The sequence below is a fragment of the Panthera pardus genome, unplaced genomic scaffold, assembly GCF_024362965.1.
Source record: "Panthera pardus isolate Hobbes unplaced genomic scaffold, ASM2436296v1 HiC_scaffold_11, whole genome shotgun sequence".
Taxonomy (NCBI): Eukaryota; Metazoa; Chordata; class Mammalia; order Carnivora; family Felidae; genus Panthera; species Panthera pardus.
The window spans coordinates 50,247,883-50,374,661 of NW_026526666.1; the positions used below are offsets into that span (position 1 = coordinate 50,247,883).

The 126,779-nt window shown below is 36.8% G+C and overlaps 2 protein-coding genes and 1 long non-coding RNA gene across 7 annotated transcripts; 2 read left to right on the plus strand and 1 right to left on the minus strand.

Moving 5' to 3' along the window:
- The first annotated feature begins 38,820 nt into the window (after positions 1-38,820).
- Positions 38,821-59,451, plus strand: DEPDC1 (DEP domain containing 1). Of its 2 annotated transcripts, XM_019448919.2 has the most exons (12): positions 38,821-38,983; positions 41,060-41,325; positions 44,774-44,930; positions 45,382-45,500; positions 45,925-46,055; positions 47,428-47,475; positions 51,500-51,637; positions 52,925-53,776; positions 54,232-54,404; positions 56,120-56,296; positions 57,710-57,895; positions 58,604-59,451. In XM_019448919.2, the coding sequence occupies exons 1-12, from the start codon at positions 38,936-38,938 to the stop codon at positions 58,751-58,753; spliced, it is 2,445 nt and encodes an 814-aa protein (XP_019304464.2). In that variant the 5' UTR covers positions 38,821-38,935; the 3' UTR covers positions 58,754-59,451. The 2 variants fall into 2 exon arrangements, with proteins under 2 accessions (XP_019304464.2, XP_019304465.2); XM_019448920.2 differs by lacking the exon at positions 52,925-53,776.
- On the minus strand, positions 52,116-80,693 carry LOC109266699 (uncharacterized). Of its 2 annotated transcripts, XR_002079828.2 has the most exons (5): positions 80,357-80,693; positions 58,592-58,682; positions 56,608-56,788; positions 53,303-53,344; positions 52,116-53,061 (listed from the first exon to the last, which is right to left on the minus strand). It is a non-coding gene; the product is annotated as an uncharacterized LOC109266699 (long non-coding RNA). The 2 variants fall into 2 exon arrangements; XR_002079829.2 differs by lacking the exon at positions 58,592-58,682.
- A 5,561-nt stretch (positions 80,694-86,254) lies between these two features.
- RPE65 (retinoid isomerohydrolase RPE65) lies at positions 86,255-107,615 on the plus strand. 3 transcript variants are annotated; one of them, XM_019448922.2, is made up of 14 exons: positions 86,256-86,380; positions 87,461-87,543; positions 89,155-89,305; positions 90,813-90,920; positions 91,023-91,164; positions 93,929-94,076; positions 95,297-95,378; positions 95,616-95,748; positions 95,856-95,995; positions 96,755-96,884; positions 104,757-104,871; positions 104,953-105,047; positions 105,155-105,266; positions 106,363-107,615. In XM_019448922.2, the coding sequence occupies exons 1-14, from the start codon at positions 86,370-86,372 to the stop codon at positions 106,512-106,514; spliced, it is 1,602 nt and encodes a 533-aa protein (XP_019304467.1). In that variant the 5' UTR covers positions 86,256-86,369; the 3' UTR covers positions 106,515-107,615. The 3 variants fall into 3 exon arrangements, with proteins under 3 accessions (XP_053750104.1, XP_019304467.1, XP_019304468.1); XM_019448923.2 differs by lacking the exon at positions 89,155-89,305 and having other exon boundaries at positions 86,366-86,380; XM_053894129.1 differs by lacking the exons at positions 95,297-95,378; positions 95,856-95,995; positions 96,755-96,884; ... (2 more) ...; positions 105,155-105,266; positions 106,363-107,615 and having other exon boundaries at positions 86,255-86,380; positions 95,616-95,733.
- The last annotated feature ends 19,164 nt before the right edge of the window (positions 107,616-126,779 follow it).

The window sequence follows — 126,779 nt, forward strand, 5'->3', positions numbered from 1 at the left end:
CAATATATTATCATTAAAGACAATGTTATTTCTCTCCCTCTCTTTTTTTTTTAAAGTAGACTTCACACCCAATGCAGAGCCCAATGTGGAGCCCACCACAGGGCTTGAACTCACAACCCTGAGATCAAGACCTGAGCTGAGATCAAGAGTCAGATGCTTAAACAACTGAGCCACCCAGGCACCCCACAGATAATGTTTTTTCTAAACAGTTTGAATTTATTTGCATTTACTGACTCTAATAAGCACTTGTAAAATTATTTTAACATCTTAGCAATTTTATAAGATGTTTTTAGAAAGCAGTTTTTTTTAATGTTTATAAATTTGTGGTAAGGTGTATAGTACTCCTCACTCTATCCTATGAAAGATCACAATGTGGTATATCACAAAGAAGATGGGTTTTATGTGCCATACAAACCTGAGAGGGAACCTTGACAAATAGTTTAAGTTACTTAGTAATGTTACCTCTTCACATCTGTTTTCTAATCTATATAGTGGGTATTGTAAAACCTACCAGTGTGGTTTGGAAGATTAAGTGAACAACATATATTTATTTAGTATCTGAAATGACATAGATGCTTATAAATATCTTCTATATTACTAATTCTGAAGTAATTTATCAATTTGTTCTCCCTTCCCTTGATCTACATGTTTCGCCCTCTTTCTACGCCATAATCTGATCATATAATTTGATCACAAAAGGATGATTGATAATTCATGAGTTTGAAGAGAGAAAATTCAATCACTTTCAAGTTCCTTTTTGGATTATAATCATGGGTAAGAAAACTACAGCTCACAGGCCAAACTCAGCCTGCAGCCTGTTTTTACATGACCGACCCATGAGCTAAGAGTAAGTTACAAAGAAGGAAGAGGAAGAGGGGAAGGAGCAAAAGAAAGAGTAAGGAGAGGAAGAAAATGGGGAAGAGGAGGAAGAAGAGACTATGTGACAGACTATATGTGGCCCAGAACACCAAAAATATTTATATTCAGACCCTTAAATGAAAACATTTCTGGATTATACCCTGAAGGCATTGTGATCTGAAACCTCATCTTACTGCATGGAATTGAGAATTCACCATAATTAGCTATAAGGAAATAATAAATAAAAACCTAGACTTGGAAATAACTGTGTTTATTAACAATAAAGAAACCAAATAAAGATTAAAGGTATAACAAATCTGTGATTATTTTTAGATATTAGTAAAAATAATTCTTAGTTACCTAGAGTCTGAGTTAAAATTAAATTCATTTGAAATGTTGCTTAAATTACTAGAAAGCTTCCAGTTTTGCAACCAAGCAGGCTCACTGCACCATACACTACTTGAATATTACAGTAGTGGAAGTTAAAGATGTTTAATTAAAATGCTTGAACTACAATATTAGTAGTTATTTATTGAGCTGTTATTTCAGAGTTTCGGAGGAAATACAATTTATGTGTTAAGCAAGCAATAAAAACCCCAGCATAAATGTCAGACTTCCAACTACCTCTTACTCCAGCAGAAATTTAACTTTCTTGCCAAACCTGATTTATTTTCATATGCCCAAGCATATGGAAATGAGCACAGGACTTAGTCAAGGTACAAAAGAATCAAATTGCAGGCAAGAAATTTAATAAAAATTAGAAATGTAACCCATAATGTTAGTGGTCTTTGGTCTTAGGAATCCTGTTGTCCACTATATAGATAAGATACATGAACCCCTTTTCTCGGAACTGACTCACTACACACAAGCTGAGCCCCCCACAGCATTATTTGTCCCATATGATCATGTTAGCCTAGCTATAATCCTTCCAAATGGACGCAATCAAATCTTTCTCCTAAAATGGGGTTTCAGATTCATAGTCAATCTCTGTTAACTGCTTGAGCGTTTGTGGAACAAAAGGGGGGGGGGGTCTTAAGCCATATTTATAGAGAAGCAGGAAAAAAATCTTTAAACAAGGAAATGTTCAGATTCACAGAGCAAGGCCAGAATAGACTATGCTATTCTGTATCTAGAAAAAAATCTGTGTCATTACCTTGTCTCCTGATGGGCTTCCTATTTCTGTTTCCCATCCTGTGAGGCCCAGCTGACCTTCCTATTCCCCACTTGTGTGAAATACTATTAATCCATATATAATACATATTTATTTTCTCTACAGCACTGCTCCCTAGAGCTTCTGATCAGTAGGCCTGAGAATCTGTATTTCCAAAATGTTTACAGGTGATTCTGAAATGTGGAAAGGAGACCACACTTTGAGAATTACTACTTTAAGGTCACTATGTATACAAAAAATTCTTTGGTTCGAGTGATGGGATGGGGTGGTTGAGCGATGATATGGTATCATTACACAGGTCAGCAAATTGGAAAAAAGAAACTGTGGTCTTCAATCTAGATGACCCTGCTGCGATATGAACCATCCAATCATCCAAGCACTCCTTAATACACTAGTGTTTCTACCCACTGTGTGATAAATCAGGACTTCAGAAACTGTTAACAAGTGTCTCAAGCCATGACTTCTAGTGTCATGACCTAGACCTCTAAGCCTTGTTGAAGAACCATCACCTTCATGAACCGTGAGTTTTGGGGGAACAAGATGCTGATCCTTATTACTCCCAACAGCCTTCCATCATCTATGATACCCAAACTCAAGGACTCGAACATCTCTAACATCTTTCCCAGAATGAACCACTTCTATTGGAATCCTTCCCAATCTATAATAATCCATTTGCATCACTTTGATGAGCCTAAGTTTTCAAAACTGAAGGTTCTGTTTGACATATTGTGAGGGCAAGAGGCTAAGTTACTGGGAAAGAAGGGAAAATCTCTGAATATAGAATGCAAATCATTAGCTTTGGGTAGATACTAGAGTTGAAATATAATAAATCTATACATTACACGATTCATACAGTACAGGGCTATCTCCCAGTCTGGAAGACAGAATCCACCCACAATTTCTTAAGGTCAGAACTTCAGTATATCAAATCACCTTTGTGTCAAAACCAATTCCTGTAGATTTTTATTCATTCAACAAATATTTTTTGGGCACACATACTTCAGTGGAAGACCCAGGCTTCATAGGCTTTAATCTAGCACAATCTAGCACAAAATTTTATATAATTTTAAGAAAAATTATATAAAATTATACACATAAAATCCTCAATAAAAATAATGAAAAAGTAAACCACAATAAATTACAAATTGTATTAAGTTGCAATACCAAAAATATAAAATCAGAAAGTGGCATATGTCCATTAATTAACTTCCTTTACTAAATTAACTTTCAGCTTCACAATTTGTCATTAGTAATGACATGAAAAATTTTAGAATTATTGTCATATTTGGGAAAAACTATCAAGAAGAGGACTGTTTTGACTAGGTGTTGATAAGTGAAAAATGTATTTATCTACTTATATTTTACTCATCTGATATTTGGAAGACTTTTCCACAAATTAGCTTCTGGCTCTGAACTATTCTGTTTGTTCTCCTCTTCCCACATACTTTAGGTACTGAAGCCGTAGTGAGTTCATATTATAATAACTGCCTATGCTGCACTTTTATGCTTCAATCTTGATTGAGTCAACACAGCAGGCTATAGTAATATTCCTAGAAAACATCTCTGCATCAGCATGGCTAGCAATGATTTAATTCTATGGGGGAATGAATACAAATAACATAAATAAATCTCATTAAACGAAGTATATTGGCAAATCAATTTCCTCTAAGCCAGATTCCGAAACTATCCATAGCTACTTGAGTGCCAAGCCAAAGATGCAGTAGAAGGATTTATTACAGACTGAAAAAAAATCTTATTTTAAAAAAATCTTACAAAATCTTATAAAAATATATGAACACTGATAGGGCCTCTCCCAAGACTTTGGAATGAACCCATGCAAGTAAGAGGCCCTAAAACTATGTTGCCTTTAATTCATGCTAAACCTACCTCTATATCCTCCCACTAGACAGACCAGAAGTTGGCTTTATTTTAGAAAAATGGGTGACATTTAAAAGGTAAATGCTCTGGACTCAAGAAGACTGGGTACAACTTTGAGGCTCCTACTTAATGCCCTGTTTGTCATGGGCCATGCACTTGACTTTAGTTTCCTCACATCAAAGATGAGGCTGGTGGGTAATAATGTCTCCACAAAACACATATTTAAGTGAATGCAGGGTTGTTGTTCTTCTGTTCGTTTGTTTGTTTGTTTGCTTTTAGAGAGTGAGAGTATGAGTGGGGGAGAGGGACAGAGGGAGAGAGAGAGACTGCTAAGCAGGCTTCATGCCAGCACAGAGCCTGATTCCATGGCCCTGGGATCACAACCTGAACAGAAATCAAGAGTCAGATGCTCAACCAACTGAGCCACCCAGGCACCCCTAAGTGAGTGCAATTTTTAAACTATAGAGTAATTTATAAATGCTTATAATTATTTTTATTAATAATATCAGTACTACTATTCACACTACTAGTTTGAATAATCAACTTAAGGTTATAAAAATTGCTTTTACCCTTCTGCATTCTTAGCATCTAGTCTCTACAATGTTTGTTCCTCTGTGACTAACCTAGATGAAATAAAAGCATAGCAAGATTACAGACTTGCTATGCATGGACTCCTAGTGCACAATTATCCTTTTCTGGAAAAGGTTTCCCTGGTAACTTGCCTTACTAAGCCTTATACCCATAAGTACCTGAAATAGCCAAGCAACCACTGAGTGTGTGAGTTATTTTTTTTTAACAATCTCTGTAAAGTCCAAGAAATTTTTGAACAAGACTTCTTAAAATGGTTATATCTTTTTTCCTATTCTAAGCATTATTGCAGTGTATTGCAACAGAACCTTATGATTATTTTTGTTTGTGTTTTTAACAAAGATAGATAGGAGTTCGCTCATATCAAGGGATCAAGCTAATGTACCTTAAGATGGCTCATGGCTAATCTCTCAGGTAAATCTACTTGGGAACCCAGCAAAATTCCCAAACTTTTAAAGGAAATTTTATAAAAAGACAGCATTCAGAACTTTTCACAAAACTTTATTCATATTTATCTGACAGACTAAATTTAGATTTAGATTTTCTCTTGAATACTTTGCTTGGAAATCAAGTTTCCAGAAAAGAAATTTTAAAGATTAGAAAAAGAATCTGGAATTCTAAAGTGGGCATAAAACTCTTAACAAAATTACTTAAGTACAAAGGGGATCATTTTAATGTGATGTGGCAAAGAACGAAGAAAAATCAAAACAGTTCTTGGACCATGCCTGTTAATAATCCTGAGCAGATTTGAAATAATTTTATGGTATTTATATTATAGCAGAACACTGTAGAAACACAGTAAAATTTTAAATATATCCCCACAATTCTTATAAAGTAATTATTTAACTAGTAAGTAGAAAGTGAAACCAAAGCATAAAAGAACAGAAATGCACAAAATACAGGGTTCCTGGGTGGCTCATTCAGTTAAGCATCCAACTTCAGCTCAGGTCATGATCTCATGGCTCATGGGTTCGAGCCTTGAGTCAGCCTGTCTGTGCTGACAGTTCAGAGCCTGGAGCCTGCTTTGGGTTCTGTGTCTCCCTCTGTCTCTACTCCTCCCCCACTTATTCTCTATCTTTGTCTCTGTCTCTCTCTCAAAAATAAACAATAAAAAAAAAAGAAATGCACATAATAAACACAAGGTATCAAAGGGACTAATTTAAGAAATTTAGGTGTTTTAAAGTATTAAAATGTTGATAGCAATTTCTCTGGGTGTTTATTTCCAGAATAGGGTCTTCTCTCCCTATTGTGTACCATAGAGTTTAGGATCAGCTTTTCTATGTATCATGTTTGGCTTTTCATCCATTCAACAAATATTTACTGAATACCTACAATTTTGCAGATACTATGTGAGACACTGGAGGTATAAAAGGAGAACAACAAAAAATGAAAACACTAATTTGAAAAAATAAATGCACCCCTACGTTTATTGCACCACTATTCACACTAGCTAAGATATGGAAGCAACCTAAGTGTCCATCAATAGATGAGTAGATAAAGAAGATGTAGTACATATACATAATGGCATAGTACTCAGCCATAAAAAAGAATGAAATCTTGCCATTTGTGACAACATGGATGAACTAGAGAGTATTATGTTAAGTGAAATAAGTCAGAGAAAAACAAATACCATATGATTTCACTTATATTTGGAACCTAAAAACAAAACAAATGAACAAACAACATTAACAAAAGAGAAACAGACTCATAGAGAACTAGTAGTTGCCAGAGGGGAGGGAGTCAGGGGATGGGCAAAATAGGTGAAGGGGATTAAGAGGTGCAAACTTCAAGTTATGAAATAACTAAGACACAGGGACAAAAAGTATATCATAGGGAATGTAGACAATAGTACTGTAATAACTTTGTCTGGTTAACACATGGTAACTACACTTCTCATGGTGAGCATTTCATAATGTATATAATTGTTGATGGGGCACCTGGGTGGCTCAGTCAGTTGAGCATCTGACTTCCACTCAGGTCATGATCTCGTGGTCTGTGAGTTCAAGCCCCGCGTCAGGCTCTGTGCTGACAGCTCAGAGCCTGGAGCGTGCTTCTGATTCTGTTTCCCTCTCTCTCTGCCCCTCCCCCACTCATGCTCTGTCTCTCTCTTTCTCTGTCAAAAATGAATAAACATTAAAAAAAATTATATAATTGTTGAATTACTATGTTGTACACCTGAAACTAATATATTATATGTCAACTAAGCTGCAATTAAAAATACACACACACACACACACACACACACACACACACACACACACACACATAAACTGAGAACAGAAGAATAATGGTCCCAAATCTCTGGTATTGAAATTTTAGTGGAATGTAACAGGAGGACCATATGAGATTTGGTCCTGCATTCTAGGAATTACTGCAAAGGCTCAATATCATATGCAAAACATGTAAAGTTCCTACATTCTAAGCTCAGAAATTCATCAACAGTTGGGCTCACATTTATCTTCAAGGCCAAATGAGAGGCAAGAATCCAAAATCTTTTCTACTACACTCAATGCTCATCATTTCTGACAGTCACAACACATAGAAGACTGGGGAAAAGAGAGTGAATTGCCTTTTCAGAAGTGCAGTATCCAAGGAAAAAGACAAATTTCTTCTTTTCTCAATACAGCTAAATGAATGCTTCTCCTTCCAAAATCCACTGGAAATGGGGAGCTTCATGAAAATCACTTATACAATAGTAGGATTTCTACAGGAAAAGGAGAAAAACGTTTTGTTCCCAATTGAATACTTGTGGAACCAACAGACTCATTAATCTACCCCTGGGAAACCATCAGCTGGAAAGAGAGAAAGAAGATAGGGCTAAAACAGAGGGAACAGTAAAACTGCACTTATACTGTTAAGGCTGAGGCAAATGGACAGTAAGATGCTATGGGGCAAGCAAAGAGCTAAGAGTACAGGTAGCTCTAAGACAGAGCTAGATTTCCCATATGAGGAAGTCATCAGGGAATCTGAACAGATTCTGACTCACGACAGAAATGACCAATGGCAGCCAGAGACTTCTCATCAATTAACAAATAATTGCTTCCATTCTCAGTTGAATAAGCAGAGGTTTGGTGTTTTTTTGTTTTTTTTTTTTTTTCTATCTCCTTCCTCTCCACCAGAACCTGAGAGAGAGGAGCTAGGACCTAGAAGAGGAAGTCAGATGGGGAAATTGTGTTCAAAGCTACTGAAGACCAGACAGTACTAGTTATGCTCTGAAGACAGAGTTTTGAGTCGAGTTTGAGACAGAAGTCTTAAAATATACAAGACTGGGATGTTAAAGGCTGAATAGGACTGTTCTAATAACTGAAAGTGCCTGGAATATTAAAGAGTCTATTTACAATTCCATTAGGCAAAGTGAATAGCATTGGTCTCCCAAGAGTCTGGCTCAAATCATGAGGAAAGCTAACAGCGATACAAATGGAACCAAGCAGATGTGTCACTGAAAGCTAGATGTGGGATTTAGGCAGGCCCAAATCCCAGAAAAGATATCTAAACTAAGATACAGATTTGAAAGCTCTCAGCACCTAAAATATCACCAATAAATAATAATATTAACAAAAATATAATAAAATAATATTAACAATAACAAGTAACATTTATTGACCTAATTGCCAGGCACCATACTATGAGTCTTATAGGGATTAGATAATTTAATCCTCAGGACATCCTAATATACCAAAGGTTCCATTTTGTACCCATTTTTCAGAGAAGGAAAATGATATTTATAGAATTTAAGGGACTTGCTCCTGTCTCCTAGTTGGTAAATAACAGAACAGGTATCTAAACAAAAGTAGATCTGACTCCTCCAATGGCCACTTGCTTTATTGAATTCAATAAACTGCCTTCTGAAGATTTTCAACAGTATGAAAGTAGATATTATCATTTAGAGATAAAGTAAGAAGGAAGAAAAGATAGATAAAAAAATAGGAAAGGTTAATTTAGATATTTTGTAAGATGAGGACAGTGAGGTCATTACAGAAATATAAAAGGTTGATTTGTTTGTTTCCCAAAACAGTGTTGGGAGCCAACTTAGAATGAAGAACATAACTTTATAATAGCACCTACTTTGCTGTTGGTGGATATGCCTTTACAAGCAAAATGCTTGTTTTCTCTGAGACACCACATTTCACCTATCAGTTCCATTCTCTATTCCTTGATAACAGCAGCACAGAATAAAGTACATAATTAATAAGTTTCTTATATGTATATACTTTTTTTTTTTTTATTAAAGTTTTATTTTTTAATTTACGTCCAAGTTAGTTAGCATATAGTGCAACAATGATTTCAGGAATAGATTCCTTAATGCCCCTTACCCATTTATTTTGTTTTTTTTTTTTTTTTTTTTTAGCTTTTAAGTGAAGAAGTATTCTTTTTTTTTTTCTTTTTCTTTTTTTTTTTTATTTTTTTTCTTTTTTTTTTTTTTTTAATATATGAAATTTACTGTCAAATTGGTTTCCATACAACACCCAGTGCTCATCCCAAAAGGTGCCCTCCTCATTACCCATTACCCACCCTGCCCTCCCTCCCACCCTTCCCTCCCTCCCCCCCCCATCAACCCTCAGTTTGTTCTCAGTTTTTTTGTTTTTTTGTTTTTTTGTTTTTTTTTTTTAATATATGAAATTTACTGTCAAATTGGTTTCCATACAACACCCAGTGCTCATCCCAAAAGGTGCCCTCCTCAATACCCATCACCCACCCTGCCCTCCCTCCCACCCTGCCCTCCCTCCCACCCCCCATCAACCCTCAGTTTGTTCTCAGTTTTTAACAGTCTCTTATGCTTTGGCTCTCTCCCACTCTAACCTCTTTTTTTTTTTTTTTTTTTTCCCTTCCCCTCCCCCATGGGTTTCTGTTATGTTTCTCAGGATCCACATAAGAGTGAAACCATATGGTATCTGTCTTTCTCTGTATGGCTTATTTCACTTAGCATCACACTCTCCAGTTCCATCCATGTTGCTACAAAAGACCATATTTCATTTTTTCTCATTGCCACGTAGTATTCCATTGTGTATATAAACCACAATTTCTTTATCCATTCATCAGTTGATGGACATTTAGGCTCTTTCCATAATTTGGCTATTGTTGAGAGTGCTGCTATAAACATTGGGGTACAGGTGCCCCTATGCATCAGTACTCCTGTATCCCTTGGATAAATTCCTAGCAGTGCTATTGCTGGGTCATAGGGTAGGTCTATTTTTAATTTTCTGAGGAACCTCCACACTGCTTTCCAGAGCGGCTGCACCAATTTGCATTCCCACCAACAGTGCAAGAGGGTTCCTGTTTCTCCACATCCTCTCCAGCATCTATAGTCTCCTGATTTCTTCATTTTGGCCACTCTGACTGGCGTGAGGTGGTATCTGAGTGTGGTTTTGATTTGTATTTCCCTGATAAGGAGCGACGTTGAACATCTTTTCATGTGCCTGTTGGCCATCCGGATGTCTTCTTTAGAGAAGTGTCTATTCATGTTTTCTGCCCATTTCTTCACTGGGTTATTTGTTTTTCGGGTGTGGAGTTTGATGAGCTCTTTATAGATTTTGGATACTAGCCCTTTGTCCGATGTGTCATTTGCAAATATCTTTTCCCATTCCGTTGGTTGCCTTTTAGTTTTGTTGGTTGTTTCCTTTGCTGTGCAGAAGCTTTTTATCTTCATAAGGTCCCAGTAATTCACTTTTGCTTTTAATTCCCTTGCCTTTGGGGATGTGCCGAGTAAGAGATTGCTACGGCTGAGGTCAGAGAGGTCTTTTCCTGCTTTCTCCTCTAAGGTTTTGATGGTTTCCTGTCTCACATTCAGGTCCTTTATCCATTTTGAGTTTATTTTTGTGAATGGTGTGAGAAAGTGGTCTAGTTTCAACCTTCTGCATGTTGCTGTCCAGTTCTCCCAGCACCATTTGTTAAAGAGACTGTCTTTTTTCCATTGGATGTTCTTTCCTGCTTTGTCAAAGATGAGTTGGCCATACGTTTGTGGGTCTAGTTCTGGGGTTTCTATTCTATTCCATTGGTCTATGTGTCTGTTTTTATGCCAATACCATGCTGTCTTGATGATGACAGCTTTGTAGTAGAGGCTAAAGTCTGGGATTGTGATGCCTCCTGCTTTGGTCTTCTTCAAAATTACTTTGGCTATTTGGGGCCTTTTGTGGTTCCATATGAATTTTAGGATTGCTTGTTCTAGTTTCGAGAAGAATGCTGGTGCAATTTTGATTGGGATTGCATTGAATGTGTAGATAGCTTTGGGTAGTATTGACATTTTGACAATATTTATTCTTCCAATCCATGAGCAGGGAATGTCTTTCCATTTCTTTATATCTTCTTCAATTACCTGCATAAGCTTTCTATAGTTTTCAGCATACAGATCTTTTACATCTTTGGTTAGATTTATTCCTAGGTATTTTATGCTTCTTGGTGCAATTGTGAATGGGATCAGTTTCTTCATTTGTCTTTCTGTTGCTTCATTGTTAGTGTATAAGAATGCAACTGATTTCTGCACATTGATTTTGTATCCTGCAACTTTGCTGAATTCATGTATCAGTTCTAGCAGACTTTTGGTGGAGTCTATCGGATTTTCCATGTATAATATCATGTCATCTGCAAAAAGCGAAAGCTTGACTTCATCTTTGCCAATTTTGATGCCTTTGATTTCCTTTTGTTGTCTGATTGCTGATGTTAGAACTTCCAGCACTACATTAAACAGCAGCGGTGACAGTGGGCATCCCTGTCGTGTTCCTGATCTCAGGGAAAAAGCTCTCAGTTTTTCCCCGTTGAGGATGATGTTAGCTGTGGGCTTTTCATAAATGGCCTTTATGATCTTTAAGTATGTTCCTTCTATCCCGACTTTCTCAAGGGTTTTTATTAAGAAAGGGTGCTGGATTTTGTCAAAGGCCTTTTCTGCATCGATTGACAGGATCATATGGTTCTTCTCTTTTTTTTTTGTTAATGTGATGTATCACGTTGATCGATTTGCGAATGTTGAACCAGCCCTGCATCCCAGGAATGAATCCCACTTGATCATGGTGAATAATTCTTTTTATATGCTGTTGAATTCGATTTGCTAGTATCTTATTAAGAATTTTTGCATCCATATTCATCAGGGATATTGGCCTGTAGTTCTCTTTTTTTACTGGGTCTCTGTCTGGTTTAGGAATCAAAGTAATACTGGCTTCATAGAATGAGTCTGGAAGTTTTCCTTCCCTTTCTATTTCTTGGAATAGCTTGAGAAGGATAGGTATTATCTCTGCTTTAAATGTCTGGTAGAACTCCCCTGTGAAGCCATCTGGTCCTGGACTCTTATTTGTTGGGAGATTTTTGATAACCGATTCAATTTCTTCGCTGGTTATGGGTCTGTTCAAGCTTTCTATTTCCTCCTGATTGAGTTTTGGAAGAGTGTGGGTGTTTAGAAATTTGTCCATTTCTTCCAGGTTGTCCAATTTGCTGGCATATAATTTTTCATAGTATTCCCTGATAATTGTTTGTATCTCTGAGGGATTGGTTGTAATCATTCCATTTTCATTCATGATTTTATCTATTTGGGTCATCTCCCTTTTCTTTTTGAGAAGCCTGGCTAGAGGTTTGTCAATTTTGTTTATTTTTTCAAAAAACCAACTCTTGGTTTCGTTGATCTGCTCTACAGTTTTTTTAGATTCTATATTGTTTATTTCTGCTCTGATCTTTATGATTTCTCTTCTTCTGCTGGGTTTAGGCTGCCTTTGCTGTTCTGCTTCTATTTCCTTTAGGTGTGCTGTTAGATTTTGTATTTGGGATTTTTCTTGTTTCTTGAGATAGGCCTGGATTGCAATGTATTTTCCTCTCAGGACTGCCTTCGCTGCATCCCAAAGCGTTTGGATTGTTGTATTTTCATTTCGTTTGTTTCCATATATGTTTTAATTTCTTCTCTAATTGCCTGGTTGACCCACTCATTCGTTAGTAGGGTGTTCTTTAACCTCCATGCTTTTGGAGGTTTTCCAGACTTTTTCCTGTGGTTGATTTCAAGCTTCATAGCATTGGGGTCTGAAAGTATGCATGGTATAATTTCAATTCTTGTAAACTTATGAAGGGCTGTTTTGTGACCCAGTATATGATCTATCTTGGAGAATGTTCCATGTGCACTCGAGAAGAAAGTATATTCTGTTGCTTTGGGATGCAGAGTTCTAAATATATCTGTCAAGTCCATCTGATCCAATGTATCATTCAGGGCCCTTGTTTCTTTATTGACTGTGTGTCTAGATGATCTATCCATTTCTGTAAGTGGGGTGTTAAAGTCCCCTGCAATGACCACATTCTTATCAATAAGGTTGCTTATGTTTATGAGTAATTGTTTTATATATCTGGGGGCTCGGGTATTTGGCGCATAGACATTTATAATAGTTAGCTCTTCCTGGTGGATAGACCCTGTGATTATTATATAATGCCCTTCTTCATCTCTTGTTACAGCCTTTAATTGAAAGTCTAGTTTGTCTGATATAAGTATGGCTACTCCAGCTTTCTTTTGGCTTCCAGGAGCATGATAAATAGTTCTCCATCCCCTCACTCTCAATCTAAAGGTGTCCTCAGATCTAAAATGAGTCTCTTGTAGACAGCAAATAGATGGGTCTTGTTTTTTTATCCATTCTGATACCCTATGTCTTTTAGTTGGCGCATTTAATCCATTTACATTCAGTGTTATTATAGAAAGATATGGGTTTAGAGTCATTGTGATGTCTGTATGTTTTATGCTTGTAGTGATGTCTCTGGTACTTTGTCTCACAGGATCCCCCTTAGGATCTCTTGTAGGGCTGGTTTCGTGGTGACAAATTCCTTCAGTTTTTGTTTGTTTGGGAAGACCTTTATCTCTCCTTCTATTCTAAATGACAGACTTGCTGGATAAAGGATTCTTGGCTGCATATTTTTTCTGTTTAGCACACTGTAGATATCGTGCCAAGCCTTTCTGGCCTGCCAAGTTTCAAAGGAGAGATCAGTCACGAGTCTTATAGGTCTCCCTTTATATGTGAGGGCACGTTTATCCCTTGCTGCTTTCAGAATTTTCTCTTTATCCTTGTATTTTGCCAGTTTCACTATGATATGTCGTGCAGAAGATCGATTCAAGTTACGTCTGAAGGGAGTTCTCTGTGCCTCTTGGATTTCAATGCCTTTTTCCTTCCCCAGTTCAGGGAAGTTCTCAGCTATAATTTCTTCAAGTACCCCTTCAGCACCCTTCCCTCTCTCTTCCTCCTCTGGGATACCAATTATGCGTATATTATTTTTTTTTTAGTGTATCACTTAGTTCTCTAATTTTTCCCTCATACTCCTGGATTTTTTTATCTCTCTTTCTTTCAGCTTCCTCTTTCTCCATAACTTTATCTTCTAGTTCACCTATTCTCTCCTCTGCCTCTTCAAGCCGAGCCATCGTGGATTCCATTTTGTTTTGCAATTCGTTTAAAGCGTTTTTCAACTCCTTGTGACTGTTCCTTAGTCCCTCGATCTTTGTGGCAAGAGATTCTCTGCTGTCCTGTATACTGTTTTCAAGCCCAGCGATTAATTTTGTGACTATTATTCTAAATTCACTTTCTGTTATATTATTTAAATCCTTTTTGATCAGTTCATTAGCTGTTGTTATTTCCTGGAGATTCTTCTGAGGGGAATTCTTCCGTTTGGTCATTTTGGAGAGTCCCTGGAGTGGTGAGGACCTGCAGTGCACTTCCCCTGTGCTGTGGTGTATAACTGGAGTTAGTGGGCGGGGCCACAGTCCGACCCGATGTCTGCCCCCAGCCCACTGCTGGGGCCACAGTCAGACTGGTGTGTGCCTTCTCTTCCCCTCTCCTAGGGGCGGGATTCACTGTGGGGTGGCGTGTCCCGTCTGGGCTACTTGCACACTGCCAGGCTTGTGTTGCTGGGTATCTGGCGTATTAGCTGGGGTGGGTAGGCAAGGTGCACGGGGGCTGGAGGGGCAGGCTTAGCTCGCTTCTCCTTAGGCGATCCACTTCAGGAGGAGCCCTGTGGCAGCGGGAGGGAGTCAGATCCGCTGCCTGAGGTTTGGCTCCGCAGAAGCACAGAGTTGGGTGTTTGCGCGGAGCGAGCAAGTTCTCTGGCAGGAACTGGTTCCCTTTGGGATTTTGGCTGGGGGATGGGCGGGGGAGATGGCGCTGGCGCCTTTGTTCCCTGCCAAGCTGAGGTCTGCCATCCGGGGGCTCAGCAGCTCTCCCTCCCTTTGTCCTCCAGCCTTCCCGCTTTCCGAGCAGAGCTGTTAACTTATGACCTCCCAGACGCTAAGTCGCGCTTGCTGTCGGAACACAGTCTGTCCGGCCCCTCCGCTTTTGCCAGCCAGACTCGGGGGCTCTGCTTGGCCGGCGAGCCGCCCCTCCGCCCCGGCTCCCTCCCGCCAGTCCGTGGAGCGCGCACCGCCTCGCCGCCCTTCCTACCCTCTTCCGTGGGCCTCTAGTCTGCGCTTGACTCCGGAGACTCCCTTCTGCTAATCCTCTGGCGGTTTTCTGGGTTCTTTAGGCAGGTGTAGGTGGAATCTAAGTGATCGGCACGACGCGCTGTGAGCCCCGCGTCCTCCTACACCGCCATCTTCCGGAACCCCCCGATATATGTATATACTTATACAAAAAAGGTACAGATAGTGAATGAGTATATATATATATACCTTTTTTTTTTAACATTTATTTATTTTTGAGACAGAGAGAGAGCATGAACGGGGGAGGGTCAGAGAGAGAGGGAGACACAGAATCCGAAACAGGCTCCAGGCTCCGAGCTGGCAGCACAGAGCCCGACGCGGGGCTCGAACTCAGGGACTGTGAGATCATGACCTGAGCCGAAGTCGGACGCTCAACCGACTGAGCCACCCAGGCGCCCCTATATATACCTTTTTAACAACAGTGGTATATTTTGTGGATTACATTCTTTTAATGTGATTCATTTCGTAAGTTATAGAACATTCTATATTTCTGGTAAGATGCAGAAAACTGCACTAAAATTGCTGAGGTCCATTTGTAGCAAAACATCCAAAGCTATTGCATTCACTATCCTTCTTACTTTACATAGCCACACCTCATTTAACTGACACAGCACAGGAAGGAGAGGTGCAACATAAATTCTCCAGGGTAGCTGAACCTTACCTACTGTAGTATCAAATTGATTCTACTTTAATTAATTTGATGGAAACATTTAAAAATATGTTACATACTTCCAGTCCTTTATTCAGAAGGTACATTATATAAAATGTATCCTTTTCTTGATGGTCTAGACTCATACATATCATTAGAGTATTTGTGGTGCACTCTAAACTAGCAATACTTCCAGGAGGTATTCAGGTCATTTTCCTCTAGACTAAGACCACTTCAGAATAGACATAATTACTTGAATAAAACAAAGGACAACAAAGAATACCATGTGCCTTGGATTCGGCTACACATGGATTAAAATCTTGGCTCTCCCATTCAGGAGCTAGGTCACTCTTTAGGTAAGCTACTACCCACTTCATAGTCTTTGTTTTCCCATTAGCAAAATGGAGGTAAAATAAGAGTTAATAATGAGTAGGTACTAAGTGCTGGCTACTATGCTATGGTCTTGACTCCAGAATGAGCAGTATAGTGCTAGTGTTAAAAACAAAACAAAACAAAACAAAAAAACAAAAAACTGTGGAGTTGGATCATTTCCTAGCACTGTTACCTTAGGCAAATTACTTAACCTCTCCATGCCATACTTTCATCATTAGTAAAAATGAGATCATAAAGATACCTTCTTCACAGAGTTATTGTGAAAGTTAATACTCAAAACACTTGGAGGAGTGCCTGGATCCTAGTAAGCATTGAGTGATAGTGATAAAGCTGAGGAAGAGGATCTCATGTAATCCCTCTAGCAATCTTGAGTTACTTAATTTTACAATTCCTTATTTTGGAGATGAGGAAATTAAAGCTCAGAGACCTTAAATAACTTGCCAAGGTCACACCACTAGTAAGGAAGTGTTGACATCATATGCAAGGATGTAACCACTAAACACTGCCACTATGTGCGCACTCCCACGTGTGCTGCTCACACTGTTGGTGAAGACCCTAGAGTCATGCAGGGCACAACCTCATAAAGTAAAGCAGCCCTGCCACCTAAGGTTGCCTTCTTATTTCATGCAATATCTTTTGAAGGTTAAGTGAAAGTATGGGGCATTCGACACAGTTTCTTGCACACAGCCTTTCAATAAATGATAACTGTCTATTACCCTGTCATGCTTCAGTTTCTTTTAGCTCTTTTGGCTATATCCAATCTAGTACATGCCAAACCTAAAGAGAAATGGCCTGAGGGATATGCTCTTACCTCCTACTAGGAAAACTTCGTGGATTTTTTGACAAATGTTTTATTCTGGGTGTGGTGGGAATTTTCTAAAATGGCCCTCAATGATCATCACCTCCTGGTATTTATGCCCTTGGATAATCTCTTTCCCTGAGTGTGGGCTGAACCTAGAGATTTGCTTCTAACCAACAGATTAGGGCAAAAGTGATAGATGTCACTTCCAAGATTGGGTTATAAAAGACTATAACTCTTATCTTGCTTACACTCTCTTGCCCTCTCACTTGCCCGCTCTGATGAAGCCAGCTGCCATACTGTGGGCTGCCCTATGGAGAGGTCCACCTAGTAAGAAACAAAAGGTAGCCTCCAGGCAATAGCAGCCAAGTACTGAGCCCCTCAATCCAACAACTGATAAGAAACTAAACCCTGACAACAAACAAGAGTATACTGGAAGCAGACCCACCTGAGACAAACCTTGTGATTACTACAGCCCAACCATGATGGCAGCCTTGTGAGACCCAGAGTCAGAGGACCTGCTAAGCTAGACCCAGGCATCTGACTCACAGAAGCTTCCAGATAATGTTGTTTTAAGCCAGTAAGTTCTGAGGTAATTTGTTACATAGCAATATACACTAGGGCTTGTACTATTTAGTCTCAAAACCCTGCTTATGTTTCATATGGTTAACCAAGACCACACTACTAAAAATAGATAACAGTCTCTGACAAAACTTTTGCCACATGGTATTGCTGTTTTGTGATTTCTTTTTTGCCTATCATAGTAGACTGTGTGAGCTCTTTGAGAGTTAAAACTGCTGCCTTCATTTTCTAAAAGCAGGAACCCTTGTTATCTACCAATGTTGGAGGATTTTCTTACAATACCTGGGATTCCTTGTCTCGTCACTTGCAGAATTAAGAGGTGGACACAAAATGAGCAGCAGGCGAAAGTTTATTAGCGTATAAGGTTAGAAAGGAAGAATAGTAGGAAAGCTCTCTTTACAGAGAGGGGACATTGGAAAGTGAATGCCTGCGACAATAGGCAAGGGTCTTTGTTTTATAAGGTTTTGGTTAGCCTTCCCCCTTCCCTTCCTCCTTGTTCTTTCTCAGGTTCTACCCTTATTGGCTTGATAACTCTAGGTGCTGGGTTGTCCATTCCTGATTGGCTCATTTTCATTGTATGAGGGGTGGTCTATGGCCATATTTATGTCTTTTCTCAAATTCCGGAGGGAAAACTGCAGGGGAGTAGGTGGTGTCTATTACATTCTTAAGAGGAACCTTACACCTGAGGGTGTGTGCTGTGGTCAGACACTCCTAGCATTGTTCCAAAATATGTGTTTTGCCCCACCCAGAGACCTCAGGTCCTACCCTTTCCCTCTCTGCCCATTGAATCCTATCTTCTCCTATCATAGTAATACCAGAAAGAAACAAAATATTGGAGGGTATATGAATGAGGCAAGGAGGCTACGATCAAAGAAATGATTTCTGACTTCAAAGACCTACAAACAAAACAATCAGAATGATGATAATATATGAAATGTGGGTACTCAAGCCATTTGTAATTAGCCCATGACCAGTAGCTTATCAGAGACAATAACCACATGTTGAAGAATCAGTGGCAAAGCTCCCTCCTCACTTTTGAAAAAGGAATCAGAGCTAATGCTGACAACCCAACCCTCTATAATACTCTTGGGCTCAGGAATGAGAACCCAAGACCAGAACATCACACCCAGTTCCATTCCCAGACACAGCATGGAAAAAGAATAGGGGGTAAAAATCTTGACACCTCACTTAGAGCAAGCAGTTAATTAAAAAAAAAAAAAAAAAAACTATATGCATTGAATTTTAAAAGATTAATATTACATCACACTTAAAAAAATCAACTGTTTAGTGTACTTTATCTCTTCAAGTTGACCTAATCCTTGATGGCAATTCATTTTTTCTAACTTTGGAGGAATATTTCAGAAATGTCATAACCATTTTTTGTTTAATAATTTACTTTACTTTTAAAAGCTTAACTATTTGTTTAGTTTTATTGTGCTAGCATTTTTGCGCTTTTAACTTGATAGCAAAAATATTAAAATATCTGTGTTTTTCTTTTCTATTATGTGTTTCTTATATAATGATGGACAAAGTTGAAAAGAGATTATAGCCAAAAATATAACACAGATCACAACACAGGGGCTTTGGGTTCAAGTTTCAGATATTTAGCTAACAAAATGTGTCCTTAGATAATATTTGATCTCTTGATGACTTAGTTTCCTTATTAATCCAATTAGTATGATAACTGCTATAGAATTTCTATCTGGATAAAGTGAGATGATTAATGTGAAAATCCTTTGATAAGGTTAAATGAGCTGTTCAATGCAGATTATAACATAGATGTCAATCTGCATCTATGACCTCCTTCAAGAAGGAACTTACTCACCTTCTCTAAAAAACTTTCTCTAATTCTAATTTTGCCAAGCAATTTCCTTGCCACTAGAGTTCTTCTGTCCTTCTTGTGTGGTTTATGTTATCACATGCTTATTTATAATGATAATTTTCACTCAAGTTAAAGGCACAAAAGTAGAAAAGGCTTTAAGATAAATATCAAAGTGAACTTTCACCTTCCGAATTAGCACCAACCAAACGTGTGCCCCCAAGTAATTTGTTAACCTCTCTAATAACGTGATTGAATGTTATACATCTAGAATATTGCACATCATCTCTCACCACTAGCAACAACTGAGCAACACTTTCAGAATCATATTTCCAGGATGCACAATGGCATTATTTCCAGGAAGTTTGAATTTGTTTACAGGGCACCAAAACCTCCCGGTTCCAGGAAAATCCTTGCCACAGACAAGGTCCCATGAAAAGAAGAAATGGGAAGGAATACCTCCACTCAGGTCCTAAGAAGCGTAGGTCCTTCTATCAAACATTACCTAACACCTGATTGGAGCTGAGCCATCAAACGACCTTTCAACACACAAGCCCATCATGCCTAGAATTCCAGACCAACTGCAAGTACATCATGCTGGACACTTGACTACCATCCCCACACATGCCTCACAGAAAAGTGAGGTAAACTTTGAAGGTTAGAGAGCTCAATATCAGCAGGTCTTGTTCTGCTGCTGTAGCAGAAGCAACTTTCATTTTCTCCAAAACTCTTCCACTTTATATCTACAACCTCTTCATCAAGCATAGATAAAACTGAGTATAAACATTTCAAAGTGTAAGCAACACTTAGTTGTGCTTAAGTGCTTAAGTCTCTAGTTTTTCCTAGGGTTTCTACTCCCATTATTTCATTGTTCCAAATTCACTTTCCTTTGTTTTTTTGTGACTGGTGTGGTAAGAGAAAAGGTGAAGAAGAAAAACTCATATAGCCCACCATTTCCACAAGGATCCTATCTGCGTGGAGTTGAGGATCCTACCTCAACAGGTACACAGATGCTAAATCACTAAGTGGTTAGCATTGCAATCACTCAATTGTAATCATGGTGCCCTATCCTTGAGTTATTTCTCTGACACAAAGGCATCTCTGCCAGAGTGCTTTCCAAGTCATCCAAACTTCCAGTGCAGGCACTCTTATCCCAGGGTACACCAATCATCCCTAATTATTATTCCAGCTTCTAGAGAATATACGGCCAAGACACCACAAACTGTACTCTCTTTCACAATGCAGGAAACTATTCCTAGAGAAAACAGCACATTTTAGCTGAGATTAAATATCTCTTATACGCACCTACAGCACACTTACGTGCATGCCCTTATTAAAGCATCTATCACGGCATTATTTTGAAATCATCAATTTTATCATTGAAAAAGAAAATTATAAAAACATTGTTTTGAAATTTTCCCAGTCAGACTGTAAACTCTTTGAAGACAGGTACCAGACCTTAGCATTCTTTTTTCAGAGCTATATATCTGTTCATGTCTTTTGTATTAAACTAAGTAAGAACAATGTTCTGGGAAGTTGTAAATCCTCAGGATATCCCTGCCATATTTCATATGATCAAAATACAAAAATACTCCTAAAATCTTTGAAATGGAAGTATTAAGCACTTTTTAAAAATGAATGTTCTATGATCTTAAATTTCTTTGGTATTGCTGTAATTAAATCTTCCAAAAATATGTGCACGTCTTAGCATCAACATGTATTTAGATTCTAACTCTTTGACTTAACTTTGCCTTATTCAAGTGCCATAGTAAGATTCTCTCACTAAAACAGAAAACTTAATACTTCTCATTTATAAAATATGATGATAATACAAAATAGAATTATAAAAGATTGTAGGTGCTTGGATAAGCAGTGAATAGGAGACAGAAATGCATCATATTTTCTATATTAATTATGATTTAAAGAGATAATAAAGTCTTAAAACTAAACAACTGAGTAACTAGATAGCATATTAGAAACTACTTTAAGTGAAAAGCTTTAAGTGAAAAGCTATCCATCTCATTTTTTGTTTTAGAACATAATCATAGATTATTCTTACTAACTCCTTTGTATTAATAATAGAAACTTTCTTAGTAATAAAGGCAACATAAATTTGGCTCTGTGTAGTTATTCCTGATGGCCCCTTGATTTCAGAGACAAACAGGTTGCCTTTTGGGAAGAGCTCAGTATTGCAGTTTATGCCATATTTTTTGATTCAGTCAACAGCACTTACTGAATAGCTACAATGTCAGCCGACCCCTTCATGCAATTTACAGTCCAATAAGCATAGAACACTTGAGCTCACCACATCCTTGAGAACATGGACATTCAAGCACAACCTAAGCAAATTCAGTTATTTTTCTCTATGCACTAAACTTAGTACAAGCCTATCTATGCATACATTTTGTAATACCGAAGTTCTCCATCAGAGTACCTAGGTCCCCATATGCTGTCACTCTCCTTGAGGTCTGGAGTCCACCCGCAAATAACTTAAAAATAAATTATCATGATGTCCCAAAGCTCTCTTGTCCATGAAGACAGAAATATTCATTTCCACCATCACCTTTCAGTCATGCTCTCTCTCTCTCTCCTGAAGGCTTTAGATTTATAGCCTATTCCCTCCTTTTACTCATTCTTTCATGCTATCCAGCCAAACAAGATTGTTTTTCTCTCACTATGCTTTGGGAAAATATTGAGAAACTAACTTGAAGGAATAAACTCAGAAATGAAACTTCCAGTGACAAGAGGAGAAATGAAAACAAAAGGTATCAAAAAACAAGCTAGTAGAGATATTAAATTGATATATCCTATACTTGAAAGCCATGGTGATCTATCTGTAAAATTGAGGATAAAATAGGTAATGAATTGAACAAAAATGGGATTGAAATTTCAAAGGGACATTTCAAAATTGACATGTTTTTCCCTTATTCATAACAGATAAGAAAAATAGAAGGGATCCAAAAATAAAACTTCAAGACAAGCAAATAGATACATGGACCCACTGTCAGATAAGAAAACAGTTAAGGAAGAAAGCTGCTATGGATGTCATCAAGAATAATTATAATAAGCTTTACTTATGAGTCTGTATACATATAAAATTATTTATTAGTAATTGTAAATTATGCATGAAAACATTTATGACAAATAATTATTTCATTAACATATATCTGATCAAAATCATGTAGTAATTAGGTTCTTAGTGTCATTTAGTGTAGGAAAAAGTGTGTAAACTTTTCCAGGAACTCACTCTTTAAAAGATAAAATAACATTGAAGCATCACTATTTTTACAGACCACAGTCCTCAGGGAGATCTATTTGTGAAGTTACTCATAAATCAGAAAGGGCCTCTACGATCTTTATATTTGGCTAATTTGTTTTTGGCCTTGAGTATTATCTTAGATCTTCTTTGAGTTAGATGTCCATCTTATGTACCATCATAATATCTTATACTTCTATCACAAAACCAATTAAGCCTTATTTTATTGGCTTGTATTTCCTGCAAAATTGCAAGTAATTTTGAGTGAAACTTTGTTTTACTGTCTAATATAGCCGCAGATCTAGCAAAGTCTCCAAAACATAGTACGCAGTTAATAATTATCTACTGAAGCAATGAATGAATGCTTAGATAGAAGTGATAACTTACCAAAGAGTCAAGAATATATAGTCTAAAAAATCTGTCACTTCCTGATAAGTATTCCTGGAAAATCTTAGAGAGGATCAATGTTAACATTAAGATGACAATTAAAAGCATTATGGTGCCTAAGAAATGTATGCCTATTAGAAGCTTAGGACTCTAGGAAGTAAGCATCCAACCTGCAATAGCCTGATTCTCAAAAGTCCAATTTTACAGTGTTCATGATACCATGTCCTATATTTAGAATTCCTTGTAACGACCGAAGCCCAATGAGACTATAAAGTCTCTGAGGTACAATTAAGTTAGAATAACTAAATGTTCATGAATTTTAAAGTAACAGCTACAATATAATCCCCCTACAATTGCTTGTAACTGCACAAGATCTATGTTTTATAAAGGGACAAACTCAGAAACAAATTAGAGTTTAGGTTATTTTGGTATATATGAATACTTTCTTTCCCCACCCACCAATTCCTTAATAGTTAACATGTATACTGAATAGAGGTTTTCTACTTATAAGTTCTTTCATTTAATATAAGATTAAAGAATGATCTCCATTGTTCATGTTCAATTACATAAGAATTTCAATTTGGTTTTCAAGTTATAAGAATGAACCTATCCATTTTAAGAAAAAAAGGCAGCAAGTATAGTAACAGACAAACTAGACTAAAGAGATACATAAAGAGAGATTTTTTAAAAATCAATCACATACTACACCTGCAGCAAATACTTTGAGGAGTAAACAATTATAATTACAAGAAGAACATTATTTCTTTCAGGATAACAAAGAACAATGACTTGCTTAATATCTAGAAGAGGACTTGTACATGAGAGAAACAAATCTCCTCTCATAAAAAACAATAAATTATTTCCAAAGAATATTTTATTCAAAAATTCCTAAATTGAAATGCTAGGATAATCTCTCACCATAACCAATCAACCAGTTATTTGTTTTTTTAACCAGTTATTTATTAATAATTCACTACTACACCAAATATAGCTATAAAACCCTAGAATACATGGGGCAGCTACTTGAGGGCTCTGAAAAGTAAACAGCAGTAAGAATACCAAGAAAGAAAAACCAGAAATCAAAGCACCACTGAACTGACAGTGAGTTTTAACTGTTATTTTACTCTGGAATCCTTTGGGCTGTACTCTAAATTGAGTAATTAGATTAGATAACTTAGAAATAGAATTTGGTCAGAGAAAGTGCTAAGAGAATCCCTCTACTTCTGGATCAAGGACTTCAGGGGAAGTAAAGGGGTCCCCTAACACTCACAGGGAGAACAAGAAATCCTTTTTTTTTCTTTTTCCCATTTGTTCATGACCCAGCCCCCAAGCAATCCACTGGTGGCTCAGTGACCATAACAGACGTGACAATGGAAGAACAGGAGCCTAAAACTTTATGTGAGGGGAATCTTCATCTTCACTCATATGAGTTGTGTTCCAAAGAGAATAAGGAAACTCCTCCCCTTCCCACCACTGTCCTCCTGCTCTTTTGCACCAGATATGGAGAGAATCACAGGAAGTGTATGAGTGGAGTAAAGACCCATGGTTCTGGCCAGAGGACCAGAAAGGGAAGCCCAAGGAAGCAGCAAAGTACAGACAAAATTGCAGAATGAACAGTGTGGGAAAGTAATACCATAAATTGTTTATAAACTTCTGTGCTCACCCACCAGCTGCATATGTGTATATTTGAACTTAAACAGCAGACCAACAACTCTAAGAAGTGAACCATGATGTAAACCACTGCCCAGATCTCACACTGGCCGCTGAGAGTGATACATACACAAAAAATACCCTTTATACTATAAAAGCTTTAGAAACAAAACTGATATTGAAACCACAACCTGCAGAAGGCTGGTTGCAGTTTATGGCTTGAACCCAAGTAGGCCAATTGCCAACTAAAACAAAAACATCATTTTTTTTTCATAAAATTGAAATAAGACTCAGAGTCTGATAACATAATATTCAAAATGCCCAGGATATAATTCAAAGTTACTTGACATATGATGGATGAACCAGAAAAATCTCACCTCACATTGGGAAAGAAAATCAACAGATGCCAATGCTGAGTGACATGGATTTTGTAATTTTCTGACAGAGATTTAAAGCAGCTATTATAAAAATGCTCCAACAAGTAAGAGTAAATAATGTTGAAATAAATGGAAAAGTAGAAAAATCTTGAAATAGAATATATAAAGAATCCAATGGAAATTCTAAAACTAAAAAATACAATAACAAACTTAGAAACTGAATAGATGGGCTCCATAGCAGAATAGAGATTACAAAGGAAATTAGTGAATTTGAAGATAGAGTAATAGAGATTGTACAATCTGAAAAATGGAGAGAAAATGACTGAAAAAATTAAATTACATTAAACAGAACCACAGGAATCTGTAGTACAGTAACAAAAGGTCTAATATTGGTATCATCCAAGTTTCACACAAAGTCAAGAAAAAGTATATTTATAAAAAAAATTTTTTAAGAAATAATGGCTGAAAAGTATCCAAATTTGTAGAAAAGACATAAAACTACAGGTTCAAGAAATTTAGTAAACCCAAATAGAATAAACCCAAAGAAATCCATGCCCTGAACGATCATTATCAAACTGCTAAAAACTAGACAAAGAAAGTAACATAAAAGTAGCAGAGGAAAAATAATGCATTATATACAGAGAAAAAGTATTCAAATTACTCTGTCTCATGTAGGCCAGAAAGAAATGGGACATTTCATAACATATACAAAATGTGGAAAGAAAACTATTGTCAATCCAGAATTCCATATCCAGAGAAAATATCTTTTAGGAATGAGGGTAAAATAGGGATATTCTCAGATTAAGGAAGATAAACCAACAGAATTTCTTGCCAGTCAATCTATCCCAAAAGAAATGTTAAAGGAATTTCTTCAAACAGAACAGAAATAATACCCAAAAGATGCCTACAGCATTGAGAATGAAAGAAGAGCAGCAGAAAAGGTAAATATCTAGGAAAATATAATAGACTATTCTTATCCTCTACAGTCTATAGTTCTTGAAAATACGTTTGATATTTTAAAGTATACATTTTAACATTGTCTTGGTAGGATTTTCAATGTATGTAAATATAATACACAAAGGAATTACAATACAAGGGGTTAATAAAGGGAACTCTAAGGTGGAAAGGTAACTGAGTGTTTTATAGAAAATAAATTCTAGGGAAACAAAAGTAGATGTAAGAATTCTAATTGCAGTGTGACTTTAGGAAAATGACTTTTAAGTCATTTTAAAATGACTTTAAAGTCAGAAGCAAGATCAATAAGGAATAGACTGGGGAGAGGTGGAATATGAAATCCTTACATGGCATATAAGAATCCACGTGATCTGACTCATGTTTCATCTCAATCTTTCTTTCCTGTACTACCAATACAATAAATACCAATACAATAAATACCAATACAATAAATACCAATACCAATACAATAAAAATTACTTGCAATTTCCCAAATATTCCATATTCACATGCTTCCATAACTCAGTAAAAACTATTCTTTCTTATTAGATTTCCTTCTTTCCTTTCTTCACCTGGCTAACTCTGATTTATTTATCAAAATAAGCTGAGGTATTTTCTTCTCACAAAGGCCCTCCCAAAGTTCATTTTCATGACTTTCCTATGCATCCACAGAATTTATTATGGTTGTCATGGTACTTAATAAAATATATTATCTGTTTATTTAGTTAGGTATTTAAATAGTACACTAATATTATATCCAAAATAAAAATTTCAAACAGAAAATAAATTAATAAATATATATATATATTATATATATTATATATATATAATATATATATATATAATATATATAAAAACCTCATAGATAAGAATAAAAATTTTACGTGAAGTAACATTACATACTCTTTTGCTACTCCTAGACTGGTATGTGTTCTCCTGGGTTTTTTTGTTTTTGTTTTTGTTTTTTTTTTTAATTTATATAACTGCACACATACAAATTGGATAAGACTATTTGTATTGTTCTATAACTTCTTTTTCACTTAAAAGTATGCCCTAGGGAAAAAAATATATATATACCCTTTCCAGGGCATCTATCCATGACAGTAAACATGTATCTACTTCAAGGCATGGATGTGGCACACTTTATGTAACCTATCTCCCTTCTGATAAAAATTTAGTTTATTTTTGGGGGTGTCTGGGTGGCTCAGTTGGTTGAGTGTACGACTTCAGTTCAGGTCATGATCTCATGGTTCGTGGGTTCGGGCCCTGCATCGGGCCCTAACAGTGCAAGACTGACTTGGGATCCTCTCTCTCTCCCTCTGTCTGACTCCACCCCTCAAAATAAATAAACTTTTTAAAAAATTTAGTTCGTTTTCAATTTTTTCACTACTTAAAGAATGTTCCAATGAACATTTTTGTGCATAAAAATAATTTACATTTATAAGTTACATCCTTAAAAAGTGGAATTTCTAAGTCATAACACAGGTAATTTCAGTTTTGCTTGAATTCTAATATACTATGTAACAAAAATCCATGCTATTCATTTATTCAGCAAGTATTTATTGAATGCCTACTGTGTGCCAGGCACTACTATATGTACTAAGAATTTAGCAGTGGACAAAAACATTCTAAATCCATTCTTCCGTGGAGTTCACATTCTAATTCACAAAAGCAGATGACATACATATAAGCATATACCATGTTGATGCTGACAAGGTCTAATAAGAAAAATAAAGCTGGATAAGGGGATAAAGACAGCATCCAAAACAGCATCACTTTGCCACACTCTGGCAAAGGGTACATGTGATACTATCAACCATCTCATCTACAAAAACTGTAATAAATTATTTATCATTCCCATGATTATTAGTGAATGTATATCTTTTCATATGTTAACTGGCCATGCAACTGTCATTTTACCTGATTATTTTACTCATAGACCATAAGCTCCTTGCAACCAACAGCCGTACATTTTTTACCCCTAGATCCTATCAGAGTACCTGGTATAAAGTAGGCTAAAAGACTGACAATATAAGTAGTATTCATTAAATGTATGTAACATTAATCACATTATTATATACATACCTAATGTTAATTACATGCAAAAACTATTTGTCTTAAAATTTCTAATGAATACTATTAAATGAGTAACATAAAATTATAAATCAGTAATAATTATTTTGGGAAATAAAAGTCCTCTCAAATCAATATACCACAGGAATAACTGGAAAATAAATGAACAGACTTAAACTCATTTAGAACCAGTAAAAAACTGCATTTAAAATTATGTCTAATACATTATCCCATCAAGATGTATCTTGACCATTATTATAATGATCCTAACTAATGTGGTTAAATGCTCAAAACCTTCCAAGCGGTGCTGGAAGGACTTTTATAAAATATAGCAAATCAATCAATGTGATACATCATATTAATAAAATAAAGGATAAGAACTATATGATCCTATCAATCGATGCAGAAAAAGCATCTGACAAAATTCAGCATCCTTTCTTAATAAAAACCCTCGAAAAAGTCGGGATAGAAGGAACATACCTAAACATCATAAAAGCCATCTATGAAAAGCCCACAGCTAATATCATCCTCAATGGGGAAAAACTGAGAGCTTTCCCCCTGAGATCAGGAACACGACAGGATGTCCACTCTCACTGCTGTTGTTTAACATAGTGTTGGAAGTGCTAGCATCAGCAATCAGACAACAAAGGGAAATCAAAGCCATCAAAATTGGCAAAGATGAAGTCAAGCTTTCACTTTTTGTAAATGACATGATATTATACATGGAAAACCCAACAGACTCCACCAAAAGTCTGCTAGAACTGATACATGAATTCAGCAAAGTCGCAGGATACAAAATTAATGTACAGAAATCAGGTGCATTCTTATACACTAATAGTGAAGCAACAGAAAGACAAAGAAACTGATCCCATTCACAACTGCACCAAGAAGCATAAAATACCTAGGAATAAACCTAACCAAAGATGTAAAAGATCTGTATGCTGAAAACTATAGAAAGCTTATGAAGGAAATTGAAGAAGATACAAAGAAATGGAAAAACATTCTGCGCTCATGGATTGGAAGAATAAATATTGCTAAAATGTCAATACTACCCAAAGCATTCTATACATTCAATGCAATCCCAATCAAATTGCACCAGCATTCTTCTCGAAGCTAGAACAAGCAATCCTAAAATTTGAATGGAACCACAAAAGACCCCGAATAGCCAAGGTAATATTGAAGAAGACCAAAGAGGGAAGCATCACAATCCTAGACTTTAGCCTCTACTACAAAGCTGTAATCATCAAGACAGCATAGTATTGGCACAAAAACAGACACATAGACCAATGGAATAGAATAGAGACTCCAGAATTGGACCCACAACAGTATGGCCAAATAATCTTTGACAAAGCAGGAAAGAATATCCAATGGAAAAAAGACAGTCTCTTTAACAAATGGTGCAGGGAGAACTGGACAGCAACATGCAGAATGAAACTAGACCACTTTCTTACACCATTCACAAAAATAAACTCAAAATGGATAAAGGACCTGAATGTGAGACAGGAAACCATCAAAACCCTAGAGGAGAAAGCAGGAAAAAATCTCTCTGACCTCAGCCGTAGCAATTTCTTACTTGACACATCCCCAAAGGCAAGGGAATTAAAAGCAAAAATGAATTATTGGGACCTCATGAAGATAAAAAGCTTCTGCACTACAAAGGATACAGTCAACAAAACTAAAATGCAATGGACGGAATGGGAAAAGATATTTGCAAATGACATATCGGACAAAGGGCTAGTATCCAAAATCTAGAAGAACTCACCAAATTCCATACCCGAAAAACAAATAATCCAGTGAATAAATGGGCGGAAGACATGAATAGACACTTCTCTAAAGAAGACATCCAGATGGCAAACAGGCACATGAAAAGATGCTCAACATCACTCCTCATCAGGGAAATACAAATCAAAACCGCACTCAGATATCACCTCACGCCAGTCAGAGTGGCTAAAATGAACAAATCAGGAGACTACAGATGCTGGCGAGGATGTGGAGAAACGGGAACCCTCTTGCACTGTTGGGAATGCAAACTGGTGCAGCCGCTCTGGAAAACAGTGTGGAGATTTCTAAAAAAATTAAAAATAGATCTACCCTATGACCCAGCAATAGCACTGCTAGGAATTTACCCAAGGGACACAGGAGTGCTGAGGCATAGGGGCACTTGTACCCCAATATTTATAGCAGCACTTTCAAACAATAGCCAAATTATGGAAAGAGCCTAAATGTCCATCAACTGATGAATGGATAAAGAAATTGTGGTTTATATACACAACGGAATACTACTTGGCAATGAGAAAGAATGAAATATGGCCTTTTGTAGCAATGTGGATGGAACTGGAGAGTGTTATGCTAAGTGAAATAAGTCATACAGACAGATACCATATGTTTTCACTCTTATGTGGATCCTGAGAAACTTAACAGAAGACCATGGGGGAGAGGAAGGGAAAAAAAAAAGAGAGAGGGAAGCAAACCATAAGAGACTCTTATAAACTAAGAATAAACTGAGAGTTGATGGAGGCTGGGAGGGAAGGGAAAGTGGGTGAAGAGGGCACCTGTTGGGATGAGCGCTGGGTGTTGTATGGAAACCAATTTGACAATAAATTTCATATTTAAAAAAATTATGTCTAATACATTATCCCATCAAGATGTATCTTGGTACCATTATTATAATGACCCTAACTAATGTGGTTAAATGCCCAAAACCTTCCTAGAGGTGCTGGAAGGACTTTTATAAAATATGGCAGATTCAACATAGTCAATGGTTTAAACCCAATCAACATTAATTGCATCCAAGGCAACTTAATATCCTTATTAGCTTAAGGCAATCCAGGGCTATACCTACAGCTGAACTTACACACCATGTATCAAAGGAATGGAAAGTGTAAGAACAACCTGGGATATAAGAAAGATGAATAAGGGAAAGCAGTGCTGTTTAATCAATCAGTAAATGTCCACTATACTAGGAGAGAATGTTCCTTCATCCTGCAAGGCAAGAGTCATTTACAGACTAATGCAGTCTTTTTTCACCAAAAAGTTCACCAACTGCCCCATCTTCTCTATAAATCCCCTTCTACCAATGTTATTGTCATACCCTGAGTTCACCGGATTTCTCATGTACATACTGTAGTTACAGAGCAGTCCACCAAAGGATTTTTTTCTGATTTGAGAACACATATGTATTATACTTACATACCAAGATATGTCTTAGACATGTATAACTGTACATCTACAGACCAATTAATTTTTAATGGATCACTTTTAATTGAAAAACATAGAAATCATATTAAACAAGGACAAACAGACATTTGATGGTTGTCTATTACATTAGCATTTTCTATGTATACTAAAATTCATTAATGAATTTTACTCCCTCCAGGATAGTGTAAGTCCTGACTAAGCAGAGTTTAAAGAAGAAGATAGGATTAGTGTTAAAGTTCAAAGAAATGTAGAAGTCTATAAAATGACATATCAAATGAAGACCAGAATTCCCTACAGCCTCCTCCCTTACTACTATCTCTCTACCAGGAGAGACAAAAGAGTAAGAAAAAAAAAAGAGAGAATGAAGGAAAATGTAAATGGAAACTACTTCATATGAATGACTTTAGGGAAAAAACTAAAGTTCTACATTAATGGCAGAATATAATTTATAAAATTTTATTACTGTTACTATCATGCCCTAAACACACACAAACACAAATCAGAATTATTCAAAGAGAAGAAATCCAAGGGGAGGGACCTAAACAATAATATTCAGGTATACAAAAATCTTAACCAAAATGAAATTGAAAATTACTTAATTAAAAATTTTTCCACATAATTTCTAATACACATTTTTAAGCATCAACAAGACATAAAAGAAAAGTGATTTTAGAAAAACTTTCAACAATGATATTAAACAAAAAATTATTCTAGTTAAACAAAAAATTCTGATTGGCCAGAATACCCCATATAAATCAAGTATTTTTTTTTACCTGAATTTCAATTTTATGTACACACAAGATATACTTAGTCTGTTTTCACAGAGATTAGTTTACACTCTAAAATGTAGTATTTCCAGTTGAAAAGCTACTAAATATTGCTATTAGTTTTTAAGGAAATGTTCAATTCCCTGTCTCTGAAGACTTCTAAATCTGTATGGCCTAGAAGTAATCAACCTTATATCAGTATCCTGATGTGCTACTAAACAGAGAACTCCAAAGATAATCCACTCAGGACCTAATGTGCAATTATGTGAGAGCATTCACATAAACCACAGGGAGGAAGGGAGGAAAGGATTCACTCTTTTATTGTGTTCCCTAGTACATGAATGAAGGGTCTCAGAATGATCACTGCTATTTTTATTATCATGGTTGTTTATTAACCAGCTGAACTGTAAATTCCTGCTTCTCCTTCCAGTTTCCATTAAGCCTCAGCCACAAAGGCTTCCTTGTCTTCCCTGAACAGGGATGGACCTTCTTTCTCCTATGATCCCACAGTATTTTAAACATACCTCCATTATTGCCATTAAATTCTTGTATTTTAATTCCTTATTTGCATGACCATTTCCAATGCAAGTTTTAATTTCCTAGAGAAAGACATTCTATTATTTTTCCAAAGCAACTTTTGCTTTTGTTGGAGTTCAATATATACTTGTTAAATGAAGGAATAATCAATCAACATTGTATCAGAGATTCATTCCTCCAGTTCATTATATAAAATAAGACTTGAGATGGCAAGACAGTTTCTCTGACATATTTTCCATTCCCAAACTCCCTGTATTACTAAAGAAAAGGCCTATAACTGCCTTCTTAATACAAAGAAAGAAGTATTTCCTGCTTCCATCAAAGACTAACCTCTCCAATTCTATTTCATCCCTTCTGAGTTTTTCATGGGATTTGCTCTCACAATTATCTCCTCTCTCCTGCATCATCAATTATTCTCTTCAGTTTAATTATTCCCATCAGCTTACATAGTCTGGTATCCTGTCTCTTAAAATTTTTAAATACAAATAAAGCAAAAATAAACCCTCTCTTGCCTTCATATCCTCTTCCAGTTACTATTTCTTTAAGAAGCTGTTTCTCATCTCCCCTTCACTGTAAAACTTCTTGAATGGGTTAGTGGTATTTGTCTTAACTTCCTCATTCCCATTCTCTTGTAAGTTCTCTCCATTTGGGCTTCATTTTTTTTATCACCACTACACTAAGACTGCTATCAGGAAGGTGCTACTGATCTCCATGTTGTCAACGCCCATAGACACTTCTCGGTTATCCTGCTCAACCTCTCAGGTCATTTGACAAGGTGGGTCACTCCCTTCTTCTAAAGACATTTTATTCCCTTAGCTCCCTTAACACACAGCTAGTTTCTTGTCCTCTTAATTCAATGACTGTTTCTTAAACTTCTTTGCTGACTCATCTTCTTCCCCTCAACCTTAGGAGTGACCCAATGGTGAGCTCCATTCTCTTTTCTACATCTTCTCCTACAGTATTAAATACAATCTATATACAGATGCCTTTCAAATTTCATTCTGTAACTCTGACCTCTCTTATAGTGAACTGTAAACTTGACATCTGCACTTGAATTTCTACTAGGCATCTCATAATTAACAAGTCCAAAGCTGAACTCTTGATTCTAATTTGTTCTTCCCCCAATCTTCTTTATCAAAATAAACTTTACGATTTATCAGACTGATTTCTTAAGAACAATGAGGGTCTTTATATTATGTATTGTTCTGTAACAATTCTCCCAAAGAACAGCTTAAGACAATAAACATTTATTAATCTTAGACTCTGCAGGTCAGGAAACCAGGTACAGCTTACTGGTTCTAGCCCAAGTTCTCTCGTAAGATTGCAGTCAGGATATTGTCGAAGATTGGTCATCCAAAACTTTGAGTGGGGCTGGAAGTATCCACTCTAAGGTGGCACACTTAGTCATTGCTGACTATTAACAGAAAGCTTCAATTCCTCTCCACATGGTCATCTTCAAAGGACTTTCCAATTAGCCTCATGATATGGCAGCTTACCTCCCTCAGAGCAAAAGATCCAAGAGTTAGCAAGGCAAGAACAGGAATTCCTTTTATGACCTAGTGTCAAGATTCATTCTGTCATTTCTGCAACATCCAATTGGTTACTCAGGTTGGCCCTACTTGGTTTGTGATGGGATGACACAACACCAAAAGCATGGATCACTGGCGGCCGGCTAATACAATCTTACATAGAGAAAAAGAAATCACACAATTGAATTCTTCATAGTCTTTTCAACCCCAAATGTTTCTTTACTATAAAATGTCCCACCACACAAAAACACAACACAGAAAAATATAGAATATGGCAGCCTGACTACTGGTTCCTGTCATTCTCCTCTTCCCAAGTGTCAGTATATTAGTATAGTGTGTTTGAGACTATAGGATTTACTAGAAGCTTTGGAAAAGTAAGTTAGGGACTTTTATATACTGTGTACTAAGTAGGAGACTAGAAGTCTCAGGAGGTAAGAGTCCCTACTAAAGAAAAAAGTCATAGGTCCCAAAATTAGCTTAGCTGTCAAACATGTGAGAAGCTCCTCAGGAAGGCCAGAACCTAATTGTGAGCAATCCTGATAATCTCCCCAATGCAGTTATATGACTTCTCTGTTTTCTATATACAGCTCTGTAACATACTGAAATGATATAAAACCTTACCAAGGAATTGAAAGGCATTCTCACTGAGAAATATCATTAGCACTCTAAAAAAATTCTTTTACTGGAGATCGTTGAATTCTAAGTGACAAAAATCTAAACAAACAAAAAAAAATTTGTTGTACCATATAATCAAATTCTAGGGATGTAAGCTAGCCTCAGAAACACTAAAACTACTACTCTCTAGCTTTCGTTTCTGTTTCTCTTTAGGCATTAATGTATTTTACAGACTAGACGTTTCATTCAGTTGTAACTATAGCCAGCATTGGACCCTGGTTCATATTTTCTCAGTTTAGTTACCAGAAAGAGAAGGCTCTTCCCCCTGGACCCAATTTGAAATAAAAAATCTCAAAGGACTCTCCTTGATCCAGCGTGTTAACCACCTCACTGAATCAGGGGAACTGAATGCTATAACTCAGTTGGATACAGTGTTCATTCCTGAGAGCAAGGAACATGGAAAAATCCATTCAGAACGCATGTTATAGTGGAAGAAGTAGTTCTCCAAAGGAGGAGGAATGCTATTCCCAAAAGAAATGAGAGCCAATTGCCAGACAAAACAATAAGTGTCAACTTTACTTCTAACCTTAAACTATAACAGCTGTCAACATACTTGAGAATGCAGGATCTGGGAAATTAATGGTTACAAAATAAAAAGTAGATATTTTAATATTTTCATGGACTTAGCCAGTCTTTGCTAGGACTCACCTCATTTACTGGTGGCAAATTTTAAAAATATGTATCTTAGAAGAATATGTAAATGAAAGCAAATCAATGCACACAATAAAAAAATCAGCAGTTCAGAGAAGGTCATTTTTGAGAATTGCATAGTGAGTTACTATAAAACATAAAGGTGTAAAGGAAATTGGACCAGTGAATTCAAAGCTCAGTCATCTCAAAACTTACAGAAAAAAAAACAATAAAATAAAAATCACAGAAGGAAGGACATTAGAAAAATAAGATATACCCAAGATATCAAATAACCAATAACAGTTTCAAAAGCAGGGAGAAAAATAGACTGGAGCGACTCAAAAGAAAAAGAGGAAATTTTCTCAGACCAGACCAAATACTAGTGAAGATTTATGAAATCAGACTCATAACTAGACATAGCATGGTGGAAAGACTAAACTTCAAAAAGAAAGAAATCTTACAAATATGCAGAAATATTTTATAAAAAGTTTCCTGGGGGGGGGGGGGGGGGGCGCCTGGGTGGATCAGTCAGTTAAACGTCTGACTTTAGTTCAGGTTATTATCTCGCGGTTTGTGAGTTCAGGCCCTCATCGGGTTCTGTGCTGGCAGCTCAGAGCCTGGAGCCTGCTTCAGATTCTGTGTCTCCCTCTCTGACTGCTCCTCCCCTGTTCACACTCTGTCTCTCTCTCTCTCTCTCTCTCTCTTTCAAAAATAAATAAAACAATAAAAAAAAAGAATTTTTTCTAAGTTTCCTAGGAAGAAAAGATTGGATTATATCACCCATATACAAGCTTTCTTTTTAGTGAGAAGAAAAACTCATCCTTTCACCAAATACTTATTAAATTCCTATGAACTGTTTAGCAGCTGGAGATACAACAGTGAACAAATGAGATAAAGTTTCTGCTATGGAACTTATATTCTAGTAGGACCAAATGAAACTGCAGGCAAAATGGAAAAAGCTTGCTGAGCTAAATAATCTCTATGTAGGTAGGAAACTTTGCATTTCATTGTATTTTGTTTCATCATATTTAAGAGGTGATACTACATTTATTTTGTGATATTTGTTCTATCAATTAGGATTATGTTCAGCTCTAAAATTAAATTAACAGAGGTTCATATTTCTCTTATATATAAATCCACAGGTAGGTGGCCTGTGGGCATTCTAATAGCTCAATTCCATGAAGTCTTTAAAGATCTAGGCTCCTCCATCCCTAAGAATGTATCCTGTACCTACCTGGCCACACCACACACACACACATATACACACACATACACACACCCGATCTCCCAAAATTATTTGGGGAATCCAAGGAATTAGCATTTTAAGAGGTATCCCAGGTGATCCTAATGAAGTGGTTTGTTACCCATCTAAGAAATCCTGAGGTAGGGGTATGAGGAAAAAAATAGTGAAATAAAATTACTTGTAAGAATCAAACTATGAAATCAATAAATAGTTGCTAAGAGCAGAAATATACAAAGCTAACTAAAGAAATATAAACGACTCACATTGACAAAATCCCAACTTTTAGATATTTTCTTGTCTACAGAAACAGTCAACGTGAAGCTGAATGATGCAAATCAAGTCCTCAGACATAATAAAAGCACCTAAAAAAGAGTCTCAGAGGCTTTCCCAAGATATGACACCTACATCTTGTTGCACACCCTTTTAGAACTTCTCCAACCATCCTCTTATGAAAAGTTTGGATTTACTTGTTACCTTTTAAAACATGCCAGGTGATACTTTATAAATTTTTTCAATATTTATTTATTTATTTATTTTTATTTTTTTTTTTTTTTTAAAGAAAGAACACAGGCCAGGCAGGGGCAGAGAGAGGGGGAGACACAGAATCTGAAGCAGGCTTCAGGCTCTGAGCCAGTCGAGCTCGAACTCATGAACCGTGAGATCATGACCTGAGCCAAAGTGGGACACTCAACTGACTGAGCCACCCAGACGCCCTGATACTTTATAACTTAAATTAATTTTGTGCCATTAATATTATCCTCCATCAGGTTACGTCTTAAAAACTTAGGTCATATTAAGCTGTTGCTACTCATATCAAAGGCTGTAATGAAATCATTTTCAGCTAAGGAGTTAGGCAAAAATGCAAAATGAATTTGGCTTTCACATTCTCATCTCCCTTTCATTCTGAAGAGAAATAGGAGGCAAAAGAAAAGAGAAAAGAAAGGACAATATATCATAAAGCCAGATAAACAATAGTTAGCACTATGTTATAACATCCATCACTCTACTTTTCCTTAAAACAAAAGCAAGATGGAGTTGATTGTTTGTGTTCACCAAGTGGTTTTTGAAAATTCCTATCCACTGGTCCTGTTCAGAAAACAGATGCATATCCATCTAAATTATCTTAAGTTCAATAGCTAAAGTAAACTTCAGACCATTCTACTACTCCTCCTTAGAACACTTCCCCTTACCTGGTCTTTTTGCTAAGTCCTATCCTCTAAAATTGCTGTTTAATTTCCAATTAATTATTCTACAGTTACCAATCACTCAACCTCTCAGTATGCTGTGCAAGGCATTCCTATGATCAAACAGTTTCAAATTGGTGATAGAGCGTTTATTTTCTGGCCTCCGCCAAGGAGATCCAGGACTTTGGGTAAGTCTCTTCAACGTTCAGAACTTAGTTTATATCATTTGAAAAAAATAATGTTTGGGGGCACCTGGGTGGCTCAGGCGGTTAATCCCACTCTTGATTTCGACTCAGGTCACGATGTCACTGCTTGTGGGTTCAAGTGCCAGTGCAAAGCCTGCTTGGGATTCTTTCTCCCTCTCTCCCTTCCCCTCCCCTGCTCTCTCTCTTTCAAAATAAATAAACTTTTAAACAGAAGAAAAAGAACGCTTGTTACAGATTTTCTAAAATCCCATCGAATTTTTAAGCGTATGATTGTGATTTAAACGTAACCAGCATTCCTGTAAAGACATGGTAGATTTTCTTCAGGGGAGCTACTTGGCAAGTTTTACATAACTTTTCCCAAGCCCGTCATTGTGTGTGTACTTAACGGAAATCTACTTATGCTCCATTTTACCTCCAAATTAAAGGGGGTGTGGATAACCTATATTTTTGCACTGAGAACAGAATCATGGCCCCTGCTAAGCTGTATCAGAACGACAGCACAGCCAACATACACCCAGGAAGCTTTTTAGAAGCAAAACCAAGGGATTTGTCAGGTGAAAGCTACGCCCCAGAGATGCTTTGTTTTGCATGCCAACCACTGCTGGAGATCCTGTAGGGCCAGGCTAAAAGGGCTTAGGGTTTTGTTTTCCTTTTTCTTTTCAAATTTCAAATTCCCTTAAGCCGAAGCGTGGTCTCCAAACCATCCAGTCCGTGACTAAACTGCCTCACCGGTTCTTAGTGTGGAAACAAGACTCCGCCTCGCCTGCAACCGCAAGAGGGAGAAGCAGCTCCAGGACAGCCGGGTGAAGCCCAGAGCCCGTCCCACGGGCCCGGCCCCCGCGCTGACTCGCGGGTGCCAGCCATCCACCGCCAGCGCCCCAGCCCTGAGAGGCTCCACAGTGCAAGCCAACCGCAGCCGGATCCCGGCGGCGCGCCACGTGACTCAGGGCCGCGACCAATCAGCGCAGCCCTCTGCGCTATTCAAATCCGCGGCGCGGCGGACGGTTGTTCCCAGCCAGCCGCCGTCGGGGCCCCCAAAGCCCTAGAGTCGCCTAAGGCCGCCATGCACCGCGCTGAGCGCTGACAGACCTCCGGGCCCGGCGGGCGGAATGGAGAGTCGGAGTGTGCCTCCCGGACCTTATAGGGCCACCAAGCTGGTAAGACAGCGCAGAACGACTAGACCGGCCAACCGCAGCCGTGGCCGCCACCGACTTTACGTGAGAGCGTTCGGAGTTTTGCCTGGGGCGGACAGAAGGGTCCCAGAACCTGGTTTGGGTTTGGTTTTCTGAGACGTCGGGGGAGGGGGGCGGGGAATAAACCGGTATCAAGAAACCCTTGCGGGACACGCCTCTCCCCCTTACCTGGAGGTCGGGGCTGTGTCCCTCCCTGTGAACCGTTTGTCCAAAGGGTCTCGTCCCCGGGATGGCGCATCATACTCTGGCCTTGTTTGGGCGACAACGGTGCCTGCAGTTGTCAGCTTGCCCTGGAACATCAGAGAATATTATGATTTTAGCCGTTCCCCACGTCTGATTTTCTCCCCCCATCTGGATAGAAAAAAAAATTCAGAGTTCCATTACTCTGGAGTGTCAGAATGGGGACAGTCCGAATGTGACAGCTTCGTTTTGCGGGGCCTGTAGAATTTAATGCAGGATCTACCGACTGAATAGCAGTAGGTAACAGCTGCCCATTTAAAAACTAAACCCAGAGTGTTTAAGATACTCGTCAGGAACCACTGTTGGTAGTCACTGGATTTGTGCAGAGTCTTTGTGCACTTAAATTTTCAAACCAAGAGAATACAGCGCCACGGGGTAGGAGACTTTAGGAGAGTGACTTAACAGCAGTGAGCCTCAGTTTCCACATTGGGAAAGTAGGGCTAATGATGCATATCTACCTTAAGGATATCCTGAGAGGATACTGCATGTGAACGTGTGTTGTGATGTATAGATCCTATGGATAGGCTACAGCTCAGTGTTTCCTGAGTAAATAAATGTGTGAAATGGGGAGGTGTGGTGGGAAGAAAAGAATACAGTTATTGTGTTTTCAACTCTTAGGTTTTGTGTTGTGGTGCCACACAGTTGGGGTTACAAGTCAGATTTCTTGGCCTCTAATGGAGGATTTTTCAATTAAAAAGTGATGTGTTCATTTTACACCACCACCACCACCTTAGTTCTCCGCTGTTCTAGCCGCCACAAACCTTGAAAGTGTGCGTTGAGGACAATTTAGAAAATATGAGTATCTTTTTAAAACATAGGTATATCAGTGTTATTAAATATATAGTGGACTTAAAGCTTACTTAATTTGCCTCATCTGTTCTGTGTTCACTATTGGAATCTTTACATAAGAAACACTATAGTAAATATTGGAGCGCCTGGGTGGCTCAGTGGTTAAGCGTTGGACTCTTGATTTCTGCTCAGGTCAGAATCTCCCAGTTGCTGAGTTTGAGTCCTTCCTCAGGCTCTGCACTGACAGCTGGAGGCCTGCTTGGGATTCTGTGTCTCCCTCTCTCTCTGCCCCTCCCCTGCACTCCAACGCACGTTCTCTCTCTCTCTGTGTGTGTGTCTCTCTCTCTCAAAGATAAACGTTTAAAAAATACTATAATAAATATATAAGATATTGCAACATTAAAGGTATTTTACCAGTAAAACTACTGCCTGCCATCAATTTTGTTTGGCCAGCTTGGTAGTTATTACTGCAAGTTGTAGAATAAATCAAACCTGGGTTTGAATGCCTGAGTTCATCACTTAGTTCTGTGACCTTGGTCAAATTATCAGTCTCTCTGTGCTTCATATTCCTTATATGAAAACGGGATAATAATAGTACCTATTCATAGAATTGTGAGAATGAAAGTGAAGTAATGAATGTAGAGCAGTGTCTGACACAAATGTTACCAGCATTTTACTAGTATTAGTTAAAATTAAAAAAAAAAAAAAAGGGTACTTTCTCTGTTGAAGGTTAAGAAGCAAGTTCATTACAGTTCTTCATTATTTCTAGGTTTCCTAAATAAGCCAACCAGCCAATAAGTGCTTTTACACTATTACAAAGACATATTATTACAATGCCAGAATTAATAAAGAGAAATCAGTATGATATATAAAATTTTCTATAGTAAATAAGATCAATGATTTCTTCACGAATTATGATGTAATCAGATATGAATAAAATAATGCTCTTTGTCTCATATGTTTTGAATCAGCACAATGTTTAATTTCTTTTTTAATATTTTCTTTTTGCAGTGGAATGAAATTACAACATCTTTTCGAGCAGGAATGCCTCTAAGAAAACACAGGCAACACTTTAAAAAATATGGCAATTGTTTTACAGCAGGAGAAGCAGTGGACTGGCTTTATGACCTATTAAGAAATAATAATAATTTTGGTCCTGAAGTTACAAGGCAACAGACAATCCAATTGTTAAGAAAATTTCTTAAGAATCATGTAATTGAAGATATCAAAGGCAGATGGGGATCAGAAAATCTTGATGACAACAGTCAGCTATTCAGGTACTGAACAGATAAATAACTACAAAACTGAATTACTTAACAATATAATTTAACTCCACTTCTATAATGCTTTTACTAAAATTGCAGCTTTTTCAGAAAAAAACATGTTTTCTTTATAAAACTGTTACTGCTCTTAGTACAATTAAAACCACTTAGAATTTAAAGTCAATTGCTACACAATTAAAACTTTTAAAATGTTAGATAGTATATATAATAAAATAAGTATTGGGAGGAAAGAATGAGATATCACTTCTGCATATTCCGAAATCTGTAACATTTCAAGGATAGGTCATTATTAACCTTTAGTTTCATAGATTCAAGAATTATAAGACAAATTCTCACAGGTCCTTGCCTCCAAGTAACATAATCTCATATAACCTAAGAATACATGTGATAAAAGAAATAATAGCAAACTTTATATAATAAATAACAGAAGAAATATACTATAGGTTAAAGAGAATATTTTTTAAGGATTTACCATATATCAGAAGACCTGCTGTATGATTTACATGTTTTCTTACTTAATCCCTGGACTAGCTAAGCAGGTTAGGTATTAACTTCTTTTTACAGATGAGGAAGATGAGACCATGCTTCAGTAAATCTTGTTATATCTGTCTGAAATATGTTCTTCTACCTTGAAACACTGTAGACATTGTCAGATTAGTAAATACATTTGCTCTCCTGTCAATTCTATTGCAGCCTCCTCTGTGGAGCCTTTCTGACTCCCTTAGGCCAGCACCATTGCTTTTTCTCTCATGTGCAGGGTTCTATGTTATATATCATTAAACTAGGTCTTTGGATTCTAATATCCATGTTTTTTCTCTCTGCAAAATTAGTACTTTTCAAATGAAGTGTCTTAGTAGTTGATTCTTGTGTATCAAAGATGATTTATGTTGTACAAGTAAATTGCAGTAACAAACATGTGAGTAGTTCCTTTTGTATAGCACTCTACAAATCCTGACTGTCTTAACTACTGCTCAGGCACTTTGTGAGCTCCTTTGCTATTATTCATCCTTTAGCTGTTACTGGTTCTAAAGGTCCTAGACTTGTCTTTACTTCACTGTCTCCCTGGGCAATCTCTTGCCATGTCTTCACCTACTTTCCTTATAACTTTCAAACTTCCAACCCGAATATATCCCTGAGCTTCAGACCTATTTTTGCCCATTAGGCACTCCAGATATAACATATAGAAAAATCACTATCATGTCTTAACCCAAATTTTATCTTCTTACTCCATACTTAACTGTCTTCCCTATAGTTGTTTTGATTCTTTTCCTTTTTCTCCCCTTTAAATATGATTTAATTAACAGACCATCTCTGTTATACCACTTTAGCAGTTCTCTGATCTACTCCTCCCTTCACTCTGATAGTTCATTTTGTTAAACCATTATTCTCTCTTACCCAGAATTCTGCATAACTCTTCAACTAGTCTCTCTGCCTCTAAGTGTTTTATAATGTTAGCAAATTTATAAAGTATACTTAAAAATAAACTTTACCAAAAATGTGTGAGACTTTACTGGAGAAAATTATATAATTGTTTTAAAGGTAATAAGTGAAGAAGGATATCCTGTTGATGAATCAGAAGACTTAGTATCCAGAGCGCCTGGGTGGCTCAGTTGGTTAAGCGTTGGATTCTTGATTTCACCTAAGGTCATGATCTCACAGTTTGTGAGTTCCAGTCATGTTGGGCTCTGTGCTAAGGGCACAGATGGCACAGAGCCTGCTTGGGGTTCTCTGCCTCTCTCTCTGCCCCTCCTCACTCATGTGTATGAGCTCTCTCTCTCAAAGATAAATAAACATTTTTAAAGAAAGAAGACTTAGTATCATAAATAAGTCATTTCTCCCCAAATTGATATATATATAAATTAAATGCAATTTCATTCAAAACCCCTATATAATTTTTTATAGAATTTGACAAGCAGGTTCTAAAGTTTTTTTAGTAATATAAAAGTCCAAGGCAATTTTGAAGAACAAGGAGGAGAGAATTTCCCTACCCAATATCTGGGCTTAAATTTAAATAATTAAGTACTGAAAAAACAAAACTATACATACAGTTGATCCTTGAATAACGCAGCTTAGGGGCACCAACCCCCTCCCCTGCATGGTCAAAAATCCACATACAACTTTTGACTCGCCAAAAACTTTAGTGATAGTCTACTGTTGACCAGAAGCCCTATCAATAACATAAATAATCAATTAACACACATTTTGTATGTTAAATGTATTATATACTGTATTGTTACATTAAAGTAAGCTAGAGAAAAGTAAATGTTATTAAGAAAATTAGGGGCGCCTGGGTGGCTCAGTCGGTTAAGCGTCTGACTTCGGCTCAGGTCATGATATCGCGGTCCGTGGGTTCAAGCCCCGCATCGGGCTCTGTGCTGACAGCTCAGAGCCTGGAGCCTGTTTCAGATTCTGTGTCTCCCTCTTTCTCTGACCCTCCCCTGTTCATGCCCTCTCTCTCTCTGTCTCAAAAATAAATAAATGTTAAAAAAAAATTAAAAAAAAAAAAATCATAAGAGAGAATACATTTATAATACCGTACTGTATATACAAAAAATGTGTATAAGTGTGCTGCACAGTTCAAACCCATGTTCAAAGGTCAACTGTACATGGGAACTTGGTATAAGAAAATATTTTTAGGATCATGGAATAAGAACTTCTGAGGTCACTAAAAACTTAGCATATTTTATTTTATACACTATACATATATCTTATATATTAATATATAAATACCATAGAGAAAAAAAGCCAAACCATATGTTGTTTATGTATACTTATTAAAAGTATAAAAACATGAATAAGAAAGAAACACACTAACTGCAAGTTAATGGCTTCCCTCAGAAAGAGAAAGAAATAGAATAAGCAAAGAATTTGATTAACAAAAAAAATCATGAAGTCTTTTTTTTTTTTTTAATAATGAAGTCTTGAGTAAAATGTTAAATATTGTATTGTTTGATGATTGATGATTACATATCTGGATGTTGTTTACATTATTTTCCGTACTTTCTTGTATCTTTGAAATATTTTTTGTTATACTGGAGGGGGGAAAAAGCATTATAGTCAAAAGGAATAACAGAGACCAAGCTCTGGAAATTAGAAAAAGAACAGTCAGACAAAGATCAGAAAATATATATAAATTAGATAGCTTGTCAAAGAAATTTAGAAAATGGAACTATTTTTTTCTTCAACAGAATTGATCCCAATAATAACTCTTACTTATCCAGATATAAAGTTAAAATACATACAATATACTAAAAAAGTAGGAAACCATTAAAATGTTTTTTAAAGGTTTAATGGGAAAATCAATTTATGTAGAATCTTCCTTCCTTGGTAATATAAATAATATAAATAAATTCAGTTCTTTTGTGATTTTTAAAAGATAAACAGACACTAAAACTTTGTTTCTGATCTTACATTATTTAATTGCATATTATTCTTAAACCAGATTTCCTGCAAATTCTCCGCTTAAAAGTTTTCCACGAAGGCATCCAGAATTGAGAAAAAACAGCATAGAGAACTTTTCCAAAGATAAAGATAGCATTTTTAAATTACGAAATTTATCTCGTAGAACTCCTAAAAAATCTGGATTACATTTCTCTCAGGTAAAACATCCTTTTTACTAATCACTAGTTTAAATATTATTACCATGTACTTAATTATAAAACATTAAAAGTAGATAGTTCTTTAATATTTGAAGCCAATACTAAAGTCTCTTAACCTACATTATATTCCAAAAATATGTGTATATGTTTTACCGTAGAACAATAGAACCCATGGGAACAATAATAAAAATGGTAGTAAGACACACCTGAAACAGTATTTGTATAACTTAAACATGTTTTGTTTTAAATTGATTTGAGAGTGGTAGGGGCAGCTACAAAACCAAAAAGCTTTATTGCCATATGTTAACCTTATTCCTTCAGGTGACACTTAAACTTACAGCTTCACAGTGGACTGTTTATTAGTAGAATTACTAAATATTAGGAATTGTGTCAGTTCAATATTTCCTTAATTTGAGCATAGCATGTTAAACCAAAGTAATTTTTTTTCCAGGAAAATATAGAGAAAATGAACCATGTAATAATCAATGAAGATCAAGAAAACTCAGTTGGTAATAGAGAAATAAGCCCAGAAGATATTGAAGAAGTTTGGAGATATATTATTCTGATCTAGTAAGCTAAAACTAAGCTCTAACCATGTTCCAAAGTGTTCTAGAATGTTAATTTGACTTTTTTATCGAGATCTACAAATGCAAAAAAACAGATTAGTTCTTAAAGCTTAGAATTTAACCTGTATTTGTATTTCTTAATAAGTGCTCTTGAACTTCTAGTACAGTTGAAATAGAATGTTTTCAGTATGATTTGTTTTTTCTCTGAGTCAAAGTTATATATAGCTATAGTTCGGGGTCTGTATTGGAATCATTACAAGGTTACTAAGGTAAGTATATTTGAAAGTGGATACTAACTATAACCTTTATCAGTTTGGCTTAAGAAAAATATTCTGATGGCTTTGTTTGCCATTCATACTCTTTAATATTTATCCCATTCCACTTATTTTATGTAGAAAAAAGAAGTTTGTATTTTTTCTTCTGTTTAGCCTGCAAACCATTTTAGGTGTGTCATCCCTAGAAGAAGTCATAAATCCAAATCAAGTAGTTCCTCAATACATAACGTACAACATGACCAATACAAGTAAACATGGAATAGTTATACTACAAGACAAATCAGGTTGGTATCAATAAAAGAAGTTGGACTCTTTTAAACTTGCTAACATAGGTTGCAGCTATTGTGGGGGTGTAGAGAGACTAAAAATGTAGAAAGTAGAATACTTTAACTGAAAGAGTATTAAGGGGAGATTATCATGATAAGTGCTTTAGTAATCATTTAAGTGAATATTATTGGTACTATTAGCCTCTCATGGTATTTATGCATGATTTTTTTTAAATGGCAAGGTTAAACATCCAAAAGGTATGAAAATATAATTAAAACTATTGATTAACTACATTTTATTGAGGGCCTAAATGTACGAGGCATTATACTAAAGATTTAGTGATGAACAAGAGAAAAATGGCCCATGGCTTCTTGGAGCTTACATGAGCAGTTATATATAAATTTACACAAGTCAAGACATATGCAAAACCCTCAAGACCAAAGTCTCAAGACCAGTATTTTAAAGATCACTGGTTTATTATATATATTTATATATATATATAATGTATTGATTTTAGATATAAGATGGAAAAATCAATGATATATTCAAGCCAGCTGCATTACATTTAAAACTTAACATTTTAGGAAATGTATCAATAAATCTCAAAATGTTGACTCATTTTTTATAATCAATTATTGCCTGTAGAATTAACTGGTATGTATCACTTGAGTTTCTTTGTATTGGCAAGAACTTTAAAGTTTGAATTGTAGGAACAAAAAGCAAAAACTTAAGTTATGTTGCATATGCATATGGCTTTGTACCACTCCCATCTTAAATTACCTAAAATCACATACTTACCAGTATATTCTCTTATTCAAACTTTCTATTCTTTATAACCATAAACTCTTCAAGTTAAGTGTATATGTGGTTTTTGTGTTGGTGTCAAAAAACAGTTCGATTTTATGCAGCATACTTCAGTTAGTAGCAAATGAAAGATTTTAAGCAAGCCTCACTAAAAGCACACTAATATTTAGATATATCATTTCAATCATAGGTCTCACTCAAATCAATAATATTCAAATAGCATACCTATAATCAGAATGGAAATTAAGATAAAGAAAACATGGTGGCAGTGGACAAGTATGAACATTAACTATTTATGAACCCCTCCACCAAAATATCCTCAATTTGGGGGTAATTGTTTTATGTATTCTGGAAAGAATCAAACTCAAGATCTCTATGACTTTTAAACTTGTATTTTAAAATATTGTCTTCACCTTATGTCTTATTAAACATATAATAATTGTTAATCCTGGTAATATACATACATATGCATATATACATATATATGTGTGTATGTAATTATATATAATAAGCATAAAGTTTTAAATATAGTATCATGGAAATTAGGTGATATTATTGAACAATATAAAATTTTTTTTTGTATAGATGACCTTCCTCACTGGGTATTATCTGCCATGAAGTGCCTGGCAAATTGTAAGTTAAACAAACAAAATGTGTATGTGTATATATATATTTATTTATAAAATATATTTATATAAAATATATATTTATACTATTTAATAAGAGCTAAGGAAATTTTGAAAACAATGTATAGAAATCCTGATAAAGTATGCCATTTCTTTTGATGTTTGAATGACAATCTAGTAGATCTGATCGCATTTCCTTGCATGTGGAATGCATTATAAAGTACATAACTTTTTCTATGCAGACAGTGATTTCATAATTTAAGTTCATCATTTGTAGCTCAGTTTTCATAAATCATAAAATCACAGGCTAGTGGATATCAAAGGATTTTAGGTATAACTTACACCAGTTGCCTTAGTGAGGCCTATAGAGTTCAAATAGCAACTTTTAAGTAATAGCTCTTATAAAGTGGAAAAGTTCAATCAGAAATGAAGTCACATTAAATCTACTTCATTCCCCTTGCCATTGTACACAGCGTCAACACTGAGCTGCTTCATGACATGCTTGTACTCCATAAGATACATTAATGGAACTTTTATGTTTATAAAAAAAATGATCTGTCACTAATCAGCAAATGGAAAAAAAGCTTTTTCAATAGTGAGCAGTGATAATTAATTTTTATAATTTGAGACACTGGCTCAAGTACAAAGCCCTAATTGCTTTAAAAATCAATTTTTTTATTTAAAAAAAAGTTTTTTTAATGTTTATTCATTTTTGGAAGAGAGAGCGAGCACAAGCAGGGGTGGGGGGGACACAATCCAAAGCAGGCTCCAGGCTCTGAGGTGTCAGCACAGAGCCCGATGCAGGGCTCAAACTCACAAACCATGAGATCATGACCTAAGCTGAAGTCGGATGCTTAACTGACTGAGCCACCCGGGTGCCCCTAAAAATCAGTTTTAAAAATATGCAGAAATATGTGCTTCTAAATCATTAAAAGTTAAATTATATTTCAATAATTTTTTTATAAAAGGATTTTTTCTAGTTCTTATGAAATGAGTATTTTATTAATAATGTTCAAGATAGGTACATATTCCCTTGTTGTCCACTGGGTGTCAATATGACAAAATAACAGAATAAATAGCAATAAAGTAAATAATGTAAGTTATAGAAAGATTTTATTTATCAAACTGAGGTGTAAAGATCTTAATCATAAGCTTGATTTGTGAGTTTCTCTTTCTGCCTTCCCCCACCTAACTGCCCTTCTGTCTTATACTTTGGCTCATGGTTAGCAACCCAATGCTTATATTTTCAGGAATTTCTCAAATATCCCATATTTAGAGATTTTTTTTTTTCCCTTTCTTACCAGTCCATGCATGTTATACCTAAATGATAGCAAAGATACAATTTACTGGATTCCAGTTTAACAATATATCTAGCTAGAGGTAGCATTTAGACTTTTAGTTATTATTCAATCCCCTACAGTAATCCTGTGACATATAGGAATGAGTGATTAATATACTATCCCCAGTTTTTTTTTAGAAGAGAAAGTAAGTCTTTTGAAAGTCTTCTACTGATACATAAAGATATATGTATTCAAACCTAGATACACTAACTATAAATTTTGTATTTTTAATTCTAATAAGAGTATGTTCTTAGAAAATTTTCTAATGATTATCACATTTTTTTATTCTACATATTAAGAATATATTTTATATCCTCCTTAAACATCTGACTCTTGATTTCAGCTCAAGTCATGATCTCACAGATCGAGCCCCATGTCAGGCTCCATGCTGAGTGTGGAGCCTGCATAGGATTCTCTCTCTCTGTCCCTCCCCTGCTCACGTTCTCTCTCAAAAACAAATAAATAACAATAATTTTTTATTGTTTTTTTTTGTTTATAATTTTAACAATAATTTTTTAAAAGATTTTTATTTTGCTCTACATAAAACCCATATTAGCCCTTAAGCTGTTAAATGTGTGTGATTGTTTTCTTCAATCCTTTTTCAGTGTGTGTGCTCACATTATGACCATACAAAAGTTTGCTGGCAGAAAAGTAAAATTATTTGGGTTTGGGAAGAGAAAGATTTTAACTTGAAAGATAAAATAGTGACTCTCAAACCTGAGTGCATATTACAGTCACTAGGGAGACTAGCCAAAGATTCTGATTTAGATGATTCATTAGGTAGGTTCATTCCAGTTGGACTAAACATGCCTCAAAAGCTTCTTATTAGTGAAGATTCCCACACTCAGCATTTGGAAACTACTAAATTAGTGAGCCAGCAGCAAACATTTCTAAGTCAGTAATTCTTAGCTTCACCTCCATAAATTCTGGTTTGTACAGAGGAACTTACATATTTTTAACAGGCACATTGAATGAGTCTGATTATGTAGTCCATGGAGCACACTTTAAATGTTGTTAGACCTCAAAGCTCAGAGTCTTGCTTTAAGTGCTCTAAGTTCTAATTCTAGCTTTGCCACCAATGGTTTTTTTCATCTTAAGCAAGTTACTCTAACCTTCAGTTTCCTCATCAGTAATATGAAGTCAGATCTTATTTCTGAGTAAAAAACTAATGAGCAGACATGATTCTTTGAAGAACGTTAAGCTAGGGGCGCCTAGGTGGCTCAGTCAGTTGAGTGTCCAACCCTTGATTTTGGCTCACCTCAGGATCCCAGGGTTGTGGGATCAGCTCTGCGTCGGGCTCTGCACTGAGCATGGATCCTGCTTAAGATTCTCTCTCTCTTCCCCTCTGCCACTCTCCCCTGCTCTCTCTAAAAAAATAAAAAATTAAAAATTAAAAAAAGAACATTAAGCTAATGAAATGGCAATGTAAAGATATTATTTAAACTCATTAAGGGTATGCTTCATGTCAGACAAAATTTATTCATGAAAATGTAAATTTACAAAAGATAATTTGGAAGAATTATTTTCATTATCTACATATTCTTTGTTTTGTAAAATGAATTGCAATAAAATCTCATTAAATAACCTTACTGCTTTAAAATATATTTCAAATGTTGCCTTATATACAGTTTTTAGGTAAATAAGTATTAAGACAAAATGCTAGTAGTTACTTGCAGTGATTTTTTTTTTAGAGTTTATTTATTTATTTTGAGAGAGAGAGCACATGGGTGCAGCAGAGGAGCAGAGAGAGAGAGAATCCCAAGCAGTCTCTACCCTGTCAGCACAGAGCCACACAAGGAGGCTCAATCCGAGCCGAAATCCAGACTCGGATGAATGCCCAACCAACTGAGCCACCCAGGTGCCCCTATTCGCAGTGATTTGTAATGAAAACATAATGAGAAAGAATGAGATGTGATGTGCACAATTCTTTGAAATGTTTGAACTGTGACAGAATTTGTTAAACTTTGCTCCATCATGGAGAACTTTTTGACACTTTTTATAAGTATATCTAAATTTTTATTTAAAATAAAATATATTGGGGTGCCTGGGTGGTTCAGTCAGTTGAGTGTCCAACTTCAGCTCAGGTCATGATCTTGCAGTCCATGAGTTCAAGCCTCACGTCGGGCCCTGTGCTGACAGCTCAGAGCCTGGAGCTTGTTTCGGATTCTGTGTCTCCCTCTCTCTCTGCCCCTCTCCCACTCATGCTCTGTCTCTCTCACTCTCAAAAAAGAAAAAAAATAAAAGAATAAATGTTAAAATTTTTTTTTTTAATATATGAAATTTATCGTCAAATTGGTTTCCATACAACACCCAGTGCTCATCCCAAAAGGTGCCCTCCTCAATACCCATCACCCACCTACCCCTCCCTCCCACCCCCCATCAACCCTCAGTTTGTTCTCAGTTTTTAACAGTCTCTTATGCTTTGGCTCTCTCCCACTCTAACCTCTTCTTTTTTTTTTTTCCCTTCCCCTCCCCCATGGGTTTCTGTTAAGTTTCTCAGGATCCACATAAGAGTGAAACCATATGGTATCTGTCTTTCTCTGTATGGCTTATTTCACTTAGCATCACACTCTCCAGTTCCATCCACGTTGCTACAAAAGGCCATATTTCATTCTTTCTCATTGCCACGTAGAAAAAAATTTTTTTTAATAAAATATATTTTACCAATTTTTTTTGCCTTCTATCTTTTAGGGCCAAGAAGTAATATGAATAATCCAACTTATATTGGATTTGAACGAGATGTATTCAGAACAATAGCAGATTATTTTCTAGATCTCCCTGAACCTCTGCTTACCTTTGAATATTATGAATTATTTGTAAGCATTTTGGGTATGTATGAGTTTTTACTTATTATGTAAATTTATTAACATTTTCCAGTTTCCCATAATTTAAAAGATCTCAAAGTGTAGGTAAATATGAAGATGGCAAGCTATAAATTATTTTACAGTTTGGGAATACTATGGTTCCTGTTATGTTGTCTTCCAGTAATTCAAATATATCATTCTCACACCAGTTATTCACATCAATCGGGTGTACTACAATTCAATTCATTTCTGACACTGACTACCCAGAGTTAGACCAGACCCTACAAGTGAAGGACAAATTCCTTAAATTCTGATACTAACCACCCAAAGTTATGCAGACTCCACAGATTAAGGGCTCAGTTCCACAAGACTGCCCTCACACTTCAGGTACCACCTGCAGATGAGGTCCTCAGGCTTACTCACTCGCATTTCTGCCCTGACTACCAGTTTGGGTGTCCCTTCAACCTTCCTTGGGTTTAATAATTGACTACAACTCACAGAACTCTGGAAACTGCTTTATTTAATGAGTACCAGTTTTTATAAAAGATACAAGTCAGAAACAGCTATGTGGAAGAAGTAAGGGTTGTACACAGCTTTCATGCCCTCTCCAGGGATTCCACCCTCCCAATCATGTCAATGTGTTCACCAACCTGTATGCTCTGTTGGCCTTGTTACTTCATAGTTTTAACTGAGGCTTAGTTACATAGGCATGATTGATTAAATCATCAGTTATTGGTGATTTTGCTGAGTCTTCAGTCCACATCCTTCTGTCATTCAGGGAGGTCTGAGGTAGATTGAAAGCTCCAACCTTCTAAGCAAGTTCAGCCCTAAGTCACCTCATTACCATAAACTCAGATGTTCTCCAGTAGGTGTACTATGGATAACAAAAGACGCCCTCTCTGGAAATTCTAAACGTTTTAGGATCACTATACCAGTTACTAGAGACAAAGACCAAATGTGTAAGTTTTATTATAGTACAGTTAGTTGTCTTATAATTAAGAGCTTTCTAATACTTGTAGACAAAGCCAGTGATTTTTTAATGTATTTACTCAATTCCTTTAATTAGATTGTTGAAAGATTTTTAAGTGATTTATATCACAAGTTGGAAAACCTCTACTCAGTCTTGCACTTTGTAACTGAATGTTGCATGTGTCCTATTTAAGTGGCTTCTGAATTAAGCAACTGCTGTTGTACTATACTAACAATATATACTATAGTAATGCTTTATTTTTTTAACTTTACTATTGTTTTTGTTTTATTTTTGTCCACTGTCACACAGTTGCATCTTAATTTTTGTTTCATTTCCTGGTAGTTGTTTGTGGCTACGTCACAGTTTCAGATAGACCCAGTGGGATACATAAAATCCAAGATGATCCACAGTCTTCAAAAATCCTTCGCTTAAACAATTTGAATTCCTTCAAATCAACTGAGTGTCTTCTTCTCAGTCTGCTTCATAAAGACAAAAACAAAGAAGAATCAGATACTACTAAGAGACTGCAGATAAGTGATCAAGGATTTCAAGAAAAATGTGTTAAGAAAATGCAGCTAGTTAATTTTAAAAATAGAAGAGCCAGTGCTAATGACATAATGGGAGGAAGTTGTCATAATTTAATAGGCTTAAGTAGTATGCATGTTCTATCCTCTAACGTCAAATCAAGATGCTATTCTTTAGAAGGAATTGTAGACTTACCAGGGAGTTCAAGTAAAGAGGTCTCCAGTGTCTTCCATCAATCTGTTGTGAATAGAGAAGGACAAAATAATAAGCAGTTTTTAGAGTCTAAGACCAAACAGGAATCCCTAATGAATCTTCATTCAGAGGAAAGTACTCAAAAACCACTCTGTGTTGGTTTTAAGAGAACCTCTACTTTGACTGTTCAAGACCAAGAGGAGTTATGTATTGGGAAATGCAAGTCAAAACAGCCTTGTAGATCTCAGAGTTTACTTTTAAGAAGTAGTACAAGAAGTAATAGTTATATCAATATGCCAGTGGCTGAAATTATCATGAAACCAAATCTTGGACATCTCAGCACAAGTATACAAACAGCTATGGAAAATGAACTCGGAGAGTCTAGTACCACAATCAATAAAAGACTCTGCAAAAGTACAATAGAACTTTCAGGAAATTCTTTACCTCCAGCTTCTTCTGTATTGACTGGCACACAAAGTAAGGTTGATGCTTTCAATGCATGTAATATTAACTTTTAGTGCTTACTAACTGTTCCTTACCTGTCTTTTCTTCTCTGAAACTGCTTTATATTTTTCCTCCAAAAGGAAAAGTTTTTATCGTAAAAGACTCTTGTCATGGCATAACCAAGATTTATTCTACTTATATAAAGCACTTATTTTCTTTTACTTCATTTTAACTTATTCTGAGTCACTTTATTTGTAGTAAGTGAAGGATATTAGTACTCAAATAGGTTATGAAGAAAATGAGCATCTTACCATGCTTTTGAGGAATGTGGAAATTTCTAGGGACAGTTATAAGAAATTAGATACTAAAATATTATTTTAATATTTATATAACTGTATTCTTTATGTAACTGTATATGTGCATAATATGAAAGCAACTAGTGTCATTGATGATTTTTTTCGGGGGTGGGGTATAATTTTGCCTTCCAGGTTTGCTGCAACCTCATTTAGAGAGGGTTGCCATCGATGCACTACAGTTATGTTGTTTGTTACTTCCCCCACCAAATCGTAGAAAGCTTCAACTTTTAATGCGCATGATTTCTCGAATGAGTCAAAACGTTGATATGCCCCAACTTCATGATGCAATGGGTACAAGATCACTGGTAAGTTGATTTCTTAAGGAAGGAATAAGCCTTGGTTCATAAACTATAAAAAGAAAAGCAAATCACCTAAAAGTACTACTTGAATGATGTCCTAGTCTCAAAATCCTAGATTCTTGGGGTAGAAAGGCTCTTAAAAATATCTTTCCTAGTAGCAGAATGTTGGTGCATTAATCCTTTGTGCCCAGTATGTTGTACTTTCATATCCTGACCTTTATCTTGTCTGAGCACTTTACCTCTTCATTCATATCACTTTGTAGTGATTGACCTAGACCATCAGACCACATTCCATTGCCTTATGCCAATGCTGTTTGGTGGGGAAGGAAGAGGAGATAGTAGGCACAGTTAAAAGCATAAGGGCACTATAACTCTAGAGAATTAATGGGAATATTATGGTAGTGGGAAAGTTGTATTTGATGAATTATGTGAATCAGGATAGCATGTCACTGTGGGTAAGAAATTGGGACAAACTACTGTGAAGCAGTCTCAGACTCCATAAGAGGATGAGGGTAGAGGCATTTTATACAGCTATTGATTGGAAATGAACTCTTAAAATAGTATCTTCTCTCTCTTTCTCTCTCTTCAAGAGCTGCCACTTCCTCAGTGCAACTTCAAATGATTTTCTTATAGCAAGGAATCTAGAGTTGAGCTCTATTCTTCTACTCATTAAGGACAGTTCTTTAACAATGATAGACCCAAACTACAGAAGAAGAATTATTCTTGCATAATTGTGACACCATTAAAAAGCATAGAGAAGTTTGTAGAGGAATGTATTTTGAGAGACATGAGTAGAAAGGAGATAATTTCAGTTTTATGCTTTTTGAGTTTGAGTTTATACAGGACATTCAAGTGAAGTTTATCCAACAGACTGTTAGAAATGTGAGCCTGGTGAAGATCAGGGCAGAAGGCAGATTGTTTGGAGGGAGGTAGTAATTGAAGCTTTGAGAGTAAATGAACTCTACAAAACTAAGAAAGAAGACTAAAAAGCTAAGGACTGAGTCTTGGAAGGAGAAAGGAAAACATGACTGACATGTAGGAATAAAACCAAAAATATTTCAATTCAATAAATATGTTCATTGTCTATTATGTACAAAATTCTTAAAATAGAATTCTTATAACTGTAATTATTTTAGAATGAGGTGTCTGTTTACGTGTGTCTAATACTTAGTGGGTAATATGGATATGATTGAGAGTAAATGAATTATGAAACACAAAACTTATCCCAGACTTTGAAGACTCCTTATGATGGAATTGAACAATACATGTATTGTCTTTAAAGTCTGACAAAATAATTAAAAACTATTTTCCAGAATTTCAAAAACTAAATGGTACCAACTTTATAACCACTAAGTTTCTATATTATGTATTCTCCTGGCTTGTGTTTTATGAGATTAATTTAATGTAGTAAGTCATTATTCTTTAACATTCTCTAAGTAACATATCTATATGATACCAATAAAACCCATGATATTTACTGATACAATTGTGACAAAATTAAAGAAAAAACTAAGCCTTTTATAATCCTTTAGAATTATATTAAGGAAATACTTAACAAGTACTTTAAGTTCTTACCTTTCTAATGTAATTAATTGTCCTCATTTGTAAGCTGAAGTCTGCTTATCGCTTTATCTCAGTACTTTAGCATGATACCCAGAAACTACTGACACTCTTATTTATATAATACCTTAAATTTTTAAATTCACATCTTTTGTTTCTAGATGATACACACTTTTTCTCGGTGTGTGCTATGCTGTGCTGAAGAGGTGGATCTTGATGAGCTTCTTGCTGCAAGATTAGTTTCTTTCTTAATGGATCATCACCAGGAAATTCTTCAAGTACCCTCTTACTTACAGACTGCAGTGGATAAACATCTTGACTACTTAAAAAAGGGCTATGTATGTATTGTAAATCTTAAAATTGTCTGCATTAGTCAGTTCCAAGTGGCAAATTCATCTCAAACTAGCCTAATGAAAAGGGAAGACTTTATCAGCTCACGTAAATAACCTCTAAAAGTCAGGAATGTAGACAGAATTTGGAGACTCAAATAGCAATAAAACTGTTTCCTTCATCTCTTATTTCCATTTGGTCCTGTATTTGACAAAAGGCTCCTTCACATGATGGGGGATCCATAAGTCTGATTAAAGTTCTTAAATCACAGACTTAACATTTTTAATCCAAAGGAAAAAAGAACTATCCCTTCACCTACCAGTTTGAAAAGTTCTTCACATGGACTCTGATTGGCCCCATTCAGGCTAAATACACATCTTTTAGGTGGTTGAGGGTGAGTGCGTTGGAGACAGGGCCATGCTCTGATTGGCTCTCCATAGATTAGAGGAGAATCTGTTCTTCAAAAAAGGTGAGGATAGTGGAGGTGGAACGGGAAGAAACTATTAAAAGAAGGAGAGAAGGAATACTGAGTAACCAAAACAACAGATGTCTATTATATTCACTCTTTGGCAGCCCAGCACATATATTCATGTTTCTTCCCATACATACCATTCTAATATTGCCCTTGCTTAACATAATTATCCCTATAATTTCCTTCCTTTATGAGCAGATGTTATAGTATCTTCCCATGTTCCTACACCTCAAAAACAGTATATGAATACTCTCACTACGTCAAAACATTAATATTTTAAAGTGAATTAAAACATCACTTTGGGGCACCTGGGTGGCTCAGTCAGTTAAGTGTCTATTGATTTCAGCTCAGGTCATGATCTCGTGGTTCATGAGTTCAAGCCCCGTGTCGGGCTCTCCGCTGACAGTATAGAGCCTGCTTGGAATTCTCTCTCTCTCGCTCTCTCTCTCCCCGCCCCCCACCTCTCTCCCTCTCTCCATCTCTCTCTCTCTGCACCTCCCTGCCCACACACACTCTCTCTCTCCCTCCCTCCCTGTCTCACAAAATAAATAAAACTTTTCAAATATTACTTTGATTTTTATTGTTTTGTAGTTAAAAGAATAAAATACATGGTTAATAGCAATGATGATGGATGGCTGCCTTATTTAATACTTATTCTGTTCTAAGCCCTTTGTATACATTATCTCATGTAATCCACATTTTACAGGTGAGGAAACAGACCAAGAGAAGTTAAATAACTTGCTGAAGGTTACAAAGCTAGTAGGTTGTGGGTCTGGGATGTAGATCCTGGGATTTATCACTACTCTATTGCATAACACAGTTTTTTTTTTTAAATGTTGAATGTTTGGTGGAGAATGAATACATGCTAAATCCTATCAAAAGAACACTTAGCAAACAGGAACATGAACAGAATTAATAGACTTGGACTATATCATTTTGTTCAAAACAGATTAAAAATCCTGGAGATGGACTGATTGTTCCTTTGCCAACATATTCATACTGTAAGCAGATTAGTGCTCAGGAGTTTGATGAACAAAAAGTGTCTACCTCACAAGCTGCAATTGCAGAACTTTTAGAGAATATTATTAAAAACAAGAGTTTGCCTCTAAAGGAGAAAAGGAAAAAACTAAAACAGGTAAGAGAATGCCTAAGTTCTCAATCACATAAATCTTTTCAAATATGCTGTTGCTGATTGTTATTTAGTAACATTTAGAATCTAATTTCTCATTATTTTGCATTTTAGATATTGTATATATAGGTGTTTATGTAAATGTAACCTACATTCCTGGTTTTACTCTTTATAAATATAAATATACTCTTACTAAATTTAAATAATAACAATAATAATAACAGATAACTCTTCCTTTACTTCCAATGATTATAACTTAGATTGCCCTGAAAAAACAATTATAAAATTTGATTGTAATACATAGCTTTTGGTGACTCATTATTACCATTTACAATTTTTATCTCTACCAAAATCCAGTAGTAACATGATGCTGGCAAGTTTAATTCCAGGTCTGAGATACTCAAATATGAAGTATACTAGATCATTCTGGCCTTCATAGGCTTTACCAATGGAAAGGAAGAACATCTAGAATTTAGGAGGAAAACACATCAGAAGAGAATCCTTGTATATTAATGCTAACTGGGATCTAAGAAATCTTACCTTACACCTTTCATATATGAGAAAGCAGAGGGAGAGGCAAGGATAAATTGAAAAGATACTCATTTCTGAAATACATCTTTGAGAAAGTCACTGAATTCTTATAAAATGTTGAACATTGGCTTCAGCTAGGATAATAATGTTAAATACTCTCTAATTCCTCACCTCATTTTTAAGTTTCAGAAGGAATATCCCTTGATATATCAGAAAAGATTTCCAACCACGGAGAGCGAAGCAGTACTTTTTGGTGACAAACCTACAATCAAACAACCAATGCTAATTTTAAAAAAAACAAAGTTTCGTAGTCTAAGATACCAACTGCATTAAAAATTATGTAATACTTGTACAACTTTGGTGAATGAAGCCATACTTAAGAATTTAGCTACTAAAAAAGGAAGTCTATTTATTAATAAGGTTTTTCTAAATAAAACACATTTATGGTACCAAAGTAATTTTTTATCAGTGTAAGACTGCTAAGAAAGTAGTGAGTCTCAACTGTGAGCAAATAACAAAAGCAATACCAGATACTTTAACCAGAAACATTTTTTTTTTTTTGATACAACATCTGGAAAAGCTATTACGGTGTGTGCTAAAATTTTATTTACTTGAATTTTGAAACCTGACATGTTTATCAAGATTAAGCTATAATTCTGTTTTTAAAAGAAATTAACTTATCTGCACATGTGCTTATGAATACTAAAGTACAAGTTATTTAGGGATACTCTTATTTCTAAGAATAAGAATGTGAAGAATATTGGAAAACTCAGTGAATTCTCTACTGTTAAATGCTGCACTCTTTTGTATACTCTTTTTCTACTTTTGATCTATTTATATATGTGTGTTTTTAAAATATGTACATGTAAGTCTTCAGTTGGCTTTAAACATTTATCCCAAGTGCTTCAGTCATTCAATTTTTCAATAAATATCTTGCATTCTTATGTTCATGTATCTACTGGAAGATAGTGGTGTAAAAGAAGTATAAAGCAATCATGTATTCATTCAAAATATATTTATTTAGCAACTACTATGTGCCTTTTATTATTCCAGTGATAGAGAGACTAAGATGAATAAAACAAAATGTCTTTCTTGAAAGTATTTATTTTCTAATCAAGGGAGACACCTATCAGATACTTAAAATAACAATACACACTCTGAAGGAGTCCTTCAGCTGAATACTGAGCTCTTTAGTTATGTAACAGTTCTCTCAGCTAGTGTTTTTCAAACTATTACATATTAGAATCACCTGGAAAGTTTTAAAATAATACATGCTCAGGCTCTACCTTATATCAGTTACATCCAAATTTTAAGGGATGATATATAGGCATCAGTATTTTCAAACTCTCTAGATGATACCAATATTTACCCAACTTTGAGAATCAGTCCCTAAACACTTTTTATAAACAAGTAAATACCAACCTGGTGGCACATTGGCTTTATTATTTCACTGGAAGAAAATGCAGATTATAAATGCTTTTCATCTTAATACAGGGTTATCCATATTTCTGCTTTACTGACTTAACACAAACTTGAGGCAGTTTTTCTTCCATATTTTACTCTAAGATTATTTAATATCCATTCAAGTGTAAAAATGTACAGAGTATCTGGGATGTCATAAACACTTATTGTTCAATGACTTTTGATTTATCAATGTAATGTTGTACTCTAAAATGACAGTGTTTCATTTGAGATTTTTTATTAAAAACTTGAATAGAAAATGGCAACTATATATCTTTTGCCCAGAAACCTTAGCTGTAAGATTATAGGACCAAATTAGATCTTTTTCTAAGGTGTTTATATGCTAAAACTTCCTGTTTAAAGATGTATAATGTGAATTCTATGCATATTGAGATAAAAATTATTGTGGGTTTGTAACAATTTAATTTTGTTTTTGTATTTATTGATATTAAATATATAAATACTATAAAGACAGTAATTTTTCATCTGAGCTAGTGTGCATGCAATTGAGATTATAAAATTGGTGTAACAATTTAGTAACATGGGGTGCCTGGGTGGCTCATTCGGTTAAGTGTCTCACTCTTGATTTTGGCTCAGGTCATGATCTCACTATTTCTGAGTTCAACCCCTGCATCTGACTCTGCACTGACAGTATGGAGCCTGCCTGGAATTCTCTCTCACTCCCTCTCCCTCTTTCTCTGCCCCTACCCCACTCATGTTTTTGCTTTCTCTTGCTTGCTATAAATAAATAAATAAATACATAAATAAATACATAAATAAACAAACTTTAAAAAATTTTAATGACATGAATTTGAAGTCAGGTTTGAATTTTACCATGCTATTTACTATGTAACCTCAGACAAATTACTTAACTGCTCTAAGTTCTACTTTCCTTATCCATAAGATAAAGATTATAATAGTATCTCTCTTTTAGGATTGTTGTGAGAATTAAACTGAACAATGCATATGTAGTGCTTAGCAGTATCTAGCCTAGAAGAAGCATTCTATAAATATTAACAATTATTATTAGAATTACCTAGAATTATAGCACTTAGAAGAGATCTTAGCAAAAACATAGTCCTGTATTCTTTCAGTTGTTTTGGGCACACATGAACCAAACAAAATTGTGAACAATTGGTGAGTCTTATTAAACTATTGTTTAGTTACAAGATTAGGGTTCTGATTGTACACACTGGCTAAAAAATTTTAACCTAATATAAAGGGAAAATTTGATAAGGAAGGAAAGTGCAAATACCTTCAGAACCAATATTCTTGAGTATGTGAAAACATGGGATGCAGTTTTCACCATATGTTTCTATTCTATCATTGGAAATAATTTGACCTCATATTTGGTGAAATTAGAGATAGTTCTGAAATTTTATATCCTGGCAACCTGTGTACTTCTCCAACAGATATACCAGCCTTTGATTTTGAAGGTAAAGAGTGTGTGTGTGTGTGTGTGTGTGTGTGTGTGGCGTTGAAGCCTTTCTAGGAGAGAAAATGAAGGATGGCTAGTTTTAATATGAAACTCTTAACTGAAAGAAATAAAGTCAGTTTCACTAGAATAAACTTAACAGTTCTAAATACAATAAAGTACAGCAACTAACAATCTTTTATTACTCAAAAATAGCTCTTTTATTGACTCAGAATCTTATTTCTTATTTTCTAAGAACTAGGGGTGGGGGATGTACAGATTAGCTGTTATCTCCTGAAAACCTCAGAATGTGCATGGAGGAAATGCAGAATGTATAAGACAAATGAAAGTAGTGATGATTTTTTCCTCATTATAAAAACAATTTTTGAATTAAAGCATAGATTCATATACACTGGTTGATCTCTGAATTGTTCTTCCATAAGCAACTAGGAGACCAAATTATATGAAACAACTGTTTTTAGATAATGAGCTGTAGGTAATATGGGACTGTGATAACTGAGAAAAGGGGAAACAAAGGTGGTGAGACTTATGATTACCCCTAGATTACTACCTGGAGGCAACTATCAGGCCACAGTACAGGGAGAGAGAACCAAAACAAAGCCCAGAGTCTCACTACATTTAGTAGCTAGAGGCCAGAGTTCAGGATGACTGAAGAGCTGCAAAACAACAAAAAGCTCTAGAGATCTGCAGAATAGTCTAAAGGTTTTTTCTGAGTAATAATTGGGGTTGGGTGAAGGAAATCATTTGAGTACTATTCAACAAGACCAACAAAATAACATAAGCAGTAAATCAAATAATCCCTGGACCTCACTGAGCTGGGAATAGTTCATGTTACCAGCCAGAATAAAGCTCCTAATACATGGGGCATTGGATAGCATCTTCAGGAGAGTTATGCTTTACTAGTGGGACCAAATTAGCCCTAGAATAAAAACTGCTATGGATTAACCCTAACAAACCTTAAAAACAAGCCTCAAAATGTTCAAATTGATCAAGTAACTTCCTGTGTGCCACCATAAGTTCCACACTTTTAAAAATAAAACAAAACCCAGCATTCAACAATGTAAAAATCACAATGTCCAGCATCTAATAAAAAATTACCAGACATGACTTACTATGTGATCATTTCATAATATATACAATGTCATATCATTATGTTGTACACCCAAAACTAATATGTTGTATGCCAACATACTTCAATAGAAAAATAATAGTAGTAATAAAAAGAAAAAAATTATTAGACATGCAAAGAAACAGAAAAAATATATGTAACCCATAACCGGGGGGGAAAAATCAGTCAATAGACACCCTGGAATGACAGATATAATGGAATTAACAGACACTTTAACAATTATTATAAGTATATTGTAGGATATGAATGAAATAGGTAACACAGTGATAGAAGATATTTAAAAAGATCCAAATAGAAATTGTAAATATTAAAAATACAATACCCAAAATGAAAGATATATATAATGAAATTAAGAGCAAATTAGACACAGCAGAAAAAAAGATCTGTGAACTTGAAAACAGCAATAGGCACTACCCAAGATAAAGAGAAAACAAAATGAGAAAAAAGCACAGAGCCTCAGTGAAGTGTGTGAAACTATGAAACTGAGTAATGTGTACACAGGAGCCTAGGAATGAGAGAAGAAAAAAAGGAAGACATAAAAATTATTGGTCAAAAGTAATGGCATTTCTTCTAAATGTGATGAAGACCACAAATCCACAGAAACTCAGGTAACCCCCAGCAAAAGAAAGAAAACCACACCAAGGCACATACTACAATCAGGTTGCTAAGAACTATTGATAGAGAAATCTTAAAAGTATCCAGAGAGGATCATCTGGGTGGCTCAGTCGGTTAAGCTTCTGAATCTTGATTTCAGCTCAGGTCGTGAAAGCCCTGTGTAGGGCTCCACACTGACATCTCAGAGCCTGCTTGGGATTCGCTCTCTCCTTCTCTCTGCCCCTCCCCTGCATGCACACGCACTCTCTTTTTCTCTCAAATAAACATTTTTTTAAAAATCCGGAGAAAAACATAATTTATACAGGAAAATAAAAATAATGGTAGACTTGTAAAAAAGCAATCCCAGAGAACAATTGAATGATACTATTTTAGATTTGCTATTCTGGCTGGGAGCTGTTGGCAGTTCACCAATAAAAGTCTGGGCAGGGACTATTAGTACCTTACCAGCCACCAGTGATAGTCCCCTCATTATGAGCCAGCCATCGGCTGATCTGACTCTAAAACTAATTTTAGTCATCTTCCTGGAACTAGTCTTAGTTCTATTATAGGTCATGTTCCCCATATTTTGAGACAAATATTTGCATAGAATATTACTGGAAAGTACTCTCGGGAACACTTGTAAGAAAGTGATGGAGTTGGGATGGGGCAAAAGAAAAAGTTGAACTACAGTGCAATTGCAACAGAGGCCTCAGCTGATCCCATGAGGGGCTCTGAAGCTGAGATGGCTCTTCAGAATTGTCCCAAACAGAGAAAGTGCTAGGCCTTTGTACCTTTATGTAAACCAGTCACTGAATATGGGTTGATTCTGAAGAGGAGGTGTAACCTTGAGTGAGACAACTCCCTTCTGCCAAGCATACAGTTCCTAAACAGGACTGCAGCCAATAGTCCTGGCAGCTGGGGGAATTCATGACATAGCAGTGAATGGAGGTCTGCGTGGAACACCTCATCCTCACCACAAAGGACCCCTAGCATTAAAAAGAACAAAAAGCGGCGAGGGGTTGGTGGGGAGGATTTCTGTTAATATGATACCAGAGAGAAAGGGGGACAGAGGGAGGAGAGGTTGTGAGAATCAGTTTTCATTTAGTTTTTACTTTAGCATTTACTAATTTTAATTTCTCTTGTTAAAAAGTTATTTCCATTTATTGTAGATGATTTGGAAACAAAAGTTTAAATCACCCATAATCTTACCAACCAGATACAGCCCTATGAAAATCTTGAAGTTCTTTCTCCAGGACTTTATGTCTTTTAATGGTTCAAGAAAAAGTAGCTCTTTTTTTTGTCTTCTAAAACTTTTATGGCTGGTTAGGATTTGAGATTGGTAATAAATTTCCCAAAACTTCATGCCGAAGCTAAAAATACAATGATCAAGACCTGCCATTCTTGTTCATTATGTACAATGTCTCAGATTTTTACATTTGTGGGCTTTCATCAGCTTTCAGGTTACTTGGAAGTTCTGAAGACTGCATTCTGTCTCATGATTCTCACGATCTGATTTGTCAGGCAGCACCTTATGCTCGAGCAAAGAGTCCAAATTTCTTTCTCTTCCCCAGCTTAATTGATACTCTTGTGTCCCCTCCACTAAGACTCATGCCACCTATTGCTAGGCTAGAAATTATCAAGCACGATACTCATTGTTCATTAAACTGAAAATCAAATTTTAACATCAAACAATAGATTGGAAGGAATCACCCAAATGTTGGTTGAATTTAACTTTTGGAATCATTGTTGGATAATTTCTACAATGACTATCTTTTGTTTTGTTTATTTAAACTATTAGGAAGTTTGATTTTGGTGACTCATGGGCAGCAGGGCCATCTGCAGGTCTCCTCTGATGCAGCTCTGATTAGTCCTGAATTGTCTTCTTAAAAGGGATTCGACTCTACTGAATATTTATGGCTTTATAATGTCAAATACAAAGTGATATGAAGCACAAATTTAGGAAGCATAAATTTACAGTTACAAATCCCTGTTAGGGATTTTTTAACCCACTGACCTAATATCAATTGTCGTATGTATAATTATAGACAAAATAATAAACATAATGTATCGGACCTTCAATATATATGGAATGAGCATAAATATTGGGATCATGCAGGACTGGGTTCTAATTGTGGCTCCATTACATTAACATTTTTAATCTTTCTGACATGCAGTTTCCATATTTATAAAATGAGAATGATACTTCCTTCTTGACATCTTTGAGAGCCCAAATGAGATAACATGTATAAAGTGCCTGGCATAGAATATGCATACAATGTGTCCCAATGAACAATAGTTCCCTTTCCCTTAAAATTAAAACAAACACGTAAGAAAATCTAAAGACTATTTATTGCCTTTGTACCCAGTCTGTTTAAGAGTTGTAAAATATACCATTACCTTTTGGGGGAAAATGGAGTTTGAAGGAACTGTCTTCTTAGGATACTTATTATCCACTGTGCCCTCTGTTTTCATTTTTATGCCTTCTACATTTTAAATATATGTAGATAACTGCAAAGAACATTTCCTCAAGATAATTACAAGCAATTGATAAACAGTACATGCTGAATTGGGGGGATATGAAGGCTTATTTTTTAATGTGTATATCCTTGTAACTGTTCTAAATTCTATCATTTTTTTTCAAGTGAAAACAAATAAATATAAATATCTGGAAAAGGAAAATATATGAGATTATCCTTATATAAAAAATAAATAAGGGGTGTCTGGGTGGCTCAGTCGGCTAAGCATCCCACTTCAGCTCAGGTCATGAACTGTTTGAGTTCGAGCCCCATGTTGGCTTGTGTTGAAAGCTCAGAGCCTGGAGCCTGCTTCGGATTCTGTGTCTCCCTCTCTCGCTGTCCTCCCTCCCTTGCTTGTGCTCTCTCTCTCTCTCAAAAATAAACATTAAAAGGGGCGCCCAGGTGGCTCAGTCGGTTAAGCGTTCAACTTCGGCTCAGGTCGTGATCTCACAGTCTGTGAGTTCAAGCCCCCCACCTCTACCCCACCCCCGTCCGGCTCTGTGCTGACAGCTCAGAGCCTGGATCCTGCTTCGGATTCTGTGTCTCCCTCTCTCTCTGCCCCTCCCCCGCTCACACTCTCTCTATCAAAAAATGAATAAGCGTTAAAAAAAAATTTTTTTTAAACATTAAAAAAATGATAATTCCTTCTCTCCACCCTTCAAGTCTTTGCTTCTACATGGAACAAGACAGAAAAGGAGAAGGCTTAACTGAACAATTCAGATTTGGGATAAACTTTCTAAATTCTTAATATATACTCTCAAGGGAACCCGAATTATGTAGTAGACAATTATTTCTCTTTGCAGACTTTTCTACCAAGAACTCAGAAAAATCTTTGCCTTGGGGGATTTTATCATCTATGTAGAAAGCTGACGCAAATACAGTTACCTTGGTAAATACTACACCAAGACAAGATCCTTTGCTTATCCAGCATTTAAGACATGTTGGAAGCATGAATTATGCTATGATGATCCATAAAGTCCAGGCTGAGCTAAAAGAAATATAGTAAAACCTGTGCTATCTGGAAAACACAGGCCAGAATAATTAGTAATTAATCATTTTACTACTGGTTTCCAAAGACTTCCGAATCACATTAATTGGCCTTTGTTAACATCTACTATGTTATTGTGTGTTATTTGCAGTAACAGTCACCAGTCCCTCTCATCTTCACCTGACTGAATCAGACTGTGTCCTTAGTACTTAGCTGAGGCAACCCCTCCTCTATGAAGTGGCTCTCTTGTGTGTGCTCCCAAAAGACCCCATGCCTACGTCCAGTACTGAGCTTACCACAATTTGTTAAAATAATTTGCTTACCTGTCTGTCTCCTTCCATCAAACCATGAGCTTCTAGAGGCTAGGAACTGTCTTGTTCATTATTATCTCCAATACCTATCAGTGCCTAGCATACACTTAGGAGAGATTCAAATGATGTTAAATGAAATAAATAGCTAGCTGCATGGATCTGTCTTGGGCATGGGGCACCGAAGTCTCTAAATGAGATTTTATAGAATAAATGTTTCTGAAAAGCTCTCTTGTACAGTGTCTATGATTTTCACAGAACCAATCAGTTTTTGATCCTCATTATTCACAACTCCATATTTGTGAACTCATCTGCTTTAACCCTCAAACTGACACTTGCAGCACCTTCACGGTCATCCCTGGACATACCCAGAGCGGCATAATATTTGAATCACCAACTCGCATGTTTCCAACTAAGGCTGAACAAGGTGACATTCTGCCTTCTTGTTTCAGCTCTCATACTCTAAGTAATCATCCTTTTTTTGCAGTCTATGTGGTGCTATGTTTTTTTGCATTATTGTGCTTTTGGTCTGTGGTTTCACTATTTAAAATTAACCCCAAGCATAGAGCTAAAGTGCTATCTAATGTCCCTAGGCATACCAAAACTGGAATGTATCTTACAGAGAAAATGCATGTGTTAGATAAGCTTCATTCAGGCATGAGTTATAGCACTGTCGGCTATGAGTTAACGTTAATGCATCAACAACATATATTAAATAATATGTCTTTAAACAAACACACACAAAACAAGGTTATGAATTAATGGATTGATGAAAATGTGATCAGAATCTCACAGGAACCTAAACTTGTAATTATCCTAGAAGCAAGTTTTCAGTATTTGCTAACTCAGTATCCATGGTGACTTTATAGAACATTATTGCAAATAATGAGAATCAGTTATTTGCATTGCCATATGTTTACAAAGCAGTGGAGGTGTCATTACTGATTTTTCCCCTATACATTTCTATATTTCCTGTATTTATTACAAACATGTACTAATTTTATTACAAGGATAATATTTTTCGGAATATATATATTGTTGGAGATAGTGTGGTATGATGAGTACAAAACACTGATTTAGCAGTCAGATCTGGGTTTGAGTTACTGTTCTGTCATTCACTAGCCACGTAACTTTGGAAAAGTTATTTAACTTTTCACAGCTGTTTCCCCGTGTGTAAAACAGGGATGATATTATGTACCTTGGGGAGTTATTTTGAGAGTTAGAAACAATATATCTAAAATATCCAGCTCACAATGTAGTACACAATGCACTCTCAATTAAAACACAGCTATTAATATTATTAGCTTTCTGCTGGGACCAAATTGCAGAGACCCAAGCAAGCCTCAGAGGCTCACAGGACTTAGGGCATTCATGTTTCATCCCAATTGCTAACCCCATTCACAAGCACAAGTTTTATAGATTCGGTGCTTCAGCTTCTCTCCACTTGTGTTCGTTCGGTCAACTATTTTTTTAGTGTCCAAATGTGCAAGAACTTTTCCAGTTCTCTTTTCTGATGTGCTAAATCATGTGATTTCGACCTTTGTGGAACTACAGTGACTTTGAACTTGGCTTATATACCCCATCAAATACCAGGATATGGGAGCTGGGACAATTAACTCTAAAAAGTAGCCTATTTTAGAAAGAGCTTCTTTTTAATCAAGTCCCATCAGATATTTGCTTAGGTACAGTCCCAGCTGTTTGCCTTTTAAACTGTTTAATATGTGTGGCATGATAGTGCTTGATTTTCCCACAATGACCTCCCAAAGGTGTTCTACGTACTTCTTCCTTTTAAAAATTCATATTCTGCTCTCTCTCTACCAAGCTGGGAAGATTAAACTACCAGTACATTTATAAGAGTCTAGCCTGAGATGGTCAATAGGATCTGACTGTTGTACAGATTTAGCATACTTCTAAATTGGAAGCTCTATTTCAAAAAGGAATTTTTGAGAATAATTGAATCCGCACCTCAGATAAATTTAATAAGAATGACTTGGACATAATTCATGCTTCTAGAAATAAACTCACAGTGGGAGTTCCACTTGGTCTCCCATACAGGGAGGGGCAGCAGTGTATTTCTGTGTGCCCCCCCCATCATGATCTCAACTGTGTTGTCCTGTTCCTTAGTATAAGAGCACTTGAGATGTCACTATCTGTGTACCCATGTGTTGTCCAAGAGGCTGACAAAATCCCTCCACGCATGGCTCAGTGTGCCACTGCTGCCATTACCAACACAGCTTTGCTGACCTCACCCTTCAGTGTTTTCCTCTTGTCTCTGCTTTTATGCTGCATTCTGCTTTTCTCCTGCACACTGAAATGGCCTCTCCGTACATCCTCTTTGCTTTTGCTTCAGCTCTGAAGCCATGTTGGAGAGACTATTTACCTTTGGGAAATGAATATTCTTTTGCCACCAACCCCCTCACCATGTGTTTCTTCTGTAACACACCCTGGATCTTGGGAACAGAAAACAGTAAGTAGTTTTTTTCATTCCAGAACATCCTGGGCCATAGCTACACAGCAGGGATCAAAGCAGGCACACATCAAAAACACCCCAACCGAGAGGAGCAGCCCTCAAGCTTCAGCGCCTCTGGCTCTTGTTATCATCACTGCCTGTGAGTCATGTGTATCTCATCTCATCTCTTTCCCCTGTCTTCTGTTCCTTCTCCAGGCTCTGCGAGAAATCTGTTCTTTACCAAAAACTTTCTTAACAATTCAAGATAAAAACTCCTTCAACTTTTCCCATCTTTCTTCCTCATATAATTAGTAATAGATAAATAATTTCAGTGATATTCATTTGACATTTCTTAAGCCCTTATTGTGTGCCAGATACCATGCTAAGTGATGAGCCTTAAAAAATGAATGACACACTCCCTACTCTCAAGGAGCTTTTGAGTAATGGAGCAAGACAGCCAACACATAAACAGTTCTAATATAGTATAATACAGTCAGTGGTGGAGGCAGGCAAAGGGGCCTTTGGGAGTAAATAAGAGGGATGCTATTTCTCAGATAAGGCGAAGCCCCTAGCTGAGTATTTTTCCAGGCAGTGGGTGCTGGGCTGTTGAGGAGGGGTACGCAGGAAAAGGGCAAATCATAGGGATCAGATACAGATCTGTTCTGTTAGGGAAGAATAATAGAAGCAGAAGTGCTGAACTATGTATTTGAGGCAGGGAGTTACTGGAGACACAGCTGGGAAGAAAGAACATAAAAATTTATCTGACTCATATTCAAAAATTTGGGCTTTATCCTATAAAGATGAGCTTTACTAAAATGCATCCTCCTGTGTCTGCTTGAATAACAGGCCCCCAAACAAGTTCATGTCCTCATGCCAAAAACCCCTGATTATCAAACTTATAAAACTTAAAAAAAAACAACAACAAAAACCAACCAAACAAACAAAAAACCATTGTAAATGTGATGAAAATAAAGATCCTGAGATAGAGCGATCATCCCAGATTATCTGGGTAGACCCAATATAATCACAAGGGTCCTTATAGAAGAAAGACAGGAGGAATACGGAAGACAGATGTGAAGAGATGGAAGCAAAAAACAGAAGAGAAAATGCTGCGCAGCTGGCTTCAAAACAGGAAGGGGCCACAAGTCAAAGAATAGAAGCAGCCTCTAGAAGCCGGAAAAGTCAAGGAAATAGATTCTCCCCTAGAGGCTCCAGAAGGAAAGTGACCTTGTCCTACCAATTTAGACTTCTGACCTCTAGAACCATAAGATAATAAATGTGTGTTGTTTGGGTCACTAAGTGTGTGGTAATAACAGGAAATTAATACAACTCCTGAAGACCAGAAATTTTGGGGTTTTTTTCTTCTGTATCTTAAACAGTACCAGAATACACCACCCCAAAATATGCCTCTTTAGCATGTGGGTTATTTTGAGCTAAAGGCTACTGAGAACCAGAACACCCAGAAAAAGATCTAAAATCAGGGCACACGTTTCCCTTTTGTAAAAGAAATTCACATTTATGGAGGAAATTTCCATTTGTAAAGATGTCCCTCTTTCCTATAACAGGAAAAGGAGAACTCAACAACTCACCAATGGAGAAGGCACTGACAAATCTGGTTAACAAACCTTATTAAACCTTATTACACTGTTGCTTACTATACGTTTTCTGGCCACCTTCTCACAACTTACCTTTCTTCCCAAAAGCCCTCTACCCCTTTATCAACCACCCCCAAAATGTAAAAGCTTACCATGACTATTTATGTAACTCATACTTCTGCAGTTAAGCAATTTCAGCTGGGCTCAGGATAGTTTTTCTGGTCTTGCCTGACCTGGAATGTCCTCAGCTGAGATGAATCGTCTTCATTTCATGTGGTCTCTCACCTTCTAAGCAGGCTAGCCTGGGCTTTTTTTCACAGCAGAGACAAAAGTCCTAAGACACAGAGTGGACTTGGGCAATACCTCTAGAGGATTAGGCCTGGAACTGGCACAGCATCTCTTCTACCACATTCCATTGGTCTAAGGAAGTCACAGACCAGCCCAGTTTCGAGGAGTGGGAAAACAGATTCCATCTCTTGATAGAAAGAGTTATAAAGACAGATTGCAGAGGGCATGAATAAGGGCCACCATTTGTCATCAATCTTCCACATGACCCAATGATTCTTTTCTGTCTTACCTCAGCATCATAACTACTCTCCTTCTGAAGTGACAGAAATAATAATAGCTGACATTTATTGAGCACTTGTTGCCAGGCAGTATTCTAAGTACTTTGCATTAATAATTTATTTTATTCTCAGAAGAACTCTTTGAGGTAAGTATAATTATTACTGGCATATTAAAAGAGGAAACAAAGGCACAAGGAGGTAAAATAATTTAAGAGATCCTTTCCACCAGGAAAAAAAGAAAAGATCTCAGAGGAGCCATGTGATGCTGCTGAGAATTAAGACAGAATTGAACAGCTCTCCAGATCATCTGAAGGCATGAACACTTTTCCATAGCCTCCGGTCACAACAAAAGGCATTCCTTTTCCACAAGATTCAGATGCTAAAGCACTCAAGAGAATGAAGCTGTCCCACCATTGTTAAAGAGAGAGTTGTACATTTACAGTCTCAGCCAATGATTTTTAAAAGGCAAAATTTTAAATCATCTTTAACGGGAAGAATTCCTCTGTGTAAGTTTTCTTCACCATCCCTATAGAATCCGTTTTGCTTTAATTCCAGCAATCTGAATCAAGTGACAATGATGCCGGACACTGGGAACATCAGGAATTATAGGAACTTACAATTTGACATAGCAAAGTAAACTGGAATTAATGACACAATACTAGAAGAAGAACCAACGAGGTAGTTCTAGAGAATTGAGTCTTTCCGTAGAGCCAAAAATGACCCTGACTGGCCTCAACTTTGAAGCATGCTCTAACCAATAAGAACAAGGTCCCTTGCCTCTCTGTCTGATCTACCTCTGATCTTGCCTTTTAAGCTTTTCCTACCCTGATAACAGGCATCTAAGTTCTATTGTGCCTGCCTTGCTTTAGCCAGCCTGCATGCCCTATTGTGTTTCTCCATCTTGTCTTAACTACCAACTTAGATCTAATGAGCCTGAATCTTCAGAGAGAGAATCTGTATTTCTAAAAAGTATCCCAGGTGATTCTTATGACAATGTAGATTTGGTAAACACTGCTTTATCTCTCATGTAGCATGATTTTAACTAACATGACTATTTGAATCTAGAAAGATCACAGCTTAATTCTTATTGGCTTGACAGACTCCTACAAGCTGGGTTCATGAAAATTGGTTTCCATGGTGGGAAGTAAATTTTTCCAGGGAACTCAGTCTGGACATTCATATTGGGTATAGCCCAATTGAGAGACAAGACCTAGAGCCCCACCCCTGATAATCAAAAGTGACATAGAAAAGTGCTCTCTGGGGGCACCTGGGTGGCTCAGTCAGTTAGGTGTCTGACTTCGGCTCATGTCATGATCTCACTGCTCGTGGGTTCGAGCCCCGCGTTGGGCTCTGTGCTGACAGCTCAGAGCCTAGAACTTACTTCAGATTCTGTGTCTCCCCCTCTCTCTGCCCCTCCCATGTTCATGCTCTGTCTCTCTCTGTCTCTCAATAATGAATAAATGTTAGAAAAAGAAAAAGAAAAGTGCTCTCTGGCATCCATATGGGCCACACATGGGCTGTCAGAAGTAAATGTTCTCTGGTGGAGAGAAAAGATTAAAATTGACAAATATGAAAATATGCTTTGACATACCCCAAATCTAGTTGCTATACTCCACACCAAGGCCATTTCAATTCTTTTTTTTTTTTCATTCTTTTTTTTTTCAATATACGAAATTTATTGTCAAATTGGTTTCCATACAACACCCAGTGCTCATCCCAAAAGATGCCCTCTTCAATACCCATCACCCACCCTCCCCTCCCTCCCACCCCCCATCAACCCTTAGTTTGTTCTCAGTTTTTAAGAGTCTCTTATGCTTTGGCTCTCTCCCACTCTAACCTCTTTTTTTTTTTCTTCCCCTCCCTCATGGGTTCCTGTTAAGTTTCTCAGGATCCACATAAGAGTGAACACATATGGTATCTGTCTTTCTCTGTATGGCTTATTTCACTTAGCATCACACTCTCCAGTTCCATCCACGTTGCTACAAAGGGCCATATTTCATTCTTTCTCATTGCCACGTAGTACTCCATTGAAGGCCATTTCAATTCTAAGTTGAAAGTAAAAGCAATGAGACTTTTACTAATAAGTTAGATACACTTTTCAAACTTTAATATCCTAACATGTAAATGGGAGGTTTGTACTAGATAATCTCTAAGCTCCTTTATACTAATCTTGGATTCTGCGTTGGTCTAGTCAAAGAAAATATAACTAGTCATTGGTATGACTGAAATGTTTATTGAATTGATAGTAGTTTTACTATATTAATCTGACTGTTAATTCAATAAAGACCAACAAATCTATATTTCTGTAAACCCAGCTAATGTTTCCAACTTAATCCAAGTTCGGACATCGGGCAGGGAGGAAGAAGGAACTCCTTGTCACTTCCTTTTCTCTTCACCTCTTACATTCCCAGAAGCTCTGAAAGAAGCCAGTGGTCCAATGACTGATTAAATAGTTTTCCTCCATTCCATAGTAGAGAAATTCATTTAATGCCCTTCATAGAAGAGATGGCACCACTGTCTCTTCTACCCTATTTCAAATGTGAACTTTATACTGATTCTTTCAAATCTATGTTCTACTAGTTAGAAGCTTCACAGCCATAACAATCTAAAATAGATCTTTTCAATGTAACAGTTAAAATGTAATTTCAGTGCAATTGGAGCCTTTCTAAATCAGTTGTTAAAAGAAATTCCTGATTAATGAATATAAATAATAACACATTACCCACTCAGAAATGTGTCCTCATACAAAAATATATAAAAAAGCAATTTAGCTCAACAGTAGATGATTCAAACAAAAAATCTATAGTGTCCACTCAGAAGTGTGAACACTAAAAATGAAAGTGATTTTTAAGATGTAGTTTCTTCGAATAATTGTCTCAACTGTATATGACCAGGCAGTTATGATGAACTTAGCTAAAGAAAGATCATGAGAGATTTATAGTGGTAAAAAAAAAAAAAAGCTAGCAAATCGGATTGAATGTGAATTTCTGCATTTATGATTGATTGCAGAAAAAGTCATTGTAGCAGTTTCACGGAATATCTCACAGCTTGAATGCACATTTTTGTGCCATTATCAGCAGTTGCAAACTAAACCTCAAAGCTTGCATGGTAAAAACAAAACAAAACAACAACAAAAAACAAAACAAAACAAAAAAACAAAGCTTGCATGGTAAGCTATCAGAATCTAATTTAATTTCCGCCCGCCCTTGACCTTTTTTTTTTATATGTAACATAAGCAGAGTTTGGAAATAAGTCAATTTGACAAGTCTGACTTGAGCATCTTTAATGAATTCTTTTCTGATATTTCACTTCTTCATAATTATATTTGATGTCCTATCAAATATCTGGCCAGACGTTGAATTATAAAATATCATTAAAGCCCCATAACTTATGCACAACTTTGCCATGTTTTCTTTTATGTGTGGCTTCTCTCCTTCTCTTCCCCTGTGTGCCCTTGTACTATTCTGACCTTCTGAGAAGCAACTTAATTCTGGCAGAGGTTTTCAATGTGACACCTCATTTTACAAACTTGATTGGAATTCAGGGTATTGAATCATGGCTTGAATAGTTTGAGCTAAGCTACAGCATTATATTTCAAAAATATCCTAAAAAACAATCTTCCCACCCATTTTCTACAGTGGCCCAAGGCCATTTGATTATAAAATATATGCGTTATTGAATATACATTTTTTTAATAAATGGGTATTCTCTTCATAAACCATAATAATAGCATCCTCATCAATTATAGATATTACTTTGTTAAATGGGTTTACCTTTTCCTTTTTTTGAGTTATGCTCCCAGAGTCATTTTGAGATAGTGAATTAACCTATAGAAGGATGAAGTGTTGTTCATTCACCTCTTCATTCATTCATTTTTAGGCATTGTTCTTTTTTAAAAAAAATTTTTTTAATGTTTATTTTCGATAGAACACAAGGCGAGAAAGAGAAGAGAGAGATACAGCATCTGAAGTATGCTCCAGTCTCTGAGCTGTCAGCACAGAGCCCGACACAGGGCTAGAACCCACAGACCATGAGATCATGACTTGAGCTGAGGTCGGTCGTCCAACAGACTGAGCCGCCCAGGCACCCCTTCTAGGCATTGTTCTTGGTCCTAGAGACCCATACATGGATCCTGCTGCCAAGGCCATGATCCACAATTAACTGCTGCCTTTTAAAAATTTTATCTATCAATTTATTGCTTCATATTGGAAGAATATAGAGCTGCCTTTGCCATATCATGAAGTAAGTACTGGATATTGCTCAAATGGACATATAATTAGCTTCTCACTTGTTTGAGTTTAGGAAATACTGCTGTTTATTTGTTTAAATTTGAAGGCAATAAAAAGCTTGATGTTGTCACAGAGATTAGTATTAAAACTTTAAAAAAACATATACTGAGGGGCACCTGGGTAGCTCAGTTGGTTAAGAATCTGAATCTTGATCTCAGCTCAGGTTTTGATCTCAGGGTCATGACTTCAAGCCCCACACTGGGCTCCACACTGGGTGTGAAGCTGACTCACAAAAAAAAAAAAAAAAAAAAAAAAAACATATACTGAGCACATAACCCTATTATTATTACACACCAACCTCATTTGGGCTTGAGAATAAATGTGTTGGCTATTTTGACTGTTAGGTGTCAGGACAGTGACCTAAAAGTAACCAAAAGACCCATTTATCCAAAATAACTTCCTTGACAGTCAACCCTAATACTAAAAATTTATACCATTCATTCATCTAATCATCCATTCATTTGTTCACTCACTTATACCGGCTATGTGTTCTGCATTGTGCTAGACAATGGGGATAAAAGACTAAATAAAAACACCCTAATCTTGATGTAGAGAAGCTGACAGATTGGTTGGGGAAGCAAATAAATTGCCAATTATAATACAATACAGGTGTTACAATGGGGAAATACAAAGCTGTGAGGTAATGCATGTCATATGTTGTATATTCTTGGGGCTATATTGTCTATCCTAATTAAATAAAACATCTCAATGAGTGCAAAAAATAATAAATTAGGCAAACACTTGTGCTCATGCAAACTCTAATGAAGTCTGATGAAGAAAGGGACTTTGGGGCACCGGGTTGGCTCAGTCGGAAGGGCACACAACTCTTGATCTTGGAGTTTGAGCTCCATATCGGGTGTAGATTAAAAAACTTTAGAAGAGGGAGTTTCTCTTTTGATTCACTACCATATACATAGTGTACACACTATTTGTAAGTCTTAACAGTCTTTTTAAAATTTCTTGCCTCCTGCATTATCCAGCCTGCATTAGCATATTATGCCTAATGCCTTTAGTCATAAAATACTATAATCTCACTTTCCCACTTCCAAAGATATGTAACACACCCCCCCCCAAGTTGTTCTATATGAAATCTAAGCAGGTCTCTGAAATTTATGTCAAAAATTTTATCAGTTGGTGAACTTCAGCTCCCAACCAAAATTAAGCTCTTAAGACTAGATTTATCCTCTTGCCTGAAATAATAAAAATTAAAACAACAGTGTCCGAGATACTCAACATCATACGATAAAAAATAATGATCACTAAACAAGGTAAGTCATCCAAATGTACCAGCTTAGTGCTATGAAATGTTTCTGTGCTGTGATGCCCAGAAAGTGAACCTAGATAGAATCTAGAAGATTTTAGTTGCGGAGATGAAGCTGAGAATCTGAGGAGAATGCAGTGACTTAAAATTCACAAGAAGGAGTCCCACAGAGGGGAAAACCTACAGAGAGAATTCTGAAGCTCTGCATAATTTCCCCCTTAAGTATTCTGCTGAAATATTTATCAGTGCTTTTATGTAAGCAAATTACCCAAGGCCAAGAGGAATCTGTCTGGATTAGAGGAAAGTATAGTCACCCGCATTGAACTGAGAGTAGGACCTATCTATTACCACCATCCAAACTAGAATCTCATGATTCATAGAGAATTTAGTAGAACACACAGAAAAATTTTGCCTTAGTATTTGGACAGTACTGAAAAATTGGCCTTACGCTGAGCATTTCAATCCCACTTGAGAAATCTTAATAACAAAACTCAAAAGCACCTGTTTCCAAAAACAATGAGTCCCAGAACAAAGCACAAAAATGTTTAAAGAAATATAAATAAACCTAGCAACCAATGAAGTAAAAATGTAAATGCCTGGTAACCAATAAAAATTACCAGGCATGCAAAGAAGCAGAAAAATATAACCCATAATTAAGACAAAAATCAGTCAATTGACACTGACACATATGTTATAGTTACCAGACAGGTATATTAAAATATTCAAAAATTTAAGTAGAGATACAGGAAATATTAAAAAAAAAAAGACCCAAATAGAAATTCTAGAGATGAAAACTACAACATCTGATATGAAAATACACTAGATGGTATTAACAACAACAGAATTGATTAATCCAAAAGAAGGCAGAAAAAAGGGGAGGGACAAAGAATAGAAGAAATGAACAGAAAACAGTAAGATGGTAGGCTCAAATTTAACCACATCAATAGTCACATTAAATATGAATGGTCTATATATCCCAACTAAAAGATACATATTATCAGATTGATAAAAAAGACCAAACTATATTCAGCCAACAAGAAATTCAGTTTTAAACACAAACATACACATATATATATATGTTTAAAGAGATGGGTCTTTGGGGCACCTGATTGACTCAGTCAGTTTAGAGTCTGACTCTTGATTTCAGCTCAAGTCATGATCTCATGGTTTATGGGATCAAGCCCTGTGTTGGGCTCTGCACTGACAGCACAGAGCCTGCTTGGGATTCTCTCTCTCTCTCTCTCTCTCTCTCTCTGCCGTACCCTGCTTGCACACTCTGTCTCTCAAAATAAATAAACGTGAAACAAAATTAATAAAAAAATTAAATTAAAAAAGATTATTCTTTGAGATCAATAACTGATAAAACCCTAGCCAGATTTATCAGTGAAAAAAAAGGAAAAAGGTATAGTTACCAATATCAGGAATGAGAAATGCAACATAACTACAGATTCTACAGATATTAAAAAAATAATATGGAATTATTATAGACAACATTATACCAATAGATTCACTAGCTTAGGTGAAATGGATAAATTCTTTGAAAGACACAAACTAACAAATCTTATGAAATAGATACCTTAAATGAAATAGATAATCTAGAGTCCCATCTCTACTAAAGAAATAGAATTTGTTATCAAAACCCTGTCAAAAAACAAAAGTTTCAGGCTTAAACGGCTTCACTGATGAAGTCCATCAAACACTGAAGGGAGAAATAATAGTAATCTGTACAGAGTCTTCCAGACAAGTTAAGAGCTGATAACAATTTCCAACTTATTCTTTAAAGCCAACATAAACTAACCAAAAACATTACAAGAAACAATACACTATAGACTAATATCCTACATGAACATAGATGTAAAAGTCTTAAACAGAATCTAAAAGTTGATTAAAATGATAATATGTTTCTGGTTTATCCCAGAAATGCAAAGTTGGTTTAATATTCTAAGAAAATAAATATAATTCACCATATTAACAAATATTAATAAATAATATTCATATGATAATCTTAATGAAAACAACAACATAAAGCATTTGACATAATCTAACATCCATTCCTGATTCAAAACCCTCAGTATGTAGAAAATTTCCTCAACCTGATAAAGGACATCTATGAAAAAAGCTATAGCTGACATCACACTTTATGGTGATAGACTCAGTATTTTCTACTTAAGATCAGGAATTAGACAAGGATGTCCTCTTTTACCACTTCTATTTAACACTGTCCTGGAGGTTCTAGTCAGTAAAATAAGGTGAGAAAAGAAATAAAAACCATCTAGATTAGAATAGAAAAAGTAAAACTGTCTTTATTTACAGCAACATGATCTTCTATTAGAAAATATGATGGAATCTACTTAAAAAACTGCCAGAATAAATGAGTTTAGGAAGAATGCAGGATACAACATCAATTTACAAAAATGTATTTCCATAAGCTAACATCTAACAAGCAGAAATTCAAATTTAAATAACTACGATTTACATTGGAATAAAATATTTAATAACTACTTACTAAGTGCTGGGCTTTACCACACAGTGACAAATAAACAAGGGCACTGTCTCAAGAAACTCTCTAAGTAGGGAAACAAGAACAAAAACAGATAATATACTCCAATAAGTAAAGGAATAAAGATATATGTGGACATTCAGTCAATTGTTATTAACAAATTTCTTTTATTAATAAACCTATTTTCCCACTGTCTGAGAATGACCCATAATTAATCTAAAATTTCATAAACTGGATTAGCACAACCAGGATTCCTAATGCTATTAGAATAGTTCTTTTTCTGATATTCATGTGCCTAAAGTTAAGAGGATAAGTTATTCCTAATCCACATTTGAGGTTCTTTTGTCTAATCAGTTCTCTGGTCCAGAGAGGGTGAAAAAAGTCTGTTCTGAAAGATTTCAGCTGCGCATTCTTCTTTGCATTTGTACCAACTTGCAGAACCAGAGAACTTAAAAGTGTACTAAGGCCTTAAATAGCTGAGGCACCATTAATCCACTAGGGCTGGCCCAGAATCCTCTTTTGTGCTTTGTGTGTCTGTGTGAAGCAAGAGCTAATTAATTAAAATAAGACTATAATCAACATTTTAAGTAAAATATTTTAAATTCTTCAGAGAAAACAAACTCAAATTCCACTCATTTTATAAACACAATTCTAAGATTATTCTCGTGCTCAATTCACTAAGGCAGTTATTTTAGTGACCTATATTAACTAGGTTGAACAAACAAATTTTATTGAGTTCTTATACTGATGCCCTGAACATAATGATGCCTAGGCTCCACCTTTTTAAGGATATGTCAAAACATATCACACCCAAGCCAGAGACCACAAAGTAAACTATTACTCACATAGCCATGTGCAAAGCAAGGGGATTTCCTGAGAGGCAAGACCCACCAATAAGAGAGCACTCTGGGGGTGCTTGGGTGGCTCAGTCAGTTGAGCGTCTGACTTCAGCTCAGGTCATGATCTCAGAGCTCGTGAGTTCGAGCCCCACATCGGGCTCTGTACTGACAGCTCGGAGCCTGGAGCCTGCTTCGGATTCTGTGCCTCCCTCTCTCTCTGCCCCTAACCCACTTGCATTCTGTCTCTGTCTCTCTTAAAAATAAATAAGCATTAAAACAAATGTTTTTAATGAAATAAAATTAAATTTAAAAAAAAGAGAGAGAGCACTCTGGTATCTACTAGAGAAGACAGAAGATAGAGTGTGCATGGCAGGGGACTATATATATGTCTATCTCCTTCCCCATGACATTTTTCAATGATGCCAGGGCAGACTAATTTTGGCAGTGGTGGGGAGATAAGAGGGGCAGGATATTTGCCTTGCATGATTTATGGAGGTGCAGCAGAAGTGAGTGCACAGATTTTGCTAGTCTATTGGTTTTCACCCTGGGGGAGCAGCTGGGGTGGCTGCCAGTTTCCATCCTGACAGGTGTTGAATGGTTTAGCCAAATGTCATTGTGCTGGGTGATTTAATTCTATCACTCAGCAATCAAGAAGCTCACAAACTAAAGTGGAAGATAGACATGCTAACAATAAAACAATGTAACGTGATACATATAAAAATGGACTTACATAAACGTTTCCAAGAAAAGTATAAAAGAGAGCATTCTGTCTGAGGCATCACAGGAAGGTGATGCTCTATCAGGGTGGTGATAGAAACTAGGCATATACCAGATGGACAACGGAAGGATGAGAAGAAAAAGAAAACTTTTTCCAAGAAAAGTTAGCTAGACTCTATGAACAAAGGGAAGCATGAAATGGTACACAATTGATGAGAAGCAATGAGCAGCTTGGTACTGCTGGAACACAAATGAAAGAGCATGGCAGATGAGGACACAAAGACACAAATGACACAGGCAGGGATCAGGGTATGGGGGATCCCATAGTCATGCTAAAGTGCTTAGACTTTATCTAGTAAGTAATGCAGACCTCTTGAAAGCATCTAAGAATAGAAGGGACATGGTCTAATTTTCCTTTAAGAAGAATCATTCTGACAGTATTATTGGGGAATGGTTGAAGACGCAGATTAGGGACAAGTTAACTGGGAGGCTTCCAGGAGTATCTGTCTACAAGGAGTACTAAAATGTTATTAAGCACATAATAAAATCGAGAAGATAATATTTATCAGAACTTAAGTGTGGGGTTAGAAATAGTACTTATAAGAATACAGACTGGAATCAGTCTGGAATCAGACTGCTTTGGTTTGAATCCCACCTCCACTGAACAAGTTCCTTCAGGCTAAGGAGGATCCAAGGTGCTATAGGAGGGAAGAAGAGTGGATAAGTCTTACGGAGAAGATGAATATCTTGCAGAATCTCAAATTTCATCAGGAACTCTTGATACATCCATTTCCACTCAACTATTCCTCCCCTAGTCTTAAAGAACAGTATGACATTCAGTTGCTAAAAATCGTACTTAGTTCTTCATGCATCTGGCTACAAAATGGCCCTAATTCTTCATCTCTCCCTGTATCCATGACCTTGCTGTGTGCCACTGTAGTTCTCACTAAAGGCAGAGGCTATTTTCATACCCCTTGAGGTATGGGCTGGTCCCAGGACTTGTTTTGGCTAACAGAAAATTGTGGAGGTGGTTATCAGTTCTGAGCCTAGCCCTTAAGCGACTTTTTGTATTTCTACTTGCTCACTTTCATTTCTGCCATGGGCAGAAGGTGCCCAGGTTATCCTGCTGGACAAATGTGTATGGTAAAGCCAGTTTACCCCACTCATCCCAGCTGAGACCTAGAGATTAACCAACAGCCAGGCAAATCCAATTATGACAGCAAGTCCAGCCAATATCAGCAAATCTACCTAGCCAGCCACTCCAGGCACTTACTGTTGTAGGGCACTCAGGTTTGATGATTAATTTTTATGTTACAAGAGATAAATGATAGTCCCCGTGACTGCATTTTCTTACATCCCAGGCATATCAGTTACATCACACAAAGCCCTAAACTTCTACCTACCAAACAGATCTCAAATCCATCTGCATTGCTCTACTCTAGACTAAAAATCGTTACCAGCTCACCTCAACTACTACTATTGCTTTCTCTGCTTCCACTCTAGATGCTTATAATCTGTTCTTCAAATATCCGGGAGACTGATGTAAATCAGATCACCTCAGGCATGACCCTGTTCAAAATGCTTTAATTTCTTCTTACTGCTCTAAGAATACAATCTAATTCAAGTTCCTCACCGTGACCTCTAAGCCCAGCATAGTCTGCCACATGGCTGGGATTATTCTCTCAAAAACGGTTTCTTCAAAGAAACGTGAAATCAGTTCCTATTAAGAAATCTCTGCATGTAGAGGTGCCTGGGTGGCTCAGTCGGTTAAGCTTCCGACTTCGGCTCAGGTCATGATCTCACGGCTCGTGAGTTTGAACCCCGCATCGGCTCTGTGCTGACACCTCGGAGCCTGGAGCCTGCTTCGGATTCTGTGTCTCATTCTCTCTCTGCCCCTCCCCCACTTGTGCTCTGTCACTCTGTCTCTCAAAAATAACTAAATGTAAAGAAAGCTCTGCATGAAGAAAGGAATATTATTTTGGTAAATGTACCAAAATATATCAAAATGAAATAGTTTGTTTGGCAGACACAGAAACTGAAGATCTGATTTTTCTAAACAACAAAAAATTAAGGTGGAGAATAAGAGAAGAGGAAGAAAGAAAAAGGAACAACACACTGGTGATCCAGTGTATAACACCGAAACAACAGAAGGGTACGGTTGGATGAAAAAGAGATCCACATTTGGGGCTTTAGAAGCCAAGAGGTCAAAACAATGCTTTGGGAAGGATACAGCCTAGCTGTTTTCTGACTTCACCCAAGAGAGAATATGGAGAAATGGGTTATCTCTGAGGTAAAAGGTATTAGCTGGAAGATTAGACATGAACTCACACTCCCTAAGCATGAGCATTGCTGAATATCACTTAATATTTGTATAGAGTACCTTGAGCTAAAAAATGCTTTTGCATACTTCCTTTGTTTTATACCTGAAGAACTCCGGGTTCCGTGAGGTTCAGTGCACAGTAATTAGTTTTCATTTTGACTTTAATAAAGCATGCTAACTTGATGACTCACATGATCCATGAGTCTATAAGTCTTCCAGGAATGAACTTTGACTTATATTTTTTTAAATGACGCTCAAGCCACTGATTTCTAGGATTGAGACAAGTTGAGAAATAAAGGCTACCAAAGATGCAAAACTCAATTCAAAAATCACCAAAATTAATTCCTGTTCTTGAACAACATGGCTATGGTCCCAAAATACCAAAGTCAACACAGGAATACCTATGAAAGGCATTTGGTACAGTCATGGGCACTCATCAGATTGGTGTTCATCTCCCAGAAAATGCTCTTCAATAGAAAATGCAGTTTGTCAGTGCTTCATCACTCAGCTAGTATAGGTTTTCTAGCACCTGGCTGCCACAAAGCCTTCTACTTTGGCCCCTTGCAATACGAGGTGAAAATGAAGAAAAGCAGCTGGGTTATAGCATTCCTGGAAGTTCTCTTTAGTGGAATGACAGTGGATAGTGGACAGGTATCACAACATGGCCCATAATTCTACTCAAGAAGAGACACTTCTGAGCCAACAGAAGTGGTGCAAGAGATAGAAATTCCTTTTAACATTGCTTCCTACACTGCCTACTCTGCCTTCTCTCACTCTGCTCCCTTTACCAGATATTTTTTTTATCTTCTCTGTGCCCATACCCTGCGTGTCACTTAGATTCCAACTCACTCTACTTCCCTATGAAGTCTTCCAACTATTACAGCCCCCAGTGATCTCTTTCTTTAATAAATATATAAAAATCAGAATTCATTCTCTCTGCATTGCTAAAACATCTCTCTCTCTAACACACACACACGCGACACACACACACACACACACACACACACACACACACACACAGTATGTACTTCAAGTATTTGTACCATATTTCAATCCAGAAATCTATCCTTATCCTTTTTTCTACCTTTTATTTCTCCAATGCATTTACCAATCATAAAATTTGATCAGTCCATCTCTGGAATATCTCTTGAATCTGATCATTCATCTCCAACCCCAACACATCCCCCTACATCAGTTACCTTTACTTGTTTGGTCTGTAATTTATCTTGCCCAAATATCCCTTTCCAATATATAGAATGTAAGTAAAGTAGTCTTAGTAATGCAAATCAGATTGTGTCACCCTTCTGAATAACACATTTTGGTGATTCCTTGTGTTCTCAAGATATGGGTCTCAATTTCTTTACATAGTTTACAAATCTCTACATAATCTGGCCTATGGTTCTCTCTAATCTAGCTTCATCTTTCACCATTTCCCCAAATCACACTCACTTCTAGACTTTTGTAAATGCTACCAGCCACGCCTGAACACTCTTCTCCCTGCCCTTTGACTGGCTAACTTTTACATATTCTTCTTATCTCAGCTTAGAGACTTCCTCAAAAATCCTCTGGGACCTCCATATACCAATATAGATATTCATCCTATGTGATACCACAGTATCCTATATTATCAACATTTTACAGAGACAGAGCTCTTAGTTCTAAACAATGAAACCGACTTCAGTTAATCAAATAGCACACAAATATTTTAAATATTAGGTAGCTAATAGAATCCCTGAGATGGCTAAAGGATGGGGCTTGGATAATACCAGGCCAGTGGTAATACACCAGGCCCCACTGTCGAATGGCTCCATGGAGGCACTATGACTGCCTTGGATGAGCAGAGACACAGCTGGTGCTGGGCACTGTGTACTACCATGAGTACCCCTGCCCCTTCCTCTGATTGGTGGAGCCCAGGTCACAAGTCTGTGCCCTCACTGCAAGGAAAGCTGGAAAAATAAGCTCTTGCCTTCTGTCTTGGGGATGCCCAGGTTAATCATTTTGTTTAAGAGCTCTGGGGTGAATAGCCATAACCACTTCTTAATTTCAAAATGGATAATGAGTTTCTCAAAAAATGTTAAAGTCATCAGCTTGTATAGTATATATTTTGTCCATTTCCAGTAGGCAGTACCATGTCTGTTCTGGCAAACTGAGGCTTATGGAAATGTGAAGGAAATAAGGCCATCTACTCTCTGAGGTCTCCCCACATACCAATGAACAGGAAGGTGAGGTGGAGAGCAAGCGAGCATTAGTGACAGGCAAGGACATGAAAAGGGCTCATCCTTAGCAAACTGGAAGGACATAAAGTCCTCAGCCTCATTGTAACTGGGGTGCTGAATGGGGCCAATGAAGCAGCCAGAGAGGGTTGGAGGTGCTACAATATGCTTCCATAACACTCCATATCATGATTATTCCAATCATGGCACTTAAAAAATTTTATTCAATAGTTCGTTAGTTTCTTGTTTTCCTTGCAGAATTACACCATCTGTGATGATGGGGACAATGCCCATCCCTGTCTGACCCATAGACGATATGTAATAGATGTTTTAAAAAGATGTAAGTGAATGAATAAATGAGGGTGAAGATGAGGGCACAGAGGTGGTAAAGGGAGGTGAGTGCCAGAGAATAGTGCCAGTTTCCAGTGGGGTGACCCGGATCAGCTCAGGCCTGATGCTAGCCACTCCCACACAGCTTCTTTCTTTCCAATCCACTTGTCATTCTCTTTGGGAAGGATTGAGGTCTCTGGAAAACAGCCAAAAAACTGTTATGGGAACGGCAAGCCCAAATAATGCTCAAGCATCAGGAGGATCTAAGTGCTGAAAGCCACTTCTGTTCCCCTTCTCTCAGCTGAGGGGGTGGGAAAGGGCTTGGAAAGCCCTAACTCCTTTTAGAGAGACTTAGAAGGCATATAAAGGCCCTTGGTTGAGGACTTGCTTCCTCATTCTGCACTTCGTGCCAGAACTCTCAATCCTTCACTGAGAGAAAATGTCCATCCAGTAAGTATCTCTGAGAGATGTTTTTAAATGCCTTAGTGGGTCGATAGTAAATGGGCTATTTCAAGGGGTCCTGAAGAGGATTGATGGCCTGTTTATGGGAGGCCTCCAGTCTTGACAGGGAAAATTTCTTCCTATTTATATATTGAAGCATATATCTAGCACTTAGGTCTAAATTACTGTGGGATTTTTGTGACTGGGCCTTGAAAGCAGTGGTGAGCATGAAGGTTGTAATGAGGCAGGTCTAGGTTCCAGCCATTTCCTAGCTATGTGATTTTGGACAAATTACTTAACTTTTTGTAGTCTATGTTTTCCCATATATAGAATGAGTATACAAGTATTTCCCCATTGTGGTGTTGTGACATAAATGAGCTAATAGCATACAAAGTTCTTTTTATGGTGTGCGGCACATAGTAAGTGCTTAATAAAAGATGGCTATCATAATTAGGGAGTCTGATCAGAGTTCCCACTCTAAGAAGTTCTAAAATGGAGCCAAAGTGAGGAGGCAGAAAATAAGCAAGAATATTACCTGAATCTCCTAGTCAGACTATTTTTAAAGGGCACCATAACTCTTGGAGACTGTTGAAGAAATGAGATGATAGGAAGAGATGATGGTATAATATAGGTGAGTAACAGAGAATGAGTTACTAACCCAAAAAGCTGTCATCTCCCTACCCTTGGAGATTCTTTATGAAGCAAGAGAATCAACAAAACAGTGCAACAGGGCAGGGTAATTCCCTTCCAGGGAAGGACTCTGTCGGGAAGTCAAGAGATAGCAACAGGATTAGTTGATTTCAGAAATATGGGAAAACTGCAGAAGGCAGAATTAAGTCCACCATGACATTAAACGGGAGGTCATTTCCCTTCACATCAAAGGTGAAGGACTGACCCAGGGGCCCTGCCTTGCAAACCTGGGGACTTTTCCAGCCCCCAAATACCATGAGCTCCCAGCAAAGGCTAGACTGGCAGTGGTGCATTGTCATTGATCCAGAGACTGCCTTCTCTCCTGAAGCTGTGCCTCTGTCTCAGTGGACTTTTTTGAGTATCAACATGGGCTTCTTCCCCATTATTCCACCTTTTCAGAGTTGAACATCCTGCTGGTGGTTACAAGAAACTGTTTGAAACTGTGGAGGAACTGTCCTCACCACTCACAGCTCATGTTACAGGTTGGTCTCACCGGTCTTGAAACCATCTTCTCTTTTTTGTCGAGATCCCTCTTCACTGGCTTTTGTTCATTGGCATCTCTCAGTAGTGTTTCCCACTGCGGGCTACAGACAGGGGAATCTGGAGGTGTGGCCTCTTTGTATCAGAAACCTATTTCCTCTCATTTACCCTTTGTTTCCCTAATGTAGAAAAATCCTGCCTAATTGGAATCCCTTGGGGACTGAGACTACACCTTTGTCATCTTTAAACTAGTCAGTGCCTAACTCAGTGTCTGGCACATAGTAAATTTCCTATAAATGTCTGTTCCATCAGTGTCCGGATAAGTGAGGACTGGGTGACAAGCATCTGGAAACATTACAATAAAGGGTGGTAGGTTTCGTGCCTGTTACATTGCTTCTGGAGTCAGACAGATGTAGGTGCTAATTGCAGCTCCATTATTTTACTGGCTGTGAATCTCACAAGTTACTTAAACTTTCTGAGCCTCAGTTCCCTTACCTATCAAAAACCAAACTTTCCCTCATGGGGATGTTGTGAAGATTAAGACTAATTGAAAGATTCACCTAGTATTCAACACAAAGCAATCAATAAGTAGTTATTATTACTATTGTTAGCATCATTCAAAGACCTCATATGACCCATACAGCATCCTTGCTTGGATATGGCAAGTCTCTCCCCTACCCCCCATTTCCTCTTCTGTAAAATAGAAGAGATGAGCCAAATGCTCTTTCTCAGCTAGATTCTGATGCTAACAATTTAGGCTCTAGCAATGAAATTAATGTTATGCCTTTAGTTAAGTCATGCTCTCTTAAAGTTTTTATCAGAAATATAAATTCTTAGGAAGCAGGCTGCTGAAACTGAACTGTTGGGAATAATCCATTTGTTTAAAAACAGTTGGTAAGAATTATGCAAACACTGCACTTTTCAATGGATAAAAGGGCACAGACCTTACCGCTTAAACTAAAAGTCTTAGGCCTTTGTTGTGTACCCCTCATTTTGCAGATGAGGACACTGAGCCCTAGAGATGTCACATGGCAAATCCTGAACCAGAATCCAGGTCTCTGACACCCAGCCCTGTGCAATTCCTGCTACAGCAGGTTAACCTTCATCTGGACAGTAGTCCATACCCTCAATGGACTCTAGATTTCAAAAAGCCAGTATTATTGTTCCATTTAAATGCTCTTCTCTATTGAAATATCTTTTTATAGTGTTTTGATCCCTGCTCCTAATCTACCTCTCCTACTCCTCACTCCATCAAAATATATCAAGAAATTTGAATTTTTTCTTAAAAGGCAAATGTATTGATACCTGGGGAAATCTGTTAGGTAGAGAATCCATTTCCTCAAGGGCCTTTTCCTTGTCTCCTTCCAACCCTTTATCCAAACTCAGGCACTGTGACATTTCCCGCCACTTGGTCTCCTAGTGAAAGGAGAGTCAAGTCAGCAGGCATTTTTGTCAGGGCTGCCCAGCATGAGAACTGGGAATGAAAATCACTGCCAGCTTTACGAAGAGGCTGCCCAATTGAGCTGCTAATATAATCACCACGCCTTACCAGGGATGAGCACAGCAAAGGGCAGGAGTAAGAAGCAATGTTCTATGTCTCGCCTTCATCACAGGCAGGATCCCCCTCTGGCTCACTGGCAGTCTCCTTCGATGTGGGCCAGGACTCTTTGAAGTTGGATCTGAACCATTTTACCACCTGTTTGATGGGCAAGCCCTCCTGCACAAGTTTGACTTTAAAGAAGGACATGTCACATATCATAGAAGGTAAAGAATGCTAGGTCCTACTCCTCCTAGGGGTGAGACCTAGCTCAGCTCTTCCTCCTATGTGCTTCTGAACCTCTTGAACCCAAGAGGAGACCTATATATTTGCTTACTCTCAGAATCCACTGGCCCAGTGCATTTGCATAGGTACCTGGGAGGTGTGCCATGATAAAGAACCTAAGAACTAGAGCTTTGGGGTCCAACATGCCTGACTTCAAATTCTATATCTACCAGACACTATTTGTCTAGGTGGGCAACGTTTGGCAAGATGTTACTCTCTAATTCTTGGTTTTGTCATCTCTAAAATGAGAAATAATAGTGTCTACTTCAGGGTTCATTACAAGGATTAAATGAAGCACCTGGGAAGCGTTCAGTAATAATAAGTTGTTATTATTATAGTTACTGTTATAGTTATTAGACCATTGGTTTTCTTGACTCCTTTTCTTTTTTAATAATCAGAAAGGCCCCTGGGAAGGAGGGAGTGGTGGCACAAAGGGAAGGACCAAATTATGTCATAATAATACAAGAAAGAGAAGTTTTCTAAAGACAGGGGATTGTTGCTAAAAGGCTTGAAGGCTTAAGCCATCACTCCAGGAAGTACCCATTAACACCACAATAAATAGTCTTATGCTTTAATATTCAGACCTGTTAGACACTTTGTTGATCACCACAGGTATCAGGAATTCTGAAGAGCAAATGGAGACTTGAAGTAGTCAGGATACCTCAGACAGCAATAGAAGAGAATTCGATCAGATCAAGCAAAAATTTAGCTAAGAAGTCAGAGAAAGCTTTCATATGCTCACTAAAGACCTTGGTACTTTTTCCTCTTCATAACTTTGTTTCTTCATCTATGACACTTTAAACACTTATTATACAGATTGCAGGAAGTGCAAAATCAGATTTTAATTGATTTTCCATGTGAGAAATCCTAGGCAATGTATGGGATATGGTTCGGGAGTTCTGCCTGTGCAAGATACTGGATTCAAGAATACCCTACTTTTAAAACTAGCAAAACAAATTTTACAATTGAAGAAAAAACAAGAGTGACAAAGAGACTGAAAAGAATATAATTCAACACACCATGTTCTGTATTTCTCCACTCAGTGTAGTTGATGGGTTATAGGCTACAGGAAGTTGGAGGTCCAATGTGAACTACCCACTGCATAGTGTGATATGGAGAAATGCGTGTTTCCTGGCTTGGGTCGACTTGAGTTCTAACCTAGCTTCATTACAGACGCCAACCGCTTAATTTCCGTGCTTGGACACAGCAAGTCCAAGCCACGAGCCTCAATTTCCTCATCTGACACTGGGAGGTTTGTAAGGCATAAATTCAAGCTCACAGCATTGTCTCTTTCTTTCTTAGTCACCCTGAGAAAGTGACCTGACAATACTCTTTATTCTTGATGTAGTGGATTTAGGATTCCACATTCTCTCTGACCATTCTCAGCTCCATATGGACATACTGACTGGCCCTGCCTATGACCCTTTGCCATGTCTCTGTGTCCTTCAGGTTCATCCGCACTGATGCTTACGTTCGGGCAATGACTGAGAAAAGGATCGTCATAACGGAATTTGGCACTTGTGCTTTCCCAGATCCCTGCAAGAATATATTTTCCAGGTTACTGAAACTCAACGGCATATTATTAAAGACATTTTACATTAGCCCTTCTCTCTCATGGCTTGGAAGTTACTGGACTGAAAACTCCATTTGTTTCTGCAGGTTTTTTTCTTACTTTCGAGGAGTGGAGGTCACTGACAATGCCCTTGTTAACATCTACCCAGTAGGGGAAGATTACTATGCCTGCACAGAGACCAACTTCATTACAAAGATTAATCCTGAGACCTTGGAGACAATTAAACAGGTAGGACACAGTGCTCAGGCAACATTGCTCAAGAATTTAGAATTTGCACCCTACCATTAATTGTGCAGTTTGGGGGAAAGAACATGAGAGCCAGATAGATTAAGTTTCACCTCCTTGTTTTGTCATCAACTACTACCTAATGTGACAGAGCAAACTTTGTTTCTTCATCTATGAAATTTTAAACAATTATAATACGAGTTGAAGGAAAATCTTTAAAAATGCTTAACATATTCATTCATTCATTTGTGACACAAATATTTATTCAGTCCCTTCCATGTATCAAAACTTACACTAGATGCAAAGGACACATCAGTAGGTAAGACAACATGGGTAAGACAAAAATCTGGAATAAGTTATTGAGTTAATGGGAAGCTATTGAAAGTTTTTGCTCAGAGAAATGGTATAAGCAGAGCTGTGCTTTAGGATATTTAATCTGGAAGCTGTGTGGGAAGAAAGAAGAGATAAGAGATGGTTAGGAGACCAGTTAGGGGAATTTAAGACCAAAATTAGAAATTCAGTGTAGTGTAAATAGAAAGGAATAATACTCCCAACACTAAGTCTCTATATCAATAGCTGATTTATTGTTCTCAGCAGACTATTTACTAAGGCTTAACATATACTCTCAATAGCTCATTCTTGTTTTTAATGTATGTTTGTAATCATATAAGAGAATGTGTCAGATCATTTAGAGAAGAACTTAAGCTGAGTTCTTTTGTTTTTTTATTTATTTATTTTAAGAGAAAAAGCACGTGAAAGTGAACAGGGGAGGGGCAGAGAGAGAGGGAGAAAGAGAATCCCAAGCAAGCTCCCGGCTGTCAGCGCAGAGCCCATCATGTGTGACAGGGCTCGATCTCACAAACCATGAGATCATGACCTGGGCCAAAATCAAGAGCCAGCCGCTTAACCGACTAAACCACCCAGGCACCGTGTAGCTGAGGTCTAAACCATTCATTTAACTCTGATAAGTAAACCTGTACTCAAATTGCTATGGGAATATAATTGCAAATATAATGTTCATGTATGGCTTCAAAACAGCCTTTATTAGGGGTCAGGTTCCATTGTCAACAGCACTGTACCTTGACTTCATATAAAAATGTAGTTTTAAAAATCTGAAACTTTTTTATTACTATTACTAAAATAGCTTCCTAACCAGTGCCTTTGCCTCTAGCCTGATTCTCTTAAATACAACTTCCTTAATTCAGTAGAAGCAATGTTTCTAAAATTCAGGCATAAATGTGTTACGGTATCGGAGGCATCCACAGTTTCTAAAATAAAGTCCAAACAGGGCTTTGCGGCCGCCTGATTCTTCTTTCTCCTCCTGCATGCATGCCTTTGACAGCAGCCATGTTCGATGACTAGTAATCCCCAAATAGCACGTGCTATTTCACAACTCAATGCGTGTACATCAGTGTTCCCACTCCCTAGAACACACTGTCATCCTTCTCCACCTGATTAACTTTTACTTGTCTTTCAAGCATTAGTTGGAGTCATTGCCCTTGAGAAACCCTGCCTAATCTCCCAATCTGGGTTAGATGACCCTTCTCTACAGATACCATTTTGCATTTACCAGCAATGTACTATATTTTATACACAGCGCTATCAAATAGAACTTCGTGTAATGATGGCAGTATTCTATACATCATTGTCCAAGTGCTATTGAGCACTTGAAATGTGACTACTATGACTGAGGAACTGAATTTAAAGTTTTATCTAATCATAATTAATTCACATTTTAATTACTACATGTGGCTACCATATTGGACAGCACAAGTCTAGACTACAGTTGTTGAGAGCAAAGACCATCTCTGTTTTCCTAGACCCTGGCACAGTAATATTAGCTCAATGAGTACTTGATAAATGAATGAATGTCTCGCCTATTATTTAAATAAGAATGCTAAAAACTCCCTTTAAAACACATTCTCCTAATCAAATAGAAAGAATTGTGGTTAAATAAATATATACCTCATCAATTATTCATTCGATAAATCTGTGTTGAGCCAGTCCCACGTAGAAATTCTAGTGCTGATTTTGCCAGCATGTGGCTCTGTATGCTTGAAAAAGTCACTTGACCTGTCTGGGACCTCAGTTGTTCTTTCTATAAACAGAGAGGTTTATGCTAGATTTGTGATTCTGAATTTCCTATGAGACTCCAAATTGAATTAAAGCGCTAAATCTTCTCTCCAAAAAACATTTGCATTTAATTTAATTCCAGGAGATTCATGGTTCTCCTGAAGTCTATTTAGGTTAAGACTCTATACTAAATAGAATCTTGGGGTTTCTTTCAGTTCCAAATTTATACTCTCCGCAAGACAACAGGTTTGGTATTTAGATTATACTATACAAATTTGCCATTTTTGTAAAATAAAATTACTGCACATAAGCAGTTTCACACAATTTACCTAATAAAATAAGGGGGATATAAAGAAACCCCAAGATTCAAATTACCACTTTGAGGACAACCTGCATGAGCAAAAGGAAAGTAGCTAACTAGAGTAGCATCTGGTATACACTGAAGAGCACGACCAGGGACATCTCCAAGATTTCAGAGGTGTTGGGGAGTCCGCATGGGGGTCAGAGGAGAGCTCTGCACTGAAAACGGGCATTCAGGCAGACCTGAAAGAGGGTAGAACCCAGAAAGATGCAAAGAAAGAGAAAATGCACTTAGGGTGAGGCTGCAAGCGGGAGCAGTGAGGTCAGACCTAGAGACCAAAGGGGTAATACAATCTTTCTCTTTACATGGATGACCTCTGCTCTCTTTCCATAGGTTGATCTTTGCAACTATGTCTCTGTCAATGGAGCCACTGCTCACCCCCATATTGAAAGTGATGGAACTGTTTACAACATTGGTAATTGCTTTGGGAAAAATTTTTCAATTGCCTACAATATTGTAAAGATCCCTCCACTACAAGCAGGTCAGTTTACCAATTTGACTCTTCCTAAAACAAGTATCTATATTATGAGAAAGCTACCAGAAATACAGAATACCAGATCAGAATACCAGGATAGCACTATATATGCATGGTGAAATTATTCTCAGATTGCCCTTGCCCCTATCCTACCAGGGACCGATGGTTAAGGGCACCATAGCAGAAAATGACAACTTGAAAATATAGAAAGCAAGTGGCCAAGTTGTTTTCTACAATGTTTCAAAAATATTGTGCATATGTGTATTTGATCATATAAGAGTTAGATTAAAATTCAGGAAATGTTTATTGAGCACTTATTCATGTGCCAGGCAAGATTAAATTTTTAAACCAACCTATATGTATGCATAATTGCATGTACACATATATGAAAGTGTACTAAGTATTTTGTGTGTGTTTAATTCCCCAAACTCCAAACAAATCTATTAACTCATGTTAATATTATAGAGAAAGAATATTAAAACAGAAAGAGAGTACTCTTTAGAATTCTCCATTCATCCTCCATTCATTGCCAGAAATTTGATAACCATCTTGGTGACAGAACTATTTGAACAAAAATGGATTTTTGTTTAGTATTGGGTAGCACGGTTCTGAAGATATAGTTCCTGAATCAGCAGCATTATTTGGGAAGCTGCTAGAAATCCAGATCCCCACCCGTGGTTGACTAAATGAGGAATTCTGGGTGTGGGCCCGCAGTGAGGATTTTTAAGAAGCTCTTTATGTCATCCTGAAGCACACTAAGGTTTGAAGACCACTGACCTAGCAGTAAACAAACTTTTATGTGCTTAAGAATTACTGTACGGAGCTAATGACACAAACCCACATATACTGTACTTTGTAGGAAACTTAAGAGATTATAAAAGGCATTTTGACCATACAAAAGTTTTCCTTTACTCCCTGACTTAGCACCTACCACCTCCAGTTGTACTATGTGACTCCCCTGTACTCTGCCTGCACAACACTATTTGAGTGCACTTTTCCAAATCTGCTGCTATTTGGATTTTCCTGGGTGACTGCAGCTTCTCATGAAATTTCCCTAAGAAACACCAATGACTGAGAAAATGAAAATAAGCTCTAAAACAAAACAAAACAAAACAATCAAGATCTGGAAATGTATTTCTTTACTTGCATGAGCTGTTCTAAATGCTTTGTATTAAAAGAGAAAAGAGAGGCTTTTTCCAAAGCCTTTTAAAACCGCTTTATTTCAGACAAGGAAGATCCAATAAGCAAGTCAGAGGTCGTTGTACAATTCCCCTGCAGTGACCGATTCAAGCCATCTTACGTCCATAGGTAACTTGAAGGCCTGCTATGAATCTTCAGGAAAACCAAGTTTAAAGATCTGTTTTGCCTACCTTTGATACCAATCCTGATCATGACATTTTCTTGCAGAAACCTAAATTTAAATGTAATTAATTTCACGTAGGCACTGTTGATTCATATAACTGAGCATACCTCATGTGCACGTATTTCTTTGTGGTTTGAAAATCAGCCCTTCCCATTCACAAGTTTATTTGTGTTTCTAAACAGTTTTGGTTTGACTCCCAACTATATTGTTTTTGTGGAGACGCCAGTCAAAATTAACCTGTTCAAGTTCCTTTCTTCATGGAGTCTTTGGGGAGCCAACTACATGGATTGTTTTGAGTCCAATGAAACCATGGGGGTAAGACTTACATTTACTTGCCAGATTCATGCTTCTGAAGAAGGTGTTTCATAATGTATGCTGTTTTCCTTTTTAAATCCATCAAAATATTTTCCTCACTTTTCAAGGTTTGGCTTCATATTGCTGACAAGAAGAGAAGAAAGTATCTCAATAATAAATACAGGACCTCTTCTTTTAATCTTTTCCATCACATCAATACTTATGAAGACAGTGAGTTTCTGATTGTGGATCTCTGTTGCTGGAAAGGGTAAGAAAGGACATTGGATAATATTATGTCTCCAGTCACTCCTAGAAATTAGGGACCTTTTTCAGCAATGCTCTCAATATTTACTCTGAATTACATCTAGAAAAATAAAGTATGCTTAAGTTGCAGAATATAATTGAGAAAGCAGTAGGAAGGCTAGGTAATCAGAAGCACTCACAAACTGAATATTAAAACCACGGTTAATGACTGAAAACCGATCAGGTCTATGAACCTGACCTGAAACTAAAAAGTGCTATGACCTGATAAGTAAATTTAAACTTAACTTCACCGCAACTTGACAAGATCCCTTGGTGGCGGCGGGGGGGGGGGGGGGGGGGGGAGGGGGGGGGGAGGGGGGGGCGGGCGGATGCGGGGGGGCGGGGGGGGGCTTGAACTCCACCCACTCTGGATTTGAAAGAAAAAGGCATGCTTTCTTCAGAATACCGAGTCACCAAAAAGACAGTAGCCTCTAAAGACACAGACGGAATGATGATGGAGAAGCAGAACAGAAAGTATCATATAAGTCTGCTGTTATTTAAACATATCCATGAGGCAGGATATGTTTTGTTTGTTTGCTTGCTTCCTTTTCATGCAGCATGAGCACGGGCAGCAGCTTATGGCTCTAATATACCTGGGTCATTAGCAGGTTCTGAGTTGGAGAATGAAGGACAGGCAGGCACTTGTTCTTTTAAAAGGCATGGATTGTCTCTCCGAAATCATTTGCAATTGTCTGCGCTCATGTCTGACTTCTTACTTTTGCAGATTTGAATTTGTTTATAATTACCTATATTTAGCCAATTTACGTGAGAACTGGGAAGAAGTGAAAAAAAATGCCAGAAAGGCTCCCCAGCCTGAAGTCAGGAGATACGTACTTCCTCTGAATATTGACAAGGTAACCACCCTCTACACAGATTTCAGATATAACCAGAATGTTTCATCTCTCTCAGGATTTGTTCTCCTGCCTTATGTTTATACATAAAATCTTGAAATTTTAGAGCTGGAAGGAACTTTAAAAATATACTAATTCAACTGCCCTCATTTAACAAATGAGGAAACTGAAGCTCCAAAGAGTGACATGACTTAGCAAAAGCCAATGGCAGCAGAGCCAAAACGAAAACCAGGTTTTGATTCTAAATCTGCTGTTCTTTCATTTGCAAAATCCTTTAAAAATATTTTTTCTCAGTGAATAGTGCAGACCACTGATGCCTAGGATCCTTTGTCAATAGTATAAATAATTGGGGCGCCTGGGTGGCGCAGTCGGTTAAGCGTCCGACTTCAGCCAGGTCACGATCTCACGGTCCGTGAGTTCGAGCCCCGCGTCAGGCTCTGGGCTGATGGCTCAGAGCCTGGAGCCTGTTTCCGATTCTGTGTCTCCCTCTCTCTCTGTCCCTCCCCCGTTCATGCTCTGTCTCTCTCTGTCCCACAAATAAATAAAAAAACGTTGAAAAAAAAAATAGTATAAATAATTTAATTCAAATAATTTGAAATTCTAAAGCAATGAAGCTTAAAAAAGTACCCCTGTAGGGAAATCGGCCCATTATTTTGGTTTTCTGCAAACCATCTGAAGATACCACCACAGGATAAACACCATTAATAGCCTTTGGCAGTCATCTTTTCATCTCTGCTTTTTCTTCCTTGTATTCAGTGGCTATCTTTTTAGAATATTAGATTAACATCAAGAAATTTTAGTGTGATAGAATACCAGTCAAAATCAAGAAAAATATAATTTTCACAATAGATACATGGACACACACTGGGTAAGACAGCTATATGGAATGTAAAACACTGTACTCAAAGCTTAGATCAGATGTACTGGGAAATAAACCCAGTTTAGAACTAGACACTATTGCTCTTAAGCAAGCTTGTAAGCTCTATGAAGAATGAGAAAAGAAGAGAAGGTTGAGGTGGAGTAAATGAGCTTCTACAAAGGCAGGGAGGGATTAAAAAAGCAAAACTTGATACAGAAGTATAAAGAAGTTGGTGGAGCTGATACATTAGGAGCATAGAGGAGATGGGCATGGGGCAGAGAGACTGGAAAGACAGATTGGAATGATTTTATATGGGACTTTAAGCACTTCTAACTTGGCCCTTAGGAAGCATATCTCTGGTATATGTAGTTTAGTGCCCATAAAATACCAAATGAATGAGTCCATTGATTTTAGTGAACTCTTATTTGACTAGTAATGGTAAAATCACAATCATCTTTAAATTACGGAAATAAAATAAGATCATTTAACTTAAATATTCCTTACCTCAGTGTCTTCACATTCAAAAAGAGGAAAAAGGAAAGATTTTCCTAAATGTGTAGCCATCACTGTCTGAAGAAAGACCACCCAATTGTAAAATAGGGAACTTCAGTGATGATGAAAAATGGCTAATGTCACCCAAGACCCTACCTTCACTTTCTTCCAATAGTTATTAATTACCCACTGTAACACAGCATCGTACTAAATTATTTCAGTGTGTACATCAATAGGATATGCTCTTGCTCTCCTGGAACTCATCACCTAGTGTGGTAGGGAGGAGGAAGGTGATTCAGTAACGATAACACATGTCAGCATGAGACAAGTAGTGTGAGGGAGGCATAAATTGCTTTGGCTATTCAGAGGATGGAGCAGTCACACTTGTTTGGAGAGATTCATGGAACACAGTCATTTGCAATATTCTGGCAGAAGAGATGAAATTGAAGCAGATCAACTTAAGGCAGAAATAATAGTTTGAGGAAAGAGAGAAGTGGGGAGGGACAGAAAAGCAGCAGGAACTGACTTAATCCAACTAGTTGGAACATAAGCATAAGTAGTGGAATACATTGTTGTGGGGAGGGGGGCGGCGATAAAAAAGCTTAAAATGCAGGCTGGGGCGCCTGGGTGGCTCAGTTGGTTAAGCATCTGACTCTTGCTTTTGGCTCAGGTCATGATCTCATGGTTTGCGGGATGCAGCCCCGTTTTGGGCTCTTCTCTGTGAGTGCAGAGCCTGCTTAGGATTCTTTTCTTCCTTTCTCTGTCCCTTCCCCACTCACACTCAGTCTCTCTCTCAAAATAAATAAACTTTTAAAAAAAGCAAGCTGGTAATCTCTGAAAGCATTTTTTTTTAAGTTCACTTATTTGAGAGAGAGCACAAGCAGGAGAGGGGCAGAGGGAGAGAGGGAGAAAGAGAATCCTAAGCTGATAGCACAGAACCCTATGTGAAGCTTGATCTCAGGAACTGTGAGATCATGACCTTAGCTAAAACCAAGAGTCAGAGGATCCACAGACTGAGCCACGCAGGTGCCCTCTTTTGAAAGCTTTAAGGCCAGGATAAGAGGTGGTACTTTATTTGGCAGGTGATGGGAGACAGTGAAGGTTTCTGAGCAGAAGGAAACCATATTCAGAGCTAGGGGACTGGGTACTAAGTGTGCTGATTTGCATGGTTCTCTCTACTACTAAATGTCCGCCTTCCCTGAACAAGTCACTCAATCACTGTAAGTTCAGTGGCCTGCTCTGAAACCTAACTAAAGTGGACTAAATAATAACGAGGGTCATTTGCAGCTTTAATAACTTGATTTTCTAAAATAAATTTCTGAATAAGTGCTACTGGAACTGTAAAAAGGACAGAGATGGGGACCTGGGATAGAAGACAATTAAAATCACTCAGGCGAGAGAAAAATGTAGTACCAGGAACAGGCAAACACAGACAAAAATAAGAGCTCCTATAGGTGGAATTACAAGGGTCTTGCATTTGATTGGATGGAGGAATGAATTAAATCTTTGATATGCAAAATATCATAGAGATCCTGTAAGCCTACGTGTCTAGAATAGTGATACCTTTGGAAATAGGGAGTATAACAGGCAGAGCAGGTGTGGGGACAAATATGAATTGCAAAACTATGAGAAAGAGAGAGGATAACGAGTAAGGAGGTTGATTTCACGTCAAACAGAGCCAGGCTTGAGTTTCAGCTCTGCCACTTACTAGCTGGGTGATTTAAACTTAAATTTCCTTCTCTCGGTCTGTAAAGGGAAACATTTAACCTTGTTAAATTTCCTTTTCTTTATTTACAGCCATCTTACTGGGTTGTTGTGGTTGATAAATGAGTTGATATATGTCTGTTATTAAATAGAGCCCTTGACACAAAGTAAATGCTAAATAAATATTCGTCGTCATCATCATCATCAACAACAAAATCAGTATCAAAACATCTTCATGAAATATGCTTCATGGGCTTTCATACATCAATGCAGGGCCTTGGGAGATCAATTAGAATTGATAGTTACTGATATTGAAATGATGATCAACTATATGAGAACACATAGATGAGACTGTTAACAGGAAAAAATAAATCTCATTTCGAAATACATTTTTTAAAAGAAACTTACCCATTTGTTTATTTTAAAAATGAATTTGATAGCCCAGAAAATGCTGAGAGAAGAAAAGATGGCCAGGCATGGAAGTTTGGGAAAGTGTCATGTACAGAAGTTGGTATAAAAAGAGGAGACAGAAAGGGAGAGAAAAAGTCTTTAAAGAGCCCTAGCTAGAGCTAAGAGAGGGCAATGCCACATTGGATAGGGCAAGAGGGTTTCATCAGTGTCCACTCCTATGGGCGAGTTAAAAGGATGAAGACTAAAAACCACACACTAGATTTGGTGATCTCCAAAGGGAGGAGGGTGAGAGAGGCAGCAATCAGGATTCAAGGCACTGAAGATGAGCAAGTGGTAGGATGTGGGAGCACTTACTGTAGTCCACACTGAAAAGTTTGGCAGTGAAGGGAAATATCGGTCATAAATTAGGAGAAGGAGAGATAAGAAAGAGATTGAGGGAAGGGCTAAGGAGAGGAAAGAGTACAAGATGAGTGAAATTTCCAGTCTACTGATTAAGCTAATGGTAGCATCTTTAAAATACATCTTTATTTTTTTGAATAGGCAGTGCTTTCAAATGGTCAAAAATCAAAATGATATGAAAAAGTACACACTGGGAAATCTCACTCCAACTTCTGTCTACATCCAGTCCATACCACCTCCATTCACTTTCTATGTGCAACTTTTCATGTCTTTCCTTTTCTTTGGTTTGTTTATGCGAATATAAGAATACACACACACACACACACACACACACACACACACACACATGTAACTATTATTTCCCACTCTCATACACAAAAAGTAACTTTCTATATCCACTGTTCAGTGCCCTACTTTTTTCATTTAACAATATATGCAGAAGACCTTGCTGTTTTCAACTGCACAGTATCCTGTTTGTGAACACACCCAAGTCCCACACTGCTGAGCAACAGAATTGTTTCCAATCTTTGGCTGTTACAGATGTTATGAGGAATAACTTTGTATATGTGTTCTTTCATACATGCATAGATATATGAAGAGGATAGATCCTCAGAAGTGAGAGTTCAGGGTTAAAGGATAATTGCATCTATTAAAAAAAAGTGGGGGGGGGGATGAAAAGGAGGAGCTAGTTTGTTGGGGAAAGCAAAAGTAATGTTACAGATTTCTTACATAAAAAACTTTATTTACCAATAGAAAAAATAAGATAGAATGAAGTAAGATAATCAATTTAAACTTACAAGTTCATAAATAAGTCTGACATAAGCATTTGATCTCTTCTACCCAAAAACCACCAAGTGACTTAACACTCCATTTCACAAAATCTCATAAAACTCTCTCCATTCTCTATTTGCTCTTTATCTCCCACCCCTTCCTCTACTATTTCCTCTTAATGCACCTCTTAATACACCACCAGAAAAATCCCCTCCATCCTCCCCTTAGAATGTTCCTCTTTCTCCTTCTCCTTCTCCTTCTTCTTCTTCTAATCAAAACCTGGCTTTCTTCCGAGGATAGTGATCTCTCCAGCAGCAACCTCCAGTACAGCCTTTATATCACTTGGTCTGGGGTTAGGGTAGGGGTTCTCTTTGTCCCACTTTTCTGCATCCAGATTCACTGTTCCTTCCATCCACTCTTTAAATATTCCAATTTTAAATCTCACTTCAACGAATTATATAGTCAAGTGGCATATACACCTCTCATTCCCTCATTATTGTTGTCATCTACGAACCACCACTCACTCACTTCCCCTCCTGGCTCAATGTCACACTCCCCAGATCTACTCCTGACTCTTGGTCATTTCCATATATACATCATAGGTGATTCTTCCAACAACTTGTCCTCTCAGTTCCTTGACCTCTTGCACTGATCATGTCTTCCACTCTATCTCAGCCACTCACTCCCCATAGTCACACACTTGACCCTGCCATTACCTATGACTGTGCTCCTTCCAAAATCTTAATTTTGTGCATGACATACTCTGACTATCACCTCCCATTTTTCAAGATCACTTGTCCTACTGTGATTCGTTCCAGGAACCTCCAATCCACTGAACCTACCACCTTCTCACTATACCTCACTCCATTGAGAACTTACCTGTACTCATTACTTAACTAAAATTCCATTGTCAACAATTATAATCTTAGATCTTCATTTCTCTTACCTTTATTACTTTATTGAACTCATTTGTCAAAACCACAATCCTAGTTAAATTCAACTCTCCACCCACTCTACACTTGTACCTCCAAGGCTGAAATTAGGTGCTGAAAACACACAATCATGTTAATTGGTTCATTTTTAAATACATGACCACAAACCTCACTGCTACATTTCTCAACTTCATTTACTCTCCCACTTTGCTAGTTAAGTATTTCACACCCTCCTCTCTTCAAACTTCTAACACCTCCCACCTCCACACTCATACTCAGCTGATGGCTCTGCTTCCTATTTTATTGAAACAAATGAAAGAAATCAAAAAAGAACGTTATACTCCTGCCACCACGTCTTCCCACCCACCAGCATCTGTACTTGTATTGAATTATCTTTCATCCCACCCAGAACTAATCCTTCCCATTTTCCCTTCCTTACCCACTCAAGGACAGCACCCAAGCAATTCTCCCCCTTTCCTGTATCATTACTCTCCCTTCTCACTGGATCACGCATACCCTACCATTATTTCGCCCTCTTACAAAATCCTTCTCTTGATTTTTCTTGGCCCCATCAGCTACCCTCATTCCTCTTCTTGTAGATTACCTCTTAATGTGAGAGGGCACTAGAACTCAGCCCTTCTTTTTATCTTCTTTTTGTACATTCATTCCTTTTGTAAAGACTCATACTTTAAAGCAGCCTATATTCACATTTTCAACTTCCTTTCAACTCAAGCTTCATATATGCTACTACCAACTCCAAGCCTCCATTTAGCGGTCCAATAGACAGCTCAAGTTTAGTAAGACAAAATCTAAATTTCTCCTCTTCCTCTACCAAACCATTTACCCCACCTACAGTAGTCCCCATCTTTGCTGTGACAGCTCCAACCTGTAATTATTTAGGCCAAACACCTTGGAGTCATCCTTGACTCCTCTCTTAATTTCATGCCTCTTCCCCACCCCGTAGCCTATCTATCAGGAAAATCTCATGACTCTACCTTCCACTTCTCGCTGACACCAGTGCTACCAACCTAGTCTGAACTACTGTTTTCTTTTGACTGGACCACTACATGACAGACTAGTTTCCCCAACTGCACTCTTGCTTCCCTCCTACTCCCAAGGGTAGTCTCGACAGAGCAGCCAGAGTGATTCTTTTAAATATAGCATGCCAATCCTCTGCCCAAAATCATTCCACGGCTTCCCATCTCTCACTCAGAGTAAAAGACCAAGTGCTCACAATGACCTATAAAGCTGTACACAAGACAGCTCTACCCTCCTCTCCAGCTCCTTTTCCCCAGGCTCAATTAGTTGCAGCCACACTGGTCTCTTTAATGTTCTTCAGCTATATTTGGCATCCTCCTACCTTAGGCCTTTGCACTGTTTATTCTCTTTGTTTAAATGTTCTTCCTGCGCTGTTGACTTCTTCACCCCTTGCAAGTTTCGTCCCAAATGTCACCTTTTTGATGAAGCCCACCCTCACCACCAAATAAAATTGTAACTCACCTACCCTTCACACTTTTGATCTTCCTAAGTCTGCTGTATAGTTTTCTCCCCATACTCCTGATACACTATACACTTTTAAATTATATTTATTGTTTATGTTCCCCAACTAGAATGCAAGCTTCATGAGGGGAGGGAGTCTATTCTCTGAAATATCCCAAATGTCTAAAACAGAATCTAGCACAAAACATGTACTCAAGTATTTGATATACATATTAGTAAATAAATATGTTCCTAGAAAGACCCCATGGTATCCTTTCATAAAATAATCTGAAAATCACAGGGCAGGGTAAGGGGTTGACAGATCTTAGACAACATCTGGTCCAAGAATTTTTCTGCATTTTTTTTTGACAACATAACTATATGATTTTTTTCAAGCAAAATCAAAATATATCCCAGCAATAAAGATACATTGTATCTTTATAGTACAGATAAACACTAAATGAATCCCTAGAGTTTGAAGTCTTTTGTCATTCTACAGGAAAACATTTTTTTTTCCTCAGAGGCCCTCCCTTAGAGCCCTAAATTTTCTTTGAGGACAATTTCATTGGACACATGTGAAGATTAAGGACCTAGAGGTTACACAACTTTCCCAGAGATACACAGCCAGTGACTCACACAGGCACAGACAGCTTTCCCAGTAGTGCACTTGGTTGGGTTTGCTTGCCTGTAGCTGTCTGCACTTCTCCTCCCTACACATTGACTTAAGAAACAAAGAACTCAGGAGACAAAACTCAGGAAGACTGCATTTATGGCGGCTCGATTTTTTCCTTCCTTCTCACTGAGGTTTCTGTTATCCTCTTTCCTTAGGCTGACACAGGCAAGAATTTAGTCACACTCCCCAACACAACTGCCACTGCAATTCTGTGCAGTGATGAGACTATCTGGCTGGAACCTGAGGTTCTCTTTTCAGGGCCTCGCCAAGGTGAGATGATTTAGCGAGGGAACAAACTGTTCCATTCAGAAATTAACTTGAGTTTTCCTAAGCATGTCCTCTATTTTGTAGCATTTGAGTTTCCTCAAATCAATTACCAGAAGTATGGTGGGAAACCTTACACATACGCGTATGGACTTGGCCTGAATCACTTTGTTCCAGACAGGGTAATTAATCCATCTTACCTAATGCTAGAAAAGTAGTTTGTGTCCTCTACTAGCCAAGTAAAGCACATTGACTGATTAATTGATCGATTTCTCTTTCTTGCAAGCAGCTCTGTAAGCTGAATGTTAAAACTAAAGAAACTTGGGTATGGCAAGAGCCTGATTCATACCCATCAGAACCCATCTTTGTTTCTCACCCAGATGCCTTGGAGGAAGATGATGGTAATGAAAGCAATGGATATGTCTGAACACTTTCTTTTTATTGAAATTCTATATGTTAGCGCATTAGGAGAGAAGCCACAGTGATTACTCCCTAATGTTCAGATGTGATCCTTAATACTACTGAATGGGAAGCACTAAAGAATTTAAACTTATTTGAAAATAAGTTTCATCTATGGCCAATATCACTGATTACTCATGGGAAAACGTTAAAGCACCATCTGTGTCATAATGGAACATCATTGTCTACTCTAGATGGAAGGAAGGTGAAGAGAGAACAGCGTGAATTCTGTTTTTGCCTTTTCTGATTTAGATAAATTTCTGAAAAAGGGTAGACTTCTAAGGAGAGAAATTGAGTATTTTAACAGATCAAAGAGAATGAGAACGAGGCTTTGTGCCTCTGCTTTGGGTTTGTTCTTTTATAGTAAGCCAGAGCTACAGCCTGTAACACAGCAACTCAATTACAAAGCATCAATCTTTGTTAACTATTGATTAGCTGAGACAGGAAGGTAGATTATACTCTCTAAGATTAAAATATGGAAAATCACAGATAAATGAATAAAATAAAGAATTATAGAGCCATTTCATGCTGAACAATTTTACAAATAGAGCCAACCCAGACAAAACTGCAAAATGTTTGCTCCCATTTTGTAAGAAGGAAGTAAGCTTCTAGCTAGGTCTTGGAAACTACAGAAATAATACACCTTACTGTTTTCAAAGTCTTTTAATATATATTTTTCATCTGATTGTCACACTTTTTTTGCAGTAAGTTATGTTAAATCTTATGTTACAGATAAGAGCACAGATCCATTCAATTAATAAGATTTTAATGAACAGCTAACTCTGTCCTAGTAATTGTATTATGCTACTGGGATATAACAAGTATCCCAATGACAATCCCAGAGACAAGACAGATATGGTCACTCCCTTCCTAAAGCTGATAGTCTAGGGAACATAAAGAGTTTGAAAGACCTCTTCAGGGTGACCACATTTGTCAATGCAATACCTTCTATATTATTTCAATGACATTTAATCTATGGTCCTGGGATTTTTTTCCTTCTTTTAATTTAACATTGCCTTCCTTACTTTTGATTAACAGGTGTAGTTCTGAGTGTGGTGGTGAGCCCTGGGGCAGGACAAAAGCCCGCTTATCTTCTGATTCTGAATGCCAAGGACTTGAGTGAAGTTGCCAGGGCTGAAGTGGAGATTAACATCCCTGTTACCTTTCATGGGCTGTTCAAAAAATCCTGAGCACATTCCAGCAAATTATATTTCTATTGACAGAACTAAGAGAAACAGTCAGGTCTGCAATCAAATTCTGTTCAATTTTAGCCTGCTGTATTATATGGTTTTAACTTGCAGATGCACACAATTTTTGCAATATTTTACAGAAAGCACAAAGTTGAGCAAGCAATTCCTTTACAAAAAAAAAAAAAAAGTACGTATTTAGATAATCATGCTTTCTCTGAGACAGACAGACCATAACTAAAAACTCTATATATTTAGTAATCAAATAGAAAATGAATGTGGATTTATCAAACTTTTTGGTTCCTATTATAAAAGTATATTTTAGGTACCCATCTGCTCCAAGTATTTTTTAACATTTAAAAGCCAAAGTTCTCTATACCAGATTTGTATGTGGCTTTGCTGAGTCAAAGCAGTATCAGGCAAAAAGGCTTAATTCCTAAATGTCAGACCAAACTTTTTCACAAACCAGGAACTATCATCTAAGGGTAACCCTAGTAATTGTGTATATATACACACATACACACACACGTATGTATGTATGTGTGTATATATAACTGCTCTGAGATTCTCAAGCTTTATGAAAGGCATTTAATATAGGTAATTACTGATTATTTCTGATTTTACAATGAGAAAGCCTATCTCTAATCGACTGAGGGCTCTAGCCAAAGAACATCGCAAAGACTAAGTTATCTATTAAAAACTTATATAACATCAAAGCAATTACATATAGCAGTGACTATCACTTTTTGAAATACTCACAAATATAATTTCTACTTAAAATAAGAGTATATGATAATGTCAGGGGGTTATATTATGTTGCCTCTTATGTTAATCATATTTAAACACTGTGCAATCACCTGACCTAAGTGAAAGAGAGAAAAAGAGAAAATATTAAATCATTAACATTCAATATTAATACATTTTAAGTACTTTTATTTTTAAAATTATTCTCCTATGTGCTACATGATGTAAAAAAATGAAGATTGACAAAAAATTATATTGTATATCTTAATCCTGGTATTTTATGCTAAGAAGTATTACATATCATTGTATTTAAGATAATCAGCATTGTGTTTGACTAAGTAAAAATAGCTTGAAGGAACAGACTGACTAGGGTACTTGATGTATCCATTTGATTTCTTTATTTAGATAAAATGCAAACTCATTTTTTAAAGTTATAAATACTCATTGAAACATACTTCTCAAAGAAATCTAAAATTATAGAAAAGTAGAAATTATAAAGTAAAATTATACAGAGCTCATCTAAGCTGAACTACCATTAAGATTGGGTAAATTCTTTTCCATCTTTTTTCCTCCAGTGGATTTTTAATGTAATCATTGTTTCATTGTGGCTCATTCCTAGCTAGAACTAGAAATTTCACAAAAGAAAAGAAAAATGCCAGAGAATAACATACAATATGTGACTGTAGATAAACATCAGTCTGTTAGTTTTTGTCTCTAGACATGGCATATGAACATAATTCCACAAAGAAGGATATTTATCCATTTCTTTAAAAAATGCAGAAAATAAAGTACTGAGCAATTACAAAGTTTTGCGCTTAATAAAGCCTCCCAATTTGAGACAGTTCCTAAAGTTGCCCCTTCCTACATTTGCCAATCACTCTGTGCCTTCTTCCCATTCATTTTCCATGAAGCAAGTCTTGCAATTTGGGGTGCCCCCCTCTCCTCTTTTTGTAGAAGCCCATTATGAGCACTGTGCTCTGTGAAGAACACCAGTGTTTTTTAAGATAGGAAACAGATTACGCCAAAGTAACATTCTGCCAATACCATTTCACCAAAATAGGAATTCTCTATACAATCATTGCTAATAGTACGCCAAGAAGGCTTAGGAGCTACCTTTCAAGACCCAAAACGGGACATGGGGTTAAGTGTTTTAATTAGAATAAGGGAGATTTAAGTCAGACAAGAGGGAGTAACTTGGAAATTCAAATTGAAAAAATTAAGGAAACTGCTTTCTAAGAATCAGAGCTACATATTTGGGGGATCTAGAGAACCATGTCCCATCTACAAATAAATCTGTTTTAAGGAAAAAAATTCAATTGGATTAAGACAAATAAACCTGTGGATAAGTAGTTATTTTTAAAATAACAAGCTGCTTAGAGTGCTTTTTCTCCCACTTTGATCACTTTATATTTGTCATAGCCAAGTCAATAAAACTTTTGAAAATATCACCAAAGGCTAATTAAAAACTGATAATTGCCTTATGGCAGACAATTTAGACATAGTTCCTGTGCTGTATTGTAAACCAGAAAATACCAATAGACAGCAAAGGCAACCTACTTTGCAAGAATTCTGTGACAATATTATTCCATCATCCCACAGTCTGGCTGAAATGCAGTGCTTTCTTCTGTAAACCTGATAGGAAGAGTATCAATGATTAGGGATTATAGAGAAAATATACCCTTAAAGAATCCCTAAGGAACATTCCAAAGGAACACCAAATCTGGTAAAATTCAGCCTCGATGGGAAAACTATCTCTGAAAGACAGGAAGAAAGGAAACTCATACTCGGACTGCCTTTTACTTTTAGAGAAAAGGGAAAATTATTCCTAATACTACATCCGTCATGATACTATCTGCACCATTTTAAAAGTGAGGAAAGGGAGGCCAAGTTACTTTTCTAATGAGAAGCAAAACGTAAATTAAAATCTAAATGTAACAGTTCTCCTTAAAAATTTGGTTGGTTTCTGATACCTTTTGAAATACCCCTACTAACTGAAACTTTTGTTTCAAATACAACTATCATACTACTTAGTCATCAAGTCTGGGTGCAAATAAAATCTTTGATGGGTCAGTAGCTCTTACTATTGATTAGTAGGCAAAAATGCTCCTTAAATAATGGTGACCATATATCAAGTTATTATGCCAGGGATTCTACTAACCAGTCTCTATAAAATCCTATGTGTAGATTTGATAATCTTATATTGCAGATAAGAAAAGTGAAGCTCAATAATCTTAAATAACTTGGCCAAGATTCCACACAGATGGGTATCTAATTCAAAATATCATCTGTATCTGTTAGACACACTGAACTACTACCTGGAGGTATTTCACAATTTCAGCATTAGATTACTACACTCTTTTGGACGATATCCAAGAAGCAGACATAGAGGAAATGTTTCCCAATTCATCCAGAGGCCAGTATTACCTTATAGCAATTTCAGCCAAAAACATCACAAGAAAACTACAGACCGATATCACTTTTATTTTATATGAAAAAAAAAAAAGATCAATAAAATACTAGCAAACCAAATTCAACAATTCATAAAAAGTACTGTATCCAATGGTATTTATCCTAAAAATTCAAGGTTGGTTTAACATTCAAAAATCAATAAATGTTACGTACCATATTAATAAAGGACAAAACAACAAGATCATCTCAGCAGATGCAGACATAGCATTTGAAAACATTTAATAACTATTCAAAAAAGGAAAAATATTACAAATAAAAAAGAATTTGTTCATCTAGGCAAAGAACATTTATGAAAAATACACAGTTCACATTATGCTTTATGATGAAATACTGAATTTTCCCCTGCCCCAAGACCAGGAACAAAAGAAGGATGCCTGTTTTCCCCACTACTATTCAGCATTGTACTGGAGCTTTTAGCTGCAGCAATTAGGCAAGGAAAAGAAAATATAAAAGAAAGACTAAAACCATCTCTATTCACAGATAACATAATTTCACATCAAAAACTACTAGAATTCACATCAAAAACTATTAGAACTAATAAACAGCTCCGCTAAGTTGCAGGATACAAGATCAATATACAAAAATTGGTTGTCTTTCTATACACTACCCAAAATAAAATAAACCCATTTACAAAAATATCAAAAAGAATTAAATACTTAGAAATGAACTTAAGACTCGTACACAGAAACTACAAAATACAGTTGAAGCAAATTAAGTAAATGGAAAAACATCCCATGTTCTTGGATTTGAAGGTTTAATATTGTTAAGATGGCAATTTAATCCAAATTACCCTACAGATTCAATGCAAGCTATATCAAAACTCCAGCTGCTTTTAATCAGAAATTAACAAACTGATCCTAAAATTCATATGGAAATGTAAAAGACCGAGAATAGCCAGAGCAATCTTGAAAAGAAAGAGCGAAGTGAAGGGCTCATATGCTCCCATTTCAAAACCACAGTAATCAAGACAGTATGGTACTAGCATAAGGATAGACATACAGATCAAAGGAACAAAACAGACAGTTCAGAAAACAACCCTCACATTTGGTCAAACGATTTTCAACAAAGGTACCAAGACAATTCAATGAAGAAAAAATTGTTTTTTCAACAAATGGTGCTATGAAAACTGGATATCCACATATAAAAGAATGAAACTGGACCCTTACTTCACAACATATACAAAAATTAACTCAAAATTGATCATAGAACTAGATGTAAATACTCAAACTTCAAAACCCCTAGAAGAAATCATAAGGGTAAATTATAACCTTGGATAAGGCAATAGTTTCTTAGATGTGATACCAAAAGCATAAAGAACAACAGAAAAATATAAATTGGACTTCACAGATATTTTTTACATTTGTGCCTCAAGAATACTATCAAGAAAGTAAAAAGACAACCCATAGAATGGGAGAAAATATTTACCAAAATATATCTGATAGGAACTTGTATATGATATATAATAGAATATGTAGTATATATTCTAATAACATTCCTAGAAATATTAGTACTAGAAATATTGGTGAAATTTTATTCACTTGACTTCAAAGCTAGCTTTAACAAAAGCTTAACATTTAAAAATTATATGCATAATTATGCCCATTTCTTACTATACTTTTCATACAATAGAGAATGCATAATACTTAACATCCTTTTGGAATCACATAATCTTGAAATTGAAAGGACTTGAGAAGTCATCCAAACTAGCCTTTATCTGAAGTATAAATCTTCTTTTCCACATTTTAGGTAAGGGATTATATAATCTCTTTTTCAATTCCCTGGTGAAAGGAACCCATTATTTCTGAGACAATAGGTACCATTTATTTACAGATCTATTTGTGAGAAAGTCTTTACTAATTAAACCTACTTACATTAACATTATAAACAATAACTCTCTTACCAAGAAGAACAACAGAAAAATTTTGCTTTGTTCCAAGAAAGCAGTGCTTCTGAATATTTTTATGTTAGCCTTAAATAATAGGTATACTCAAAACATATAAACCACAATAACAAAAACAGCCTGGTAACAGAGAATCACTAAGATATTAAAGTTTTGTGGTCTTACAAGTTGAATGGCAGAACCATAATCCCTCAAACTAAAAATGTGTTTAGGGTCATGTGTGAGGCAAGTCAAATGGGGACACTTTTTTTTTTCCTGACTTCAGTGGAAGTTCCCTTACAGCTAACAGACTTAGCATTTAAGAAAAACATTAGTAAATTAAGATTACAGTATAATACCTAGAGTTTACTTAAAGTTATAAGTAAGCCTTTACTCAAAATAAATGTTGAAGATAAAGTTTACTGTAAGATAGGTAATGCAAGCACTTTGGAAGGCTCTGTTGCTATCCATAAATCTGTGAGCAAGCCTCTTCACCTCTCTGGTCTCCAGTGCCCTCAGATCAGAAGGACTGGACTATATGACCTTTGTGGTTTCTTCTAACTTTGAAAAGTCTGTATAGGATGGTAGAGCCTAGGGATAATTAGTTCTATACAGACTTAGATAGTAACATCCTCAGTATTTACTGATTATCTACTGTGTGCCAGACTCTGTTCCAAGGACAGTGGTGAAACAAAATAGACAAATATCCCTGACCTTATGGAGCTTACCTTCAAGTGGGTTAGGCTTACCTTCTAGTGGGTTAAGCAGATAATGAGAAGCAAGTAAAAATAAGTATGCTCAATAATGGTTAGTGTTGAGAAGAAAATAATAAAGAAGGAAGAGGTATATGAAATATTGGGAAGGTACCAAAAAACTTTCTTTGTCTTGGAGGGAATCAAAATTTTAGATATGATGGCTAGAAAAGGTCTTAAGGAGGTAAAAATTGTAGTCACGTTGGAGGGAAGAATCTGCAGTGGAGTGAACTAGGGGAGTATGAAGATGAAGGCAGAGAGGACTTGAGGATTAGGAGGAGGTTGGTGAGATCATGTGGACTTTTGGATTGCAAGTAATTGAAGAGTTGTACACAGAAGTGTAAGGTGATCTGGTTTACATTTCAATAACATCTCTTAAGTAGCTCTTCTGAGACTTGACTGAAATAGAGCAGAGCTAAAAATAAGGGGGCTGTTAAGAAGCTACTGCAATACCCCAAGGGAGACAGGATGAAGGTTTAGACTAAAGAAGTGGTAATGGTAATGAAGAAGAAGTGGCGATGAAGGCGATAGAAGTGGAGGAATATTGGATATACTGTGAAGATAGAGCCAACACAACTTTCTGACAGACTAGGCTCAGGGGAGAGAGTGAAGAATCCAAGATAACACCATAATCTTTGCCCTGATCACCTGGAGGGATAGAATTATCATTAATGGAAATATCAGCATGGGAAGCAGGTTTAGTGACGAATACTAAGAACAGTTTTTGACATGGTAAATTTGAAATGTCTATAGAGATCCCATGGTATGTCAAGTAAGCCACTGGTTATAAATTTCTGGAGTTGAGGAAAGTTCAGGACTGAAGATGTATTTGATAGTTATCACTTCGTAAATGGTATTTAAAGCCATGAAATTAAATGAGATCATCTAGGGAAGGGACAGAGATACGAGAAGAAAGAGTTTCAAAGACTGAGCTCTGGGGCACTCCAACATTTAGAAGTCAGAGAGATGAGAAGAGATTAAGAAAATAGAAAATGAGTAGACAGAAATATAGGAGAAAAAAACAAACAATATGGGTGTTTTGGAAGCAAAGTGTTTTAAAACAAGTGAGTAATTAATGGTGTCACATGCTGCAATAGGTCAAGTTAAAGGATTGAGAATTGACCTCATCTTCTCATCAAACTTAGCAATATGGGAGTCATTAATAGACTTTGTTAAGAGCAGTTTCTGCACTCTTCTGGGAAAAGATACTTTATTGGAATAGCTACAAGAAATAATGAAGAGACAATTGAAAATATAAAGCATATAACATACATTCAATAAGTTTCTCTGCAAAGGGTCAATGAGATAATAGTGGGGGTGGTTGGGAAAGACTTATATCCAAAAAAAATTTTTTTAATTAGAGAAATTATAGCACACTTAAATACTAAGAACGATCTGGTAGAGAGGGAAACATGATGATTCAGTAGAAAGAAAGGAACTCTTCTGGGACAATGTCCTTGAATAGACCAGAAAAAAAAATGGGGAAAAGAACACATATACATTGGATAAGTTTAGGAAGTTTAGTATCTATACAAAAAACTATTATAATGAATAGTCATGTAGTTTAAGCAGAGTAAGACAGGAAGATGGAAGATCATAGACATAAGGCCAGAGGTCACATAAGATCAAGTCATTTTGGGAGTAGAAGAAAATAGGAGATAGTGGGTGCAAAGTAGAATGTGTGCAATTGAGATTATAGAGAGTTTGCAGTAGAGGATAGGACATTACAATGAATGACCAAGGAAGGGTGAAGGAGATTAAGCAATTTACAATACCAGAACAAATGTACAATCATCTAAATAAATATTGAATTTCCCCCCAAATTATGGCAAGGGTGATTTGGGGTGGGAAAAGAGTTATCTAACAGATAAAATGTTCAAGGAATAAAGGTTAACAACCTGGGAAGCGCTAAAATGATTACATTAGGAGGGACAATGGATGGCAAAATCTGATAACAGGAGATTCTGGTGGGTGTTTTTTATGGAGGAGAAAGAGAAGATGGCCTGAAAATGCCAGGCTCCAAGGTATGTATGAGGTGCTTGGGAAAGGAAGCATTCACCACTTGAAAAGGCTGCAGAGATGCAGCGTTAAAAGGGTAGAGCCATGTTTTGATTACGGAAAAAGGAGAAGAGAAACCTCACAAATGAGACTGATAAGATTTAACTGATGATTCACATAGAATTCTAGAGTTTTAGTACATGGAGCTAGAAAAGATGAGGACAGAAGAGGCAATGCCTAGAGTAGGACAGAGACCTGGGAGTACATGAACAGTGATAAAGGATATCATGACATTACTTCTGATGCACCAAAAGCACAAAGTTGTTGAGAGGTTATGCACGTTTAGGAGAGAAAGCAAAAACTGTTCAGGGCCTCACACCTGGCCCCTACTGACAGAGATGAGGAGTCCTATACAAGAGTAGTCTTAGTTAAGGACACTGACACTCTCGAGCTTTGTTGATGATGGCTGCAATGATGGTCTTACCAGACACTTTCTTGACCCCTACCAAAGACAGTCTGACATGGGAGTAATCTTACTTACTTAACTCACTCACTCACTTTCTCTATGTACTCACTTTCTATGCTCAATGCATTTTTCTATGCATTAATCCTAATAATTAGATCCTAATGATTATATATTAATGATTAAATAAAGTATTACTTCACTACAAATAAACTCGAGACAGTGAGAGGTTAATGAATTTGTCCAACAGCTGGTAAGTACCAAAAAACAAGATTTGTACAAAGGCAGTCTGGCTTCAGAGTCTATGAGTTTAGTCACACTATAAGTTGACATTTCAGATGATGAAAGAAATGATAAAATATAATGACTTCCCTCAAGTCCACCTATTGACTGACAAAGCCAGAATTATAACAGAGCACAGGACTCTCAGTAGCCCTTGCTTCTTTGACATCACCCATGTCTTCCCTGATAATGATGTTATTAAAACTGTATCTACTTATACCTTTGATTGCAGAGGTAGTTCTGAGTGCAGGACCACAGCCTGCTACCAGAAGAGAAGCTGAAATTAGCATTTCTATCCTCTTTCTTGGACTGCTCATGGAATCAAGACACTATTTAGAATTGCTTCTGTACTGTTGAGTGCTCAGGAAAACAATAAAACTCATCTTGTGGAAGCCAGTATTCAAAATATCTCACAACGATACCATAGCATAGTTTTTGCTGCCAAAACAACCACCAATGACCAGAGTTAACTTGGGTACAACTGCATGGGCAACTGTGGCCATCATAAAAGCCTGGGCTCTCAGCCTCTGGAAAGATCTTCTGCCTGCAAGGAGGATAGATTTTAAAAATGAATTACTGTATAAGGCCTATTCTAAGAAATCTTTGTGGGTATCACTGGGTCAAAGGCAAAGGAAGTGGAGACAAGTAAAACAAAACAAAACTTAAAATCATCATTAATAACAAAATAACAAAAATAAATCATCATTAATAACAAAAACAAAAATAAAGAATGCACTAAATAAGGCTATGGGTTAGAGAAGACAATTTTGAAAAATCTCTATATAGGCACCTGGATGGCTCAGTTGGTTAAGCATCTGACTTTGGCTCAGGTCATGGTCTCATGGTTGGTGAGATTGACCCCCATGTCGGGTTCTGTGCTGACAGCTCAGAGCCTGGAGCCTGCTTCAGATTCTGCGTCTCCCTCTCTCTCTGCCCCTCTCCCTTGCCCCTCCCTCAGTTGCCCTCTCTCTCTCTCTCTCTCTCAAAAATAAACATTAAAAAAAATCTCTGTATAATAGAGTATCATAGAAAGGAGGTCACTTAGGAGCCATCCCTGGAATGTGTAATATATAATTAACTTTAATCCAGTGACATAAATAACTATACCAATAATAAAACTGTTCTTCCTATGTGCCATGCTAAGGGATTTGCATAATTTTGCATGTTCCATCCTCCTAACAAGCTAGAAAGGTTGGCATTATTATTTTTATTTTCCAGCAGAAGAAACTGAAACTCAGAAAGGCTAAATAATTTCCCATTTACAAGGCTAGGGTTTGAATCTGAATCTACCCAGTTCCAAATCTTGTGATCTTAACTTTCCTGAAGCATGAAGAACATTCTTCAGAGAGAAAAAAATAAAAAATTGAATATAACCGTGTCACAATATATTTTTTGCTATTTTTACTATTAGTTAGGGACATATCTAATTCTTTCAGAGACTAAGTACCAAGATGACTTAGACATGATTTTATTGATGGAGCTAATAAAAAAAAAGACCGAAATATAAATATTACCTCTGCTTTTGATAACTCCCTCTCAAAGAAATTAAACTGAGCTTCACACGGGCATGGAAATGTCTCCTCTGGTCATTGTTTATTTCCCATTCTAGCCACAAAGCTAGGTACACTGAAACCACTCAGTAAATATTTGTTGAAGGAAAGTATGCTAAAAGACTCTATGGGTGCCAAGTCAAAAAGTATCAGAAACACTTATTTTGCTGAAGTTTTAAATAGAAAATACAGAAAGCCTATTAACTAACCAGACCTAAGCCTTTTCCGACAGCAGCTTAAAAGTCCAAGGTGACATCCCTGTGAAAGACTTGCTACATGATGCTGTGGGGTGTGTTTGGGAGAAACAGAATCAGGATATTTCTGTGACTACACAAATTGACAAAGTTGCTCCCTGTACGAGATGCCACCATTATTTGCTACAATTCCAATCAGATGTCTGGTAAAAGAAAAACACAAAATCACCCCTTAGTCTTAAATAATTTCTACCTCTGTTCTTACCACTGCCAACAGCTTTGAAAGTGCATGCCGAGTCTTCCCTCATGAACAAGGCTGTGCAAATCTGCATTCCTTTTCACGTAAACCATAGCAAAGCAACAGGAGAACAACAACAACAGCAACAACAAACTTCCTACCTACTTCATTTTAAGTAAGATATATAAATATATTTTCAGGCTCCAAAACAAGCATAAGGCTATCGAAAGCAATTGGGATGGGGCATCAGGGAAAAAGTGAAAGAAGCAGCAGAATAGAAAGAGGTCTTGGTATTCAAAATATTACCATGGCTTGCATGGCAAGCACAAAGCTTGCAAAAATGAGGGAAAAAACTAAGGTAAGAAGGGCTGGCAACCTTAGGCCTCCAAGATTTATTTGATAAAAATCAGCTAAAAAGGTAGGGCTACACACAGTCAAGCCACAGTTGTGGAAGCTATCTGTCTCTGAAGGAGCAGCAAAGAAGAGCAGCATTAGGGCACGAAGCTGGCATGCTGCTTTGGCCCCTCTGCCGACCCTCCTCAAATACACAAAAATAAATCCCCCAAAAATTGCTGACCCAGGAAATTCCAACTCAGTAATTAATCCAACTCAACTAGGACTGCCATAACAAAGTACCACAAACTGGGTAGCTCAAAATAATAGAAATTTATTATCTCACTGTTCTGGAAACCAGAAGTCTGAAATCAAGATATCTATCACCAGGGCCAGCCTCCCTCTGACCTATGAAGGGAATCCTTCCTTGCATCTTCCTAGCTTCTGGTGGCCCCAGGCATTTCTTGGCTTCTGACACCATGACCCGTATCCTCAGTCTTCAGATGGCATTCTCCCTGTATATCTTTACATAAGCTTCCCTCTGTGTGTGTCTGTTTCTGTGTCCAAATTTCCCCTTTTATAAGGATACCAGTCACATTGAATTAGAACCCACTCTAATAACCTTATTTTAACCTAATCACCTTGTAAAAACCCTATTTCCAAATAAGATCACATTCAGAGGTATTGGGGTTAGGATTTCAAAACATCGGGTGAGGGGATACAATTCAATCCATAACAATGAATACTAAGAGGAGACTAGCACGACATCAATGAAAGAAAAAAAAGGTGAAAAGTGCAACAAAACTGCCAAGAAATGAAAAACTCACCACAAAAGGTACCATGGAGTAAAACACAAGTAATAAGAAACATGCGAGATTTTTATGAAGAGCACTTTATAACGCTGCTAAAAGATGAGAAAAATTCAAAGGAAAGCTAGAGGGCGCAATAAAGATAGAAAAAAATAATAATAATGAATTTCTGTATGCCTCTGAATCTCTGCCAAAGTAACAGACCCTCTAAATGGTGGAGGTAAATGGCTGCCTAAGGTAATGACAACAATTCTCAGCTTCCCTTCTAGCTTTGTTAACTTCTGAACAATGGGACATGAGCAGAATATGAGATAAGGTGAGATCTTGCCCTTAATATCAAGAAAATAATATCCTCCCCTACCACTTTCTTCTTTGATACTAACTCCAATGAGGGCATGGTACAGAGACACTTTTGACCTTGCAGATTAGGCCAAAGGCTAGGCCTAGAGGAGGAACAAGATGGAAAGAGACTGAGTATAACGTTGAAACTCAGCTGCCCCAGCCTCAGGAGTCAGGCCAGCACCTGCAAACCCACCCTCTAAACTGGCACTGGTTGTCCCAGGCTCTAGGCAGGCCTGCCCCAGTGCCAGATCATTGCCTGAAGTCCCTCTAGGAACCCCAGGGTTATTTTTATATTCACAATGAATTATTTATACTTTCATGTAAGTATATGCTTATATGTACATACATATTCATGTACTATATAATGGGTGTATACATATATAAAAATATATATGTTTTTTTCATAAAAAGGATCTTGAATACTAATAAAAAATATTTTTAGACAGGTCAATAGTGGAATGGAGATTCAGTAGAGTTAAATCAGGGATGGTGCAGGAAATTTCGTAGCTCCGTCTTATTCTCAAAGTGACTTCATTTAAATTATTTTGAATTAACACATCCAATATTGAAAATTGCCAAAGTATTAATCAATCACTACATTATTCTACCTTTTCTTTTTGGTGCTTATCAAATGTTAAATTGATATTTTCAAAGATATAAACAACAAATGTAAATTGGCCCATCTGACAAACAAGATCAAGTATTATTTTCAATATTTTCAATATCAAGATCAGTATTATTTTCAATATTCAATATCAAGTATATTTTCAAATAAAAGTAATTACTTTAAAATATAAACTCAAGATTCTTTTAAGTGTATTACCACTTTGATTCTAAGAAGACTAAGTACTATTTTGGAAAAATAAAGCCATTTTCTCCATTTTTGCTTGGCTAAGCCAAAATCATTTATAAACTACCATAAGGATTTAATTTTAAAAGAATGTTACAGTTATAATAATGAGCCCTTTTTCCTATTTACCAAAAACTAAGCTTCAGATCTAAAAGAAATCATGATAGGAAGCAGAAAGACTGAAATTTATGGGCCGGAGAACATTGTCATGAACAACTAATTTTTTATTCAGGTTACGTTCAAGAAAGTAAGAGAGCAATGTACAAGTGGATACTCTTTTCACTTGAACTTCTGGTACAAAACCCTTGTCCATATTTACTTTGCAACAAATTAAAATATTTTAACTTCACACTAGTCTTGATCCCCTTCCAAGTGGTCTTTTGTTCTCATAACACAATGAAATGTTAGGTCTAGCTATGTCATTCCACAATTAAAACTCTTCATGGTTTTTCACTGCATTGAGGATCAAGTACAAGAATTTCAAATATTCAGAATCTCACTCACAGCCTACCTCCATACTTCATTTCCAAAATTTAACTTCAGTGACATTATAATTCTTATAGTTTCCCTTATTGATCATGTCTTCTCTTGCCTCTTTGCTTTTGCTCATGCTGCCCCTCTTGCCTGGGAAGCTAAATTTCCCTATGCATTTCCCTCATTACTTCTACTCATCCTTTAAAATTTAGCAAAAACATCAACTTCTCCAATAAGTCATTTGTGACTTACTCAACAAGGCATCCGCACACACACACACACACACACACACACAACACACAACCTCTTATTAGATGAGTCTTTTCTTTGTCCCCACATGTACCATACACCTTTCTGCTAAAGCACTTACCTACTGTTTTATGATTGTTTCTCTGTCTTCTCCACTAGATTTTAAACTTTTTGAGAATAGGATCTGTGTTTTGTTTATCTTTGTGTGTCTGCAGCTAGCACAGTGCACGGTCCTTAATAAGGACTTAAATATTCATTGAATGAGTGAATAAATTAACAAGTGAATGAGGACCAAATTGCTACTTGTATCTATGAAGAAAAATCTCCATAAAATTTCAAATATAAGTTTCTTGACCTTAAATATCCACTTGACTATTTCCAAGGGCCTACTGTGTAAGCCACTTACAAGGCCTATCCACTTCCTTCTCTAAACATAGACTCAGTCTCTATCTGCTATTCTCTTGTCATGAGAGTTGCTAATAGTAAATATTTATGTATATTTTCAATGCTTAAAGGAACCCTTTGTTCCTAAGCAAGTGGAGTTAGAATACTAGCAATAGCATCTAAGAAAATAAAAGGTTAAGGTTTAAACATCCTAAGAAGCAAATTGACTATCAGTATGATGTTAGCCCTTTCTCATCGTGGTTACAGCTATAGCCTTCATGGTAGAACCATTCCAGAACTGTTACATTTTTCACTAGAACCAGTCAATGTCTAACCTCCCATGAAATATGAGCCCCAAATACTTTAGAGCAGGTAGTCCCCATGGGGGTGAAACAACCCCAGCGGGATTATGGAAATATGTGAGGCACAACTGGGTCATCATGAAGATGGAAAAGGGGACACACTGATGACATTTAAGCCAATCCAGTTTTCTAGCAATTTAAGGGACAATTTCATCAAAGAAGAATAACTCTGTACTCTTCACAATCAAAATCTTGACACTTAGGTGAGTTAAAAACTCATTAATGACGTTAGAGACCAGAACATAACTCAATCTTATAAGAAGTCTAGTATATTTTTTCTTGATTTTAATATACACAGAAATTTCCAGGAATATATGACCATCTGAGGGAAGATTATCCTTTATTAGTTTGAAATTTTGACTGTCAATAATTTCATATGATTATGTCACTGGTGACAAAAGAGCTTTGAGTGTAGCTAGTGTTTGAGGAGCTGAATTTTTAATTGGCATTTTTATAGGAAAGAAACCCAGTCTCAGTATCCTCTTAAGGATATCAACAAGCACAAATGGAGTTCATGACAGGGAAAAGTAGTAGATATGTTTAGTTAGACACATTCAGAGGGCCTTGGGTTAGGATTTGGGGTTTGATCTGATAGGATGTGGAAACTCATTGTTGATTCTTCAACAAATGAAGAAGGTGCAGAAGAAACTGCAATGGAATCATCTTAATGTCTACATCTGCAAAACCTACCAATGATTTCATCTTCCCATGAGGTTAATTAGGCAGCAGACTGTAAAGGAGTAAGGGTCAGGAGCCCTGGGTACTAGCCCTATTTTGCTTCTTATAAGCTATGTAATCTGAAATGAGTCACACAAAATGCTCTGATATGAAGTTTGTCCACAGAGTTGGAAGAATTATATCTGCCCTGTCAGCCCTCAAAGACTGTTGTAAGACATATAAGATAACACATATAAACATCTTTGGTAAATTGAGGAGAAGGATGTAAACATAAGGCGCTAACTCAAATAATATACCTTAAATTTGAGAGTAATAAATGTCTCAATTAGCAGTAAACTTTCAATACCAAAAACTTAATTAAAAAAAAACTACCGGAAAGTACCAAAGAAGTAAAGTCAAGTTTACTCCTGTTATTAAAAGCAACTTTTTGTTATCCACACAGGTTGCTTGGGAAACCACCGCAAGCAGATTACAAATCCCTTGACTGCCAGCTCTGCTCACAACCATCTCTCTCTCTCTCTCTCTCTCTCTCTCACACACACACACACATACACACACACACACACACACACACACACTCTTACGTTATTTCCTTAACACAGACTCACTTCACAAAATGTTCCTAGGAGTGGTCCCAAAGCATTTTGAGCAGAGAACCAAAAGGTTGAGGGAGCCCGCTGGAAAAAGGAAGAGCAAATAGGGCCATACAGTTATGTCAAGTTCACCCTATTTCCTGTAGTCAGAAAAGGAACTTTCGTTTAATTGCAGGAATAGTGGTCATGAGGAAACACCAATCCTAAAACATAAACAACAATAAACAAAAGGTCATCCACTGAACTATTTGTTTGGAAGGCATGATGGAAATGACAGCTCTTCAATGTGCCCAGATCATTCACCATCTGAAAAAAGTTTTTGATTCTCAAAAAAAACTCTGCAAGGTAGCAAAGTAAATATTCTTTGTTTATTCAACCCTTTCACTCAGCTAATATTAATTGAGCAACCACTATGTTTTAATTACTGTCTAGACCAGTAGAGCCTTCTGTGATGATGGAAATGTTCTATCTTGTGTTGTCCAATAGTGTAACCACTGGCCACATATGGCTACTGAGCATTTTAAATGTGGCTAGCATGTCTTATTAAGCTTGTTTGTAAACAAGACAACCTAGTCTCAACAAGCATATTACCTGCTTTCATCAAAATCTCCTTTCTCTAACCCACCCTTTCTTCTCAAGGGTCAAAGCACAGCACTGAAGCTACTCTCTTTGCCTTACTCTGATTTTTATGTGTCCTTGAGGATGGCAAGCTTGCTCTAACTAGCTGAGAAAACTCTCCCTTTATACCCCTAAAAGAAGTGTGCCTGTCCCCTCAGGATAGATTTCTAGTTTCCAGATTCAGATTACATCAAGACTGGTTTGTCTCATCATCTACCAAACTCAATATTTCCAATGTGTTGCTGACCACACTCTGGAGAAATTTATAATATATCTAGACTAGTGAGGGATAAATCTCTAGAAACCAGGAAATCAGATTGTCCTAAAAAATTTCATCCTAGGATGAGGAGAAAGGGAAGCATGCTAAACTAAGAAAGGATCATATGATAGAATTTTAAAAATGAGCAAAGAGAAAAGAAAAATAAAAAAGGATTCTTTGCGCATGTTTTTCCTAATCCTTGTGAGGGTATATAACACTGGCAGTGATATAAATACTAACAGCTAACATTTATTGAACACTTATCATGTATCAGGCTCTATTCTAAGTACATGTATTATATCATTTAATCTTTCCCCAACGCCTATTTCACAGATGAGAAAGTGGAGGCACAAAGATGTTGTGTGACTTGCCTAAGGTCTCACTTCCTGTTAAGATGGAAGCTAGGTTTGGATCAAGGCAGGCTGTCTGCAGTCTTCATTCTCACCCACCAGTATTCAGCAGCTGCCACTACTTTACTAATTCTACCTCTAGTTATTCTCCTCTTCCTCCCCTCCCTCCTCCTCCTACTACTATATTATACTACTACTACTCCCTCTGCCTCATACTGGTTAAGAGCACAGTCTCTGAAGTCAGACTGACTGGGTTAGAAGTCCAACCTCAGTACTCACTACTATTGACTTGGCAAATTACTTAACTATTCTTTGCCTTGGTCTCATCCCTGAAATGAGGGTGACTGTAGTATCTACTTCATAGGATTATTCTGATTATTAAATAAAGTAACGTATATATAACATTTAGAACAGGTTCTGACACACAGCAAGAAGTCAATATATGTTTTTGTGTTACCATCTCAGTTGGGGCAATTTACATAGTCATCTAAAAGTTTGTTTGCAATTTATTTTAATGGCATCTGCTTCAATTATTTCCTAGAACACTGGATCGGGGAAAATCATTAATTCCTTATCCAACAGGCTTTGGGGGGCCCTCCAAAATAATATAGCCAATGAAACATTTAACTAATAACACTAGATTTATTAAACCAGTTGTTCTTACACCTCTCTAGAAACTCAAAATTCATGATGTGTCCAGCGTATTCAAACATACCCACCGGATATTCTTTAAATATCTATGATGATGATACATGATTCAGTATAATTTGCCTCTTAGTTACCATGAAAAATTTTAACTTAAGCACTAAACAACGACCTTCTTCTAGAGAAAGTGAATTTGCCTGACACAGGAAAGTGCAGTATTTTAAAGCAACTGGCATAGCACTCAGTGCAGCCTAATTTTTACTTTGAGCTGTTGAAGATTTAGATGCTGAAAGAAGTTTCCCACTGCAGAACACTCTCAAACCCTGGGAATGGGACTAATATTCACATCATAGCATTCTCTCTAATGGAACTTAACTTGAAATTCTCTTTCAACCATAAAAACCCTTAGTCCTCTCACATGGTTGATAAAATGTTCCTCTAAAGGAACTAGTTCAGATTATCATTGAAAATATCAGCCTTAGGAGAAAGCGTACTTTGTCCTCTTGTAGCTTAGCTTCACAAGAAAAAAAGTGCTCCTGAAAAGTGTATCTTACCGTTGCAGATGAGCAAAACCTGTTACAAGTGTTATTCCACATTCTGGCTTGAATTCATGGAATCAACTTCTATCTGTTAACCAGCTCAACATCTACAAAAAGAGATATGATCTTATGCCTTCATAACTCAACTAATTTAAATGTCTTTATGATTTTTGCAGAAATTTAGTTATAGTTTTAAATTTATGGGTAATTTAATTTAGTTAACGTCTGCCTTTTCCACTGCCAAGTAAGTTCATGTGTCACATAGTAAGTACTCAGTGATCACTTGCTGAATAAATTAATAGATGAATTAACAAACAATTTAAAAACTCACTGTATCCTCGTATTCATTCATTTACGTAACAAATATATTTTAGTCACTCCAAAGGATACAAATCTTGGTAAAGCAATAAGCTAATGGCCAGACCCTTTGCTTTCTTATGCTACCAAAAAATAGCAATCCTGTGCCTTCGAATTTTGGTACCTACATAACCACCAATTATAATAGCTATTATTTTTTAACATGGTGCCAGACAATGTACATGAATATTGGATTAAATTCTTATAATGACCTTATGAAATAGATGTTATCATTGTAAGCATTTTATAGATAAACAGACCTAGTGAGTACATAATTTAATAAAGGTCAACAGTCTTAAGCAGCTGAAAGGAAATTCAAAATCAGGATCATTGAACGGTAAAAGCTGTTTGTGACTCCTGTGGTTTTTCAGTTTCATAAGCGTTTACCCCTGCTTGATAAACCTTTCTGAACTTCTTCATCTCAAAGATTTATTTCTACCATTAATTATTCTCCACTTCCATAGAATCCTGGAACTAGGCAATCATAGATTTTCAAACATTTCTAACATTTTCTTTCGCCCATGTGTTTGAAATATACTAACAGAGTTTAAAGATAAAAATCACATTTCCACAGGAGCTATAAAATCCCATGAAATTGGAGTAAGCTTGAAAATATGTCAGACTTCTAGCTCAAGTCACTCTCTACCTGATTAAATACAAAAATTTATAAAAGGGATAATTATTCACTATCACTAAGCTTTAACTTTTGGTGCCACGTTTTAAAACTAATCTAAATGCTTGGAATAAATGCACCATAATTTTTAGTGAAAATGATTACTCACTTGTCCAAGCAATCATCTAGAAATAAGTTTACTCTTTTTCCCTTACCAATTTAAGATCTAGATAAGACTCAAAATTTTGACATACCAGTCCATTTAGCTCTTTGGGGCTATATAAACAATCATCACATTCCACAGGATCTTCAGGTAGATATCCATAATTTAATGTAAGAAAAATATTTTAAACTAGTTGTAGGCTTCCTCTTCAATAGGTGCAAAATAGTCAATACCACCACTAACTCTAAATGCAACAAAATTAAGGTATGAACAGGAAAAACTACAATTCAAGACATCAAATTATAGATAAAAATTTAAGCCTGTAGATTAGAAAATAATTACATCCTCATATACACAGTACATATTGTGTACATATTTTACACCAAGAAAAAAATCCTACCTGATCTTGGCATCAGAAAGAATTGTGTTTCTCTTGGGGTGCCTGAGTGGCTCATTTGGTTAAGCATCCAACTTTGGCTCAGGTCATTATCTCACGATTTGTGGGTTGGGCCCTGCGTTGGGTTCTGTGCTGACAGCTCAGAGCCTGGAGCCTGCTTTGGATTCTGTGTCTTCCTCTCTCTCTGCCCCTCCCTACTCATGCTCTTTCTTTCTCTCAAAAATAAATTTAATAAATAAATAAATAAAACATTTAAAAATAAATAAAAGAATTGTGTTTCTCTTGAACAGCTGGACTTTTTTAAATATTTATGAATTTTTGAGAGACAGAAAGAGACAGAGAATGAGTGGGGGAGGGGCAGATAGAGAGGGAGACACAGAATCTGAAGCAGGCTCCAGTCTCTGAGCTGTCAGCACAGAGCCCAACCCAGGGCTCAAACTGTAAGATCGTGATCTGAGTTGAATGAAGTTAGACGCTTAACCGACTGAGCCACCCAGGCGCCCCACAACTGGACTGTTTTTAACTTATGTGACTTGTAAAATTAGTTTGAATTCCTTTTGCTGCTCGTTGTTAGAAAGGTTAGAATCAGGTTTGTGTCTCAGTTATTGGAAATATTTAAGATGTTGTGGTAAATGTCTATTATGGACTCATTGCTCATTCTATTTTATGTTCCTACCCTACCTC

What these genes read in the sequence shown, in the direction of transcription:
- DEPDC1 (XM_019448919.2), top strand. Translation starts at nt 38,936, where the DNA reads ATGGAGAGTCGGAGTGTGCCTCCCGGACCTTATAGGGCCACCAAGCTG. An exon ending in TGTATTGACTGGCACACAAA is followed by an intron (nt 53,777 to 54,231) that starts GTAAGGTTGATG and finishes TTTGCCTTCCAG; the next exon opens with GTTTGCTGCAACCTCATTTA. An exon ending in ACTACTTAAAAAAGGGCTAT is followed by an intron (nt 56,297 to 57,709) that starts GTATGTATTGTA and finishes TGTTCAAAACAG; the next exon opens with ATTAAAAATCCTGGAGATGG.
- RPE65 (XM_019448922.2), top strand. An exon ending in AGTCCAATGAAACCATGGGG is followed by an intron (nt 95,749 to 95,855) that starts GTAAGACTTACA and finishes TCACTTTTCAAG; the next exon opens with GTTTGGCTTCATATTGCTGA. An exon ending in CTTTTCAGGGCCTCGCCAAG is followed by an intron (nt 104,872 to 104,952) that starts GTGAGATGATTT and finishes TCTATTTTGTAG; the next exon opens with CATTTGAGTTTCCTCAAATC.